This window comes from Rosa chinensis, chromosome 1 (assembly GCF_002994745.2).
Source record: "Rosa chinensis cultivar Old Blush chromosome 1, RchiOBHm-V2, whole genome shotgun sequence".
Lineage (NCBI taxonomy): Eukaryota > Viridiplantae > Streptophyta > Magnoliopsida > Rosales > Rosaceae > Rosa > Rosa chinensis.
In genome coordinates this window covers 59467492-59579275 of record NC_037088.1, presented here as the reverse complement: position 1 = coordinate 59579275, position 111784 = coordinate 59467492, and the positions used below count along the sequence as shown (strand labels likewise).

Below are 111784 nucleotides of genomic sequence, written 5' to 3'. Positions count from 1 at the left end.
TGTGGATTTATGATTTGTTACCAGTCAACCTAGTTTTCCCGTGTTTTGGGTATAGTACGTTGGACCCTAACACGTGGATTTATGATTTGTTACCAGTTAATCCGAAAATTCACTAAAAAGAGAAGTGTACTTATATTATTTTGATCAAATATCTGTCTGCAATATATATATTATCAACATGTTATGGTGCTAAGTGAAAAGAGAATCAAGCGTGTATTGCTTAAAGTTTATTTCACATATTAATGCTGCAATATTTGTTGGTTTGATAAGAAGATGTGACTATGTGATTTATTACCAAACCATTCACACGAATGAATATATTTGTATATATGTGTGTGTATGTATTGTGTGTATACATATACATATTTAAGAAATCGTGTGAACATATAGATGGTTCTCGGTACATTTTTACTTGGTTGTTCAGTTTTGATTTCTTATAAGACACACTAGTATAAGAATGTAAGCTGTACTTACTGGGTCTGTGTTACTCATGATGCTACACCTTCATGTTTTCAGGTAACGAGTAGATGCATGGGGAAAAATGGGATGAACCTACTAAATAAAAGAAAGTTTTTCCTACTGCTATTTCAAGAGTTTGAGTACTGTAATATGTTTTGCTAAACTTTGGTATTGTATAAATAATGATTTCGTTTCCTAATAAAAGTACTATTCAGATATATCTCTACATAGTCTTTTACTTTCTTTCAATTTTTTTTAAAAGGAAGTAGTTTTATTTATTTCGACTCACGTCACAAATTCATGAGCCATATTTCAATACAATATTGGCCTTAAATTTGGGGGCGTGACATCCAAGGAGTGAGCCCGGTGTCATATGATGTTTGCTAGGAGTGTAGCATAAGTAGCATTACAAGTGGACAATGGCACAACAAGTGACCAGCATGTTTGCGTATCAACCAACATCATGAGATATTTAAATGTCCGCAAGTTGGTTGAACTAGTCCACAGAATCCCCACGGATTCTATGTAAGAACAGAATAAGTATTTTCATATCTTTGCATAGGACGGTCTCAGTCCTAATTTCCCTAAGGAACAGGCTTTGTAAACGAGCGAGTGGCTTTAGAAGCAACCAATGAGGATTTTGGTTGGGCTTGAGTGTTTGAAACTCCATTTGAAGCAAGTTGGTGATTGCAGCATCACCTGAGGCGCCATCACTATGATGAACGCTATCCATGGTGTCATGGATAGGGACTGTGCCAGCCCTAGGCTGATGGTGGACTGAGGCGATGCCCTAGGCAGCAGCGTCAGTCACACTTAATATAAAAATCAACTTTTGATTCATGCTTCATTTTGCTCGAGAGATAGAATGTCCATGTAAAGTCTTTAGTAGACGGATCATCATATCATGACCAAGATGACCTATCCTATCGTGATAAAACCAACATGTGTCTAAATCCAAGAGACATTCTCTCATAACTTTATTGGATTTAATAGCTCGAATAGTGACATAGAGTCCACTAGAGAGATACATAAACTTCTCTAAGATGCGCATTTGTTCGCAATCATTAGAAACATTGCAAAGGAACTCATTTATGTTCTCTATATGCTTTTTCGTATGGAATCATTTGGCTATTTATAAGTGCAATTTGCCCTAGGAGCATAGAGAGTTTTTGCGACAATAACCAAGGTGCCTTTTGGCAAGGGGAACTTGGGCTATTCTATGTCCTTGAATTAATAATGATGACCCAGCCATCGTAGTCACAAAGTAATATGCTCAGAATCAAAATTGAGTCATAATGAAAAGAACTCGAAATTTTATTCATAAGCCAACTGAGTACATCATTGTCTCTTTGACCAAAGAAAATCTAATCCAAAATGCTAGCTAATGCAAAACAATGGTAGTCGTCTAACTTCTTTCGGTAGTTCCAAAATAAATGTGACCAGGTGAGTAAAGAGATGTCGGTGGAGCAAGGCTCGCTTAAGAACCACTAATCTCATAACCTTCCTAGACATCACACTTACTTTGAGGTGAGTCTACTTTGAAGAAAGACTAAACCATCGGCACTTACTACAAAAATATATGGCAATTGCCTATTTCATCTCTTGGAAAATAGAAAGACTTAAACAGAATTGGTGATCATAAATCCCAGCCATATTTGTAGTCTTCAACCCTTCACTCTAGATCATCTTCTTGATCTTCTTATTCCACATAGTGAGCTTCTCTTGCTTCACAATATGCTTTGTAAGCGGTGACAATTTATCCACAAGCTCTACAAATGTGTGCCCAATGACCAGATACTCCACATCGAGAACATACATCTTTATACTCAAACTCCCATGATTGAGGCACTTTGAAAGCGCCGTTAGGATGACTCTTAGCACTAGTGGAGCCACCAATATGGCCAGAGGCGTTGCCTCCCTCTCTCTTTCCACGTTGACCTCTTTGGTTCCATGTTAGCCTATTTTGGCGGTTACCTTCCCAAGTAGAGCGACTATATGGACCAGAACGTCTAGAAGTATCCCTAAGGTTAGGGTTTCGCTCTTGGCACCTCCTCTGAGGGGTGCGACTATAATTGGATTCCGGAATATGATCTATTTCCACGGATCTCGAATTATAGTTCTTCACAAGGATGTTGTCATGCTTTTCAGTGACATTCATAGCTCCAATGAGCTCATGAAACCTTGTTATCCGTCTTACAGTAACATCAATTCGATAGTTCTTAGCAATCATCAATGCAGAGACGGGGAAGGCAGAGAGAGTTTTCTCAATCAACATCGCATCTGTGATCTCTTTACCACAGAATTCCATTAAGGATTTAATGCGAAATGCTTCCGAGTTGTAGTCAGGAACTGACTTAAAATCACAGAAGCGGAGGCTATGCCATCTCACTTCTAGGTCAGGAAGCATGGAGTCACTGACGTTGCCAAATCTTTCTTCGAGTGGGACCCACAGCCTTCTGGGTCTTCTTCATTCATACACTCGTACTGGAGCGAATCATCTATATGACGAGTTATTAGGATGACGGCTTTCGCCTTATTTTCGTCTAAAGCTGCTCTATTTGCTTCCAAAACACAAGCTTGCTCAACAATTAGCACGTTCTGGCTAGGCTTGAGAATCGTATCTAGGATTCCATCGGCCTTGAGAGGCTGACGGACATCACGAACCCACCTGTAATATCCAGAGCTAGTTGTTATTAATAGAGCAAAGTCCAATCTGTTTAGGTTACTCATCCTGAAAGAGACAAGAAAAAGGGTTAGTTTCAGAGCGGAAAAAGCTACCACGAAAACATATAAAATTTCTAAGCGTAGTCGCTTCCAAAAAATTAGGAATTTCTGAGCGTAATTGCTTCCAAGAAATTCAATTCCAAGAGGCATTGAATTAGATCGAAACAATGACATAAGTGGTCGATCATAAATTTTCTACAAACTCTAAGTTTGGAGATCTCAACAAGCTCTAAGCTTGGAGTGAGCACGAACCCCCACAGTTTGGCTTAATTTGGTCTCCCCTATGATGAAGAAAGGGGGGTAAAAGAAGGAGGTTGCAAGTCCCCGAAAAAGAAGAGAAATTGAATTAAAAAAAAACTCTAAAAAAAGGGGGACGTTTAGTAAAAAAATACCTCGAAATAGGTCGCCGGAAAATATGGCAGGAAAAGTCGCCAAAAAAGTGGCAGGAAAGTTGACTGGAAACGGTCAACCGGTGTTGACTTGGCAATGGGGTCCGTTGCTGAAGTGGTTGTGGTACTTGGTGCTGACGTGGCAGTGGGGCCGCGGTTTGGGCCTCTAGGCTGCAGCTTCTCCTTCCTCTTTTTTTTTTCTTTCTTTCTGCCGGACATTCAGTCGGCCGGTTCAGCAAGTTTTTGGTCGGTTTTTGTGATATTTCTTCCCGTTCCTGTATCTTCAGGTGGAGGAGTTTCTTGTGACAAAATTTGGTTAAAATTGGAGGTCCGGAAGTTGGTGAACCAGTGGAATATTTGCTGCGGGTTGTATGGAGCTTCCGGTGGCCGGTTCGGTAGGTTTTAGACCGGTTCTTGGGGTGGCCCCGCCGGTTTTGGACTCTTGGGATCGAGTGCTTCAAGGTGTGAGGTGGAAATAGAAAAGGATTCAAGGTATTGTATTCGATTTTAGGATTTTTGCTTCTTGAATCAGGGTTTGGCTATTTGTTTCAGGGTTAGGGCTTCGTGTTGATAACGTGTTTTAGGGAATCGATATTTGAGAGAAAATCGTTGTGTTTTCTCATTGATAATAGGGGCCCTAAAACACGACGGCATGGAGTTCTGGTCAAACCCGGAGCGGACGGGGTGGTTGACCAAGCAAGGCAAGTACATAAAGACGCCGGTGGTTTGTTATGAAGTAACGGAAGCTGTTCTGGTTCAAGGATTCCGGCATCACACGCGCGTCGAGGGCACGCGGCGTGATCCAGGTGGCCACGTGCCTGACGGTGAAGGGCGCGGAGGACGTGCTGAACAATACCTGGATCGCCTTCACTCGCGGGGTTCAGTACCCGCCTCTTGGTGTCCAGTACCCAGTGATGGGAGAAGGAGTGGGCCTTCATTGGAAATGGAATCACATAAGACCATGACGAGTCAGCTTGGAACCCCGAAGGCTTGTCCTACTGCACTCAAATCTAGAGTAAGCATTTCTTTCAATTATGGGCTGGGTAGTAATTCTTATTCTGGAGTGGATGAGCATGTGCATAAATAGTTGGTAGACTTGGGACTTAGCATCCATATGTGAAGTCACAATTTCATGTGGAATTGATTTTGATTCCTTTTTTTTATTTACCAAGTAATTAATACACTGGGCAGGTATTAATCCTTAAAATATGCAATAGGAAGCAGAAAAGGTCAAAACATGTTCACTGTGAAGCTTAATTGGCAGTTACATGAATGTCAGAACTATTGACCTCTTTCACATCTGTCAAACCAGCTATTACATTGCTCAGTGTCACGAGCCGCACTTAAGAGTAGTGCTATCGTGACACTTTGTGAGGGAAAAGCCGAGCGGGGGCGAGCCTTGGAAGCCCAAGGGCGAGCTTGAAGGTAAAGCGAGGATGAGTGGCATTGTCGTAATTAAGTGGAAGTTCTGGTTCGAGGTACTTCGGCTTGGAATTTGGAAAAACTCAAAACACGAGAAATATCCGGGACGTCGAAAAGAGTTCAACGCACTTGACGGTATGTCATTTGGATTTTCTGTGAATTAGTTATGGACAATTAGTCTCCTCGGCTATTTTGATGTTTCCTCCCAAATGTTTCATGTAAGCCAGATATGCTCTATAGGGGGGAGACATGGTGTCAAGCTCTCCACCACCCCCGGTGCTGGCCTTCATGGGGCACTAAGTGAGCTTCTCCCGGGCACCCGTGGGGGCCTAGGAGACCGGGCATATGTCGTCAGAAAGGGGCGGCATATGTTTCCACGAGTCAGGAAGTCTCGTGGACAGTATTGGCCGAAAGGCTGATATTGCGGGTCGACGTCGGGGTCGAGGTTCGTATGAGGGCGATCCTTATGCCATCGGCGTTAGACAAACATGTGGGCTTACGGAAGATATGTCGGGACCTCGTGGTGCTCATTGGCCACGGAGCAAGCGACGTGGGCATGTGTTAGGGTTCGACCTTGTCCAAAACAATGGGATGCCAGCAAGCACGGGAGGGGCGACCCCGTGCTAGATTGAAGGAAGCTTTAGAGGGGCATCAAGGATGAGTTGCTCGCTCAAGTGGCGTGCCAACAAGCAAGACGGTATGCTATCTTGGGGGATTGGCCTACGGGCTAGATTATGCCTTGGAGCCATGACAGTCATTAAGAAGGGAACACGGTAGCCTTGTTAGATGGGACAGGCCACATGGCCTCGATGGCTGGTCAGGCTGGTACTCAAGGGTTGAGTATACAGACAAGTGTTACCCATGGGCCGAATGGGCTATCTAGGTGATGTCCATGAGGCGAAGTATGAGGGCATGTGTTGCCTAAGAGCCAAGTGGGTTGTACAAAGGATACTCGCGAGGCAAGATACGACGGCAGGCGGTGTCCAGGAGCCGAGTGAGTTGCACTAGTGGTGCTCATGAGGTGCAGGAAGAAAACATGTGTTGCCTATGAGTTCATAGGATTGTGCCGGGGATGCACAAGAGGAAGTAAGTAGACACGTGCTGTCAAGTATGGTGCGTGGACGAGGCGCACAAAGCCAAAGTACGTGGACATGGGTTGCCCTTGAGCTGAAGACCGAGTGGGTCGCATAAGTGATGCCTACGAGGTGGAACATGCAAGACATGTGTTGTCTTGAAGTTGGATGTGTGGTGCGAGAGATGCCCACGAAGTGAGGAAGATGTGCGAGCTACTAAGGAGTGACTCAAGGAAGAAGTGTGAATGCCAACTTAGTCTCGGTACACGGTCATGCTACTTGCTATCGACGTGCGGGATGCACGCGGGTCAGTAATGGGCTGACTCAAGCCGGGATGACATGAAAGCCTATCGGTTGGGCGAGTGTCTTGGGAGACAAGCTAGACACAAGGAAGCGATCGATTAGTCACAAGATGTGAGACTCATGTGTGAGTAGCTTTCGTTGGTAAGCCCCAACAAGTAAGGGGATGATGTGGAAAGGGACAAGTTGACAAGAGAAGCACACAGAAAGAAAGAGAAAAATGGAGTATCAAGGAAGTAAGGAAGTAGGCTGGCCTCGGTTCAAGAGGAACCTTGGCGCCGCACGGGCTAATTCCGCTGCGTGTAAAGTCGGCCCGTGACAGTTGGTATCAGAGCAGGGCTGGTTCATTCATTGAGAATGGCCTTCCTTGACATGAGTAGAGATCCCGATCTCATCCCGAGTGCTACAAAGGGGTACCAATTGGACAACGGTGAAGAAAGCCAAACAAGCTAGTTAAAGCGGATACATTGAGCAACCAGGTGTGAGTTGCAGCCTTGCTCCATTAATTTGAAGTTGAAGAAAGGGCTAAGAGGGGCCCAAATGTTGAGAAAAGAAGCAAGCTGGGTGCCGGAAGAAGGAGAGAAGAGTCATATCAAGTCGTTGACACTTGTGGTAGACTAGTGCAGTGTCCAATGAAGAGTCAAAGGAGCAAATCAGTTGATAGAGACGCATTCTCCTTGAGATTATAAGCCGCGAAAGGAGCGCATTTCTCCAAGGAAGTTATAAGCCGTCATTCTCCTCGAGACTATAAGCCGCGAAAGGAGCGCATTTCTCGAAGGATCCTTGAGATCGTAAGCCGCGAGAGGAGCGCATTTCGCCAAGGAAGCTAAAGCAGTTCATTGTTGCTCCAGAGATGTTCGAGTTCATGTAAGCCACAACGGTTAACATGAGTTGTCAGCTATCAAGTCAAGAGAAAGTGAGTTAAGTAACCTTCCTTCTGGTTTTCAGTAAGCTTATGCAATGACCAAAGTGGGTCGAGCAAGTGAAGATCAGAGGCCATGACGGCCAAGCATGCGAGAAGTGCATGTGATAAAGGTAGGAGAAAGCCTTGTTGAGATGAGGATGGTGTAAATTCCACAATGAGAGTGAAGATCAGAGACCATAGTGGTCGTGGGTTTTGAAGGGACATGCGGGATGATCACAAATGTAAGTGGAGTGTTATGGGCATAATTGGTAAAAAGTCTTTTGTCCGAAAGGGACACACCCTCCCCGGCCGAAATTATAAACAGGGTGCCGCAGATATGCGGGGAGCCAGAAAGCCTCGTCTAGAGGAACACACTCCCATCAAAGTTTGTGAGAATATCGCATGGACATTGAAAGAAAGAAAAAGCAGACTCTGAGCAACTACGTGAGTGCAAGGAGGTCTGGAACCGAAGATGGTTCAGGATGGCAGACAACCCACAAGATGCAACTGAGAGAGTGCAGGGTGTCTGGCCAAAGAGGAGTTTGGGAAGAAGTAAGAAAGAGAAGCTGGGAGTCCAGGAGAGGAGCCAGCATGATTAGGGAAGAAGGTAAGAACACGTGCGGTGGTGGAATATTTACTCTAGATGGCTGATGCAGAAGTTGAAGTACGCGAGTGGCGCGTTTGTTGTCTCTGGCCAAGTTCATAAATGGGCGCGAGAAGGTTGTGACGGGAGTGTCATTTGCCAAGTTCATGTGTGAGCGCGAGAAGGTCGTCACGAGATGTGATTCCAAGAATGGAGGGACATAGTCAGTGAATGAATCATCTGTGTTTGCAAGCCTATAGAGCATCTGGAAGAAAAGATGGAGCGCACGTCAATGAGGGCATTGACATTATAAGTGGGGGAGGATGTCACGAGCCGCACTTAAGAGTAGTGCTATCGTGACACTTTGTGAGGGAAAAGCCGAGCGGGGGCGAGCCTTGGAAGCCCAAGGGCGAGCTTGAAGGTAAAGCGAGGATGAGTGGCATTGTCGTAATTAAGTGGAAGTTCTGGTTCGAGGTACTTCGGCTTGGAATTTGGAAAAACTCAAAACACGAGAAATATCCGGGACGTCGAAAAGAGTTCAACGCACTTGACGGTATGTCATTTGGATTTTCTGTGAATTAGTTATGGACAATTAGTCTCCTCGGCTATTTTGATGTTTCCTCCCAAATGTTTCATGTAAGCCAGATATGCTCTATAGGGGGGAGACATGGTGTCAAGCTCTCCACCACCCCCGGTGCTGGCCTTCATGGGGCACTAAGTGAGCTTCTCCCGGGCACCCGTGGGGGCCTAGGAGACCGGGCATATGTCGTCAGAAAGGGGCGGCATATGTTTCCACGAGTCAGGAAGTCTCGTGGACAGTATTGGCCGAAAGGCTGATATTGCGGGTCGACGTCGGGGTCGAGGTTCGTATGAGGGCGATCCTTATGCCATCGGCGTTAGACAAACATGTGGGCTTACGGAAGATATGTCGGGACCTCGTGGTGCTCATTGGCCACGGAGCAAGCGACGTGGGCATGTGTTAGGGTTCGACCTTGTCCAAAACAATGGGATGCCAGCAAGCACGGGAGGGGCGACCCCGTGCTAGATTGAAGGAAGCTTTAGAGGGGCATCAAGGATGAGTTGCTCGCTCAAGTGGCGTGCCAACAAGCAAGACGGTATGCTATCTTGGGGGATTGGCCTACGGGCTAGATTATGCCTTGGAGCCATGACAGTCATTAAGAAGGGAACACGGTAGCCTTGTTAGATGGGACAGGCCACATGGCCTCGATGGCTGGTCAGGCTGGTACTCAAGGGTTGAGTATACAGACAAGTGTTACCCATGGGCCGAATGGGCTATCTAGGTGATGTCCATGAGGCGAAGTATGAGGGCATGTGTTGCCTAAGAGCCAAGTGGGTTGTACAAAGGATACTCGCGAGGCAAGATACGACGGCAGGCGGTGTCCAGGAGCCGAGTGAGTTGCACTAGTGGTGCTCATGAGGTGCAGGAAGAAAACATGTGTTGCCTATGAGTTCATAGGATTGTGCCGGGGATGCACAAGAGGAAGTAAGTAGACACGTGCTGTCAAGTATGGTGCGTGGACGAGGCGCACAAAGCCAAAGTACGTGGACATGGGTTGCCCTTGAGCTGAAGACCGAGTGGGTCGCATAAGTGATGCCTACGAGGTGGAACATGCAAGACATGTGTTGTCTTGAAGTTGGATGTGTGGTGCGAGAGATGCCCACGAAGTGAGGAAGATGTGCGAGCTACTAAGGAGTGACTCAAGGAAGAAGTGTGAATGCCAACTTAGTCTCGGTACACGGTCATGCTACTTGCTATCGACGTGCGGGATGCACGCGGGTCAGTAATGGGCTGACTCAAGCCGGGATGACATGAAAGCCTATCGGTTGGGCGAGTGTCTTGGGAGACAAGCTAGACACAAGGAAGCGATCGATTAGTCACAAGATGTGAGACTCATGTGTGAGTAGCTTTCGTTGGTAAGCCCCAACAAGTAAGGGGATGATGTGGAAAGGGACAAGTTGACAAGAGAAGCACACAGAAAGAAAGAGAAAAATGGAGTATCAAGGAAGTAAGGAAGTAGGCTGGCCTCGGTTCAAGAGGAACCTTGGCGCCGCACGGGCTAATTCCGCTGCGTGTAAAGTCGGCCCGTGACACTCAGCTTATTAATTGCATTTGAAATAACATTAAGTTGAGAACATTTTACTACTGTTGAACATAGAATGTTGAAATCTCTAGAAATAACAATGTTGTCTTGCATTTACCTTGGTCTCTGAAATAAGTGTGGAGTTCATGGCAATTTTCTGTTGAGGATTTTTTACTTCTAGTTGTGCTCGAGATTCATTTATTGTTGCTTAGTCATTTCTTTCTTGTGCTCATAGTTAGCAAACCCCCAGCCAGAGACTGCTGCTAGGAGCAACTTAATATCTAACCAATCAGCTTCTTCCCCTGGGTTGAATTCTTCAAGTTCAGGTATCCGGAGGCCCTCATCATCTGGGGGTCCAGGATCAAGACCTGCAACACCAACTGGACGCCCCACAGTGACTTCAGCTCCTAAACCTTCAAGATCGTCAACACCTACTTCTCGAGCAACACTAACCAAGTCCACGGTTTCTGCAGCCAAGCCCTCAGTTTCCACAATTAAATTCGCAATCCCTGGAACTAAATCCACAATTCCTGCAACTAAATCTACAATTCCCTCAAGATTCTCCACACCGTCAATGTCGACGGCAAGATCTTCAACACCAACTAGCAGACCTACCGTGCCCCCACCCAAATCTGTATCAAGATCATCAACACCAACTCGTTGACCGTCCATGCCATCCAATACACCTAGTATATCAGCTCCTACATCAAAGCCCTCTCCTTCAGTTTCGAAGCCTATTCCCTCAGCAACAAGAAATCCGGTGCCATCACATGGCGCATCGCCTACAGTGAAATCTAGACCATGGAAGCCCTCGGAATTGCCTGGTTTCTCGATGGATGCCCCACCAAATTTAAGGACAACACTTCCTGATAGACCACTTTCAGCTTCCAGAGGTAGGCCAGGAGCACCCAGCTCTAGATCTTCTTCCATTGAGCCTGGTCCTCCTGGAAGACCAAGAAGGAAATCATGCTCTCCTTCAAGAGGAAGGACTCCCAATGGCAGTACTCATATAAGCGGGAGCTCTATTCCTCCATTCAGTCGCGGGCATTCTAAAGTTAATGGGAACAAAAATGGTTGAGCGGGTAATAAATATGCGGAAACTGGCGCCCCCCAAGCACGATGACAAACAATCTCCTCATGGGAACCACTCTGGGAAGTCATCGTCATCCCCAGACAGTTCAGGCTTTGGTAGATCACTCTCAAAGAAATCCCTTGATATGGCTATACATCACATGGTAAGCATTCCTTTGCGTTTTATTATTTGGTGTACCTCCCAGTATTAGTTAAACCTAGAATCCCCAGCGTCTTAGTTAATAGTTTCCTATTTCAACTTTTGACTGCAGGATATAAGGCGAAGCATTCCTGGTAATTTGCGGCCGTTGATGACAAATATTCCTGCATCCTCTATGGACAGTGTGAGATTAGGGCCTGCACGAAGCAGAACGGTTAGTGTTTCAGATTCTCCTCTTGCCACCAACAGTAATGATAGCTCTGAAGTCAGTGTAAACAACAATGGCCTTTGTTTAGATGCGAGTGGAGTAGAAGATGATATTGGCAGTGAGAGAGGTGGTCGATCTCCTGCCAGTGTGCATGGTAGGTGATGGCTTTGAGGATTACAATTTCATGAAACGTGCATCTCTAATCTATCTTGCATTCTTATTTTGGGTTCTAATAATCACATCTAGATAATCAAAAGAAAGCCAATTTCCTGAGACCTGACCAGAATTTTGCCTCTATGCTAGTATGCTTATTGTAAAGTTTACTGGAAATGTTGTCAGCGATGTAATTCATGACTTTTGTAATATTTAGGGAATCTAGTTTATTGTCTAACAGTCTTTCTTGGCTTATTTTGCGGATAGATGTATTAAAACCTTCAACCACGTTATTGAAAACCAGAGATTATACTGCTGCCTGTTTCCTTATTTTATTGTTTCTCCAGTAGTATTTGTTACTTCTGAACGACTACTTTCTTCAGGACTGTGGAAGCTTTTTGAATATTTAGTTTCACTGCATAAATGGACAACCCACTATGAATTAATCGATTTCCAAATTCCGGACTTTCAACAATGAATTATCTAGCATTTTTGTGCTGCAGCTCGGTCTTCCATCATATAAATGGTCACACCATTTGCTCTTTTCTAATGAACTAATTTCACTTCTTGATATATGGCATCACTTTGATCCAAGAATGTTTTTGAGTTCTCACATGTTAGGTCTACTTAAGTACTGCATACTCTATCCTGCACACAAAATAGACAAGATGGAATAGGTTTGAAATTCGGCCCTTAGTTCTTGATGAATCATCTTTTTTCTCCACAGATCCCACCGTAAATTTTGATGCAAAATCCGACTTTCTTTGTGTGAGAGGTGGAAATATCAAGGGAATAAACAAAACTTACAGATTATATCTGAAGACCAAGATGATTAAGAATCTCCGTTAACGCATTCTTCGTTAGCGCACTCAAACCTTATTTGCCTCTACAAACGAAGGTCGCCGTTAAAACATACATCCCTTTATAAACGAGTGAAAAATAATAATAATGTATCTCAGTAGAGCAGAGTAACCATGTTACCATTCAAGACTCCACAACGTCCATGGTCCACAACCATTCGCCAAGAGCTAGCGGAACATAATGCTTTAATGACAGTAATCTCCACGTTCACTTAGACAAAATACATGATTGACGACGACTCGCAGTGATTATGGTCAATGAACGGCCTGAAGTCACGCTTCAGCGTTAGTAACTCTCCAACCAAGATTCCTTCACAGGGGACTTGTACATAGAAGGTACAGCTGAGCAAAATCAGCACCGACTTGTAGTTGCTTCCTATTGTTGAAATGACCAAGCATGTGTGACCCTAGGGAATACTGCAGGGCAGGCTCTCGCTTGAGCCAAGCCTCAGGCCGAAACACTCCTTGAGGTGCCGCCGCGCGCCGCACAAACATCACCTCCTAGAGAAGTCCGAAGGCATATAACCGAAGCACATCAGTCCCACACGTCAGAAACAAAGTGAGGCCGCTCTTCACTTCACCTATAAAATGTCTCTCATTTTCTCTTCATTTATTACTTACCTAACACTACTCTGTCAACATAAATAAACTCACTGACTTAGGCACGGAGGAGCAAAGACCACCAACCACGGTTTTCCTCTTGATGCTGCTTGGCTCAAAACCAGTCTGGCTAGCAAATATTCTCTTTTGAATGCGTGAGCGTGCCAACATTGTGCAGTGTAGTCGTCAGGGCATCCCTTGACCTGACTTCTTCTTAAACGTTGTGGACGAGGAGAGGACAAACCTCGTCACAGGGTTTTTCTCTCTGCCTTATGGATAAGGACTTGTGGTGTGATCTCTTGCGTCACCGAGTCGATACTCGACGTTGTAGTTTGAGCAGAGCAATCGCTGGGAAGTAGAAGAAAACATGGATTTTGCTAAAGCGTGACTTTAGCTTCGCTGGGTTGCTAGCTAGGCCGTTACCTTGCTTCGCTGGTTTCAACTAGGTTGAAGGTAGGTCGCTCCGGAGAGACTTTGGATAATCTGTGTGATTAGTTGATTGAAGAGTTGTGTGTTGTTTACCCTTGAAACCTGGTATATATACTTAGGGTTTCAGTAGTTCCTTGCTATATAAGGATTATTGATTGAAGATTCCTAATTGGTCTCTGCTATTTGAATCCTACGAGGGCTTGTTTTCCTCATAGACTCTGGAATGGGCGAAGTTGTAACCCAAACCCGAGTAGGCTTATTTTTGGGCCGCAGGTTTCGGCCTGCTATGCTCAATTCTCTTAAAGGATATTGCCAAAAATACTTTTGGGCTCAAACATATGCTAGTGTGTTTTATCTGAGAGGTTGCGGCACCGCTACCGCGTTAAAAAGATCAGGATCTTGACCACCAAAAACTTTTACACTTCACATGAAAATTTTCCTAAAGTCTCGAATGACAGTAGAAAATAATCCAAAGTTGAGATAAATTTCAGTCTAAAGTTACTGCTGTCTAGTGTTTGGGTTACAAGAATATAAGTAGTCGTAAAGAGAGATGACAGTAATATTAAAACACACTAGTCTAGCTGAAGGGCATCACAATCATCATAGGCCAAGCCTTTGGACCTTTTGCAAGGTTTTTTGAATCTCCATAATGAATGAAATCGATCTAATCGTGGTGGGATTTCAAGTTTTGTTAATTTACTAAATTAATTTTGGGTGGGTACGTTAGACCCTATTCTCATCCGATTCATGAAAACACTCCCTTTCTCATGTTGCTCCTATTAAACATTTTTTTTTTGAGAAGATGCTCCTATTAAACATTTTTTTTTTGGAGAAGATGCTCCTATTAAACATTTCATTTCCTGTATTATAGTAATCCAGTAGTAGCACTGGCATGAACCTTATTTCTCATGGGTAATTGGCTCTGATAAAGTAGAACGACTTGGTCTAGGTGCTTAATTACCCACCAAAACATGAGTCTCAAAGATATTACAATAAACCAATTAGTAATCATTAGCTTTTAGACCACTTTCCTGACTTGATTAGGGCAGGGCTAGCTGCTTCCAAGTTTCTTCCACCGCTAATTTAAAATTCGGCCATGTCCCCTCCTCTTTCCAATCAAGTCCGAGTCTTCAGTCGGCGTCAATACTAACGTTACCAATATTTATTTGATGTAACTAATTACTGATGAGCCATTGCATAAGACTACTACTACATGTAAAGGTTGTTAAATACCACATTTTGAAAGCTCAAGTTGATTTGCCTTGAATAATATTCCCATCACCTGCTGACTAGCTTTCCGTTGCTTATACAAACTTAATGGAGAGTTTCACATACCTTCATGTCATCCTTTTCATCAACTTTTTACAACTCACCACTGTTGTAAGTTCATTTGGCAATGAAACCGATCGCTTGGCTTTGCTAAAATTCAAAGATTGCATAGCCTCTGATCCAGATGGGCTGTTGAACTCATGGAATGACTCCGTTTATTACTGCAAATGGCCTGGAATTGCTTGTGGCAGACGGCATCAAAGAGTAACAGCCGTCTACCTACCACACGCTGCTTTGCACGGAACCATATCACCATACATTGGCAACCTCTCCTTTCTTAGGTTCATCAACCTTCAAAACAACAGCTTCTCTAGCAAGATTCCGCAACAAGTTGAACATTTATTCCGGCTCCGACATCTCAATCTCGATACCAACATGTTGGAGGGGGGAATTCCAGTCAACCTGACCTTCTGTGCGGAACTGAGCATCATAAATATTGGACGAAACCGCCTTACCGGCAAAATTCCTTCAGAGATTGGCTCATTGATGAAGCTTGTGTATCTTGATTTTCAGATAAATAATCTGACAGGAGGCATCCCACCTTCATTGGGAAATCTTTCATCAATCACTGTACTTTTCATGGAAGAGAACAATTTGGTGGGCACTGTTCCAGAGGCGCTAGGCCGATTGAGAAGTCTATCAATCTTTGGAATTGGTCTCAATAATCTCTCTGGTTTGATCCCTCCCTCCCTTTTTAACATATCATCTATGAATGCCTTCTCAATTTCATATAATAAATTTAAGGGCAGTATTCCACGCCTCAACATGCCTAATCTCCAAATACTGTACCTTGCCGGAAATGAATTCTCTGGACAAATCCCAGCTTCACTGTCCAATGCTTCTCAGCTTCAAAAGCTTGATTTTGGGGAAAATAATTTTGTTGGCCAACTTCCCGTAAGTTTTGGAAATTTTCCAAATCTCCAGAGGCTCAGAATAACTAAGAATAATCTAGGAACTAATTCATCAAATGATTTGGGATTTATAACATCCTTGACAAATTGCAGCGATCTGTTGCAGCTTTCTCTGAGTAAAAACAATTTTGGAGGTGTTTTACCTAATTCTGTAGCCAATCTCTCAACCCAACTGACTCAACTCTACCTTGCAGGCAATCAAATAGAGGGAATGATTCCTGAAACATTAGAAAATCTTAGCAATTTAATAGTCTTGAGCTTGCAAGAAAACTTGTTCACAGGTACCATTCCAGCTTCTCTTGGGAAGTTACAAAAGCTGCAAATATTATATTTACATTCCAATAGATTATCAAGTCGGTTCCCATCTTTCTTAGGGAACCTCACCCAATTGTTTCAACTCACTATGTTTGAAAATGAATTAGAAGGAAGCATTCCTCCAAATATTGGTAACTGCAAAAATCTGCAGGTGATGGATATATCACACAATAAGCTTAGTGGAGATATACCATCACAGGTCATTGGTCTGTCCTCCTTCTCTCTCTTGCTCAACTTATCACAAAACTCGCTTACTGGCATTCTGCCTGCGGAAGTGGGTAAGCTAAAGAATATCAATATACTGGACATCTCTTATAATAATTTGACCGGAGGAATTCCAGAAATTATTGGAGGCTGTCTGAGCCTTGAATTCCTTCACCTACAAGGGAACCACTTTCAAGGAATCATACCTTCTTCTTTGTCTGCTTTGAGAGGTCTTCAGTATCTAGATCTTTCACAAAATAACTTGTCAGGACATATTCCAAAAGACCTACAGTGGCTTCCATTCTTGAATTATTTGAACCTTTCGTCTAATAATCTGGAGGGTGAGGCACCGAAAGGAGGAGTTTTTCAAAATACAAGTGCAATATCATTGAATGGAAATACCAAACTTTGTGGTGGTGTTTCGGAATTGCAGCTACCAACATGCCCGATCAAAGTCCCAAAGCAGAGAAAGTTGCACGGCTTCAAACTAAAGTTCACAATTTCTTTAGTCGCTGGATGCTCTCTTCTGTTTGCAGTGATCATAGCTCTTTATTGGAGGAGAAAAACTCAAAAGAATAAACCGCTATCTGTAGTGCCATCAATCAAATTCCTTCCAAAGGTTTCATACCATACACTTCATCAAGCTACTGGCGGATTCTCTCTAAGCAATCAAATTGGATCAGGAGGTTTTGGCTCTGTATACAAAGGGATTATTGATCAAGAAGAAAACAATGTTGTTGCCATTAAGGTCCTCAACCTTAAAGAGAAAGGAGCTTCTAAGAGTTTCATGGCAGAATGCAATGCACTAAGAAATATCCGGCACAGGAACCTTGTGAAGATCTTAACATGTTGCTCCAGCACAGATTACAATGGTAATGACTTCAAAGCTCTAGTTTTTGAGAATATGTCAAATGGAAGTCTAGAGGAGTGGCTGCACAAAGAAAACCAATCAAGGAGTTTGAACCTTCTTCAAAGACTGAATATTGTTGTTGATGTGGCTTCTGCGTTGTGTTATCTTCATGACCATTGTGAACCACAAATCATTCACTGCGACATTAAGCCGAGCAACGTTCTTCTTGATGATGACATGGTTGCTCATGTTGGTGACTTTGGGTTAGCAAGACTCATCTCAACGATAACGGACTCCTCTCAAAATCAAAGTAGCACAGTTGGGGTAAAAGGAACAATTGGCTATGTTGCTCCAGGTAATAATCTTCCACTACTTTATAATTTCTTAAATTTTTATCTACACGTTTATTGAAGATAATAGAATTATAGACAGAAGAATAGAGAAATAGAAGCATGGTAGCTTATGCTCAATGTGACACAGTGGGAATGACAACCAACTTAAATTTTAAGCCCTATCAAGTGACTAAATACATGTTGGCAAGCAAGATAAGATACGTCATCTCAAAGATTGTAATATTAATGCAAGACATAAATGATGTTTTTTTTGTAAAGAGAGTAAAGATATGGATGACGAAGTTCATCTCACTTTCTGTCTCAACCCAAAATTGGAATCCATTTGTATAATACATTCATCCATTAATAATCATTGATGATGAAAAATTTTTCATACTAGTCTGATCAACAAAGAACTTTCCATACTACATAAGTTAGGTTCCAAATTGTACAAGGAAAACTAATATATATACTTGATTGTTTTGTGAGTCAGAGTATGCGAGTGGTGTTGAGCCATCAAGACAAGGGGATGTATATAGTTATGGGGTGTTCGTGTTGCAAATGTTCACAGGAAGAAGACCTATCGACGAAATGTTTAAAGAGGGTTTGAACCTCCATAACTTTGTCAAGATGGCCATACCAGAAAGAGTGATGGAGATTGTAGATCCTACTCTTCTTGCCACTTTAGAAGAGAGAGCACCTACAACATCACAAAATGTAGTGAATTACATCAGTGGTTACAATAATGAAATCGAAGCAGTTGAAGAAAACATTGACAATGAATATTTAAGCAAGATGAACACTTATGTGTGGAAGTGCATACTTCCAACCCTTAAGATTGGACTTGCATGCTCGGAAGAATCACCAAGGAATAGAATGTCTATGGAGGAGGTCCACAGGAAGCTACACCATATAAAAGATGCTTGCACTGGTGTTGACATCTGTCAAGAAAGGCCAAGAAGAAGCTGAACAATAGGTGCTGTTATTTTCTTCTTTATGACAAAACTATATATTTTTTTTGGGCTCTTTTTCATTGCTTATTTATTTATTTATTTATTCTTCCTTACTTATTTATGAATGCATAATCATGTTTTTGTGCCAAAATACTTACACAGTATGGCATGGGAAGCAAGGTGTCAATTTTATGTGAGTTATGCTATTGACGAAGACGTCTAAAGGCAGGATGATAACTTGGAAGTGTGGAAGAAATAAGTTGTAGCAACTAATAAGTGAGTGCTTGATTTCGATTTTTATGTTATAAGTTGCTTATTATGTGGAATTCTCCTAAGATCCAATAGAGGCTATCAATGTTGTACTTATTTATGTGTAATAAGTGATGTAATCCAATTGGGTCTATGAGAATTATCAATAAAGGCAAAGCAGTCCAATTCATAGCTGTAGTATTGTTTTGTTTTGTGTAAATGGAAACCAATAAGTCTAAGAGTAATTTTCTTAACATTGGTGTTAGTGGAAAATCATCACTTCCGATTCAACCCAGCACCTCTTCTTGTAAAGGGCATTTCTTTAAACACCTTACCTTCATCTAATTAAATCAGCCACCCACATTTTCTGCAAAATTGAATAATGCATCATTAAATAAAGAGTCATTATGAGAAAGAAAAAAAAAAAACAATTAGTATAATCATTAAAATGCCAAGTTCTAGTTTACAACAGTACTAGAATAATAAGGGTGAGATCACTGTGTTCACCTTCTACTCTATTATGGTGCTCGAGATAAACTTAATAGGTTAGAACTTGCTTAGAGAACCCATTGTAAAGTTACCACGTTGGCAAGTTGTAAGAGCCCAGCCCAACAATGGAGCTCCATGTACTCTGCTTATGTCCATTTTGGTTCAGATGCTGTCATGCGACGGGCCGTTGGCCTAGATAAGGGTGTTAATGGCAGGTCTGTGGCAGTAGTGTCCAGTCTGAGTATCTTTAGTAATTTCATATTGGTCTTGCCCTCCAATTGGGCATGGGTTTCAAACCTAGTTAGGATAACCTAGTTAGGATTTGAGATCTATGGTTGGGCTTGGCCTGTTAGGGACAAATCTTTATTTTGCATTTTTTTTATAATCTTTTTTTTTTAAAATGGGCTGGTGTGACTGCCCTCATGTCTTGATTAATGAAATTGCATAATACAAGGGGGAACATAGAGCCTGAACCCCAAATTACAATAAGCATAGAGAGAACATCCTGAAATAATACCAGGATTCCCTACAAAACCTATGTATTCTAACAAGCACCAATTAGCAAAGAGTGTACAAATGGCTACTTCATTTGCTTTGACATAACGGTGACATACCGGAAAGATAACTCTATCACGAAGAAACATCATTACAAATAGGACAGCTTTCCCATTATGTTGCCACAAATAAATAAATCCGATGACGCTCAATTTCATCCTGCCACTAGGAGGTTGTGTCCATTTGATCAAGCAAATAGCTCACCGCCTCGCTAGGCCAGACAAGCATACCGGGACAAAGCCCATTTCGCCCTAACCAAGAGTGGTAGGGAATTATTTCAGGCAAAGAGCCGTAGCATACTAAAAGTAAATAATAATTAAACAAAACAAAAAAGTAAATTGGATCAAGGGTCAAAGCCCAGACCAACAAGATGGTCAAAGCCCAGACCCAATGTTCAACCGGCCCAAGCCGAGTTCGGGTACAGAACGGACAACTGACCGACACCTCCCATATCGATCATCCACGTGAAGCAGCACCACCATCCACCTGCTGGCTAGCCACTCCACCCCTCCACAGATCGGAGCCAGAACATCCCACCAAGTGATCGATCCGATCTGATAGGATCAAGTCCAACAGATCAGATAGGCCACCAGAGAATCACAGCGACGCCGTCGTCCAGTCACCACCCTCAAGCAATCTCTGATCCCACCACACCGCCGTAAAACGTCCGCACTCCTTCCTATGGTCAGGCGACATCAGCCCCGACACCCATCCATCAACCCGCTGCTCCCCTTTGCAGTGAAGTCCTCCAAACGCCAACGTTGCGATTCTGCAGCCTTCTCCCCAACTAGACCATGCAATCCCGGCCACAAGGACCCTTCTAGCCCGTCTGACGACGCCGCCTCGAGGGCGTGCCGTTGGACCAAGCATACACTGGAACTGAAGACTTCTCGCTGCCTAGGGTTTTGGAGAGAGAGTTTTTTCTTTTTTATCGTAGTTTCTTTTAATTGGTATTGGATGACTGACATACTGGTGATTTCTTTCTTTTTGGGGAAGAAGTCAGCAGCTTCTCAGTTTTGAGATATGTCATCAAGAGTAGTCTGCTAGTGCTTTTGAGTTTTCCATAGTAGTGTTGATTAGATTTTGGATGAGCTTCATAAAGTTCTATAAAAAAAAGTTAAGTTGCTTATGTAATTGATAGGAGCATAAAATGTGACGTTTATAATGTTTAAACCCTATATTTTACTAAGTTATTTCCTTTATCTTGATCAATTTAACTTAGTTAGTGTTTTTACAGATAAAATGGAGATCTACTCATACTAGGAGACCTGTGGAAGACATGTGGAAGCATCTAAGAAGTCTGAAGAAGATCATTACCGAATTGAACACAAATTGTGCTTTAAAAATCAAATCCATTATAGATTCGGAAAACTGCCAGTGCAGATCAGTCAACTTCAACAGAGTGTCACAAATCGATCAGAGCTCAGAAAATTATGATCTTTATATGGTTGGAAAGCTACGGATGTCTAGTTTCCAGAACTTTTTACAGCTCGTCGATATCTATTTTCTAGAAGACGTTATGACTATTTTAGTGCACTGAGGTCAAGTCTGCCGGAAATCTGTTTTGTCAAAGAAGTTCTAACTCAATTTGGTTTCTACAACCTAAAAGAGATATTTTGGGAGTTCTAAATCAAATTGAGTTAGAATTGCTTGTGGAGGATTCCTATTGGTCGAAGATTTCTATTCCATGGCTATAAATAAATAGAGGAGGGTGACAAAGAAAATATACACATCTCTTCCTTCACCCATTTCATCTTCTTTGTCTCTCCATCTCCTCTCCATTTTCTGTCCATTCTCTAGTTTTCTTTGCTTCGATTTGTAGAACTATGAATTCTAGTTAACAAATAATGTTAAGGGCAAAGTTTAAAGCCCGTTTATATGTTTTGAAATAAAGTTGTGATTTCTATATGTTGATTTATATGTTACTTATGTGAGATTGATCAATTGATTTTGTTTTATGGAAAACTTTTATATGTTTTTGTTCTTTGGTGCGCAACTTAGAATGATTGCATATAATTGGAGCTAGTAATTAGGTTCATGCTTTGTGACCCTAATTCGAATAAGTAGTAAAGGCTTTGGACAAAAGTCGAAATTAATTGGTTTGTGTTATTGAATAGACATGCTTTGTGTACTAGGATTAATACAATTATTGACTAAACTTTCACTTGCTCTTAATGATTTGAAACTTGAGTTTGCATGGTTGCTTTGATTGTGTGAAACCTGTTTTCAAAATATATTGGTTAGGTGCTTTGCTTGACCAATTGTGTAAAGGGAAGTAAAATAAGGGACATTGGTTGCTTTGATCTTTGTTTCTTGGTTGATATATTCTCATCTCATAGATGACCAACTATTAGAATTGTGACCGGATTTCTGGCATATGGATGTAGTTTTGATCTTTGTTCCTTACGTTCCACCCTTGTAAATGTGTTTTTACATTCTCTTTATTTTATTTAGTTTAATTTTCGAAACCATAATTCTTAAACCCCCCTTTTGTTTAGTTATTTGTATATATTTCTATTCTTTATATTATTTTTGTAAATAATACTTTATTGTTTAATTTCTTTATTTGTTTACACAATTACAGGTGTACCCTCAATCCCCGGATAGAACGATCCCTATTTACCATAAACTAACGATGACATTTTAAAGGGTTAAATTGCGTGCTGCTTTACAGCGCATCAGTAATGGCTTTTCTGACAACTCTAAGAGTAGGTCAATATGTAATTTCACTGAATCAATAAAAAGAGTTGACATGTTTCCCTAAAAAAATAAAAAAGTTATGTGGAAAATGTTCAGGGCCCGCCCTGGGACTAGGAGAAGCAGGCCTAGGCCTAGGGCCTCTGATTTTGGGGGGGCCTCAAACTCAGATTTTAGGGGCCTAAAAAAATAATTATGTAGGCCTGCAGATAAAAAAAAATAAAAATCGAAACAATGTGAGCCTTTAGCGTCTATGAAGACGCAAACATTGATGCTCTCAGTCTCTCACGCTCTGCTTCCTAATTGTGGTTGAAGAAGAAAAGTCCAATTGTGATTGAACATCCCAAAATGTTTCTCAACTGTTGCTGAAGAAAAGTCGAAAAGCCAAAAGGAGAAGGAGAGTAGGAGTCTATGAGAGTTAATTTTATCTTCCAAAAAGTCAAAAAGGTATGATCTTTAAGCTTTTTCTTTTCAGTTTTGAAGAAATTGTGGTGCATGATGTTTATTCAAGCTATTTCTTCATTCAAAACAAGGATATCACAATTTCATTCAAATTTAATATAATATAATCAGTTAATGAGCATGATGTTTTGAGAAAGCTGCTGCCTGCTGATCTGTTAATTTTGAGCCTTGTGTTGCCATACTTATTGATCTCTAAATATCGTGAAATTTTGATAGGTTTCTATTCTGCTAGTGAAAAAGGGATTTGGAAAGTTTCATATTATTTGGATGTATAATGAATCTCCGGTGATTTTTTTAAGTCTAGACTGCTTTTGGAAAAGTTCCAGAATTTTTAGTGTACCCTCTGACTTTCTGCTGAGATTTGAACTTCTATTTGAATCATTTAACCTCTGGTCTTTGTATATATTGAACTAGACATTTTATTAGTTGTTTCAAAATTGTTTTCTTGTCAATTGGTTTTAAAATGAATTTTTGGTGGAATTTCTAATTTGACTTTGCTGCTGCAATGTTTTTCTAAAACCTGATAGTTCAGTCTTTTTTCATCCATTGTTTCCCTTACTTCTAGAACTCTGATTAGTTTGAAATTTTAATATGTTGTACCTTGATATGTCAGCTTTCATTCTGCAAAATTTCAACTTCATTGTTGCACAAATGAATTTTTCGTAAATCCTCAAAGACAAACTGTTCCTGCCTACAGTTTACACTTTAAGTTGTGTCAAATTTGGTATTTTTCTGAATTTCTCTTGCTGAATTTGGTGCCTCAAATTTTTTTTCGCCTTGAGCCTCTAAACTCATAGGGTCGGCCCTGAAGATGTTAAATTGCATTTAGCTTATAGTTTTTAAATTTTCATAAATATCTAGTGAAATATAGCTATTGGGCCATGTCCGTCAGCATCGGACCTAATCTACCAGAATAGTGTAAGCATTAAAATATTGGCAAGGAGAGGTAATATCCCATTGAGACAAATCCGGGTGAGGAAGAAAATCTTGGAGAGGTAATATCCCATTAAGATGGATCCGAGTGAGGAAGAAAATCTTGGAGAGGTAATATCTCCTTGAGATGGATCCGAGTAAGGAAGAGATTGTTAGTATTAAAATGTTGGCATTCTTAACTAAACACAAAACTCTACCCAAAGTCCCATGTGCAACCAAATACGTACCAAATTGTTTAATTCTATGGCTTTGGAATAATCTGACAAAGCATGAAATATGCTTAAACTGTAAGTGTGTCAGTTCCTCTTCAGCATGCTGAAGGATACCGCGGCATGCGCTCTCTCTCTTGCTTGTACTTTCTTATCTTCCTATTATGGAATCCTTGTTGTCCGCTCAGTGTAATCATGAAGACCTTGCTGTCTAAGAAGGAAGTGGGAAGTCAGTGCCTCTGCATCTCGTGGCCACACTTCAACCAAACTGAAGGAATCTTGGTGATTGCTTCCTCCTATATATATAGGAGTTCTGTGGTTCTTCTCAGCATTGAAAATAGTTGTTCTTTTCAATCCCTTTATTGTAAAGGAGTCGTTCTCTATGTATTTCTATTTTGTCAAACTGGTTTGTTCCAGGATTGAGAACAGTTTGAAAAACATCTAGTGAGTCTGTCCAGATAGGATTGCCGCGGTCAGTGCAATCCCAGAGTTGTAAACAAGTCAGTCCAGGAATGATTGTCGCGGTCAGTACAATCCTTGTGTTGTGACTTGTAATATGTTTTTCACTAGTGATTTGGTTTGGTCTTTCAAGAGTTAAAGGCCACGCAGATGTTTTCCCTCGATAGGGTGTTTACTGCGTTAACAAAAATCTGTGTTCTTTATTGCTTTAGTTGGTTTGTTTGATTGTTCAATACATTCTATTCAATATCTACTCTCAGGATTGATCACCCAGTTGCAATCCTAGAGAAAGTTAATTTTTGTGAGTCTATTCACCCTGTCTAGGATCTTCAATTGGTATCAGAGCGGGTCGCTAACCTGTGTTAGTGTGTTCCTCTGGACTCCTAGAATGGATCGTGATAGAGTCTCTAGTTCCATTAACTCTCCTCCATATTTTGATGGGAAAGATTACTCTCAATGGAAAGTAATGATGATGGCTTTCCTGCAATCTCAAGAGGATAAATTATGGAACATTATAGAGAAAGGTTGGATAGAACCAACTAAAAGGGAAGCTGAAACTTCAAATCTTATTCCTAAACCAAGAGGTGAGTGGACTGTTGCTGAGCAATCTGATCACAAATGTGATACTAAAGCTCGTTATAGCCTTTTCGCTGCCTTGTCGGATAAGGAAAGAAAAAGAATTACAAATTGTCCAACTGCTAAAGCTTCTTGGGAATTACTTCAAACCACTCATGAGGGTAACAAAAAGGTGAAAGCACAAAAACTTCAAAGCCTTGTGCTCGAATTTGAAGAAATGACTATGAGAGAGGATGAATCTGTTGATGACTTCCATAGTCGCCTCATCAATGTTACCAATCAATGTCATGGGTTGGGTGATCCTATTATAGAACATAGAATTGTGAAAAAGTTTCTTCGAGCTCTTCCTCCTAGTTTTGAGGCTAAGCAAATTGCCATTGAGGAAGCTCAAGATCTTGATTCATACTCATTAGATGAGCTTGTGGGAAATTTGAAAACCTTTGAGTCAAAAAAGAGAAAGGGTAAGAAAGAAAAAACAATTGCTCTAAGCACTTTGAAGAAAGAGGAAGACCTTTCTGATTTTAATCTAGAAGAATTTGCTCTTCTCACAAAACAGTTCAAAAAATTTCTTAAATCTGCAAGGTCTCTCCCTTCTAGCTCTAGAAATTTTTCTAGTTCTACTTATTCCAAAAGAAATCAGAATGATGATGTTTCAAATGACAAATACTCAAAGTCCTCAAAGTTTCTTCAAAAGAAGTCTTTTGGTGAAAAACCAAAATGTTTTGAATGTCAAGGATATGGTCATCTTGCTGCTGATTGTGCAAACAAAAAACTTAAGTCTCAATCAAATAGAGCTTTTAAAACCTCTTGGAGTGATAGTGAATCGGAAACTAAGTCCGACCATGAAGAGGAGGATGCTGCCCTTGTTGCTACCACTCAAAATGAGTCCTCAGATGAATCTGATGATGATGAGCACTCTGAGGAGGTAGCCTCTAACAAGTTCGAGCAACTGTACAAAGCCTCAAAAATAATGATTGGAAAGATTGAGGAATTGAATAATCAACTTGCTGTTTGTGAAAAAGAAAAAACAGGGATCGCAGAGAAGTTTCAATCCTGCAAGAAGAAGTGGGAAATTGAAAGAAATGCATTGGTAAGTCAAGTAGAGACTCTGCAAGAGAACTTGAATGCTCAAATCAGGTTAGTTAATTCTCTAACGTCTGAAAAAATCTCTCTTGAAAAATCCTTACATGATTCTCAAGAAAAGTTTTCAAAATTTTCAATTGGATCTGATAAGGTTTCCAAAATGATTGGAATGGGCAAAGTTGATAGGGATAAAAGGGGTCTTGGTTTTCATTCTGGAGAAAGCTCCTCTAAAAGGCCAACTATTTTCGTGAAAAGTAAATTGTTGCCTAAAGAAACTGTTCCTAAGTCATCCAAAAGATTCATTCCCATTTGTCACTATTGTGGTATCTCTGGACACATTAGACCAAGGTGTCTTCGACTCAAAAAGGGTCCTCAAAAGTCTACTGGATCTCATGAAAACTCTTTGCTTCTTTCTTTACAGTCATCTCTGGAAAGATCCTTGAAAGATTTTGGAAGGATTGCTAAACTTGTTGCAATCCCTAGAAAAGAAAAAACTGTTTGGAGAAAGAAAAATAAGTCATTTCATCCACTTACCCCTGCTGATTCTGAACCCTCTGAAATGTGTCTTATATCCTCTTTTTCTTTCTCACAAGTTGAAGAAAATGATTCCATTGCTACATGCTTGGTTGCTCTTACTGCTATTTCATCTAGAAGAGTTGATACTTGGTATTTGGATAGTGGGTGCTCTAGGCACATGACAGGTGATAAAAACTGGTTCTCATCTTTCTATGATGAGGTTATCAATGGTTCTGTCACTTTTGGTGACGGAAAGAAAGCAAAGGTTGTGGGAAAAGGGATTGTAACTGCTCCTGGTATCCCAAATTTAAAAAATGTGTTGTATGTTGAAGGACTCCAAGCTAATCTTATTAGTGTGAGTCAATTGAGTGATGATTTTGAAGAGGTTAGATTCAATAAGCTGAGATGTCTTGTTCTTGATGGTAAGGGTAAGAGTGTCATGGGTGGACTACGATCCAAAGATCATTGTTATTGAGTTAATGCTAATGATTCTATCTCTTCTCAGATTTGTCTTAGTTCCTCCTCAACTGAAGATACTCTCAATCTTTGGCATAGACGCCTCTGCCATGTGAACTTCCAAGACTTGGTGAAGCTCACCACCAAAGAAGGGGTAAGAGGTTTGCCCAAATTGAGTGGGAAACCAACCGGTATGTGTGAGGGTTGCAAGCTTGGTAAGCAAACTCGTTCTTCACATAGGGTCACTAATTATGTGTCTACTTCACAACCCTTAGATTTAATGCATATGGATCTGGTTGGACCTGTTCAAACTAAAAGCTTAGGTGGTAAGAAGTACATGCTTGTTCTAGTCGATGATTTTTCTAGGTTCACTTGGGTGAAATTCTTGTGTGAAAAATCTGATGCTTTTGACAACTTTCAAAACTTAAGCAAAATAATTTCAAATGAGCAATACTCTTCAAATAAATGCATTGTAAGACTTAGAACTGATCATGGAACTGAATTTGAAAATGCTTTATTTGATGAGTTTTGTAATGATATGGGAATTAAGCATGAGTTCTCAGCTCCCATAACTCCGCAACAAAATGGTGTTGTGGAAAGGAAAAACAGGGTTTTAATTGAAATGGGAAGAGTTATGTTAAACTCTGCTGGTCTTGCTCATACTTTTTGGGCAGAAGCAATTAGCAATGCTTGCTATACCATCAATAGGGTCATCTTTCGATCGGGAACTGAAAAAAACTCCTTATGAGATTTTGAAAGGAAATAAACCAAATGTGAGCCATTTGAGAGTGTTTGGTAGCCCTTGTTACATCTATAGGGATAGAGAATATCTTGCCAAATTTGATGCTAAAAGTGACAAAGGAGTCTTTCTTGGTTATTCATTGAATAGTAGAGCTTATAGGGTTTATAACAAGAGAACTTGTTCTGTGATGGAAACCATTAATGTCTCTATTGATGACTCAATTGTGCTCTCACATACTCCTTGTATAAGTTTTGATCAGGTACTTTTCGAGAGAGAAAAGGATGATGATGTTGCTGCTGAATGCCAAGAAGATGAGGAAGTTTCAGAGGAGATTGATGATACCTCTGCAATCCAGCCAGTTTACAGAACTGGACAGCAGCAAGTACATAAGGATCATTCCCTTTCTGACATCATTGGTGATGTGAATGATGGTTTGAAAACCAGGAGACAAGCAAAAAGGGTTGTAAGCAATCTCTCTATTCTTTCATGTTTCATTGCAAAGCATCAAGAAGATATTAGCATCATTACATTTTATGGTTTTGTTTCTGTTATAGAACCTAAAAATGCTAAAGAGGCTTTGTGTGATGTTAATTGGAAAAATGCCATGCAAGATGAATTGAGTCAATTTGCTAGAAATGATGTGTGGTTTTTGGTTCCTAGACCGGACTGTTCAAATGTCATTGGAACAAAATGGATTTTCAAAAACAAATCTGATGAAAAGGGTCAGATTACCCGCAACAAAGCAAGGCTTGTTGCTCAAGGGTATTCTCAAGTTGAAGGTCTTGATTTTGATGAAACCTTTGCCCCCGTTGCAAGGCTTGAATCTGTTCGTCTTCTCTTTGCCATTGCATGTCATTTGAGGTTTATTCTTTATCAAATGGATGTGAAAAGTGCGTTTTTAAATGGTGTTCTTCAAGAAGAAGTGTATGTTGAACAACCTGCAGGATTCATAGATCCTATCCATCCCGACCATGTGTATAGACTTAAGAAAGCTCTCTATGGGCTGAAACAAGCCCCTAGAGACTTTCCTCTCATCTTTTGGATAAAGGCTATGTTAGAGGTTCAATTGACAAAACTTTGTTTGTAAAAAGAACTTCTCATCATTTAATTCTTGCTCAAGTCTATGTGGATGACATTGTTTTTGGTTCAACTTCAGATTCATTGATTGAAGAATTCACTAATATCATGAAAAATGAGTTTGAAATGAGTTTGTGTGGCAAATTAAATTATTTTCTTGGTCTGCAAGTCCAACAAAGGAGTAATGGTCTCTACATCTCTCAAACCAAATATGCTAATGACCTTGTGAAAAAGTTTGGTTTGGATGCTGCTACTGCTGTCCGAAATCCCATGGGAACTAGTTCAAAACTTGATGTGGATTTGACTGGAATTAGTGTTGATCAAACCTTGTATAGAAGCATGATAGGAAGCTTATTGTACCTTACTGCTAGCAGACCCGATATTTCTTTTAGTGTTGGTGTTTGTGCTAGATATCAAGCTAATCCTAAGGAATCACATCTAAAGGCTGTTAAACGCATCATTAGATATGTTTCTGGAACTTCTAACTATGGGGTTGTGTACACCTTTGATTCCAATGTTGAGATTGCAGGTTATACTGACTCGGATTGGGCAGGAAATGTGGATGATCGAAGAAGCACCTCGGGTGGATGTTTCTTTGTGGGAAACAATCTTGTTTCATGGCATAGCAAGAAGCAAAACTGTGTGTCTCTCTCAACTGCCGAAGCCGAGTACATTGCAGCTGGTAGTTGTTGCACCCAAATGTTATGGATGAAACAAATGTTGAACGACTATGGTTTCCCTCAAGGTAAGTTGTCAATCTTTTGTGACAACACTAGTGCCATTAACATCTCTAAGAATCCTGTTCAGCACTCACGCACAAAACATATTGATATTCGATATCATTTTATTCGTGATCTTGTTGATGCAAATATACTTGAGTTGGAATTCATTCCCACTGAAAATCAATTGGCTGATTTGTTTACAAAACCTCTAGACAACCTTCGTTTTGAGTCTCTTAGGAAGTCTATTGGAGTGTGCTCTACTGTTTGAATATTCTCACTCGTATATGTAGGCTGTATGTTACATCTTGTATATGCTGCACTTAGTGTAGGATGTGAAAAAAAAAATGTGCATAGTTTCAATCCTGGTAAGAACTGACCAAGTCTTGATCTAAGATCAGAGGATAGTTTGTTCAAATTTCCTTCTTCCTTGGTCACTCAAGGTTCTCAAGACTCTTTGCATCAGCTTTTTATTGTTCACTGCTCTACTTGTGGTTGAAAAGTCTATTACCTTTAAACTCTTGCACCTAAATCTCTTGTGGGGTGTCATATTGTGGTCAGTTTTTATGATGGTTTGAGATGAGTAGTTTATAGTTTATGCTTCTTTGTGAAAATTTTTAGAGAAGCTTGGCCAGACTATTCCCAAAGTAAACGGGCCTTGGTCGTGGTGAACGATATGAGGATTGGGAAGAAAAGGGAATGGTTTGGTCACCCCGGTGGTATTTTTCTTGTTAGATATCCTCTTTTTGACTCGAGTTGATATGTCCTTAGGAGTTTCCTTGTTACACTTAATGCCTTAAAACCAACTGGTTTGAGAGCCATTGACATAAGACTTGTTACATGGGTCAAAAATATGGTTTCGAAAGCTCAAGCTTAACAAAGCCAATGATTATGAGCTAAATTAAAAAAATAAAAAATAAAAAAAAAAGGAGTGATAAGGATCAATGAAATCAAATAGGACTACATCTCATTCCTTTGTAATCTCTTGTGTTTCAATTCTTATCCCTTGGATGGTTTAGCTCAAGGTTCTCAAAAATTCAAGAATCATGACATGCTACAAATCCTCTTTGAGCCGTGTTTATAAAAAGGAACTGTCAAATTGTCTTGAGTTTCTCTGTGGGATCTGGAGGAATTCAAAAGTGGTCTGCAATCCTCTGTGGCTCTTTGCCTGGCTTGTTAAGATAAAACTGGGATTGACTATGTCCTTCATCTTTTGCTTGCTTGCATTTTGAAATTCTCAATAATTCCGCTGCATATATTGAGGGGGAGTATTCATTGATACATGTAGTTTTCCTTGTGTTCTTCAAAATTGAAGGTTGTTAGTTCAAAAAAAAAAAAAAACAAAAAAATGTTATCCAAGTTGGCCTTTTGCATTTTTCTGCAGATTTTGTGCTCTTGAATGGATGTTTTCTGTTTCTGTTGATAGCGTTTTCCCTTTGTCATTCCTAGACAAAAAGGGGGAGAAGTGTTAGGGTGCGTTTGTGCCTTAATTGCCCATGCTTCACTTGGTATTTCTTGTGCAATTGTTTCAGGTAGGCTTGGTTTGCAGCTGCTATCTAAGTGTGAGACTAGCTTTTGGTTGCAAAATAGTGTTTTGTTTAGAAATGCCAAAGGGGGAGATTGTAAGCATTAAAATATTGGCAAGGAGAGGTAATATCCCATTGAGACAAATCCGGGTGAGGAAGAAAATCTTGGAGAGGTAATATCCCATTAAGATGGATCCGAGTGAGGAAGAAAATCTTGGAGAGGTAATATCTCCTTGAGATGGATCCGAGTAAGGAAGAGATTGTTAGTATTAAAATGTTGGCATTCTTAACTAAACACAAAACTCTACCCAAAGTCCCATGTGCAACTAAATACGTACCAAATTGTTTAATTCTATGGCTTTGGAATAATCTGACAAAGCATGAAATATGCTTAAACTGCAAGTGTGTCAGTTCCTCTTCAGCATGCTGAAGGATACCGCGGCATGGGCTCTCTCTCTTGCTTGTACTTTCTTATCTTCCTATTATGGAATCCTTGCTGTCCGCTCATTGTAATCATGAAGACCTTGCTGTCTAAGAAGGAAGTGGGAAGTCAGTGCCTCTGCATCTCGTGGCCACACTTCAACCAAACTGAAGGAATCTTGGTGATTGCTTCCTCCTATATATATAGGAGTTCTGTGGTTCTTCTCAGCATTGAAAATAGTTGTTCTTTTCAATCCCTTTATTGTAAAGGAGTCGTTCTCTATGTATTTCTATTTTGTCAAACTGGTTTGTTCCAGGATTGAGAACAGTTTGAAAAACATCTAGTGAGTCTGTCCAGATAGGATTGCCGCGGTCAGTGCAATCCCAGAGTTGTAAACAAGTCAGTCCAGGAATGATTGTCGCGGTCAGTACAATCCTTGTGTTGTGACTTGTAATCTGTTTTTCACTAGTGATTTGGTTTGGTCTTTCAAGAGTTAAAGGCCATGCAGATGTTTTCCCTCGATAGGGTGTTTACTGCGTTAACAAAAATCTGTGTTCTTTATTGCTTTAGTTGGTTTGTTTGATTGTTCAATACATTCTATTCAATATCTACTCTCAGGATTGATCACCCAGTTGCAATCCTAGAGAAAGTTAATTTTTGTGAGTCTATTCACCCTGTCTAGGATCTTCAAATAGTGACACAATAAGCGCGGGAAGATGGAAATGGTCCTCAATATTGTGCGACGCTTTAGTCGGCACCTGACATAACTCTCTTGTAACCATTTCGCATAACAGGTAAAGCACAGTTTTGTATTGATTACATTTTTATGAAAGATGGTGGAGAGGGAATGGTGAAATCTTGTGAGATTGTGAGGTAGATCTCGTACACCAAAGTTTTGTGATGTTTAGGCAGAATGCAATTCAGCTCGCAGAGAAGGAGAAGAGCGAAAAGGAGCTTTTGAGCCAAATCATCGGAGAAGCTGAAGATTTCAAGGTTGAATTTTATCAGAAGAGGAAGATCACTTCTGAGAATAACAAAGCTACTAACAGGGAAAAAGAGAAGGTTAGATCAAGTTAACTTTTCAGAATATTATGGTTTCCTCTGTTCTTTGTTTTGACTAGCTCTTCTGTGAGATAATATCAAATTTTTATCTGGCTGCCTCTGTTTTGAGTGTGGTCTGTATGCGTTTTAAGTTTGTGTGAGCTGATACTGATATTTCATTACTCACATGGTATTTACGCTTGATTTGCTGATCAATGTTGTCTTTCTCTTAAGACTGAGAGCGGTAGAAAAAAAAAGAAATAATTTGCTTGGTTGAAATAGGTTTCCTAGAAGAGACACATCTGGTTGGCAAAATCTTGGATTTCCGTAAAGTAATTATCTCCCTATGAGAACTTGAACTAATTCTTAACTCAACGAAGTAGTAATCAGAATATATAGGGTTCAGTGCATGAATCTCTGCTACAACATCTCCCTGGTAGCTGGCCTTGAAAAAGATGTGGTGTTAATGCTGTATAAAGGATCAAAAATGAGTCCCTTTTCACTTAGCTTGGCAAGCCTATCTCATTGGGTTTGGATAGGAGTTATCATGTATTCAGCATTAGCTTCCAAGTAAGTTTGTATGTTGGGTAATCCACTACTATATTATTAAAATCTTTCAAATCCACTACTATATTCAGCATTAGCTTATAAGTAAGTTTTTAAGTGTCTGTTGCCTTGTTAGTTAGAGATCTAGTTTGGATTCTGTAGGCGGTATCCTTGAGAATGAATCTCATGGAAGTCTCTTACAATTGTTCTTGCAAGTTTCTACTCATTTATTAGAAACCTCATTCTTGCAATTATTGAATAGGTTGGATGTTTCTTTTCTAAAGTTAACAATGCAGAACCAAGAATATAAGTGCAACAGCTTAATTATGGGAGAATAAATCATTTCTGCTTTGTAGAATTCTGAGTAACATGGATAAACCATAATTCTCTATCCTTTGTGCTAGTATTGAATATCCTAACTACGATATTTGGTGGGTTTAATGGTTTTTGGAGCTCCAGTCTCTTTAACTAAACATTCTCGAATTTCATTTTCCATAACTGTAAATTTCTTGGCTTAGAATCTCTGGTATCTAGATTGTAAGATACGGTAAGTTAGAATTGAGGAGCGATTTATGTTCCTGGCATTATTGTTTTGAATATCTGTCTCTTCTCAGATGTTTGTTGCCAGTCAAGAGAAGTTTCATGCTGAGGTAGACAAGAACTACTAGAAGGCAGTTGAAGATCTCATTCCCAATGAGGTGCCAGCAATAGAGAAGAAGAGAGGGAAGAAGGATCAAGAAAAGAAGCCTTCCATTGTCGTTGTGCAAGGTCCAAAACCTGGTAAGCCAACTGAGCTCTCGAGGATGAGGCAGATACTTCTAAAATTGAGGCATAATACGCCTCCTCACCTAAAGCCTTCGCCACCGGCACCAGCCACTACCCCTGAGGCTGTAGTTGTCACTGTGGCAGCTGCGCCCGAGGCTATAACTGCTGTTTGATAATTGTGATTAGTGTTCTTTGTCAACTTTCGAGTTAATATATGTTCGTAGTAACAAAGCACTTTGATCAATATTGTGAAGTTTTTCTTGTTTTAGTAACAAAGCACTTTGATCATCTAATGGGCACATTCAGGAGACCTGTTCTTAAGTTTTGTGTCTCATATGTATAGTGGGTCTGAAAGAAGGGGGTGAATGTGATTCGATCAGTTTGGTTAATAGGTACTAATTACTATCCAAAATGATGATTTAGGTTTTTTAGTTATAATTTATAAAGGGTCTTTGACCCAAAGCCCCAAAATAAGTAAAAGTTATCCCTTTTACCCTAACATCAGATTTTTATTCCTCCTTACCCAATTTAATGTAGAAAGACAATTTTACCCTCAATCAAATTAATAAACTCCACATATGCCTGCGATCTCTCTCTCTGTCTCTCTCTACCCCATTCTCTCTCCTCCGATCTGAAACACACACTCTCTCCACCTCCGGCGTCGATTCGCTCCAATCTCCACCTCCGACAGGCGTCGATTCGCTCCAATCTCCACCTCCGACAGGCGTCTCTCTCTCTCTCTCTCTCTCTCTCTCTCTCTCTCCACCTCCAGCCGGCGTCGATTCGCTCCCCGATCTCCAACTCCGGAGCTGTTCGACCTCTAGCCCAGATTCCGTTGCAACTCGCCAGTGAGCTCGGCCACGTCCAACCGCCGTCATGATGAGTTATTTTTGTTCGGCCGAATTCTGGTCATGTTTGTCCTCGAGCTAAGTTTTGCTTTGGATATGGGGCTTGGTTCTCATGTTTGGCACGACACTCTGTTTTGTGAGGGAATTGGAAATTGAAAACTGAAGTTACTTTGGATATGAATTTTTATTGATCTGTCTTTACTTATTTTGCAGCATGTCGGTGGAGAAAAATCCCAGAAACTGAATGCTTGGTCGTCGTGAGACTGTGAATGGGAAGGTATATCATAGTTGCAGACTATCTATGACTTTCTTGTGCATAGCTAGCTATCTGGCTTGCTCTTTAAGTTTGTAGCTAGTAGGAATTTTTGGCTGTTTGCAAGTTGGTAAATGTTAAAACCACAGATTCTTTGCATATCTCTTCCTCATATCAAGCTTCAGTAACAACAACCAAATCTCCTCCATTAATTGATTTATCTCCAGCTTGATATTGCTATTGTCAAGGATCTGTTATGGCTAGAGTTTAGCATCAGTTACAAGGCTAGGATTGAGCAACTTGTTTATTGTTGTAATTACAATTGAAAGTTCTCTGTAAATATAATCTTGTATACTGCTATATATTGTATAGAATGCATTTGCACAAATCAATGAAAATCACTTTCTTCATGGTATCAGACTAGGTCTCGTATCCTCACCTACATTTTCTGTCTTCCTCATGCTCTCATAACCGTCCATTCCTCTCTCTGGCACAATCGTTTGGGTCATCCATCTTCTGCTGTCTTAGATGCCCTAAAGTCAACTATTGGTTTCCCTTCTCATTTTCATAATTTCTGTCATGATTGTGCACTTAGCAAATCACACCAATTACCTTTTTCATCAAATAATGTATTTGCTTCTGAACTTTTTCATATTATTCATAGTGATGTGTGGATGTCTCCTGTGTTGTTGGTTAGTGGCTTTAAATACTATGTTTTGTTCACCGATGAATTCTCACGTTATACATGGATATATCCAATGCGCCGCAAAAATGAGGTTCTATCGCATTTTCAAACTCTTGTTGCTATGGTTCGAAACATTTTTAATGGGGCTATTAAATACCTCCAGAGTGATAATGGTACAGAATATGTGAATACTACCTTTTCTCATTTTTGCAAGTCTTTAGGAATACAACAACGATTCTCATGTCCACATACACCGCAACAAAATGGCCTCGCTGAACGCAAACACTGTCACATTGCCACCATGACTCGCACACTTCTCCTTACATTTGGGGCTCCTCAAAATTTATCGGTAGAAGCAGCCTTAACATCTGTCCATCTTATTAATTTACTTCCTACTCCTGTACTCAATTGGTCAACTCCTCATTCTCGTCTTTATGGCACTCCTCCATCCTACTACTCCTTTTGTGTCTTTGGTTGCTCTTGTTTTCCACATTTAGATTCATATGTTTCCAATAAAATGTCCAGTAAAAGTGTCGAGTTTGTCTTTTTAGGATACAACCCTAATCATAAGGGCTATAGGTGTCTTCATCCCCAAACAGGTCGAGTTTTTGTCTCGTCATGTTCTATTTAACGAAAATTCTTTTCCGTTTAAAGATTTACAGTTACAGCCTACCGCTGATCCGCTAGAATTTGTGCTCTTGTCTAGCCCAGTTCCTCCATCAGACTTGGCCCCACCTGCTGAGCCTTCTTCTCCCAATGGTCACATTTCCTCTCATTCTGACCGAGTTGAATTTTCAACTCCCATCTCTACACTCCCAACGTCCCCTGCAACTCACCCAACTTCACCCGGCCGACACCATTCCCTCTGAGCCTGTGCTCTCTTCCCCTGCTCGTCCCCTCATCCAGTATACCCGTCGCTATCCCACGACGGGCGACTCGGTCCGTTCCGGCAGCAGCAAACCCAACCGCGACCCACATCGCTCCCGCTCCACCTCCAACGAGCTCAAGTACATCTTCCATCCCAGATATGGCCTCTGCGACCCCTGTCGTGTCCTCCACCGTCGATCATTCATCTGGACCCCCACTTCTCGATGATTCCTCCGCCATCCAAGTGTCGCCCACTCCAGTTCCTCCATCCATTGTTCCTCTGCCGCAAGTTTCTGTTGCACCATCAGTAGCCTCACCTGACGCGGCTCCACCCGCTGCAGCCCTTGCGGTCGATCAACCCACCGCAGCACCTTCTCATCACAGCATGGTGACTCGTCTCCGGGATGGGATTGTTCAACCCCGAAAACTGTCTGATGGCATGATTCGCTATCTTGTTCCTCGCGCTCTCATCTCCTTGGTGGAACTTTCTAAACCCACTTGTTACTCCCAAGCTTCTCAGAAATTAGAATGGTGTCAGGCTATGACAGAAGAAGTCAATGCACTGCTCAAAAACAACACATGGACCCTTGTGCCTCCCTCTCCTTCTCAGAATGCAGTCGGTTGCAAATGGGTCTTTCGAATCAAGAAGAAATCAGATGGCTTTGTTGAATGGTACAAGGCCCTTCTTGTTGCCAAAGGCTTCCATCAACAGCAAGGTATCGATTATGATGAAACATTTAGTCCTGTTATTAAGCCTGCAACTATTCGTACTGTGATTACTATTGCTGTTTCACGAAGTTGGCCTCTCAGGCAATTAGATGTCAAGAATGCCTTCCTTCATGGCATTCTTGAGGAAGACGTGTTCATGGTCCAACCTTCTGGCTTTATTGACCCATCAAAACCTCACCATGTCTGCAAACTTAACAAAGCCCTTTATGGATTGAAACAATCACCTCGTGCTTGGTTCCATCGCATGAGCTTATTTCTGTTATATGCTGGTTTCACTCAAGTCTTGCAGACCCATCTCTATTTATTTATCTTCATGGTCAACATATTATCTATTTTCTCTTATATGTTGATGATATTGTGGTAACTGGGAGTAACAACCACCTTCTTCAGAGCTTTATACAGTGTCTTGGGTGAGGTTTTGACATCAAGGAGCTAGGTCCCCTTCATTATTTTCTTGGCTTACACGTTACTACTCATCATAATGGCCTACACATTAACCAGCTTAAATATGCTCATGATATTCTCTCTAAGCACGATCTTTTGTTGAGCAAGCCTGTCAGTACACCACTGTCTGCCAAGTCTGATCTTACTGCTACTGCTGGCCCACTTCTTGACAATCCAACCACGTTTTGAGAATTGGTTGGATCATTACAGTATCTTACTATCACTTGTCCTGACATAGCATTTGCAGTAAACATGGTGTCTCAGTTTATGAGTCAGCCTCGTGTACCACATCTCATTGCCGCCAAACGCATTCTCCGATATGTTAAGGGCACTCTTGGACATGGATTACTCTTTACCCCTCAGGGTCAGCCTGTTACTCTCCCAGTAATAGGAGCATAAATGCGACGAATATAGTGTGAAATCCCTTACACTTTTCTTAGTTAATTCCTTTAAAAAGTCAGTTTTAACTTTGTTTTCTTTTTAGGTAGTTCGTGGAGTGATTCAAGAGATATAAGAGTTGAAAGGGAGCAACGAAGCCATCAAACATGAATTACTGATGCAGAGGACCAAGTTTGATCAACCATTTGTCCAGGAAGTCCACGGAAATCGTTGTGCAAAACAGTTGCTGCAAAGCAGAAAACTGCAGTTTCAGAATCAGCTTTCTGAGAACGGTTTTGACGAGCAATTCTTGCACCCTTCCAGATGCACCTTTTCATAAAGGGACAGCTATTCTTGAAGACATAATGTTATAATTCAACAAGAGCCAAAGAACTGGTCAAAAGTGTCAACGAGGCAGTAGGAAACCAAGCGCAAAGTAGGCTTCCCGATAAGGCAGAAACTGTCAGCTTTTCACGAAGCTTTTTGGGAGATCTTTTCCGGCATTTTTCTTGGAGTTTTTCCAGAAGTTTATTGATTATTATAGATGATATGATGTCATGGAACACGTGGGAGTCAAGAACCATCCAGAAACTTGACCAGAAGAAGTCGTTCCTTGTCCAAGAAGGAAGCTTCAGAGTCAGAAATTGAATCCTAGTCAAAACAGGACGGTTTTGCAGAATTTTTCTTTGGACGGATTTCCAGGGCATTTTTGGAAGGTTATTGCTGCTGGAAATATGAAGGAGGGTCCTAGAATGATTCCTCAAGATTTTGGGAAGATTATTAAGGCTTGAAAATCATTTAATTACGCACCAAGTAGAGTAATCCTCAAGCAACTAGGAGAGGCTTTCAAAGCGGAATTGGAAAAGGAAACTTGGGCTGTGTATTCTATATATATAGAGGCTCTGAATACGTTGAAAAGCACCATCCTACAGCGCCATCTTCTTCTCCCAAACCCTAGCACACAAAGTCTAAAAAATTCCCAAGTCTTCAAGAAGGAAAACCAAGCACATCACCATCCACTTCCATCAAGCTCCTGCCGTGCCCCATCTTGAAGGATTGCCTGCATCTAAGGCTGCCTAAAAGTGAATTCGTGGCTCTCATACTCTGCTCTTTACGGTTTTTATCATCTTGTAATCTGATACTCATGTTTTTATTTGTTAAATTTAAGACGATGTGTAGCTAGTTATTTTTGTTAGGGGCGAGGTTTGAAGCCCCAATTATGTAGAACATAAGTTTGTTTAAATTTAGTTTCTTGATGTTTGGTGTGGATTGGTTGTTTATCTCTGATTGATTGAAAACTTTTACATGTGTTTGTTTTATGGTGGCCAACATAGGATTTATGCATGTAATTGGAGCTAGGTTTAGAAAATAATTCACCTAATCGTCTTGTTTTCTAATCCACAAGTATGCAAGGCTTTGAACAAAAGTTGATGTTTTAAACAACTAGAAGAGCATGCTAGGTAGGCGTTCCACACTAGACTGCAACTCTATAATCAATCGTTTCCATGAGATCTTAATGCTTCAAATATGTTGATACTATATGTGTTGTTGATAGGATAGCGTTTTATACCTTGATTGCATGTTTGATAGGCTTAGCTATTGTGCGTTCACATAGACTAAGTAATTAGGGAAACATTAATAAGGGATATGATCTGCTCCGATGACAGGACTCGCCCCGAATTCCACCCTGGAATCCGAAGTGGCCCTGCGGGACCCACCTTTAAAGGAGATTTACCGAAAATTTCGGCATAACCTCCCTTAAAAATGGATAACCCAAAATCCTGCGGAACCCAAAATTCACTTCTAATAATCCAACCACAACTCCTGGAGCCACCCTGCTCCCAAATTCAACCAATCCCATGTCAAAGCTAACAACATCAAACATAATATCCGAAAGGTATAAGTTACTACAATCACCAAAGTTAGGCCATAGACCTCAAATATAATTCATACAAGTCTGGGTCACATATCCCTTAGTAATCAGAGCATTCTAGGAATACAAATGGACAAGGAGTGCAGTAGGTTAAACATGTAACCTACAGAATGTGATGGCGGAAGCAGGTGCGGTCACTATGGCTCACACTCGTACACCGAGCAGCAATACTGCAATCTGGGCATTGAAATCGAAGGGCCCAGGGAAAAGTATATAAAAACGTTAGCGTGAGTGGACAAAAATAAACCATTTTTTAAACCAAATGGATTTTATACTTTCCCACAATTAATTTCTTTAAAATTCCCGATGCATGCAATGATTAACGAAAATAAAACAAGAGGAGTTCCACTCATGAAAACCGACTAGCCCGGCTAGCCACAACAACAGAGTAAAAGATCGAAATTTCAATACTCGAAAATATAAGACCAGCCCCGCTGGTTAAGAAAACTCAGACTAGTCCCCGCTAGTCAAAAATAGTATAAGTAGGGGAAGATGATAGCCATACGAGTAAGCCTCCCAGGCTCGGGTGATAGCCTCCCAGGCTAAAGTACTCCCATTACTCCCGTAATATACCCTTACGCCACTAAGTGTAGCGATAGGATACTGGGCTTCAGAATTACTGTCACAGAGACAGTAACCAGCGCCACAAAGGCGGAGGGCTTCGGTGATCCCATCACCTCGCCACAAAGGCGGAAGATCAATGCTAGCAATGATAAGTCACCCAAAGTATGGCAAAAGAAAATCCGAAAACTGTATAAATCCATAAAACTTCCCCAACTCTAGCAAATAAATTCCCATGACGTGTCCCACACGTCCAGATCATCTCAAATTTCGAGTAAATAGGTAGAAGTAATATTATTCGTAAACCGGAACAAAATCCATTTCCAAAATCATCAACAAGGCCTTCTCAATGCCAGAACCGAAGTCGATATAAAAAGAGGAAATACAACTCCATCGAAATCCCATTTTAAAACTCCTTTAAAAGTCTCAAATCGAAATAAAATATAATCAAAAGTATAATTCCGGAAATCCCCTCGGAAATAAGATAATTCGTCAAATAAGATTATAAATCATAATCAACTTCGGAAACAAATCATTATCGAAAACACTTATATGAGATAAAACGAAATCAATCTCATGGATTAAATCACACGCTCGAAATGTAAATTGATAAATAAATGGAGCATATTCAAAGAAATAAATGCATGCATCATTTACTTAAAAACAAAAGTCCACTCACGATATACGGCTAACGTGGTATCCAAGCGTAAGGATCCTCGTCGAGCGATAGGTCGGTATCACGTCCTGTACACAAATATAATCCGTAAACCACAATTCGACAGATATTTACGATAAACAATAATTAATCTCAAAACCCATAACCTCAACTTCTCCAATCCTCTTCCACGCCCAATCACACTTCACCAACACTGCCCACTCGTCGATTAATGTATTCCATATCGGAACAAGGGAAATCCGAAAGTCGGATTCCCACAAATCAACAACCGAAACTCTCAAACTTCGGAAATTCATAATCCATGACAAACTTCTCCCAAAATTAACCAAAATCACATATTCAACCTCTACAACAATTATAGAATTTAATATGCTAAAAATCGAAATTAAAAGGCACCCCTACGCGCCTCCACGCGCGACCCACAGTGACGGCGCGTGGGGCCCACGCGCCGACGACCACTACCTCCGATGACCACTAAATTCCGGCACTAGCATCTACACAACAGGCCCAACCATTTTCCCAACTACAACATAATCCAATTTTACCTCGAAGTGGCCGAATCAAGCCGATGAAAATTTTCCAGAAAAGCTCAAGAACCCTAGAATCGGGTTCGATCGATTCGACCTCTACACTGCAAATTGAGAAGCAAGACCTTAGGCAAAATAATCTCCTGCAAAAACCAAACCTTCGATGTGAATATGGTGGCCGGAGGTGGCCGGAATGGCCGGAAATCGGCAAATCCCAAAACTGCAACCGTTACCTTCCCAGCGTGAAATCGAGCTTTTCCGGCCAAGTCGTCGAAAACTAAGGGCACCAGCGTGACCAGGGGGAGGAGGCGACCCTGTGGTGGCCGGCTTTCTGCCGGGTGATGGCCGGACGGCGGCCAATCGAAGGGAAGAAGGATTTCCCGAAGGAGAAAGAGGGGAAAATCGGGGGAGAGGAGAGAGAAAGGTGGGTTTCCGGTTTTGGAAACCTACCACAGTAATTTTCCTTATATATATAATTTTCTTACCATGAACAGTAACTTTCGTATTTCACTCATAACTTTTGCATACGAACTCCGATTTTTACGTACCATGTATGCACGCGCTCGGTTTAACGTCCTCTACCACTTTTATGAAGGAAATTTTCTCAAATTTTGACCCAAACAAAAAGTCAACTTTTAGGGCCACTAAACGCACTGAAACGATAGTAAAAGTGAAAATAAAGGTCGTTTACCGTCCAAATGACTAGTAAACAGGTAATTGAGATACGGGACGTCACATCCGACTTGTTTCTTGGTTGATTTCTGTTCACACCTTAGTAATTGAAACTAGCTTAACTTAACATTGTTCGAAAGTAATTGGTGGTGGATTTCCGAGTCTCTAACGTCTTCTCCATATTGTTTTTCAACTTAAAATTGAAATTGCTTTCTTTGTTTTCCTTTGATTTTCGTAAAACTCAAAAACCCCCAAAATATATATTTTTTTTCTTTTCTTTTTTTACTTCGTTGCTTCCTCCCTTCTTTGTCCCCTATTTTGTGTTTTCTTTAGTTAGTTTTCTTTGTTTGTTTAACTTGTGTTCTTTGTTAGTTTAGCTTAGTTTGTTTTTCTTTGTGATTAATTGGTTACCCTCAATCTCTGGCATCGAACGATCCTTACTTATTCTATATTGCTAACGACTACATCTTGCAGGGTTAAGTTGAACGCTTGTTTTTAGCGTATCACCCAGCCTATTCTGATGCTGATTGGGCTGGTTGTCCAACTACTAGGCGTTCCACTTCTGGTTATCTTGTGTACCTTGGCTCCAATCTCATCTCTTGGTGCTCTAAAAAGCAGCCCACTATTGCTCGCTCTAGCGCAGAAAGTGAATACCGTTCCCTTGCTCATGCTTGTGCTGACACAATGTGGTTAGGCTATCTTCTCTATGAACTTGGTGCTAATATTCAATTTCTTGTGTTATTGCATTGTGATAATTTGAGCACAACGTACATGGCTTCCAATCCCATCTTTCATGCTCGCACGAAGCACATAGAACTTGATTACCACTATGTACGGGAAAAGGTTGCCATTGGGAGCCATAGGGTCTATTACATTCCTCCCGTAGATCAACCGGTTGATTTGCTCACCAAGCCATTGCATAAGCATCGCTATTTCTTGCTGTCAAACAAACTTGTGAGTCCAGGACCCTCAAGTCTGCGGGGGAATGTTAAAACTACAGATTCTTTGCATATCTCTTCCTCAGATCAAGCTTCAGTAACAACAACCAAATCTCCTCCATTAATTGATTTATCAAGCTGTTTATCTCCAGCTTGATATTGCTATTGTCAAGGATTTGTTATGGCTAGAGTTTAGCATCAGTTACAAGGCTAGGATTGAGCAGCTTGTTAATTGTTGTAATTACAATTGAATATTTTCTATAAATATAATCTTGTATACTGCTATATATTGTGTAGAATGCATTTACACAAATCAATGAAAATCACTTTCTTCAGTAAGTATGTGTGGTTAACTTACAAGCAGGTATATGACGTGGTAGTAAAAGTTGGCAATTCCATGCGCACTCTTTGGTTTGGCAGAAGTATGTCATCATCTGTTTTTGATTGGCTAGTGTCGTAGTCAAAAGTCTTGTTCCAGAGGAATATGTGTAAATTTCGAATGAATGAATTTATTGCTGAACGCAGGGAGACAAATGTGGTATATTTGGTGCCAATTGCCCAGAATGGATTATGAGCATGGAGGTATATTGTCTTTATTGAAGTTTCATTTTCATGTGTATCTTCTTCTAATAGAATTGCGTATGTTTCGAGCCATGGATCATTTGAATGACCTTTCGTCATCTTTGAGCTTTGCGTCTTCTTATCTATCGAATGGATCAAGTGGTAACTATGTATCTGCCTCGGCCAATTCTCAAAGTACAGAGCATTTGAGTCTGAGCAGACTCAGTGATAACCTTGACAGGCTGTTGCTTGATTCTCAATATGACTATAGTGATGCGGACATTGTTGTTGAGTGTGTCGCGGTTGGTGTCAATCGGTGTATATTGGCTGCACGCAGTCAGTTTTTCCACTAGCTTTTTAAGAAGGGGAATGAAGATTCGAAGAAGGAAGGTAAACCGCAGTATGTGATGTCTGAATTGGTTCCTTACAGTGAAGTTGGCTATGAAGCGTTCAAGGTAGTCTTGAACTACTTGTACACTGGAAAACTTAAGCCACCGCCTCCAGAAGTATCAACTGTATCAACATGTGTTGATGATAATTGTGCCCATGATGCATGCGGTCTATATTCTCTCTATTGGAAGTATACTTCTTCCACAATCTTAAGGTATATGGGGTGAAATATATGTAATCTTTATGCACTCGGGTTGTTTGTTTTCTTTCATAAGAATATTTAGAGAATTTCTAGCTTTTTTTTGTTTTTTTTCCTTTTTTTTGGTAAAATGGGGGCAAAAGGCCCATAATGGAAGAAAAAATGAAGGGAAAAAAAAGGGTTTTATTGGGCCAAAAGAAGTGTGTTAAAGGTCTATTTGGAGGCAATAGATGTCTATTAGGAGGCAATAGACATTTTGAATTGATGTAATATTCTCATTTTTTTTCTTTAATCAAATTTTATTTGTCTAAATCTAGGAAGATTGGTTCATATTCTGGCAACTGAAAATCATATTAGGGGCCAATAGACGTCTATTGGGGGGCAATACATGGCTGATAGTCGTCTATTGGGGGGCAATAGACCAAAAGTTCTATTGGGTTTGAATAGACGTCTATTGGGGGGCAGTAAACCTCTATTGCCCCCTTTATTGGTGGGTACTAGATGTCTATTGGGGTAATAAACATTTTCGGTGTGGTTTTCTGAAAGGTCCGATGGGCGGCCGCCGGTGATCGGCTCCGGCGAAGTCTCATATGGTTTCTCTCTCTAAGTAATAAAGGGTAAGGGTAAAATGCTATTAAAACAAAATTAAAAAAATAAATAAATAAATGGTGTATTAGGGAAGACCCCCCTAGAGTGGTTTGGGTAAGAGAGAATTAAAAAAAAAACTTAAAAGGGAAAGTGGGAAAAAAATCCCTAGAAATAGAGTAAATAGACAAAAATTCTTTATAAAACCGAACCCGCACCGTTTTTGTCAGTTTGATTTCGGTTAATTTCAACGAGAACAGTTTTAATGGTCCAGGTGCATCCATATATCAAATTTTAGTTTGTCTTGCACATTATATCTCTAATTTAAATTTAAATAAAATAATTATGAATATATTATTTGGTTACATGGTCGACATGAATATTTGGTGGTGGAGGAAACTTGGAAAGCAGTCCTGCACCAATTACCTAGTGGAGTTCTGCCCCATCCGAGGTTGTCAAATTCCGTTGGTTTAATGTTAGAGGTACATGCCTGTATAATGTGCCTTGGTCATTTTCTGAAATGCCTTCTTCTTGTGTAGCAGGCCTACGCTTTAACCTGACCCGAAAGGAGCAGTGTCGTGTGGCACGGATCAGGGGGTGTTGGCAGAATCACAATCTACTTGACCTGCGGTTGCTTACAGGCTGGGAATTGTTGGTCGAGCCTTGAATTTCTTTACCTACAAGAGAATCACTTTCAAGGAATCATACCTTCTTCTTTGGCTGCTTTGAGAGGTCTTCAGTATTTAGATCTTTCACGAAACAACTTGTCAGGACATATTCTAAAAGACCTATAAAGGCTTCCATTCTTGAATTATTTGAACCTTTCATCCAATAATCTGGAGGGTGAGGCACCGAAAGGAGGAGTTTTTCAAAACACAAGTGCAATATCATTGAATGGAAATACCAAACTTTGTGGTGGTGTTACAGAATTGCAGCTACCAGCATGCCCCATCAAAGTCCCAAAGCAGAGAAAGTTGCACGGCTTCAAAATAAAGTTCACAATTTCTTTAGTCGCTGGATGCTCTCTTCTGTTTGCAGTGATCATACCTCTTTACTGGAGGAGAAAAAGTCAAAAGAATAAACCGCTATCTGCAATGTCATCAATTAACTTCCTTCCAAAGGTTTCATACCAGACACTTCACCATGCCACTGGCGGATTCTCTCCAAGCAATCAAATTGGATCAGGCGGTTTTGGCTCTGTATATAAAGGGATTCTTAATCAAGAAGAAAACAACGTTGTTGCCATCAAGGTCCTCAACCTTCAACAAAAAGGTGCTTCCAAGAGATTTGTGGTTGAATGCAATGCACTGAGAAATATCCGGCACAGGAATCTTGTGAAGATCTTAACATGTTGCTCCTGCACGGATTACAATGGTAATGACTTCAAAGCTCTAGTTTTTTAGTATATGTCAAATGGAAGTTTAGAGGAGTGGCTGCACAGAGTAAATCAATCAAGGAGTAGTTTGAACCTTCTTCAAAGACTGAATATTGCGGTTGATGTGCCTTCTGCGTGTTATCTTCATGATCATTGTGAACCACAAGTTATTCACTGCGACATGAAGCCGAGCAATGTTCTTCTTGATAATGACATGGTTGCTCGTGTTGGTGATTTTGGGTTAGCAAGACTCATCTCAATGACCACAGACTCCTCTCAAAATCAAAGTAGCACGGTTGGAATATAGGGAACCATTGGCTAGGCTGCTCTAGGTAATAATCTTCCACTATGTTATAATTTCTTAAATTTTTGTCTACATGTTTATTGAAGATAAATAGAAATATGAACAAAAGAATAGAGAAATAGGAGCATGGTAGCTTTTGCTCAATGTGGCACAATGGCAATGACAACCAACTTAAATTTTAAGCCTAACAAATGATCAAGTATACATTGGCAAGCAAGATAAGATACGTCATCTTAAAGATTGTAATATTAATACATAACATAAATGATTTTTTTTTTGTAAAGAGAGAAGATACCGATTATAAAGTTTATCTCACTTTCTATCTCAACCCAAAATTGGAATTCATTTGTATAATACATTCATACATTAATAATCATTGATGATGAAAAAGTTTTCATACGAGTCTGATCAACAGAGAGGCTATTCATACTATAGAAGTTAGGTTCCAAATTGTACAAAGAGAACTAATATATGTACTTGATTGTTTTGTGAGTAACAAAGTATGCGAGTGGTGTTGAGCCATCAAGACAAGGGGATGCATATAGTTTTGGGGTGCTTGTGTTGCAAATGTTCACAAGAAGAAGTCCTATCGATGAAATATTTAAAGAGGGTTTGAACCTCCATAACTTTGTCAAGATGGCCATACCAGGAAGAGTGATGCAGATTGTAGATCCTAGTCTTCTTGCCACTTTAGAAGAGACAGCACCTGCAACATCTCAAAATATAGTGAACTACATTAGTAGTTACAATAATGAAATCGAAGCCGTTGAAGAAAACATTAACAATGAGAATTTAAGCAAGATGAACACTTATGTGTGGAAGTGCATACTTCCAACCCTTAAGATAAGACTTGCATGCTCGGAAGAATCACCAAGGAATAGAATATCTATAGAGGAGGTCCATAGGAAGCTACACCATATAAAAGATGCTTACACTGGTGTTGACATCTGTCAAGAAAGGCCAAGAAGAAGCTGAACAATATGTGCTGTTATTTTCTTCTTTATGTTGTGTGCAACAAAACGGTATTTTTTTTTTTGTTGCTCTTTTTCATTTCTTATTTATTTATTTATTTATTTATTTATTTATTTATTTATTTATTTATTTATTCTTCCTTACTTCTTTATAATTGTATAATCATGTTTTTGTGCAAAAATACTTACACAGTATAGCATGGAAAGCGAGGTGTCAATATTATGTGAACTATACTATTGACGAAGACGTCTAAAGGCAGAATGATAGCTTGAAAGTGTGGAAGAAATATGTTGTAGTTATTAATAAGTGAGTGCTTGATTTTGATCTTTAGATTAAGTGTTTCTTATTATATATGTAGACTTCCCCTAAGATCCAGTGGAGACTAGCTAGCAATTAATGTTGTATCTTAATTATGTGTAATAAGTGATGTAATCGAATTGAGTTTGTGAGAATTTTCAGAAAAGACAAAGGAATCCAATTCATAGCTATAATTTTGTTTTGTTTTGTTTTGTATAAATGGAAACTAAGAAGTCCAGGAGTACCTTTCTTTCTTAACATTGGCGTTAGTGGAAAATCATCACTTCAGACTTAACCTGACACATCTTGTAAAGAACATTTCTTCAAACACCTTACCTTCAGCTAATTAAGTAAGCCACCCACATTTTCTGCAAAATTGAATAATGCAGCATTAAATAAAGAGTCATTGTGAGAAAAAAAATATATATAAAAATGATTAGTAAAATCACTGAAATGTCAAGTTCTAGTTTACAGCAGTACTAGAATATGGTGGGATGGACTGTGTTCACCTTCTACTCTATTATGGTCATTGAGCTAAACTTAACAGGTCAGAAACAAAGAACTTTCTTAGAGAACCCATTGTATAATCACCAAGTTGTGAGAGCCCAGCCCAACAATGGAGCTTCATGTACTCTACTTATGTCCATTTTGGTTCAGATGCTTTCATGTGATCACACTTCTCCTTCTTATGAACTCCTTTTCCTACTAATGTCGCAAACTCGCAAATGATGCGGCTCGTGTGGCTTAACTCGGATTCAAAGAACCCATAGCCACCTATTTGCATGGCTTCTTGAAATCATTAAATGAATCTTTTCACTTGGAATGGAATTACTTGCGGTAGTAGTACCCTTGAATCTACAAGGCTATGATTTGCATGGCACTATGTCACCTTTCATGAAGCCTCTTCTTTCTTAGGTACATCAACCTTCAAATCAACAGCCTCTCTCTCACAACATTCCACACCAAGTTTATCACTTGTCCTGACTGCGATATATCAGTGTCAGTGAGAACAAATTGGAGGGGGAGATTCCGGTTAACTTGACCTACTGCTCTGAAGTGAGCATCCTCAACTTCCAAACCATCGATCTAAAGGGAAAAATTCTGAATGAGCTTGGCTCATTGTTGAAGCTAATGATCAGGCTTGATCTCACATGAGGCATCCCAAGCTTCCTGGGAAACCTACATGAGACCAAGAAGAGCTTAAGAATTGGTGGTCCGTTTACTACTTAATTCCTGTTATTAACATGAACTTTTTTTTTTTTTTTAACAAGTGAGGTAAAATCTCTTGAAATCTCCTTAATGAGGATCCAAGTGAGGTAAAATCTCCTCAAGACAGATCCAAGTGGGTTGAAATTCTCTCAAGGCGAATTTTATTGAGTGATATTAATCTCTTCAAGGAGGTGAAATCCTCTCAAGGCGGATCAAAGAGAGGTGAATCTCCTCAAGACGTATCAAAGTGAGATGAAATCCCCTCAAGATGGATCCAAATGGGGTGAAATCCCCTCAAAGTGGATCCAAATGAAGTGAAATCCCCTCAATGTGGATCTCGATGAGATAAAATCATAAAATCATAGGCTCTAATCCAGAGACAAGCCAAAAGAGAGATGACCCAATCTATTTGGGGAGTTCTGAGAAAATCAGATCTTTTAGAGGTGAAATCTTCTTGAGATGGATCTGGATAAGACATAACCAGGCAACATCATTAGTTAACTAGGATGAATTAGTAGCAAGCGGGAAGCACACCCGGACGTTCTCTTGAAAATAGTGTAGTGGATCCACTTACGCAGTTATGCATATATGACTTGCGAACTTTGCACACCCCTACGCATATTAGTCGAGATATCTGCTCGAACTTGCCTACAAATACTTGGTAAAGTAAACAATTGAAGCAAGCAATCAATCTCATCTACACTTATTACAACTCAAATTATCACCAACTTAGGCATCATAATATTTTTTACAGGTTTCCTTATTTTCAAACTTTATTTGTCAAACACCAATCCAAATTTTGTAGACACATATATAGTCAATTTCTTAACCGTAAAACTTTCGCTTTCACTCCAGCCAAAACAAATAGGTAAGAAGACTTCCTATTAAATTTTTCCATATCAACAAAGAGATGATACAATTAGGGGGTATGATTAATCATGGAAATTAGAGGGTGATGTGAATATGTCTAATGATATTGTTCAAAATAAAAAAGTTTGTTAGAGATTTCGTTATCTCACAAATAGGAATATATTTTATAGATAGAGATTTCGTTATCTCGCAAATTGGAATACATTTTATAGATAGTTTGGCATTTTTTTTTTTTTGAGTAAAAGAGGTCATCTCATTATGTAATTCAGCAAGCAGTACAAAAACAATCCACCCCTATGGGGTCAACAGAAAGAACCGTTCCATAGAAACTACTACAAAGCCACCCCTAACTAAAAGAGCAAATAAACTAGTAATCTCCTAACACACCCACATTTTAGGATTAAGCCCAAAACAAAGAAAAGCATAGCCCCGAAAAAGATTTAAAAACCCTAATGGGGACGACAAGGTCTCTCTTTTCTTTGCAATCTCTCCCGGTTAATGCAAGAAAAAAATAGGTGCATCATTCATAAAAGAATGAAGGCCCAAAACTAAATTAAAATTTAAAGACAAAACAACTGCTCCAGCCCAAAATAGAACCCTAGCAGCCCAATACAAGGCCCAACCAAAACACCTAGGGCAAACCCTAGATGAGATTGCAGTCAAGCCGCCGCCGCCATAACCCACTTGTTGGAGTTTGACGCCTGCATTACCACCATCACTGATAGCACCTTTCTGGAGATCACCATCCATACCAGCAAGAAACCGGGACATAAATGGATCCCATTCTACCAGAAGATAATGAACCCCACCACCATACTGGATAGCCAATTCTAGCCCGTCATTCACCTCTGCTGGCAAAGGAGAATCGAGAGCACCATCGATCCCTTTGTCCTCTAACAGAAACGACCGACCCATCCATGCCAGAGAGTGCCACCATCAAACGGAAAACCCAACCTGTTGCAATCCAAATTCCATATCTGATTAGATCCATCAACTCTCCAATGCGATCCAAACGTTATAGCCCAGGACGGCTGCAGACACCAAGCGCCACTATTTGCTTCACCCACAAGCACACCTCTGTAAAGCCGGTCAAACGCCAAATCACCATCACTTCCGCCATCAGAAGCTTGAGAGAGAACTTTAGGCAGGTTTCGACGGAGAGGCCCGTCTTCACCCCCATATTTTGGACCATTAAAGGAGGCAAAGCCATCCATCCAGATCGAAAGTACACGGCCTCCACCAGCATAGAGAGGAGATAGTTAGCCCCTTAATATGTGCTTTGTACATGTTAATTGATTTTTGTCTTTATATAATAAAAACTAAAATTCATGTTTATAATTGAGGGAAATTGTGCTTATTTTATGGAAGACGATGTAATTTTTATTATCTTTTAATTAATTTATTATTGGATTGAGATAACTCATAATTTTGTGGAAGATAAAGAATGAAAAAACTTCTTAAATTTAAAAGTCCTCATTGAATACCCCTAGATTTTGGTGGAATTCATGAAGTCTTTAAAAATCCTAATTGAATACCTCAAGACTTTCATGGACTGTTAAAAGTCTATATTGAATACACCCAGACTTTTAAATTCTATAGATTTCTTTAAAACTTCCACTAATTCCATATATAATACACCCCCCTAAGTATTGAAATATATTGTACAGAGTAGTCAGTTTATGCCTTTGAGTTTTCCATAATAGTGTTCACTAGATTTTGAATGAGCCTTCATATGACTATAAAAATGTTGAATTATTTGTGTAATGGCTGTTTCAGCAATCTTAGGGTACGCCAATTGGGCAATGATATAGGGCCTCAAATGGTGTAAAATACAAGCAGCCCTAGGGTTGAGTAGAGCGTGGCGGCGGAACATCCTTCCGGGTGCTATCAGCGTCAGCACCAACGAAGCTCGTCGTCGGGGGGTCAAGGACAGCACAGAATACCAGATATTGGGGGGTCACCGACAGATCTGGTTGCTCGACAGATCTCGGAGGGGCACCAACGCTGAACCAATCGTCGTACCGGCGAGGCGCAGGGGAAGCAGAAGGTCGGATTTGATAGCAGAGCGGCGGGGATTTTATTTTCCGGCCGGTCCTTTGTGCAGGCTCAGTTTTCTCCTTTCGTTCCGATCGGCTGTTGGTTTGGATTGACGTTTGTTCACCGCGAGCTGAGAGGCAACAAGTGTTCGATGTTGCTGCACTGTTGGAAAGGCCGGCCGCCAGAGCTGTGGTCGGAAGTTTTGCCGCCGGAGGACATGATGGCGGCGTTGGCAACGAAGCAGCGGTGTGAGGCTCCTCCTCTGTTTACTTGGGCTTGGGCCTGGGCTCAATCTTGGGTTGATGGGACAGGGGCCTGCGCTTGGGCTGCTGGGCCTGTTTGCTTTTGTTTCTGTTTCTGCTAGACAAGACTGGACTTGGGCTTGGGCCTACGGGCTTGGGCTGGGGTCCAGGCAAATGGGGCCCTAATTTCTTAGGGTATGAGCCTGTGTGAGGTTGGATTAACCTCTATGAGTCTTCTATGACGTTTCTAGTTTCTTGTTTGTACCACAATTGCGTGCTTGGCAAGTGAGGGCTAGTTGAATGATTTCTTTTCCGTAGGAGGCGAGGTTTTTTCATTCTTGTATAGGCTTGATTAACTGTGAGCAACCCAGTGATGTTTAAAGGTTTGCTTTAGCTTAGGTAGGTTAATCCGGATTTTCTTGTCGGATTTCTTATGTAAGTTTTGGTAGACTTCAGTCTTTTTGCTGTTGATCTAATGAATTCAACTTCTATTTCAAAAAAAAAAAAAAAAATCTTAGGGTACGCTAGTTTGTAATTCCGCTAAATCAATGGAAAGAGTTGACATATTTCTAAAATAAAATAGTTTTTGTGGAAGATGTTAAAATGCATTTAGCTTATAGTTTTTAAATTTTCATAAAATTTTAGTGAAATATAGCTATTGGGCCGTGTCCCTCAGCATTGGACCTAATCTGACATTCATTTCATTTCATTTTCACCACCTGAAATTCTAGTGAAATAGAGCCCAATTAGTCGCCACCTGACATTCATTTCATTTTCACCTCTGTAGTAAACCATTTCGCATAAACAGTTAAAGCACAGAGAGAGAGAGATTTCTCTTACGTGTCAGCCACACCATGTCCTCCTCCTCCTTCACTCTTCCCGATGACGACTCCGTCCCCACCACCGGGTCAACCCGCCCCTTTGACGACGACGACTACCTCCGCTACGAGCATGACTCCGTCGTAGTGGACGACGTGTTCGCGACTGAGACAGAAGCTCCATCTCCGCCGTCGGTCTTCGCTGCCGGATCGGACAATCCGATTCTTCCGCCTCCGTCCGAGATGCTGCCGGAGGAGGGCTCCGCTCTCAGAGAATGGAGGAGGTTCGGCTTTGGATTCCGCTTAGCTTTGTAATTGAACGATTGAATCAGTAGAGCAATATCTTAAATTTGGATTTTGCGCAATTCAGTTGAAAGTATTGGCTTTTGAATTGGTTTGATCTTTTTTTTTTCTGGTGAGAGAGTGAGGGGAAGATGTATTAGTTTCAGTAGTTTCGAAGAATTGCATGCCTAGTGATTAGTCTTTAGGTTTTTTATGAGATTGATTTGAAAAGTTTTGCTTTTGAATTGGTTTGATCTGTTCTTTCGGTGCGGAAGTGACCGAAATTTGTTTTAGTTTCACAATTTTCCGAAGAATTTCATGCCTAGTGACTTAGTGATTATGTTCACTATTGAAATTTTTGGTTTCATATTAAAGTTGTGGAGCTCAATTGAGATTGCTAGCTATTGGTTGATACTATCAGAAAGTGGTTGATGTACTTTTGTTAAAAGATTTTGTTCGAAATTAAACTGTGTCCTAGTTTTGTATTGATTACATTTTTATGGAAGATGGTGGATAGGGAATGGTAAAATTTTGTGAGGTGGAGAGATCTCTTACACCAAAATTTTGTGGTATTCAGGCAGAATGCAATTCAGCTTGCGGAGAAAGAGAAGAGAGAAAAGGAGTTATTGAGCCAAATCATCGAGGAAGCTGAAGATTTCAAGGTTGAATTCTACCAGAAGAGGAAGATCACTTCTGAGAATAACAAAGCTGCTAACAGGGAAAAAGAGAAGGTTAGATCAAGTTAACTTTCAGAATATTATGGGTTTCCTCTGTTCTGTTTGAATAAGCTCTTCTGTGAGATAGAGTCAAATTTTTACCTGGCTGCCTCTATTTTGAGTGTGGTCGGTATGCATTTTAAGATGGTCTGAGCTGATACTGATATTTAATTACTTGCATAGTATTTATGCTTGATTTGCTGATCCATTTGTTTGGTTGAAATAGGTTTCTAAGAAGAGACACATCTGGTTGACCTATCATGTCAACAAATCTTGGATTTCTCTTCTAAAATAAAGAAAAAAATATTGGGTTTTCATAAAGTTGTTTTAATCCCTATTAGAATTTGAACTTATTCTTAACTCAACGAACTAGTGATCTGAACTATAAAGGGTTCACTGCATGAGTCTCTGCCACAACATTTTCCTGTTAGCTGTCATTGAAAAAGATCTAGTATCTGTATAAAGGATCAAAAGTACGTCCTTTTTCACTTAGCTTGGCAAGCCTACCTCATTGGGTTTGGTTACAAGTTATCATGTATTCAGCATTAGCATATAATTAAGTTTGTATATTGGTTAAGCCACTAATGAATACTGTCGTATGAGGATGTTCCAAATTTTCAAATGTCTGTTGCTATTTTAGTTAGGGATCTAGTTTGGATTCTCTTGGCCTGTATCTTTGAGGATGAATCTCATGGAATCTCTTAAAATTGTTCTTGCAAGTTTCTAGTCATTTACTAGAAAGCTCCTTCTTGCAAGTTTCTAGTCATTTACTAGAAAGCTCCTTCTTGCAATTATTGAATTGGTTGGATATTATTTTCTAAATTTTAACAAGGCACAACCAAGAATAGAATGCAACAGCTTGATTATGGGAGAGTAAAACGGTCATTTCTGCTTTGCAGAATTCTGAGTACCATGGATAAACCATAATTCTCTATCTTCTGTGCTAGTATTCATATCCTAACTAGGATGTTTGGTGGGTTTAATGCTTAATTTTTGGAGCTCAAGTCTCTTTAACTAAATATTCTGGAATTTCATTTTCCATAACTGTAAATTTCTTGTCTTAGAATCTCTGGTATCTAGATTGTAAGATACGGTAAGTTAGAATTGAGGAGCGATTTATGTTCCTGGCATTATTGTTTTGAATATCTTTGTCTCTTCTCAGATGTTTGTTGCCAGTCAAGAGAAGTTTCATGCTGAGGTAGACCAGAACTACTGGAAGGCAGTTGCAGATCTCATTCCCAATGAGGTGCCAGCAATAGAGAAGAGAGGGAAGAAGGATCAAGAAAAGAAGCCTTCCATTGTCGTTGTGCAAGGTCCAAAACCTGGTAAGCCAACTGAGCTCTCGAGGATGAGGCAGGTACTTCTAAAATTGAAGCATAATACGCCTCCTCACCTAAAGCCTTCGCCACCGGCACCAGCCGCTGCCCCTGAGGCTGTAGTTGCCGCTGCGGCAGCTGCGCCTGAGGCTATAGCTGCTGCCTGATAATTGTGATTGGTGCTCTCTGTCAACTTTCAAGTCAATATATCTTCGTAGTAACAAAGCACTTTGATCAATATTGTGAAGTTTTTCTTGTTTTAGTTAAACCGGAACATCATCTAATGGGCACATTCGGGAGACCTGTTCTCAAGTTTTGTGTCATATGGGGGAGTGTGATTCGATCAGTTTCGGTTTATAGCTACTAATTGTTACCATATTTAGGTTTCTCAGTTTATAAAACCGAACCCGCACCGTTTTGGTCAATTTGGTTTTGGTTAATTTCAACGAGAACGGTTTTGTGGTCCAGGTGCATCCATTTATCAAATTTTAGTTTGTCTTGAACATTATATCTCTAATTAAAATTTAAATAAAATAATTATGAATAAACAGGTAAATGGTTAAACAAAATGTAATATAAATTATAAATTGTAATTAATGATTGTTGGACCAAAAACAAAAATTTAAGTAACGAGTAAACACTCACAGGAGATATATTCACACGCCATTTATTATTTTTTTTCAAAAATATACTGTAACAGAGGCCACCCTGTATAAGGTTTATTGCCAGTCCCTGTCTGAATTCCAAGGTTTATCTGAATTTTCTAACCGTAGGAAATGGGCAGGTGGCAAAGAGGTGTAAAGGCTGGTAGTCTCCATGATAGCCAGAACACCATTGTTAATTAGTGCAGGACTAATTTCCAAGTTTCTTCCACCACCACCAAATATTCATGTCACCATCCTCAGTCTAATTAATTCAAGTCATTGGTCTTGATTCATCACCCCGCTAAATTGATCCAGTGATCGAATAGTGATTACTGATCGACGAGCCAACGCCTATATATGCACCGACATGCCGGTGAGAGCAATCTAAGTTTTAGTCTCTAATTCTCTCTTAAGAAACCAAGACTGAGAAGAATCATTTACACAACGTACTCTAGCTCGTCGTCCTCGTCCATATGGGTTATCAACCATGATTGAACCAAAACCAGAAACTGAACTGAAGCAAATTAGTCCAGCAAGTGAAACTAATATCGGTCCATATTATGATATACAACCTTTATAAGGCGATTATTATTAGTTACTACAATATTTTTATTCTCTTTGTAGCTGGATAGACTTCAGAAGTAGCTCTTAGTTTGTATTCCGTGCAATTGGGGGCGAAAGAGAAACAACCAAGTTAGCAGACAATATTTCTGGGCCAGTAGCAGAGGAATAAACCATAATGTGCAAACAAGGTAAATATGTTCATATACGCTGCAATATTCTTCTCTACATGTGGATTGACCATCGAGATAGCGCAGAACCACTTCTTTAGTCTCTCCCTCCCTACGCCAACGAACACTCTTAATAAATGATGGGCCATAGCCGAAGACTGCTACATGTAAACGAAGTTAGCAGAGCCGCTTCTTTAGTCTCTCCCTCCCTGCGTCAACGAACTCTGATAGTAATTCATGGGCCATAGTCGAAGACTCTGCGTACATGTAAACGATGTTTAACACCACACCTTGAAAGTTCAACTTTGCACCACCTAGCTTCCTGCTGGTTAAGCGAACTAAATGGAGCTTCATATGCTCAACTTCTGCGCATTTCGATCTACCTACCTTCATGTCATGACCACCCTTTTCCTTCTCACCAACCTTTTCCAATCTACCATCTTTGCAAATGCATTGAGCAATGAAACCGATCGCTTGGCTTTGCTGAAATTCAAAGATTGCATAGCCACCGATCCAGATGGGCTATTGAACTCATGGAATGACTCCGTTCACTTCTGCAAATGGCAAGGAATTACTTGTGGTAGACGGCATCAAAGAGTAAAAGCCTTGAACCTACCAGACGCTGATTTGCATGGAACCATATCACCATACATTGGCAACCTCTCCTTTCTCAGGATATTCGGCCTTTTCAATAACAGCTTCTCTGGCAAGATTCCACAACAAGTTGATCATTTGTTCAGACTGCGAGGTATCAATCTAGGTATCAACAAGTTGGAGGGGGGAATTCCAGTCAACCTGACCTTCTACTCGAAATTAAGATTCATAAGCCTTGCAGCAAACCGCCTTACCGGCAAAATTCCTTCAGAGATTGGGTCATTGGGGAAGCTTGTGGATCTCATTCTAGAGGAAAACAATCTGACGGGACCCATCCCACCTTCCATGGGGAATCTTTCATCACTCACTCTACTTGACTTGGCACAGAACAATTTGGTGGGCACCGTTCCAGAGGTGCTAGGCCGATTGAGAAGCTTATCTGATTTTGCAATTGGTATCAATACTCTATCTGGTATGATCCCTCCCTCCCTTTTTAATATATCATCCATCAAGACCATCTATCTTACGGAGAATAAGTTTAAGGGCAGTATTCCGCCTGATATAGGCCTAAACATGCCTAATCTCCAACTACTGTTACTTGGTATAAATGAATTCTCTGGGAAAATCCCGGCCTCACTTTCCAATGCTTCTAAGCTTCAGAAGCTTGATATTGGGGAAAATAATTTTGTTGGGCAAGTTCCCGCAACTTTTGGAAATTTTCCTAATCTCTTGTTTCTCAACTTCTATAGCAATAATCTAGGAAGTAATTCATCAAATGATTTGGGATTTATAACATTCTTGACAAATTGCAGCAATCTGGAAATAGTTGATCTGAGTTCTAACAATTTTGGAGGTGTTTTACCAAACTCTGTAGCCAATTTCTCAACCCAACTGACTAAACTCTACCTTGGGAGGAATCAAATAGCGGGAACGATTCCTGAAACATTAGGAAATCTGAACAATTTAATACTCTTGACCCTGGAAGTAAACTTGTTCACAAGTATCATTCCGGCTTCTCTTGGGAAGTTACAAAAGCTGCAAATATTATATTTATATTCCAATAGATTATCAGGCTGGATCCCATCTTCCTTAGGAAACCTCACCCAATTGTCTGAACTCACTATATTTGAAAATGAATTAGAAGGAAGCATTCCTCCAAATATTGGTAACTGCAAAAATCTGCAGGCGATGGATATATCAGACAATAAGCTTAGTGGAGATATACCATCACAGATCATTGGTCTGTCCTCCTCTATCTTCCTCAACTTATCGCAAAACTCGCTAACTGGCATTCTGCCTGTGGAAGTGGGTAAGCTGAAGAATATCAATACACTGGACATCTCTGATAATAATTTGACTGGGGGAATTCCAGAAATTATTGGAGGATGTCTGAGCCTTGAATATCTTTACCTACAAGGGAATCTCTTCCAAGGTATGATACCTTCTTCTTTGGCTTCTTTGAGAGGTCTTCAGTCTTTAGATCTTTCACGAAGCAACTTGTCAGGACATATTCCAAAAGACCTACAGAGACTTCCATTCTTGATATATTTGAACCTTTCGTTCAATAACTTGGAGGGTGAGGTACCGAAAGAAGGAGTTTTTCGAAACACAAGTGCAGTATCATTGCATGGAAATACCAAACTTTGTGGTGGTGTTTCGGAATTGCAGCTACCAGCATGCCCCATCAAAGTACCAGAGCAGAGAAAGTTGCATGGTTTCAAACTAAAGCTCACAATTTCTTTAGTTGCTGGATGCGCTCTTCTGTTTGCAGTGATCATAGCTCTTTATTGGAGGAGAAAAACACAAAAGAATATGCCGTTATCTGCAGTGTCATCAATCAACTTCCTTCCAAAGGTTTCATACCAGACACTTCATCAAGCTACTGACGGATTCTCTCTGGGCAATCAAATTGGATCAGGTAGTTTTGGCTCTGTATACAAAGGGATTCTTGATCAACAAGAAAACAACGTTGTTGCCATAAAGGTCCTCAACCTTCAACAGAAAGGAGCTTTCAAGAGTTTTGTGGCAGAATGCAATGCACTAAGAAATATCCGGCACAGGAACCTTGTGAAGATCATAACATGCTGCTCTAGCACAGATTACAATGGTAATGACTTCAAAGCTCTAGTTTTTGAGTATATGTCAAATGGAAGTTTAGAGGAGTGGTTGCACAGAGAAAACCAATCAAGGAGTTTGAACCTCCTTCAAAGACTGAATATTGCTGTTGATGTGGCTTCTGCATTGTGTTATCTTCATGACCATTGTGAACCACAAATTATTCATCGTGACATGAAGCCGAGCAACGTTCTTCTTGACGATGACATGGTCGCTCGTGTCGGTGATTTTGGATTAGCAAGACTCATCCCACCAACCATGTACTTCTGTGAAAATCAAAGTAGCACAGTTGGGATAAAGGGAACCATTGGCTATGCTGCTCCAGGTAACAATCTTCTGCCATACAATTCCTAAATTTCGATCTGCTAGTTTATTTAAGATAAAATATGAATATAGGCAGAAGTAGGAGCATGGTAGCCTATAATTAATGTGACACAGTGGCATTAAAACCAATTGAAATTTTAAGCCCTACTAGTTATCAATATAAGATAAGACATCTCAAAGATCGTAAGAAGACAAGACATAAATGATCTCCTTCTCTAAGAGAGAAATACACTGTATCTCTATCTCAACCCAACAATGAAATTTATTTGTTTAATACATTCATACATCACTAACCATTGATTAATGAAACTGTTTTCATACTAATCTGATCAATAAAGAAACTTTGCTCAGCTGGGAGGGGGTGTTAGTAAAGGTTTTGTCCTTTAGTTTCTTGTTTTTATTTTCTGCCATAAAAAAAAAATAAAGAAACTTTGTGTACTACAGTAGTTAGGTTCCAGATTGTATACAGATCGAGAACTGATATATATACTTGATTGTTTTATGAATTGTAGAGTACGCAGTTGGTGTGGGGCCATCAAAGCAAGGGGATGTCTATAGTTATGGGATCCTTGTGTTGCAATTATTCACGGGAAGAAGACCCACTGATGAAATGTTTGTAGATGGTTGCAATATCCATACTTTTGTTAAGACGGCCATACATGGAAGACTAATGCAAATTGTAGATCCTACTCTTGTTGCCACTCTAGAAGAGATTGCAACTTCAACAACGAACAATGAAGTGACCAATATCTGTGGTTACAACAATGAAATCGAAGCTGATGAAGGCAACATTGACAATGAGAATTTAAGCACGATGAACACTTACGTGTGGAAGTGCATACTTCCAACCCTTAAGATTGGACTCGCATGCTCGGAAGAATCCCCAAGGAATAGGATATCTATGGAGGAAGTCCACAGGGAGCTACACCATATAAAAAATGCTTACACTAATGTCGACATCCGTCGAGAGAGGCCAAGAAGAAGCTAATTAAACAAGAGGTGCTGCTATTTTCTTCTTTATGATATATCCTGGTATTTTTTTTTTTTGGCGTTTTTCATTTCATTTTTATTTGTTCTTTCTTTCATTTCCTCTTTGACTGTATAATCCTCATGTTTTTGTGGAAATAACTTCCACAGTATGGCATAGGAAGCGAGAAGTCAATATTCTCTGACTTGCACCACTGAAGACATCTAAAGACAAGATAATTGCCTGGAAGTGTGGAAGAAAATAAGTTGTAGGTATAATAATCTATAGCTTTATTTCGATTTCTAAGTTATGCGTTGTTTGTTGTTTAAATTTCCCCTGAGACCTGATGAAGACCAACAATGTCGTAATTTGATTATATATAATAATTGATGTAATGCAATTGAATTTGTGAGAATTATCAGAAAAGGCAAACCTTTCTTTACATTACATTGGCCTTACAGGAAAATCATCACTTCCGATTTAACCTGGCACCTCATCCGATCGTGCCAAGTTGAAGGAATAACGTAACTATATAACGGTCCAAATGCTATCAAATAATTGAACTACAACTACAGAAGACTGAACCTAAAAGAACAGAACCAAGCAGTCAACGGATCCAATTCTAAATATGCAAACTTCATAGGGCACAACTCTAATTACCGAACTCTCCCAATTTTTTCAGGGAAAAAATATTAATATAAAAAATATATATATATGCAATAAAGTCTAGCTCACACGGATATTTTGATCTTCTTCTTCTACATTCGTTTTCTCACAGATTCAATTCGGCTCTCTCCACCAAAATCTCCGATGGCGAGTCTGTGGCGGGCCGCGACGGGCCTGACCGATAAGGCCGACGACCACGACGGCGTGGAGTTCTGGTCAAACCCGGAGCGCGCGGGGTGGTTGACCAAGCAAGGCGAGTACATAAAGACGTGGCGTCGCCGGTGGTTCGTTCTGAAGCAAGGGAAGCTGTTCTGGTTCAAGGACTCCGCCGTCACGCGCGCGTCGAGGACACGCGGCGTGATCCCGGTGGCCACGTGCCTGACGGTGAAGGGCGCGGAGGACGTGCTGAACAAGCAGTACGCGTTCGAGCTCTCCACGCGCTCCGAGACCATGTACTTCATCGCCGACTCCGAGAAGGAGAAGGAGGACTGGATCAACTCGATCGGACGGTCGATCGTGCAGCACTCCAGGTCCGTCACCGACTCCGAGGTCGTCGATTACGATAGCAACAACAAGAACTAAAGAAGAAAAGAAAGGCTAGGTTAGTTTCAGAGCTCCAATTGATGATGATGATTCATCCCCCCTCTGTAATTTAGGCACGTGCATAAAAATCTGTGGAGAGCTCTCTGTTTGTTTATATCAAATCTCAATGTTCTCCCATTTGGCTTGCTTTTGTTTGTTGAATTCAGCTGCTTTGTTATTATAGGGTTTAATGTCAAATTGGGATTCTTGATTAACTTTGATTTGATGATTAGTATGGAAAGTGTGGATTTTTAAGGAAAAAGGTTACTGCTTTGATATGTACAATCCAATTGATTGATATAATTCAATGAATCTGGTATCATTCAATTTTTGGTGATCAAAATTGGATTTTATGCATTTTTGGGATTCCATGTAATTGTTGAGTGGATGTTCTCAATTTCCCCAGAATTTGATTTCCAGGGTTCATAGATTGATTTCTCTAAATTAAACCCTTTTCTTAAATTGAAGCTTTATTTTTACCACAAGGTGATTCATCCTAGGGGAGAAGCTTTATCAAACCCTTGTCTTAACTGAAAGTTAAGATTGAAACGTTCGTTTACACTAGGTGATTTACCCTTTTGCACATTGAAGCTTTTCTCTGGGCATATCAGTCTGGCACCAGCGAAATTGAACCTACATCATACTTCTTGACACTAGGACATAATTCAAAGATGTGGTCTCTGGGTACTAAACATAGACACTAGCTAGGAAAGCACTGATTATTCAGCATTCATGAACAAATGCGGCCTCAGCCAAGTCGATGGCACGAGCAAGACCTGCAGCTTTGTTCTGGCACTCTTGGTATTCATCATCAGGATCACTGTCAGCAACTATACCAGCACCAGCTTGAAGATATGCAACCCACTCCCGACGGGTGTTGCCATTTTTGTAAGAGTACATTGTGTCAAAACGGGCTGCTGTTGGAAACACCATGGTCCTCAGAGCTAGTGCAATGTCCATATCACCGGAAAACGATACTGCTCCAAATCCGCCGCTGTATGGGCCACGCCTGTTTACCTCCAACTGATCGATTAACTCCATGGCCTTCACCTATCATGAAATCCATGATACAGATTGATGAACTTCCAAATATCTAAAAAATTAGTAAGGTAAAAAGAAGGGCTGTAAAAAGGAAAGAAAGTAAAAGTCAGATTGATAACCTTTGGTGCACCACTGACAGTTCCAACAGGCAATGCAGCTCGCAGAGCGTCCCAGCAAGTGAGACCGTCTTGCAGCTCGCCGGTGACCTACATGATGTCTCTTCACCTTAGCATCTTATTGGCTTATTGCACTGGGTTTGGGTTTTATGTTAATAAACAGTTAAACACATTGTGATCACAGAAAGAACGGAGGTCATAGTGTTTGGTGGGGTGGTAAGGCTTTGGTCTCATATATAAGAGGTCAGGAGTTCGAGCCCCATCAAAGGTGGGAATGGGGTGGGGTTTTTTTTGAAAAAAAAAAATAATAATAAAAAAAAAGACCTCAACTCAATCAACTCAGAGAAAGAGAGTTAATGGCAAAATGGGCGTCGCATAAAGTATATTAATTTCATTTACCTAATCTGAGCAGCTACAAATAAATAATAAATAAATTAAGAATTATAGCAGTAAGTCATATCTTTACTATCACATAATAAGGCGTTACTAAAGGCATATAGGTGCTCACAGTAGAGCTTATGTGCATGACATGGGAATATCGTTCAACGTTCATTAGTCTTTCCACGTTTACAGAACCAAATTTGGAGACCTACATCAAACCACATCACCAAGACCAGTTTATCCACTTACATTATTTAAAAAGAAAAAGAATATTATGAACAGAAAAATACAGAAGCACTCATAATGAAATATCTAATACAACTTTCATGCCTTCCAACCTCAGTGGCAAATTATCCTTTTGACTATGAAAGAGGAAAGGAAGAAACGCATACTTGATACTACTATATATATTTGGTGACTAATGAAAAACAAAACAGATGCATGTGCACACACGCATACGTCATTGTTACATACTTGATCCTTAATGACACAAATATCAGAATAAAAACAATTTTATTAGCACAGACAGCTGTTCTAACTTCTAACCAGTACAGCAGAAAAGATATTTGATGGACCTATAGATCCATACATATACCTAAACACTAATGTTCTGAAACCAAGAAAAAAGACACAGATGATCAGATTTACAAGTTCAAACTTCTGGAGTATGCAAAACATGAAATGAATACTTACAATTTGCACTCGAGTTATAATGTCCTACAGTGACAAAAAGTATTTCCACACTATTAAGTAATGGTTTAAAGACAAACCTTTCCAACATCATTCCGACCCAAATCAACCAGCATGATGTGTTCTGCACATTGCTTTTCATCATGAAGTAGCTGCACTTCTAACATTTTATCCTCTTCAATTGTCTTCCCTCTTCTAGAAGTTCCAGCTAATGGCCGATTCACAATTTTTTTCTGTTTATAACATCATATCAAAGAACATTCTCATTTGTAAGTACTTACAGATTTCACTCCCCAAAAAAAAAACATGGCATTTAGAGAATCCAGGTGATGATAATAGCTTAGATGATCCCCAGTATTGAGCATCTACAGTAATTTGTTAATCAAAACTTACATACTCATCTAAAGAGATCAAAATAAAAGAAGAAAAAATTACATATGTGTAGAAGAATGACTCGTCATATTTACCTTCTTTGCACTCATAAGAATTTCTGGACTTGAAGCAACCAGTATACACCCTCTAGCCTATTTGACAGAAATAGAACATAGAAACTGCCCATTTTAGTTTACATTATTGGCCAAACCAAAAAAAGAAGTAAATCACAAGGATATACACCCTAACCTGCAAGTAAGTCATATATGGACTCGGATTTACAGTCCTCAGGGCTCTATAGACTTCAAATGGGTCAGCAAATGTTCGGCGTTCAAATCGCTGACTTAATACAATTTGGAAAATATCCCCTGAGAGTATATGCTCCTTTGCCTTCTTAACTATGTCCTTGTATGCCTCACTGGTCATGTTTGAATTCTTTAAAGGAGGACCAAAATGGTGAGTATGCAGGCTCACAGCACCGGAAGACAGCCTTGGTCTAAAAATTGACATTTAAATCAATTAGCTCTGAATCAAAGTACAAATCATGATATGATTATAAATAAAGAAGCACAATAGTCACTCACAAGTCAATGTTATGTACTCGAGCCACTAATTCATCCAACCGTTTTGCTCCATCTGTATAGGCTTTCTCAACTGAGGAGTACCGGTCTAACCTCACCCAGTGAATCACATAAATTTTCTGAAATGAAGGCAGCAACAATATCTCATAAATACCTTGGGAATACATAACGAGGATTGTATCTAAGTAATTACTAATCTAATTGTGAGAAAAACAACTCATTAGTTGGCAGCTAAAAGTTTAACATAAAATCCGGTTTTCAGGTGGTTCTAAATGAGCAAAAAGAGTGTAGATGCTTCCAAGTAGGCGACAATAATTTTAGTTCCTTTCCTTTTCTGTTAGACAGAGAGTATGTTTGAACGTATATGTAACGGTTATATATGGAGAGAATGCATATACTGCAATAGGCTAAAACAATTATACACAGTTCCAACCTTTTACATTAAAGATGATTCAAAATTCACAAAGACTGAAAATTTGAATATGTACCTTCTCCACATGGTCAAACACTATAACATCATCATAGAGTCCTAAATGCATGTCTGGAAGATTTCTGTCATCCTTGGGTGCCTTTGAGAATGGCAGTCTTCTCTTTTCCACATAACGAACTGTATCATATGAAAAGAAGCCTACCCAACCACCTGTTCATAAATACTTTATTAATTAGAATCACAAAGGATACAACTCTTCCAGCACTCTAAGACATGAACTGAAAATGAATCCTAGTTATCTACTAGTTAATTATGAGAAACAATTTAGAGTTCAGTCCAGCATCTAATTGTGTCATTGGAGCAATTTAATGATTCCATCCATACTAAATAGTGGTATTGTAGTAAAACTAAAGCAAGGTAGTAAATCATAATACATTTGCAATAAAGGTGAATAAAAAACCAATTTGTAAATTCCAGCTGCATACAATCCAGAAAAAAGTATCATAAATTCAGAGCTGTGATACTATTACATAGCAAGCAATTATCATGAATAGTACATTGTAACCTGTCCCTTACCACAAAATGCATCTGGAAGTTCATGAATAAGTTGGGGACGCCAACCCTGTGAGATTCTTTTCGGAATATCCATTGGATCGTCAACAAACTCCTCCACTGAACACCTTCCTTCATGATCCATTATAGTCACCTTATTTTCTTTCGCCACAATCTCCATTGCTGGTTGAGCTCCAAGAACACTATATCGCCCCTAACATAATCAATGCAACACCGAGCTATAATGCATCACTCAAAGCAGCCACAGTCACAAAAGCCATACATATCAAAGCATGTCTATCACAGTCAAAAACCTGGGTGCTCTGATCAACCGACTCAAACAGAAAACTCGGAGCCTCTCTATCATCTTCCTTCACCAAGCATCGATATGCAAGAACCGGCGTGAGCTGGTCCGAAAAAATGCACTTGTAAAGGGGAACCAAATTTCCATTTTTTGACACTTCCTCAAACTTCTTTGCATCAGTAGCTGAAAAATGAAACAAAACATAACAGAAACAGAAGAAAAATAAAAAATATTTCCCCAAAAACGGAGCAAAAAATAAAAATGAAATTGCTACAACCAAATTCATCGAACTTTCTTTCATTAATATTCATATATATAGCTAATGGAGAAAAAAAGTTAATACCCACATTAAAGTTCGTATATTTCCTACATTTTCTGCCAAAAACTCATGAGTAAAAGAAAAAAAAAGCAAGAACGTTGAATCCAAGACTGAATCTTTCACAATGAGTGAGCTCAATTCAACTCCTTTTGCATATAAGAACACAAAAACAAGAACCAAGAACAAATTTCAAGTCTTTTTGGTTACCCTCAAATTCTAAGCAACCAAACAATGTAAAACAAAGCAGGGAAAGCTGAATTAACCTAAAGACTGGTTCTTCAGAGAGCAGCATTTGACTTTTGGGAAGCATTTGATTTTTGGGACACATGCAAGTAATGAGCTTGAGGTTCTAGAGGAAATGCTGATGACGGGAACCGGAGAAAGCCGGTGAGTCGCCGGCGGAACCACGCGGTGAGAGATGCAGAGAGCTTGCATGTCGGTCAAGTGAAACGGAAAATGGCCGGTAACGGAAACTGAAGAGGTCCTGGGAAATGTGAGTTTTGTTGATTTCTGTGATAATAGAGTTTTGGACAGTGGGGTGAGACGAGACTAGAGTGCGTTCTATTTGTACTCGTCGTATTTAATGAGGTATGATTTTGTTTCCATTATTTTGATTTTGAATAGTTGGGGGAATAGTGAGACTTTCCTCCTGTCACCTGCCCACTAGTTACCATTTTGGTTCTTCTTTCCTTAATCTGCAGAATTGCTTATGTGATTTTTCCAATAATATGGCATTACCATAAAAGAGTAATTTTAAATGAAACCCGAGTAATCGTGTTATTTCAAAACAGTTTCTCTTTTCTTACGTGTGTAGTTTAAATCGCACGCTACGTAACGCATTTTGTAATATGTAATTATTGGCTCACAAACGATGTAAACAACAACATCCGGTGTTAAATCTTCTAAAAGTAACATGTAAAATGCAATCATTAAATACTAACAAAAAAAATTTGTAATTATCGGTGCGCCCACAAGAAATCTGGCAACAAATAACAAAATGTATGAATTCTAGAGTTGATGTATTATGTAAATTTTGGAGTATTTAAAGTGTGGCATGCCAAAATAATGTTGTTTTGTCAATCAAATGTTCATATCTTTTGAGGTATGCACACCAAACTACAACATATTGGGTGATATTGCAAAAGAGAAATTTCTATTAATACTAGGGTCATCATTCGACGAGTGACATGTATTACCAACTTCAAAACCAAACCTTTTAGTTTCAAAATTGAGTTACCAGCAACCAACCAAAATTTTCAATGTTAATAATTCCTACCTATTTCAGTTTTTGGGTCTTCAGTATTATCAACTTTACAACAAATATTTATTTAGAACATAAATTAAAATGAATAATACGAGTTTGTTTTCTCTATTTTATAAATTATCGTACTTTTGTGTTCATCTACTTATTTTTCAATTTTCTTTGCACCTATGACATAGAGTTTTAACCATTTTCACCTACTTATGTAACGATCTTTTACCGGATTATCCAATAATATATAACATATTTTTCTAAGCTCATTAAAATATATGTACCATTAATCTTGTAGTAGCCTAGTAGTAATAACTTTTTTTAATAGACTTTGATATCATTAGAATCAAAATCAAAACACTAGACTCTAAAACATTTAATTAATATAAGGTAGCTGGCATGAAAATTTAGAATTCTATTTTAAATGTAACTCATTACAAGTCAATTTTGAGCTCTCTATATAGCGAATTTACTAACAAATAAACAACTCCGTGTCTTTCTCTGAAAATAATTAACTAGCCTTCTATTAGCCTACGATACCAACAGAACGCCATTTCATGACAAAAAAAAATACAAGCAACTCCTTATTTATAAGCCGTTTGAAAGACGCCAATCATATTCAAGATAGTTACCAACTCCCAGAGAAGTCATGATCTTAATAGCTTGACACTTAAGGACCACATCTCAACCCAAACTACCCAAGAAAGTCCAACTCTTGTGCCGTTTAAACGCCGCCAATCATATTCAAGATAGTTACCAACTCTCAAAGAAGTCATGATCTGAATAGCTTGGCACTTAAAGACCACATATCGAGCCAAAAGTCCAACTCTTGGGCTTGGCCAGCCCAAATTACTAAGTGATAAACGAGGGTGGCAAGGCACCCTCCTTGAGAGCCCAAACAACCTAGACTTAAGCCCAAACTCGGAGGCCAAGTCGAAGTAAGCAAGGCTAGCAGGAGGATGCATCTCCTGCTAAAATGTCGTTGCCTCCATCTCTGGCGACCGACCCATCTAGTGCATAGTCTGCACACGAATTCACCTCCCCTCTGCAGCCAAGCACTGATCAGCAGTACAACCACAATGATGGCACTAGGTCGAAAGAAACCAACAGACCTAGCAAGAAAATCCGCACAAGGCCAGATGTACACTAACCACATCTCTACTCTTATTCTTCAGCTGAAGGACGCCAAGCAAACTACACACCTAGCACGAGATCCGTACGCTACACCACCATAGCTTCTCCTCAGACCTAATAGAGATCCAAGTCAACCACCTCCGCCACCCAGAAGCTGCAGATCCAGCTCAACCTCGACCAACCGCTCGATGCACATCCCCACAACTACAGCTGTACACGACACCATGACGTTGACTCGATCACAGAAAATCCAAAGCCAGTTGAGGACAACGCCACTGCTGGACATCCTCTACTGTGCTATTTGCTGAGAACTGGCTAAATTAGCAAAATACCTTTATTTTAGACTAGTAGTAATAATGTTAATACTATTATAAAAATATTTATGCTTATATTTTTTAATATGCATGTATGTGTATTGAAAACTAGAAGATATATACGTAATATATAATCAGTAAATTTGGTATTTACTAAAACTAAACCAACTTTTTTTGATAATTTTCAATTTAGGATTTATCGTTTTTAAATTTCTAAAAATTCAATTTATCAATTCTAAAAAAGGAAATGATGGAAAATGTCACATTAGAGAGTGAAATGATAAAAATGTCATATAGTTTCCCACTTGATAAAAAGGCCCATAATGAATTGTTAATAATATTAATTTAGTCCTTATGAATAATGAGGTGATGTTAAAAAAGGTTAGTTTTTAATTTTTCTGATTCCCATTCTACCCTTAAGCCTATTGCACGTTTATAACTTTAGTGTCCCCAACGGAGATGTCGTCCAAAACCTACGCCTCTGATGTCCTCCAAGTCTCCTTCCAAATCGAACAGCTGCCGATCACCGCCGCTCTCTCCAAGTTCTTCTTCTACATCCTCTCTCAGAGCCTCGTCGTCGATGTCGGGACTTCAAGGCTCCAAATCGGCGCAGTTTCGATTCCAGAAGCAGTGCGGTTTGGGTTTCGAAGGTAATTTGCTGTATCAGAGTAGAGATTTGGCATATCGAATTAGAAATTGGGCGATTGTTCATAGCGACTTTGATTTTGGAATTGAGTTTTGGATGAAACGATTATAGGATTGTTTAAGTTATTTTCGTTAATTCTGGATTTGATCCAAAACCAGAATTATCAAACTCGTGATTTCGATCTAGAACTATCATGATTTCTCAACTATAAATTGTAGGTTTATCTATCCACGGTTTTGATTTGTGTTTAATTTTTATGGTGAATTTGATAGAAGTTTAGGAATTATGAAACAGGTTAGTTTTTCTTTTCTTCAATTGATGTGCTTTCATAGAAATTGTTGTTGTTCTTTTGATTGACATAAATTATGTTGAAATTAGACGATAGATATAGTTCCTTGATTATTTTGATTTAGTTGCTACTGGACGTTGGAAAAGAATTGGTCTGAGATATAATCAAAACAATAATGGAATGTAGAAAGTAGGGAGAATTGAATTTGAGGAGAGATGCAATAGGTATTGTAATCCTTTGTTTTTCATTTTTGTTAAGCTAGTTGTGAAATGAGCCTAAGGGCCTTCTCAGGTATCAGGTACTGTAGGGGAACAAGGCAATTGTAGTCGATGAACCATTGGTTAATAGGGATCGTCTGTATGGTAGATCCTTTGGGGGACTTTGAATTGATGGTGGTCGATATTGGTGGTGTTCTTACAATTTCAAATTCACAGGCCCATGTCATGGAAGAAATGGTCATTTCAACGACCATTGGTATGGATGGAATTTCACTTGCCTCCAAAGAGGCAACTGTTAAAGAGTCATCTGTCATTATTTTTCTTGTTGATGGCCAGGTACAGTTTTTGATAAATACTTGTTGGACCAGGTGCAATTAATGTGCTTCTTGTCTCTGCAACATGCTTATACAATATTGGTTGGATGAAATTTTTCCTTAGTAAAATTGGTCTTCACACTGTAGGTATATGTGCTTTCATTCTTCTGATATGATGAGTCACATTTAAGTAGAAGTTATTTGACCCAAAGTGATTAAAAGACTACTCGAAGAATCAAAAATATCATGCAAGCTACAAAGTTGTATATACACCATGTCATGAGAAACTAATAGGCTAAGTAACACCATGTCAGTTCCTAGATTTGGGTCTGAGAAGTTAGTAGTGGTTGAGTAACTAACGTGTTTAGCAAAGTAAGGAATGACTTTTTTTCTTTTGTTGTTTTGTTGTCTTGATGTTGCTCATGTAGTTGGTAAGGCATGCACAAGTGTTTTCTAATTAATCAAACAACTCATATTTACTTTTAGTAAATATACTGTTTCTTTTTATTTTGGTGCAGGGTGAGATCATAATTTTGATTGAAGAATTAGGAAAGAATTGTTGGCATAAATTTCGTGTTGATACGTCACCACGGCGATTATGGAACAAATGACAATTGCATTCCAGATGTCTTCCTTGATTTGTAATTTGTTTGCAACAACGGTAGATTTTCAAACTTGGAATGTTCTTTCACAAGGCAAGAGGTTCCAAGCTATCATTAGAGATGGGAACAGAGAAAGACTTGCAGCTTTGATGCTTAAAGTAATGTGATGGTAGCTATAGAGTTATTTATGATCTTTGTGGTAGATGATACTGGGAATTAAATTCCTCTTTTAAACTGATATCAAAAGTACGTTATGTTCTATGATATTCTTCATTTATACTTTTTTTTTCTTTACCAACCTTAATCTTATTTGTTTTATGTTTATGAAAAGTGACTTGATATAAATGCTAATTAATATTTGTGGCCGGAAAAAGATTACAATGTAAATGAGAGCTTCTTGGCTACACACCACTTTTACATTTTTGACCAGTGACATAGCATGTGACTTGGCAACTGATGTGATTGACATTGACTTGATCGGTGACTTTGACAGTTACATAATCAGTGATTTGCTCATGCATGTGACATGGCAACTGATGTGATTGACATTGACTTGATCGGTGACTTTGACAGTTACATAATCAGTGATTTGCTCATGCATGTGACATGACAAGTAACTTGGTCAGTGACATAGCTAGTGACTTGAGGTTAATAATGACCATGTCACTAACCAAGTAACCTGACCATGTCACTAACCAAGTAACTGACCATGTCACTAGCTGAGTAACTGTCAGTAGCCAAGTCACAAGTTAATAACTAAGTCACTGTTAATCACATGTCACTAACCAAGTAACTGTCAGTAGCCAAGTCACAAGTTAATAGTCAAGTCACTGTTAATCACATGTCACTAACCAAGTAACTGACCATGTCACTAACCAAGTAACTGTCAGTAACCAAGTCACAAGTTAATAGCCAAGTCACTGTTAATCACATGTCACCAACCAAGTAACTGACTATGTCACTAACCAAGTAACTGTCAGTAGCCAAGTCACAAGTTAATAGCCAAGTCACTGTTAATCACATGTCACTAACCAAGTAACTGACCATTTCACTAACCAAGTAACTGTCAATAGCCAAGTCACAAGTTAATAGCCAAGTCACTGTTAATCACATGTCACTAACTAAGTAACTGACCATGTCACTAATCAAGTAACTGTCAGTAGTCAAATCACAAGTTAATAACCAAGTCACTGTTAATCACATGTCACTAACCAAGTAACTGTCAGTAGTCAAGTCACAAGTTAATAGCCAAGTCACTGTTAATCACATGTCACTAACCAAGTAACTGACCATGTCACTAACCAAGTAACTGACCATGTCACTAACCAAGTAACTGTCAGTAGCCAAGTCACAGGTTAATAGCCAAGTCACTGTTAATCACATATCACTAACCAAGTAACTGACCATGTCACTAACTAAGTAACTGACCATGTCACTAACCAAGTAACTGACCATGTCACTAACCAAGTAACTGACCATGTCACTAACCAAGTAACTGACCATGTCACTAACCAAGTAACTGTCAGTAGCCAAGTCACAAGTTAATAGCCAAGTCACTGTTAATCACATGTCACTAACCAAGTAACTTACCATGTCACTAACCAAGTAACTTACCATGTCACTAGCCGAGTAACTGTCAGTAGCCAAGTCACAAGTTAATAGCCAAGTCACTGTTAATCACATGTCACTAACCAAGTAACTGACCATGTCACTAACCAACTTCCTCCTTAACATTATGTGATGTGGCTCATCTTTGTTGGTGATTTGATCTTAACTGTGACTTGACCAAGTATTTACAGCGACATGGTCAGTGACTTGAGACAGTTACATGGTCAGTGACTTGAGATAGTTACATGGTCAATGACTTGAGACAGTCACATGGTCAGTGACTTGACCAGTGGCTTGAGGTTAACAGTGACTTGTTCATCACTGTGACATGGCCCCCAACTTCCTCCTTAACATTATGTGATGTGGCTGATCTTTGTCGGTGATTTGATCTTAACTGTGACTTGACCAATGATTTACAGCGACATGGTCAGTGACATGACCAGTGACTTGAGACAGTTACATGTTCAGTGACTTGAGGTTAACAGTGACTTGTTCATAACTGTGACATGGCCCCCAACTTCCTCCTTAACATTATGTGATGTGGCTCATCTTTGTCGGTGATTTGATCTTAACTGTGACTTGACCAAGGATTTACAGTGACATGGTCAATAACTTTGCCGATGACTTGAGATTAACAGTAACTTGGTCAGGGATTGAAAGTGACGTGGTCAGTGACTTTCCCAATGACTTGAGGTTAACAGTGACTTGGGCAAGGATTGACAATGACATGGATAGTGACATGGCTATTGACTTGTGGTTATTAGTGACTTGGGCAGTGACTTTGTCAATGACTTGAGATTAACAGTGACTTGACCAGAAATTAATAATGACATGGTCATTGACATGTTCATAACTGTGACATGGCCAATGACTTTAGGCTGGTTCGGTATGCCAAGTGGACCCACAAACCTCTTTTCTTCTTTTTCAATTTTTTTTTTAAATGAAACTAAGAGCAACTCCAACAGCTTCCCTATAATTTTTGTATTATAGAGAAGCAAAAGTCAAACCTTTAGCCTATTTTTCTTCTCAAACTCCAACAGATTCCCTAGTTTACAGTAATCTATAAAATCTCCATATTCTTCTTTAAAATTTTGGAGTTTGCTGTAAATATAGGGAATTTGGTTTTCTCTCTCCTCACTTTCCCTAAAATAGAGATAATTATAGGGAATCTGTTGGAGCAAAAGAGGCTTATTTTTCCCTAAAGTAGAGAAAAATTAAATTATAGGGAAGCTGTTGGAGTTGCTCTAAGAATCAAGTTTATTAATCGAACAAAATACACATACCAAGCTCAGCAAAACCCATATATCATTACTGAACATCACACAAAGATCAACTAGCTAGGTAGACATCAGTAACAAATCAATTACCATACTAAGTGAAAACAATTAACAAAGTCGTCTAACAAAAGTATTATCGCTCATACTAGATACAAGAACAACAGCAAGGGCTAGTTGGACCACAAGAAAGTTCCCATAGCAAATTCCTCTTGTGCTGGCCATTAGCCTCTTATGGCCTAGACGACACCGCTTCCATGCCGCCTCCACTCATTCTGATTTTCTTGTTGATCTAGCGCTCATTTGCTTCTCTACTTCTCTCTGTAACTCTACGACCCACAAAACTTTCAAGCTACTCAACAGCTTGAAATCACCTGCCAAATTTGTCAAATGTAGCAATTAACAATGGAATAATTCAGTTTGTTGACAAGTACACAATGTCAGGTGACATTAACAACTAGGAATAAAAGAAAAGTTTCATTACAGACAACTAGGCAAGTAAACCTACATTTAAGAGAGACAATAGCACTACTACCTCAACCAAGTCTGTTATAGAAAAGGCAATGTTGCTTATTCAAATTTTATTGACTCGTATTATTCAGGTACCTAAATTCGTCATATGTAAAGAACATGATAATACCCACAGAAGCATTCAAGCATAATCTAAAGTCTTATTACCTAGCATACTCAAATAATCAAAGACATTTTTAATATTTTATTTACAGAAAACAAGATATGAATCGGGAGGGAAAAGATATATAGAGGAGTTTTGACACAACGTATTGTGATTGTGATTTTTCGTGGTCAATAGTGAAAACTGTAAAAGGAGCTAAATTGCATTACCAGGCCAAGGAATACATCACCAAAAACAATTCCAGTAATCTGATAGTTCATGTAGATAAACACTTTCTGAATCATAGTCATCTTACATTTTGATAGTTCATGCTCCTGACAACCACTTTCTGTTTTAGTTTTCACATATCCTATAACTTCATTCCTATATTATTGACACATATAAGTTACTCCACCTAGGGAGATAAAATGGTGACCTTGAGAAAAATCAAATTCCGTTCTGAACAAACTCCACTGTTAAGGACAAAATGCAAACAAACTACTGTTTGACCAAAACATGCATCGAAACCAAACGACTGCCAAATTCTATCAGAGTCCAATAAAAAATTGAACCTAGAGGGAGACAACTTTACATTGATAGCTAATTCATGCACAAGCCTAATAACAAACTAAGCACCTCAGTTTGTTCATTCTGCAGCAATAGGACAAATAAGTGGAACTCAACCAAAATTGCTTTAGTCATTCAGCAAAAGAACAAAAAATAGCTAAATCAGCTGGACCCTATAGCAACAAGATATGATTTTTTTTTTCCAACTCCAAATTCCCTAACGCTTCCCTTAATTATATCATCCCTTGCATCATAATCATTATACCTAAATGTCTGCTCAGAAGCCAAGCGTAACAAATAAATTTCATTGAAAACCTCCCACAAAGTGAGATCTTCTTATATGTTAGCTGCTCATCACTGCTAGTAAGGTGAAAAACAGTCGGAACTACCAAATGGTCAACACACTCAAGGCAACCGGAGTACCACACCACATTTACATTAAAAAACTAAACACATCACATACATCATTGTTATTATTATTCATTTCATTCCACAGAACAGTGAATGGAGTATTCGGTACCTGGTTGGTGACAGCCTTGGCCGTGAGACAAAAATCCTTCCTCATCACATACTTGTGAACCAAACTGGTTGGCTTGTTCTGCTTCCTGGTCTTGGTGGTGGCGAGCACCACAGACTGGTCTTTGCCTGCAGCCTGAATACTCAACAGTCTTCTTGTTTGCCAAACCTGCTCACCAAACAATCCAAATCGAATAACAACAAAATCACATATTTGTAGTGTTTATTATTAGATGAATTAGAACAAATCAATCCTACGGTTTGTTATTTTCTGAGGTGGAGTAAAATTACCGGAATGCTTTTAGGAGTGGAGGTTGTAGAGGTTGTTAGGCTCCTTGTTGAAACGGACTGACGGACGCCGGCTTGGCTCCAGCCGAACTGCTTGACCAAGGAGTTGTTTTCTTGACAATCTCCCAGATCAACTGTCCTAGAACGGTGGCCATTAGAACCAAACAAAAGCTGTACGAACCGATACAAATGGATTATTAGATAAATACAAGACTAGAATCCCTAGCTACAAAAATCACAAAGCAGGAATAACTCTCGTAAAGCTCAAGAACGAAATCGGACCTCCTGAGGATCTCCGAAGCAATTCCTGAAAATCGGCACCGCCTCTACCAGATCTCTCCATCTCTACAGGGTCGATTCGAAGTTCCCGCTCCGGCGAATAAGCGCAGAAACAACGACGTAGGGAGACCGAGCTACTAGACGCCATTGGAGAGTGAGAGAGAGAGATGAATGAGTTTGAATGGATATGGGTTCACTGAACCCGGACTTGGGTAAAGGGGGGAAGAGAGAGATGTCCATGGCAGTTTTTGTAATTATTTTTACTTTTAGTGGCAGGTTGTAAGGAGATGACCTTAATTATCATAGGGACATTTGTGTATTCTGAATTATAATAACACTTCAAAATGACCTCTTTTATCATTGGCCCATTCGGCCATTCTAAAACATTGGTTGATATTCAATCCTAAGGCAGCTGTTCTGGCCCTCTTAAAAAAAAAAAACATTGATTGCTATTTGATTCGTTCAGTAATTACCGAACCAAACGGTAACCATAATAAAATACCCACCAACCCTCTTGGATTCTATGCTCAAAGATCATGTCGATTCACATCCATATGTATCATAAGCACGAGGATGATCAACTACAATGTTCTCAGTTGATTTTTGCTTCTTAGCGCAATTTTTTTTTCTTCTTTTTTTTGGCCATTGGGTTCTATTCTAGATTTCTATCCATCAAATCCCAATGCAAATTGGTCCAAGTCAAAAACATCTGAAAATGTGGAAGCGTTTTCATTCAAAATGAAACGCCCACAAAGTCCGCAACCCTCTGGGACTTCGACCCAAAATTTTAAATGAAGACCAAGAACAAATATTCCAAACCAATGTTTCCACTTTCTTCAGCTGTAAGCGGGCCTTATATAATGACAGTTAGGGTAAAAAGAACTAAAAAATTACTGCTATGTATTAATAAAAGATAATAAACTCAAGTATCCATTTGGACATGATTGATGATGTATGTGTCAAACTAGTATCTGAGCCAATATGTATGTATCTATCATTTTCTCAGATGATCCTACCAGAAAATATTCTTCAGAGCATATCTGTTAACCCTGAGAAACTTGAGAAACTTGTCATGTCATCTGTGAAGGGAAACGGGTATGGTAAGCATACCAGCAACCCCAAGAACAAAACTAACACGCCCACGGCAACATACTTGTCCTCAGGATCTGTGATCTCCTCAGCAAGCGGAGCAATTGGCCCCCTCTGTAAGAAGAATATCAGAGCTACCCAATAGAATGCCACATCATTGATTAGTGAAGATAATCCAAGCAGCACGATTGAGAAACCAGTGAAGCGAGCTGAAGCCTGTGATAGGAAACGATCAAGTGGTATTTTATATCAGATTTTAGCCTCCAAGCTTCCAGTTTAACTTGTAATGAACTTTAGACGGTGCATACCTTTCTTCCCCAGATGGCAAAAGAAATTCTTCCCCCATCGAGTTCTCCGGCAGGAATGCTGTTAATGGCATTGATAAGAAGTCCAGCCCATGCCCATATCAAGAGAGGATTAACAGATATTGGTGTGCCTTCCTTTAGTGCATCACCAAGAAGAAGCTTTGCTATAAGAGAAGTGAATGTCACAGTCAATGTCTCACCTAACTTAAAACAAGGCTCGAGGTGAAGAAGTCCAAAAACTTGGTTGGTAAAGTATGTTATGCACTAGAGACTGTTGTTCACAAACTGTTACACAGACATTTGGTGATTGAAATGGAAAGCTACCAATATTTGAACATGCAAACACATTACTACACAATGTCTCTGCATGCATTTTATTTTGGAAGTAAAGTGCTTACCAATACCCCCTGCAAGAAAGGACTCATGAAACACAGAAGCATCAACAATGACACCAACACCATCACTGGGCGGTAAGATGAACCCTAAAAGCAAAAGAACAATGCCCAAGGAAAATCCAGCTAAAGGTCCAGCTGCTGCAACTTTCAGAAGATCTTCACGCTTGGGTACAATATTTACAATTCTTGTAATTGTACCAAAAGAGCCTATCTGCCAGCAAAATAGCTCATTAGAATTTATATCAGTTTGGAATAAAAGAAAATTAAAATAGACTAGTATTTTATGCACCTACAAGCACAATACAGACTCATGAAGTCATGATGAGCAGGCATTGTGTAGTTAGACTATCCTTTGTATATTACTCCTTAGCATCGGTTTGAACTTGTGACAAGTAGATGATCACAGATGACAGTTTTTATGATTATTGCCCTTAATGTAGCAGCCAGTAGGAGTTGTTTTTCATTAAGAGTCCCGTATAGATACAACATCTTAACTTACTAAAAAGATTAAATTTAACTATATTAACAATATAGGCACTGCTTCGCATGCACACTACACAGATTTATTTAGTAGATGAAAACAGAGATTTATCCCTTTAAAGGGGGTCGGAAGAGTGTTCTGCTTATGAAAATTACCTGCCAACTGGGGACAAAGTATGGCACTCCAAGCTTGATTCCAGTGCTGTTTGCAGCTAAAATGTGGCCAAGCTCATGCACCCCCAAAACAAGTGCAGTTACAAGGGCTCCAGGTAAGCCTTTGTTTAACAGCTCAACATTATCAAAGGCCGAACTGGGACATTACAGAAAACTATCATCAATCAAATGACAGAAAACCAGTCAATGTTTCCTAGGTAGTCTTCAAAATTTCACCGGACATAAAATCCACAACCTATAGTTCAAAACTTCAGCTTTAACAAGAATGAAAAAAATAATAAACAAATGATAAAAATAAGAAACTGGAGTATCCAGCTTGAGGAAGAGAGCACACAAAGGTAAAGTGGATCTGAATTCTTATTCTTTTTCCTTCAACAAGACATTTGGCTCAAGGTAATTACACGCATGTACGCGCACACATAAACAGAGATATATTGAGAAAAAACATTATGCAGATATCTGCTTCAAAAAAAATCAGCAAAAGGGAAAATATCCTAACATATTCAGATCATCATGAGTGTGCGCTATGTTCAAAAGCATATATAATGATGTACAACGAAAGAAATTGCATACAATAAATTGGCCTGCAATTCAGGAACATTCCGAAGAAGTAAGGTAGACAATGTGACCAGTCCAAAAGCACCAGCTGCGACCCACTCTGGGACAGCTGCAACAATTGACAACAAACCATCAATCATTAACGAACCATAAGTTCCAGACACTAATTAGCTCCAACAATTTCTATGAGAATTCCTGTAAAAAAGCAGGAGCTAGATAATCACCAGTTGTCTCTGGCTGCAATGTCATCCGTGGAACTACTACCGCCACAGGTTGATCATCCTCAGGATTGACTAGAAGGAAAAGCTTGTACTCATCCCCAAACTTATCCTGCAAACAGTCTGCAGATGTTAACAGAGAATCAATCAAACATTTTGAGCAGTGAAAATGAAGGAAGTATCAGAGAGAGATACCTTCATTCTCTTTGATATCTTTTCGTAACTTTTAGCAGCCTTCCCTCGCAGATTTCCTTTAAATAATACTCCAGCCTTGAGGAAGTTACACAATAATCAGATGTTAACCCACAGAGGCTACAAAGCATATATAAATACCAATCCTATGATTGGCATTTTCTCAAATCCTTTCTGAAGGAGAAGTTAAAGTCCACAATAAGCGTGTAAAATCTCCAAATCTCTCTTTGAAGTTTAGAAAGAACTTCATTACCAGGTAAAGAAACTGTAACCAGTCAGCTCACCTCATATGGATCCTGGCTTGTTACGAAAAAAGTATCAAAGCCAAAAACTTGGTTCTTGAAAATTTCAAGAGTTTCTTTTGGAATCCGGATTGATTCACCTTGCTGTGGCTGTTCACGGAATTATTAAGATAAAGATGTTAAAAGATGACATGAAAAGAGGATGCATCTTGTAGTGAAGGAACAGTAAAAGAACTTCGTAATCACCTTCACACCTGGCAGAGGTGATCCACTAGCAACTTCTACGTTATCAACATCCTGTTTCAAAGACAACCTTAGCACAATAACAGTCAACAGAGTTCATTTTCAATACGCTGCTGATCAAAATAAATGCATTGTGTATTCTCACTTCTATGATAAACAAAAGTTGGAGGAAAGAAAGACCAACTTTCAGGCAGATAAGCTCTCCTTTAAGGGACTGATAGCTACTATACAACTCGCCTATAAATGAAGGTTTGTGATGGGGGATTTCATGCTGAACCACTCTTAAACTCATGTCTAATAAACAACGCATATGGAAGTCCAGTGACTAACTTCCTAGGCCTACGGTCAGCATTTTCATGTATAACCATTGACTGTGAAACATTAAGCTACTCACTTACCAATTCTACATGCAAAAAACCGATCAATGAATTTGTCTAATTTCTTGGATAAACACAATCGAGAAACTCCAACATGTAATATGAAAGATAAAATCTTCAATTAACAGGCGGTACCTGGACACCATCTTGAGGCTTATTTTCAGCCTCATTGTTTATTTGGTTAGCAACAATAGGCTGAGAATCTAGTTGGGCCTCACTAGAATCTCCACCTTCATGTTCATGACCTTCTTTCTCCTACAAACACCAACATAAATCATAAAACCGCCAATCAAAGTTGGAAACTTTCACAGTAAAAATTGCTTCCCTACAAAACCCAACTTGAAATTTTCACCTCATCATTATTGTTATCTGATTCCTTCTCCGTCTCATTAACTCTACAACCCACTTCTCGCTTCCTCAAAACTCTAAACTCACCTCTATAACCAAAAACACAACAATCATTGTAATAATAGCAAAAAATGAAAACTTGGGTAATAAATATTAGAAAAGTTAAGGCTTACCTGGGAATGTGGTGGAGCTTTACACTGCTTGTACGACACCGTTTTGGCCAAGAACCAGAGGATGCAGAAGAAGCTAAATATGGTTGAAACCGAAGATCGCAGCAGGAGCTACACTGGGAAATGGGGACGAAATTCCCGCGAAAATTTGCGGATAAGTTCATAATGGATTGATGGGAAGCGAAAAGGTCTAATCTTGATGAGACCCAATTGCCATTGAAGCTGGGATTTAAGGAGGGTTTAATGGGTTTCGGAAGGTTTGGAAAGTTTGAAGCTTCAGAGAGTGTCTTATCCTTAGAGAAAACTTACACAGGAAATATCTGTTCTGCGGTTCCTTGGGTTAAATAGGCGCGTAATCATATCTTTTTCTATTTTTTGTCTTTTTTTTAATTGATATTGATATTTGAACCTGGGAATATTATAGGAATCAGAATCATTTATAATTACTAGCCTTCCTCCACACATGCTCTGCATGTGCAAGTAATTTTTTTTTTTCAGAAAATAAAAAAAGAAGATTGGTTATTGCAGGGAGAAGTCAGTGGGAGAGAAAAGTGGGTTGTGAGATTTATTTTGTTTATTTTTATTAATAAAAATATAATTTGTAATTGTCGTAATAGCTCTTGTGATTTAATTAATTCTCAAAGTATTTTAATCTCTTAAGGTTATTTCTGTCAAAACTTTTAATTTTGGCTAACAAAACCTCTTCTCTTAATAATAGTATAGATTTGTACAAATGGCTCGCAACCTCTTTTGATTTTATCAGGTTTGAACATGCTAATTTTCTACTTGATAAGTTAGCCTCTTTTTATCTTAGAATAGGGATTCTGATGTCTGGCATAACTGTCTCCCTTTTTTTGTGTTCACAGTATTCCATCTGGATTAGCTCAGAGGGATTGTAAAAGAAAAAGTTGGAGAAAGTGAATCCCCCCACATACCCCTAAATGATTCATTTCTCCTTACCCTTTCATTGCATTAATTACACATCAGATATAGGAATAGAAAGTTTATGAAAATCTTAAGGAGAATTTCACATATGGTCACTCAACTATAACTCATTCGACACTTTGGTCGCTCGAGTTTTAAATATGTCACTTTAGTCACTCAACTATTACATTGTCAATCACTTTAGTCACCCAATGGGCATTTTATATCACTTTGATCACTTCTCCCAATCATTCTAATACATATTACTCAATTTTTCACAATTGGGTGGACGAAAATATCATTAATATTATAGCAAATAATTTTCTTTTAATGAAAAAAATTAACGAAGTACTAAAGTGAATAACAAAGTTAAAGTTGAGTGACCAAAGTGATATATTTAAAGGCTGAGTGACCAAAGTGTCGAATAGATAAAAGTTGAGTGACTATATGTGATATTCTTCCGAAAATCTTAACTTATCTTCCTATGAGAAATACAAATGAATAATTTTTCATTCTACAATCCAAATGAAATAAAAAGGTGTTTCCACAAAAAAAACAAAAAATAAAAAAATAAAAAGATTTGTAATAATTATGTTTTTGATGAAAATTCATTGCCTAATGTGATCCTATAAACCTATGTCCCGACCGGAAGGTGATCGGTAAAAGTTTTCGTACATAAAATCAAAATTAAATTGTAGTAGTACTTTTGCAGACAAAAAGGACAGGTAAGGTGTTCCCACATATTGTAACTAGTTTGCAATCACATGCTCTATATGTGTATGAAAAATTTTTGTTGTTAAAAAAAAAAGGGTAGTTATTGCAGAAGAAATAGATTCAATGGTGGTCATTGCATAAAGAAAATAGTGAGAGAAAAAAGTGGGGATTATGAGATAATTTCTTTTTTATTTTTTTAATAAAAATCAACTTTATAATTGTCATAATTACCCATGTGATTTAATTTATTCTCAAAGTTTTTTAATCTTTTAGGATTAAATCTGTCAAAGATTTCAATTTTGACGGTAGGAGAGGGCACAAAAGAAACACCTAACCTATTCTCGTCCGGCGGCTCCCCTACGCCGACACTGGCCTCTGGCCACGTCGGTGTGAGGCGAGTGTGGCCGGACGGGTAGATTTTCTTTCTGGGCTGGTTGGCTTCCTAGAAGTCGGCTTCAATGGATGCATCTGAGGGATCGTTGATGATTGCGACAGATGAAGCGGTTCTCTTTCTCACTGAGGTGGCTTTGCAATTGAGGAGCACGGGTAGGCGGGCAGGTTCGACGCTGGCATTAACCGGCATGGCGAGCAGTGGTCGAGTCAACGACGGTCGTACGTGTCCAGACAGACAGAACCTCCTCCTCGCTTATGTCGGGTGTGGTGGTACGCCGGTGGAGGTGCAGTGGTGTCTGCGACAGACGATGGCCTGATGTAGGCGAGGCTCCGATTCATGTGGTGGTGGTGGGTGTAGCGGCCTGCTGAGAGTTTTTGGTGTTTGGTTTCTTTATTTGGTTTTCATCAATAAATTTTTTGTAGGTTTTTTAGTTTTAGCTGTTGGGTCGCACTGCAATTTTTGATATAGACAATCTTCTCTTCGCCGGTCAAGAGGTCGTTCCTGTTCTGGAGTTGGGTCAACAATGGTGGCGAAATGGTCTGGCTATAGACAATCATCCTTGGCCTTCTAGTGGGTCCTTCCTGTCTGTGATCGGGTTGAAAGCGATGGCGATTTGGAGCAGTGGTGGATGGATGGTGTTGACAAGAGGGTGGTGATGGTGTTGAGTTTTTTAGTCCCAGGTCTGATTGTCTGGCAACCTTTTTGGTCGGGTTTAGGTCACAATGAGTGTTGGCTTGATCAATCAAACGTTGATCAGAAGGACTCTGGTGGGTGTGTTTAGTGTCGACACAAGTAAGTTGTCTAGTTTAGAGTTCTTACTGGCTGGACGAGAGGTGAGATGTCAAGGATTCACTGCTTTTGTCTGTCATACTGATTTGTCTTTGCCTTTTGTTGTAGTGCAAGTTAAGTCTGTAGTTGAGTCGGGGCCTTGTTGGCTCCGATAGTTTGTCATTTTGGAGTTTCAGTATGAAATCCAATGGCCATTTCTGTGTATGAGATGATGCCAAAACTCATTGTATCCAGTTCATTATTAATGAAGTTTCTTCTTGATTAAAAACAAAATTTTCAATTTTGACTAAGAAAACCTCTTCTCTTAATAATAGTATAAATAATAATTTTACTGATAAAAAATCCTCACCAATGGTGTTTCCACATAAAAATTCTGGAAGAACAACAAAGTTGAAACGATAAGGAAATTTCCAAACCACCCACAAACTTAAACCACATTCTACATGATCCAAAAGCTTATAATTTTGGTTATCAATTCTCTTCTCTAAAGTTTTGCACCAGTTCGCAGAAGCAAACATCAATTGTGCATCTATATCTGCCACCAAAAGAAGATCTGAATATCTAATTGACCTAGTTTCTGTGTCACCAAATCTGAGGTTTTACATACAAAGATTACATTCCTATAGAACGGTTAAAAGCTTGATAGGGTGAAAAAGAAAATGATTGAGCTTCACATATTCTCAGGCTTCACATCCCACCTTCTCTTGCGCTTTCTCTTACCAGAATCAACAGTCAGAATGAACATTTTCCGCAACACTTCTGGCAATGGAGCCTCTGTTTGTTCCACAAAATCATCATCATCACAACCAACCCAACCATGGTATGGTCTACGCCTCCTGGCTGGAAGAGTATCAACTTCTTGTACAGAGTGGGTAACAGGAGTACCTTGCTGGCCTTGTATTTCTCCTTCAGTAGGTAGGAGAAAGTTATCAGCATCTACAAAATAAGTGAACATTCATAATCTAATGGAACTGAAATTATAGGAGCATTGAAATTATTTAAAAAATGTCTGAACTAGCAATTGCAAAACAGGTGAATACTAGGGAGACTTCAAATTCTTCTTTGCATTATTGGAAAGCAGAAAATTTTGCTATGACTAGAATGCGACACAGTTAACAGGCTTAGCAAATCGTTTCTCTCTGGGAATGTATAGGTTCAACTATGCAGAGAATCTATTGGAATGGGATAAAACTAGCATCATCTTTGTAGCCTCTGCCACTATCTATGCTCATAGCAAGATGGACCGCTATACTAATGGACTTCAAGAGGGGAATAATACTAGATCTAGTTATGCTGAAATAAAAAAGTAAGAAGTTCAGGAATAGCTCTGATACTACAGTTAGAAACATATATAAAGTTCTAGAAATATTTAGAAAATTTTACCAGGCAATTGAGTGGGCGATGCAGTGGTCAAAGGTTCGTTATGTGATGAGGAATCCAGATCATCCTTGCTCTGTAATGTTCTGCTCACAGTCTCAATGTTTGAGCATGGAAGAAAAACCTTGGTTGAGGAGGAGGGTATAGGTCCTGATGTTTCAACCTCACTTCCACCACTTGGATCATTTTCTACAGAAGCAACCTAGGAAAATAAAAAATAACAAAGTAAGATAAATGCCAGCAATGTTATAAATGGTAACATACTGTTTGCATTGAAGGTAAAATAACCTTGCTTGAGGAAGGTCCAGCTCCTGATGATTCAGCATCATTTACACCTCTTGCATCAGTTTGTGGAGACACATACTTGAAAAGTGAAAAATAAAGTAAAGTAAGGTAAACATATGTAATGCTGTCATGGTAACACTAAAGGTATAATTACCTTGATTATGGATAGTCCAGCTCCTGAAGTTTCAGTATCATTTACACCTCTTGCATCAGTTTGTAAAGATACATACTTGAAAAGTGAAAATGAAGTAAAATAAGTACGCTAAACGTATGTAATGCTATCAATGGGTAATCTATTACATAACATTAAAGGTATAATAGTAACCTTGCTTAATAGTCCAGCTACTGAAGTTTCAGCGTCATTTCCACAGGTTGATTTTTTCGGAGAAGCATTCTGGGAAAGTGAAAAGTTAAATTAAGCTAACTGTAGGCAATGATATCCATGGTGATATATCATTCACATCAAAGGTAGAATGACCTTGCTCGAGGAGGGTCCAGCTCCTGCAGTTTCAGCATCTTTTCCACCTTTTGATTTTTCCGGAGAAGCATTCTTGTAGACCAAAAATAAGATATAAAGTAAGCTAAATGTGGAAAATGCAACAGAATCTGCAACACATGTATACAACAGAATATGCAACACGAGTATGCAATACTGCAGGAAAGAAACATTTGGAAAATTCTTCTGAAATCAATTACCAATAGTGTAAACTGCAAAGACAATACAAAGAAACACAGAGTATACACACAACCATGGTACAGATGAAAAAGAGTCTTGAGTATATGTTCATAGCTTTTGCAATAGGTAATTAAGGGCAGAGCAATATACTGAATGCAGTTTTAACATCTAGTCCTGATGTTTCCTTTGATTTTATAACATATCAATCTATTTACAGTGGACAAAATGCCGTGTTTTCCTACCGAACAAAAGAAGCTGCAGCTTTGTACTCTAAAACATCAATAGGGTAAACAAAAGAGATCCAAACAATCATGGAACTATTTGCTTTGATGGCTTTATATATCCACTCATAGAAGCCACACAAGCTAGTAAAAGTACAATGGAGGCACTCAACCATGCAAGATCCTCGTCAAAATTTCAATTCACAAGAATCTAACAGCTACAATCCCTCAAGAATCTTGCTTGAGATGAAAAAATTGGTACTTTTTAATGAGAACACTAAAGTAAGCACAGACAAATGGGCCTTCTTTTTTACATCAATGAGAAACCACTAAACAACACAGGGAAAGGCAAACCCACAACACAGAAACACATCAAGTCAAATCCATCAAATTTTTTAGAGATGCCAAACAACAAAGATCCCATCTTTTTAGTTATTCACTTCAGACAAGCATTAAACGACATTACCCCATTTTCATCACCATCTGTTTGCTCCTCCAGAAGGGCTTCAAGTAGAACACTGTAAGAACCTTCTTCAATAAAACGCCAGCCCTCTTCTCCATAAAGGTCTTTCTGAAACCAAAACCCTTCTCACATGTCAAACCAAACCCCAAAGCAATTTGCTTTCACAAAACAAAATGAGAGGGGATCAATTCTCAAACACAAAAAATAAAAAGCACCCACTTTTAGTAACCGGTTCACCTTCTGACGGACCAGTTTGGGCTCGAAACCCATGTCCGCCATGGCCTCAACGGCGGCAGCCATACGAGAAGTCTTCAAACAAAGAAGAAGCATTAAACAAAAGACTCGGAAAATGCAGGAACAACTGAGAAAAATTTGACAAGAGACAAAAGGCAATACCTTGGGTGGTCCACCTCGACCTCTTCTTGGAGCCATTGTGAAGCTCAAGCTCAGAGTCACTCTGAAACCTGAAGAACAGAGAGAACCAGAAATGAATAAGCAAAAAGGCTTTACTTTTTCTTGAGGTTTTGAGTCGTTTCAGAATGCGCCAATGAGATGGTGACCGTACTCTTTGTTCTTGTTAATCGGAGCAAAAAAAACATTTGTATAGTTAATAGTCTTGCGAAAATTAAATTCCAATTTCTGATTGCTGGTTTCAACTCTCAAGGTACATGAATTATAAATTAAGAGGGTGTGGTTGATCAGTTGATGGGCTTGATTCATGATTCAAATTTTTTCGCTACTTTTATTTTGTGGTGATATCACTATCCTATTAAAACTTGACACGTCATATAAAATTAATTGAATACTTAAAATATAATTTTTTAATAAAATATCATGAAAACTATATTTATGTAATTTTGTATTGAGTGGTGGTATCACCACCAAAGTATTGGTGGCTTGATTCATGATTCAAATTTGTCCACTACTTTTATTTTGTGGTGATATCACTACCCTATTAAAACTTGACACGTCATATAGAATTAATTGAATACTTAAAATATAATTTTTTAATAAAATATCATGAAAACCATAATTATGTTTTATAACACGCGGCAATTTTGTATTGAGTGGTGGTATCACCACCAAAGTATTGGTGGTGAACAAATTTGAATCCCTTGATACATAGTATGTTTTTGAGTTTTAACTAATTCTTGTTTTTTTCAAAGAATCTTTGATTTTTCATATTCCAAGTTACACCACAACATTAATCTCAATTCATCACATGAATATAGATCAAAACATTTTTTTTTGTTCATAATTTTTTGAATAAGGGAACTATCTTCATATAATAGAAAGACTCAAAGAGTCTATTACAATCGTATTGTAATAGATCCAGAAAAGTTCTAGGAGTATTAACAAATGATTTGAAATTTGTGTTAGCCTCAAGCCAGAGTGGCCATTACATACCCTTCCGCTATCACCTAAGGGCATCTCCAACAGACTAGCTATTTCAACAAAAAGTTATAAATTTGGCTAATTAGAAATAGTTTAGCACTCCAGCAGAATAGCTATATGAAAGTCAAATTTGGCTTTTGCTAAAATCTCTAGCTAAATTTAGCTAATGAGGAGAGAGAAAATAACAAAAAGCGAAACACTCCACGTTTAATTTTTTTAGTTTAGCTAACACTGCTGGAGGAAAAGCTATAAATTTACTACCTAAATTTAACTTTTAGATGATTTAGCTAAAAAAATAGCTTTTACTGTTGGAGACGCTCTAAGGATAAGACTAGGGCTGGGCGTTTTCACCCGAGAGACCGAGAAACCTGGTCGATCCGGACCGAAACGGACAATTCGGGTCGGTTTTGAAAGCAGATTTCCTCGGTTCGAGCTAACCGAATCGATTACAAGGTTCCTCGAGTCAGTCTAGGTTTCCATATTTCCAGGCCCGATTGGACCAGTTAGTTGTACATGTCTACGTGTCAAATGTTAATTGGTTCTCATATAAGCCTATAGAGCATACCATAAACTCACTTGCAGGCAATCACCCAATAATCCCAATTTCATTTCGAGTCTTCGACAGTTCGACCTAATCACCTAAAGTCCTAAATACCAGTCCAAGTCGTCCTCTTCAGTTCGACCTAATCCCACTTTCCTTCTGTTCTTCACTTCTTCACCCATCGATTAGGGCTGGGCTCTGTGTCTCGATCAATCACCCATTCACCCATGGATTCCTCCACTGGAAACACAAAACAAACCCATTCCGAACCCAATTCAAATTCCGATTCGAGTCCAGCAAACTCCAATTCCAAGTCCGATCCTGACACCGAAGTTGCTGAGAATGTTGTCGTCCCTGCAACCGCAAGTACTGGTACTCCATCTTCTGCTGGAACTCCATCTACGATCTTGCATAGTTTAGCTCAGTTTGCAATCTTGCATAGTTTGGCAGTTTACTAGTTGCTGCTTTGCTTCAATTTGGATAGTTTGGAATTTTAAATGGCAGTTTGCTACTTTGCTCACTTGCTGCTTTGCTTTAGTTTGGACAGTTTGTTAACTTTATTATTTGGAATTTTGGATAGCTTCATTTTGCAAGGATCAAGGATGTGCTTTTGCTTCAGTTTGCACTTTGTACTTTGTAGTTTGTAATTTGGATAGCTTCAGTTTACAAGGATGTGCTTTTTCTTGAGTTTGTAGTTTGCAATCTGTGAATCAATGAATCTGGAAAAACAGGTTTCTTGGCCCGGAAAACAGATAGACTGAACCGATAGTGTTTGGGTCAGTTTCTAATCGGTTCTGACATGCAAAAAAAACCGATCCGGACCGAATCGATAGTATCGGTTTCGGACTCGGTTTCCATCTTTTTCTGACCGAACCGATCCGAACCCAGCCCTAAAGAAGACAAGAAGATGTGGTAGTACCCACAATGGTATATAGAGATAGGTCAACTCATTGAACAACCAGTGCTCCGCCAATACTAAATAGCTTGAATCCTTTTTTAGTACTACTCCAGAAGATTCGCTAGTACCAAAAATATTAAGGTAAACATATTTTGCTAGATCGACACCACCCGGATCCCATATTCGAAATCCTAGAGAAAGGAATCCATCAAATTGACCCATGAAAGAGCCTAGGTCCAGCTTTGAGCCCACCGTTGAGCCCACCTCCAGGCCCTTAGCCTTGGGCTCCAACTCTCTTTGGGCTCCCAATCTGATATGGGCCCCAAAAGTGATTTTGGCACCCAACAAGAACTAGGCACCACGGCCTTTCCGTCACCGGCGTTTGTCCCGATCGCGACCACCATCGCCGGCACGCGACTAGCAGACCACTCCAACGAGCTAGCAGATCAAAGCTCGTCTCTGGCCGGATCCACTTTCCAGACCATCACCAACCTCCTCACCTTCATTCGACCAACAAATCAGTGGTCAATGATGCTCTCCAAAACATCCCTAGATCGGGGCGCCGATAGGATCGTCACTCCAACTGGGCGGTAGGCCTCCATCTTCACACCACGGGGTGCTTTGGTCAGCGCCATCCCCTCTACAAGGTCTGCCGCCACTCTTCTCCAAGTACAAAGGCCATGGTTGTACCCCGATCGGATCACCTGAATCTCCTCCTTCAATCGCTTCCTGCCTGGCCTGGATAGAATCTGATCTTCCGCCATCTTGCTCGAGAGAGCAGCGGTACCCCCATACTTGGTTCCGAACTCATTTTGACAATTTTCAATGGAGAGAATAATCAAATGAAAATTCGTCAAACAAATTCGTCGTTGGATTGCAGCGACGAGGCAGCGAGGGGCAGAGAGGGCCGATCTGCGTGGTGTTGGCATTGTGCACCATTGATAGAGTCCCCGGCCATGGTGGCTAGGGTTTAGCAAAGATAGGGAGAAGCGGAGAGCCATGGCCAACATTTTTTCTTGTTCATAATTGAAAAGTAGTGAATTTGATTAAAAAACACACAAATTTTGAAAGAAAAAAAAAACAATCGGAAATGATATACTTAAATTGAAGAATTGTAAGAAAAATATTTAGTACCTAAATGGTGTTTCTGATTCTTGACATGCCCAAGTGTGCGATGAAAGTCATCAAGGAGTCTTGAAGACTGAGACGGCGTGTAAGTTTGTGAGTTAAGGTTGACGAGTGTTTAAATACGTGGATGTTTTGCAACTTTTTCTTGTCTTGATAAATTTCAAACGATGTCGTTTTGAACAGTTCATCATGTTAAAAAAGACATCGTTTTGCATTCATTATTTGCCCAATACCTTATTAAATTAGTTTTTCACAATTCTTCTACATGCATTACTTGAGCAACACATAGAATTACAATTTTGCCTTTATTGCTTAACATATATGAGTATCTTCATTTAATTTTTATATATGTTTTTTTTAAGTCTATAAATATGATATGAACAAAACTCGATACTGTATATATAAATTTAAGGATAGAACTAGTGAATCTATGTTTGGATGTTAATGTAGGTATTTTAGTCATGGCATGGCATGGTATATGTAACTAGTGTCACACTGTCACTGATGTACACTGTTAAGTCTCACTACACATCACATGAGGCCACCGTAATCCATTCATATTTGGTGAAGTCTAACCTATAAAAAGGACAAGCGTGAAGATTTGATTGAGAAATGAAACCAACATCAGCCAATAAAAGAAGATAAAATCGATTTTAATTCGAGTTTATGTAGGAGCCGATTTGTAAAACAGTGAACTACAAAGATTTTTTTTTTTTTTTATCAAGAGGAAACTTCATTAATAATAAACTAGTTACAATGATTTTGGGCAACATTACATAGAAATGACCACTAGACTTCACACTGGAACTCTAAAATGACTGACTGAAGGAGCCAACGAGGCTCCGACTAAAAGAAAACTTGCACAACAACTAAATGACAAGGACAACATGCGCAGAAGCAGTGAAGCTTTGACACTCAACTTTGTCAACATTAACTCGCCAACCAGAGTCCACCCGCCCTGCATTCGATCGACCAAGCCTACACTCGTTGTGATTCGAACCCAACCAAATTGAATAGCTGGACCGTTAGACCTGGGACTAAAGTAAACCCAACACCATCACCACCTTAATGTCAACACCGTCAATCCACTACTGCTCCAAATCGCCATCACCTCTTACCCGAAACCAGACATGAACTACCCACTAGAAGGCCAAGGGTGATTGTCTAGCTAGACATTTTCGTTATCGCTGCTGACCCAACTCCAGAACAGAAACGACCCACTAGACTACCAAAGAGAAAATTGTCCCCGTCACAACCTGCAGTGCGTCCTAACCAAACCTTGATATTGACTTATTACCAACAAAACAAAACAAAAATAACATTAAGTTCTAAAACACTAGTAACAACGGCCCACCAACAAGGGCCCAACAACGTAGACCCGACCCAGCTGCAGCTCCATCTACCCCACTCTAATCGCTAGCCATCTCTCCTGCCCTCCATCTTCCCGGTAAGCATTCCTTACCACTGCCGACCATCGAAGCCCGACTCAAACCCAGCACTGCCACCCCCGAACTGCAACCGTCTCCGCCACACGACCGCCTAAGCCGGATTGTCTCTGCCATCGCCCCATCATATCCCTCATGCGAGCGAGGAACACCATACCACCTCAACTCACTGACAAACCCCACAATCTCCCCAACTAGCACGAGATCGCGCCGATCTATGACCACACGGCCTCACACGGACTAAAAAAGAATCGACAGAGCCCGTCCGACGACAGCGCCGTACGGGACCGTCGCCGGACAGGGAAGGAGAGCTTTTATTTTCCTAAACCCTAGCAGAGCTTTTCTTTCTCCCCCGTTGTTTGAAGTAATCTGAACATGATAAACTGCAAGTGATTTTTTTTTTCTCTCTTGTTAAATAATGACATATTATGTTGTAAGATTATTCTAAAGGACTTTGAAAGTTTTTTTTTTTTTTTTTTGAAGCAAGAAAATAAAATTATAGAGAAAATCCTCTGGAACAACCAGAGTTTACAACGTAAGGACTCCGAAAGTATTAGTTATAGATAATTGATTTAAGAAACGAATTTTGCTTGTGCATCGTTGGTCACTAAAGCTAGACTCGACTATGGCACCTTCTCGCCTTGTTTCTATTGAGATGACATAGGTACCAAGGATATCTTGGTTAGAGTAACTTTCTTGGATTAGAGCATGCTTCATGATTTAATTAGTCATAGTAACCGGGCTCCTTGTATACAATATGGGGATGAAGCTCCTCTTAGTTCTTACAAATTCAGTTTTCTGTTCAAATTTCAGGTCCAGTCTATACATACGCCACACTTTCTCGGTAAAACCAAACCGCAAAAGTACAAGCATGAACTGGTATTGTTCATCACTCATCATCACAATACGTTTTTCAGTTTTTGGATTTAGGAACATGGTCTTGGTTGGTAAAGTGTGAATCATAGAGAGCACAGAAGCATTGACCAACAAAAAAAAGAGAGCACAGAACTTGTGACCAAAAGTAAAAAAAGACGGGAGCTTTCAAAATTTGTAGCCCCATGACACCATCCATCTTATATTGAAACCCATAATAACCATTGATCCTTTATCATGATTACTTGAAAGAGAACACATACAAGAACAGCTTGACTGAACTCTAAAAGAAACCTTACCATTCACATTTCACAAAAGAGAACCACTTTTTATAATTGAAGGCTACACAAAAGCTGAGGCAAATCATCACACAATGTACTAAATGACGATGAGAACTGAGCTTAGTGATGCAATGGATGTGGTGGTGTAGCAGCTGAGACTCGCGGTGGACACTGGTAACACTTGGCAAACAGCCCAAAAGTGTCGACTTGCTTGATGAAGTTGGTCATGCTAGCCCATCCTCCGAATCCAAACCCGACTATCAACACCCACACCACTATAAATGCATTCACCACGTACATTCCAGTCCAGCTAGGAAGGAAGAAGGGAAGCTTCTCTGCCGCATTCTGCATACACAAATCAAAGTTACACAGTTAAGGCTTGTTTGATACTGCGTACAATTCAATGGAGTGGACTAAACTGTACTAATTTACCTTTCGAGCAGAGGCAGATCGGTAAGTGAGCATATGAGCTAAAGAGGGTATAATGTAAACAGTGAAGCTGACCAAAAGAGCTCCAACAGCGGAGTTAATGGGACCGAAGAAAGGAAATATGATGGCCAAGAACCATATGGGAATCACCACCGGCAACCTAGCAAGTGCTCTTAGACAAATGCTCTTCGTGTCATGCATTCCTATTACTTTCTCCCACACGAAATACAATGGCGTACAAGCAAACCCAAAAGTGATGAACTGCATGCATACACCAACCACATGGTGGATCCAAATACATCAACATACATATACGAATAGAGAAATCCTCTAATGCTAGACAATGTGACATGTTATGTTCCAAAGTCTATATGTTTGAAATGCCTAAGAAAGCAACAATTTTAGGTTAGGCATGGGATAAGTTGATTGCTACTTAATTTCAAGAAATTAGTTGCATGTATATTATATATGGATGATGATCACCTGGTGAATGAGCATCAGCGAAACCCCTGCGTCACGCCACCTAGTCCGGGGAAGGAGCGAGAAGGCGTTTGAGTGATCGAGGAGTTGGTCACCAAAGGCCCAGTAGACAGCAGTAGCAGATGGAAGGGTTAGGGTGAATACATAGAGGGTTGCAAACAGATAAACGTACTTGAACTTCTGAGGCTTCCACATTGCATGCATGATCTCCCTGGAAAAGTATACCATAAAAAATTTCATAGATGTAATAGCCATATGATGACAAACTGTAAGTCTATAACCTCTGTATTTCTTCAAAAGCTACCGAAAAGATTCAACTTTACGATTCAACTTTAGGATTAGAACATTAAGGTGTGTTAGTGACTCAAAGTCAATATGATCCATATGACAAATGTAGAATATTTAAATATGTACCACAAGGTCCACAATCACCATAGTATTCCAGCTATTATATTCTTTTTTTTGTTTTTGGTAAGCAGCTATTATATTCTTTCATTCACATTATATATGATATCTCATTTTCATTTTCCTCTCATCATATTCTCTTCTGCACAGTTGCACCAAGTCACCAACCCATTAATGGCAAGCAAAAGCTGTATCTTAAAAGCAACTGTGTTAAAAATAAAAATAAAAACCCACCATCTTGAAAAGAGACCAGAAAACACAGAGGGAACATCATGATTATTATCTCAACTAAGAAAATTTAAAGTACACAAAGTTAAGCTAAACACTCACACAGTGACGGCGTGCCCGCCGAAAGTGTATAGTATATTGGTGGCGCCAGTGAAGTACAAAACCAACTTATCTGGTCCTGAGTGTGTTACACCCTCAACCTGTGAAACACATTTAACTCGAATCAATGGAGGAAACAGAACACAAAAACCCATCGGGAACGATTCGGATCGTTTGATTAGATCACCTGGCCATGAATGAGGGCCGCAATGGTCATATACCAAGCAGTGTAGGTGGTCATTCCAAGACCAAGGAAAGACCAAATTCTGTAGTTGTGGAATGAGGGTATGAACACAGTGGTGGCACAACAAGCTCCAAATATGTATGTCCATGTCCTCTTGTCCAGATGGTCATTTATATAGTAGATATTACTGTGTAATTATAGAAACAAAAATTAGTGCATTAAAAAAGGGGTAAAATCTTTTGTGGTCCATTGTGTTTTGGTCAATTCCATGCATGTGTTACCAACTTGGCCTTTTTTATCATTGTGTTTTTCGAACTTTTTCAATCTTAGCTACCGCCAAAATTCCGTCAATTTGTAGCTAGAATCACTGAACCAAAAACCATGTTCAGTTTCAGAAAGCTGTGGGGGGATATGACGGAATTTGGCTCCGGTGACCAAGATTGATGACTTCCTCGGAAATGCAACGACCAAAAAGAATCAATTTGAAAAAAAAAAGGAATTGAAATTGAAATTAGACCAAAACACAGGGACTGAAAATGAATTTAATCCTTGAGCAAACCCGAAAGCAAACCCCATTTCCTTTTTACCTCTAGATTAAAATGAGGATAAAAGAATTGTGTTAAATTTACAGACCTTGCACAACCTATGAGCTGAATGACAGATCCACAGAGGAGGAAAGTACAGTTGAAGGCTAAACCAATTGCTTTCCAGTATGGACCCAACAAACCATCTAGCACTTCAAACCACTGCAAACAATTTTCAAAGTAAAACAAAGAGTGAATCAAAAATGGTTTTAGGCCTCTTGGAATTGTGATAAAGTTGATATTTTGTTTTGGCTATATTGGAAGAATACTAACCTGGATGACATGATTCTTGAAGTTAACATTTTCCTTCTCCTTTCGGCTTCGGTACTCAACATACAGAATACTAATGAGATAAGCAGTCCAGCTCCCCAAAATGCCATAAAACACTTGAAATATGATGCCTGAAAGCATACCAAGTTGAGAGAAGGAGTATGGCAGTGTCAGCAGAACTTGAGCAACCTGCAAAAACAATCAAAACCCAATAGTCAGAATCGAAAAGGGTACTCAAAAAGCAGAAATTCCGAGTTGGGTTTTTGTTTAAAGTTTCTTACTTGATTTGATGCACAGCTGAACCAGGCATCATAAACAGAGCCACCATGCCAGAGAAAGTTGCTGAGGCTGAAACCAGTTTGATGGTGATCTGGGATTTCTTCGTCTCTGTCTTCATGATCAATGCTCTGGCTCACTATGGCCTCCTCTGCTTGCTTCTGAGGTAACATTTCTACAGACAAAATCGACCTGAAAAAGATGCACACAACCGGTTTGGTTTAAATCCCCCAGAGAACTAAACCAAAACGTAAATAAGAGTGAAAAGCCATGGTCTTTTGCTTACGAAGAAGAGAATGGGGGGTTGTTTCACCTTGTTTAGAAAGTTTGATCTGGTATTTATAATGTAGAAAGCCTGAGAGCTTTTCAAGGTTGCTTTCTGTAACTCCCAAATACCATTTGCCAGTAAAAAACAGAGAGACTGGTTTATCTCGTTTAACCTGTGAAACAAAGAAACCAGAGCAGTCCGTTACTTTCTTTTGTTTTCCTGCAGAGAGTATTATTGAACTTTCAAGTTCCAAGAATTTACGTTACAGAGAGACTTAAATATAAACTTGTAAGTAGAAAGACTTGTCTGAGTTGTCTCAGACGCAGCCAAACATTGAATGCTGGCTTTTTTGTGTGAGAATTGAATTAGCAACAAAATCTGGGGTAGTGTCAAAGAAGATACTCACAGGTAAAAAGGTGTATCCGCCTCTTAAAGACTTCGAGGTGAAAAGGAGGGATGAAATAAAAGCTTCGAGGGGTTTGGTTTTCTTGGGGAGATTGATTCCTGTGATTTGAGAGGGTATAGAGATCTGACAGAAAAGGAGGAGAAGTAGAGCACTAATGCTGAATATAATAGACTATCTCCCTTCTCTGTCTCTGTGTTTCTGTTAAACTGATGCAGAGATTTTAGATAGCTTCTGTCAGTGTACTTGGCTCTCTATTCTCTCTCCACTTTCTGTGTGGCATGAATGATGGAGCACTTTTATAATGGCTGAATCCTGAATGGGATTGTAGAGATGAAGCTTAGCAAAAAAGCTCTCAAAGAAGATTCAATGTCACCAACCAAGCCAATTCGATTACTGTTTTAACTTTTAAGTTTAAACCAAAAAAGAAAAATTTATCATATTACTGTTTGGTCTGTTGTGTTGTAAATGCGTTTAAAAATGGAAGGAAATAGGAGGAAAACGTTTTTTTTTTTTGGGGGTGCAAAATAGGAGGAAAAGTATAATTAAATAGGGGAAAATTGAGACGTGTACAATTCAATAATGTGTCTTATTGGTTCATTATTAAAAAAAGAAAAATATCTTGTGCATTTTATTACATGGATTCTGTATGTAAAACATGATTTAGCGAATTGAACCAACAAAAAAAGAAAAATATCATGTGCATTTTATCATTACCTGCCATATTAATCGAGATGAATGGCTTGCTCACGGAATTCATATTGGAGGCCTCCGAGCAATACGGAGCGACCTCAAGAGCGAAACTTAGAGTTTCGTGTAGCGGAGGCGACCATGCTGTATCCAGACCAGATAGCAGTGAGGCGGCGATGGTAGGGAGACGGCGGTGTAGTCCCTTGGTCTACGACGTAAGGTGCTTTGGTGTTCGATAGCCCACTTTTAGGCAGTAAGGCTCCAGTTCGTAGCAACATTCGGCTGAGGTGATAGAGGGTGCGGGTCTAAGTGTTGTGGTCTCGTCAATCGCAGCAGCAGTAGAGGCAGCGATTTTTCATCGGTGTTTGAAGCGTCTTAGAAAGGCGGAGGTTTGCGTCTTGAGGGAGGCAGTCTGATCGTGATCTTTTGAGTCCAAGTCGGTGTTTAGGGGCTTCTCTTAAAGACCAGCGATGGTGAAGGATAGTGGTCGACCGCTAGATTGTTGACGGCTGGAGGCTCCCTCGAGGGCCGGCGTTGCATCTCGATCTTAGGGGATGTGGGTGGATGTTGGGCTATGGGCCAATGGGCCGCTGCCTGCCTGGATTGCAGTAATGCAATCTAGCTGCACTAACCCACTATCTGTCTTTTCCTTTTGGATCGGGCTTGGTGTGGGCCTTTGGAGAGTGATGTAGGCCTATGCTATTTTTGATTGAAGCTGTCTTTGTTTTGGGTGTTGCGATGTACACCCTTGAGGTCTTTAGGCGTCAAAGTTCCAAGGCAGTGCTTTGATTGAAGATTGTGTAGGCGTAGCTTGTTTTTTCTTTTTTCAAATAAGTGAGCTCTGCTCCATTTAGGCCTCGTTTGTTTCGCATATTTGAGGACTTGGGAAAGGAAACTTATTCCTTTCCTTTGTTTGGTAACCACAAAGTCCGGAAATGCTTTCCTGACATAGGGGAAAGTTGGGGGTAAACTCATTTCACTCAAACTTCATGCGATTGAGTTTCCCATCCCATTTCCCAGCATTAATTGCAATAATTTTGGACAATAATACCCTAGCATTAATTGCTCGAGTATCCTTGGTAGTGTTAAAAATTCATTCCAGGTTGTTTTGTATTTTAAAATAGAAGAGTATTATTGAAACATTGATATATTTTTACTTTCCTTTCCTGCACCAACCAAACATCGGAAGGGAAATCAAATGATCTTTCCTGGATGCTTTCCCTACTTTACCAAATACAGGAAAGGAAATCTAACAGGAACTTTAGTTTCCATTCCCCACGGAAAAGACAAGGGAATCGATTTCCCTTTCGTGAACCAAACGAGGCTTTAGGGTTAGGGAGGTTCTTTTTTTTCCTTCCAGTTCCTTTAGGCTTTTAGGTTTTTGGTTAGGAGTGTTTGGCTGCTCTGATAGTCAATATTGTGCTTGTACTTGTATTATGAGTAGTTTCTCTTAAACCCTTTAACTTGACGCAGTGATGTCGTTATTTAATGGAACATGATTCTGTTCCCCTAAAAAAAAATCGAGATGGATGACTTTCTTTTCCGCTTCTCTACTAACCCTTTTTCCTTTTTATCCCTTTCAAAATTTTATTTTTATTCTATTACTATTTCAGAATGAAAACATCAAAAATATTGATGAAAAAAAAAAGTTAAAATAAAATTTCATTAGCCCTTTAAATTTATTTTTTCGATAGAAAATCTAAATGAAATATCATTTGAGTTTTATCTCCAGTAAAGTGAGATAAGAAATTCTATTCCAATTGCAAGGTGATTATGATAAATGATCATACTAGGTTCAAATTCTATTCCAAGCAAACAACAAGATCAGTAAATCTCTAATTAACCCCAACTGCAAGGTGATTATGATAATTGATCTTAACTCTTAAGACATCTCTAAATATTGCTTATCAAGTCACTATCTCTATAATTAACAAATGGGTAAGACCTATTGAAGCCTATCTATGTATGTCAATTCTGGAGCCCTTTGATGACTAAGGACTCCTTTACACATGCTGAAAGAGTGATGATGACAAGTTATTAGTTAGAACCTACCTATAGTTTCATTAATACTCAATGTCCCATTTAATTCAGTAATTTGCTTGTCTCAGTAATTCATTAGTGTAAATACATGTGCCTACAAGCAGTCTAATATATTGGGAAAATGGGAAGTATGCATCAGATTGACCAGAAGAAAAATTCAATAAAGTTCACACCATAAAAATTATACTTGGCATTGGTAGTCCACACAATACATGTATATATTAGGATTAACTACACTTTCTATCTTATGCAAAAATTTAAGTGATCTAAAACAGTGAAATCTAACATTTTGACTGAATTGTGAAATTGAAACTGTGACTGTAGTGTTAAAGATTATTTTATGTCAACAACTTAATATGTATGACCAGTTGTTTACCAGAAATATTGATAGGTATCCTGCCTACCAAGAGAAGAAAAAAATGGTTTGTGGGTCATGACAAATTAAAATACAAAATTTCATTAAAGAGCGTTTCTCCGTGATAGAAGTTCACGAGGGAAAATGAGATTTTCATGAAATTAATATTGAGCCCTTAGCCAAGCACGAATACCTAGGTTTGAGAGAATATTTTAATATTTAGTTGACATATATATATATATATATATTGAATGCAATTTAAAATATTCATAATTATAATTTCGCTAAACATTAAACATCGCTGTTATTTTTTTAGAGATTAAAATAATCTACCGTGTACTTATACTGTTGGTGCATACAATACTCTCCAATTTTATTTTATCTAAAGTAATTAATAAATACTAACACTTTACTAAATTTTGAAATTGAAGTGTGACAGTAACGTTGATGATTAGTTTAAATCAACAACTTAGTATGTATGCCTAGTAGTTTATAGAACAACTTGGTAGTATGTATTCAGACTACCAACTACCAAGAAAAAGAGATGGTTGCTTCGTCATGACTAATTAACTTTAAAGCTCCATTAAAGAGCGTATTCACATCCTTTGATTCATGTAGAACAATTCCAATTTTTGTCTCTCTCGTTTTCTCTCTCAAACTAGGGTTTCCCCGTCAAAACTCTTCCTCGTCTGTCGGTGCGGGCCTCTGGCCTCGTTGGCGTGTGCAGTCGGACGGGCTCTGGCCTTCGTGTTGATGTTTCTCCCAGATGGAAAGGATGCTAGTGGTCGAGTTTGAGCCGCTGTTGAGACTGAACCACTCAATCCCGATCGAGTCTGATTGGATCTCAGGTTGAGTGGGTTGGATGGCCGGGTAGGCAGTGGTGCTTGGCAAGGGATGGATGGGGACAGGCCGGTTGGAGGGTGGAGATGGAGGTTTAGCGTTGTTGCAGCTATGGTGTCGAGCTGTGTTGCTGGTTTTTCATCTTTTTTGCTAGTGTCTTGGCTGCTTGGTCAGATCGGTTAGCGATCTACCTGTTAGGGTGGCTGGGATCTGGGAGAAGGTAGGGACAAGGCAGAGGCGCGACGGTGGTGGCGTTGTGGTGGTGGTGGCAGAGTTAGTGGGGCTAGGTTGTCGGCTTGGGCTGGAATCCTGTTTGTTTCTTGCTGGGCCTAATGATTATTGGGCCTGAACTTGGCCTATGGCTCTAGATTTATTTTCTTTTATGTTTTATTGTTACATATATTTACTTATTTGTAGCTTTATGGTAGCAATAATCCCCTATCACTTAGTGGTAGGGCGACGAGGGCTTGGACCCAGCATGCACCTTCAGTGTGCCTCGTATGCTCTAGGTCGGCGACTAGTTATTTGCTTCGTTAAATAGGCGCTGCCGCCTAGTGGCAGGGTGAGACTAAATATCGTCAGATTTATTTTTCGGCGGCAATATAGTAGGAAAACTGTACTAAAGCTGGTAATTATGCTATGTTGTAATCGGGTTACATATCGAGTTATCTTTCCGCTATGTCACTGCTATGTTAAAGCAAATTGAGTAGCTAATTGGGCACTCTTTGCTAGTTGGTGCTTGTTAGAATACAAGTCTCCTGTAGAGATTTCTGATATTATTTCAGAAAATACTCTATATGCTTATTGTAATCAGGGGTTTAGGCTCAATGCCCCCCCCCCCCCCCCCAAATTGTATTCGACAGTTTCATTAATCAAGGCTTGAGGGCAGCCGCACCAGCCCTTCATTCAAAAAAAAAAGAAAAAAAAAACATATTCACGTGATAGAATCTCTTTTGCGGGAAAATCAGATTTCCATGAGATTAATTTTGAGCCGTTATCCAAGCACGAATACTTACGTTTAATAGAATATATATATATATATATATATATATATGAAGAAAATTTAAAATTTCACAAGTACAATTTCATTAAACGTTAAACATCGCAAATTATAAGGTGTACGTTAGGTTTCTTAACTAATAAGCTCAAAAGTGATTATAATTGTGTATGGGACTATGGGTATATCTAGAGCTGTCACTTGGTCGGTTCGAATCGGTTATAAGTATTACCAACTTCAAAACCAAAACTTTCGGTTTCAAAATTGAGCTACCAATTATCAACCAAAATTTTCGGTTTTTAATCATAACTACCAAATTCGGTATTACCAACTTTAGAACAACTAATTCTTTGTAATTAAAATTAGAACGAACAAAACTAGATTTTTGTAAAATTAAATTGAGAATTGGAATTGGTCTACTCATTTCATTTCATAGTCCCTTTATATAGGGATAGAATTACAACGGAAATATTGATTACATTAATGATACTAAATGCTGATTGATCCGTAATTGCGCTGATTGATGGTAATCACTGATTCCTTGATTCCCTCTCAGTCAGTTGCTTTGATGAAGACACACAATATGTTTTTCCTTTAACACTCCCCCTTATGACAAGTCAAAGACGAAATGGTGCATGAGTTGTTGTCTCACTAAAAACCTTGCCAAGTAACAATAAAAACCCTGTTAGACAAAAAATACACCTTGGTCGAAGGAAAAGAGCACAACACATCTTCTACATTTGAGGATGACATGTGTGTGTTAGACTCCCCCTGACGTCTACACCTCCCCCTGATACTTGCATTAATCAAGGAAGTTTGGAAAGACTTCGCATTCCTATGTTTTTCACATGTTTCTCAAATGTGGCCTTGGGCAATGATTTGGTGAACAAATCTGTCACATTCTCCTCAGACCTTACTTGATTCACTTGAATCTTGAAGAGAGCCTGTTGTTGTTGATTGTAGAACAACTTTGGCAATATGTGTTTTGTGTTATCACCCTTAATATAACCTAGCTTCATCTGTTCGATGCAAGCTGCATTGTCTTCATAAATGCAAGTAGGCTCTTTAGTGATAGAACTCAAACCACTAGTCCCTTGAATATGTGTAATGATAGGTCTTAACCATACACACTCACGAACCTCCTAATGTAGAGCAATGATCTCTGAGTGGTTCGAGGAGGTAGCCATTTCTTAGTTGATCTCCAAGATATCGCCGTGTTCCCATTGGTAAATACATAACCAATTTGAGAACGATCTTTATGTGGGTCAGAGACGTATCCAGCATCAGCAAAACCAACCAAAACGTCATTTGGCGTTTTGGTGTAGTGAGTGGCGCTTTCGCCATCAACATTTCCATTAGGGATTGCAGTTCCATCTACGGTCCATCTTGTCTCTCTATAGGGAAAGAACAGTCTCAAGTCAATGGTTAATTTTAGGTATCGGAAAATGTTCTTGATACCATTCCAGTAATGCTGCGTTGGCGCTGAGCTAAATCTAGCTAACAAGTTCACTGAGAATGCAATGTCTGGTCGAGTACATTGGGCTAAGTACAATAATGCACATATTGCACTTAGATAAGGAATTTCAGCTCCTAACACCTCTTCATCATCTTCCTTTGGATGAAATGGATCTTTCCTTGCATCCAAACTTCGACCGATCATGAGAGTACTAGCAGGATGCGCTTTGTCCATGTTAAATTGCCTGACTTTTGGACATATGCAGACTGGTGGATTAGTATTCCACAAACTCGGTGTTCTAGTTCAAGGCCCAGACAGAATCGAGTTTTCCCAAGATCCTTAATCTCAAATTCGGATTTCAAGTAGCTCGCGGTTTCTCTTATTTCATCAAGAGTACCTATTATGTTCATATCATCGACATATACTGCTACAATTGCAAATCCGGAACTTGTTTTCTTTATGAATACGCAGGGGCATAATTCATCGTTCTTATATCCCTTCCCAATCAAGTAGTCACTTTAGATGGGTATACCACATCCGCCCGGGTTGTTTCAATCCGTAAAGTGAGCGTTTCAACTTAATTGCAAAAGCACTCCGTGGTTTAGAGTCACTTGACTTGGGTAATGTAAGGCCATCAGGCACTTTCATATATATATATATATATATATATATATATATGAATCTAGATCCCCATAGAAATATGCAGTAACCACATCTATGAGCTGCATTTCCAGTTCTTTGGAAATTATTAAGCTAACTACGTAGCAGAACGTTATAACATCCATTACGGGAGAGTATGTCTCCTCGTAGTCAATTCTAGGGCGTTGTGGGAAACCTTGAGCCACAAGGCGAGCCTTGTATCTCAGGACTTCATTCTTCTCATTACGCTTCCTGACAAAGACCCAGTTATGTCCTACAGGCTTTACACTTGGTGGGGTTAGCACTACTAGACCAAATACCTGTCTCTTTGTCAGAGAATCTAATTCTGCCTGGATTATTTCTTTCCATTTAGGCCAATCTGCTCTTTGTTGACATTTTGCAACAGAGCGTGATTCGATATCATCGTGCTCTATGATTCTTTGAGCAACAGTATATATCATCAAATAGAAATAGGCAGGTTGGTGAGCATAACCAATGCCCTAGCCACCATCTGTAGCATTTCGATGGTGGCTTCTGCGAGACCATTTTGTGTATGCACATGGGGTACAAGATGCTCCACATCGATCCAATAGACATGCAATAATCATCAAATGCTTTTGATGTAAACTCTCCAGCATTATCAAGTCTTATAGACTTGATAGGGTGATCAGGGTGGTGAGCCCTTAAACGTATAATCTGTGCTAGGAGTTTTGCAGCAATTCTCGTGGACAATAAAACGACATGTGACCAGATTGTCGAAGTATCCACCATAACCATAAAGTACTTGAATGGTCCGCATTCTGGATGGATAGGTCCACAGATATCTCCTCGTATCCTTTGTAAGAATGGAATGTTTTGGTTTGTATCTTTAGCATATGAAGGTCTTGATCCTGTTTTTTCTAAAGAGTAGACTTTGCAAAACGAGTGATGTGCCTTTGAAATAGTCAATGAGGCATAATGGGAGGGAGGTAGTGCTTCTGGTACTTCAGAAGGCAATGACTGCATTTGAGCAGTACTAGAACTGACACGTTGCAGTGTGACGGATTTTTGTCCCATTTTTTTTTTCACTCGAAAGAAGGGATGTCCATATGAGTTCGTTAAAATACGGATCATCATGTCACGACCGGGGTGCCCTAAGCGGTCATGCCAAAGCCTGTATGAGTCAGTGTCCCACATTTCATTGTTGGTGGCAGCATAGGATTCAATGATCCAAATCGTAGTGAGGTATAGTCCACTAGATCGACTCATAAGTTTCTCTAAGGTGCGTTTCCTTCCACATTTATTAGAGATAATATAAATGTATTCAAGTCCATTCTCACAATAATGTTTTTACATGATAACCGTTGGCACGAATATCTTTGAAACTTTAACAAGGTTCGATTAGCTCTTGGTGTATACAGAGCGTCTTTGACTTTAAATATATCTCATATTCTTTAGAGTATTTCTGTTTTAGTAGAATGATAATCTTTTCATTCTAATAATTTTTTTTCTGTAGATGTATTGCTTTACATCCTTATAGTGTTATTTCGAACCATGTAAATATGTGTAGTAAATAAATTTGAATAAATTCAGTGCTTCAGAATAAAATTCAAAATTTATTAATAAGCCAACGATAATTAAATCAAGGTCTTTGTTCAGAAATCTAATTCATCAAACCATTCTTTAAGACCAAATAATAGTCTAATTAAAAATGAGGCATTATGCCTTCACAACTGTTTTTGGAAAATAAAGTAAATAAAGCAGATTAGTCAAAATCTGGGGCATCGGTTGACTGAGCAAGTTCCTTGTTGCCATTAAAGTCTGCAATTGTGAGGTTGACGTCTGGGTCATGGCTTCCTTCTTCCATATAGTTAGCCTCTTGTTCTTTAGACTCCCTATACCTCTGGTAATTGGCTGGTACTCTATTGCTTGCTTGGGAGTTCTTGTACCAATGCCCAATGACTCCACACCTATAGCATGGTTCATTGCCAACTCTATTATGTTTGACTGAAGGGTGCTTAGGTGCCCTTTGCACCTTGTTTCCATGACCACTAGGGTCAGCACCACCATCTCTGTGCCATATATTGGGAGGGCCTCGACGGCCCATATCACGACCCCCATGTCCCTTGTCACGTGGTGCATTGTTGCCACGTTGGTAGGGATCAGCACGTACAACCCCTTTTGCATTAGAGTTCTTTCCACCTTTCACTTTGCAATAATTAGCCTAAGGAATTTTCTTTGTTCCAACAGGCCTGGCATTGTTGTTTAACAGAACCTCATTATGTCTCTCAGCCACTTGCAGTAGGTTGATCAGCTTGTTGAATGTTGTGATTCTTTTGTTATCATACTCCAGCCTATACTGGTTCGCTAGTATAATTGTTGAAGTAGGAAAAGTGGAAAGAGTCTTCTGGATCATATCATCTTCTGTGAGTTCATTTCCATAGAAATTTAGACGTGCCTTTAGGTGCAACATGTCCTGGTTAAAGTCATTGACCCTTTTGTAGTCAAGCAAGCAGATTTCATTCCACTGAACGGTCAATTCTGAGAGCAAGGTGTCATGAATGTTCCCAAAACGTCCCTTAAGGGCATCCCACAGTTCTTTGGGTGTCTTCAACTGAAGGTATTCCCAACGTAGGCTAGGATCAATATGTCGCCTCAAAAACATTAAGGCATTTGCTGTCACCTTATCAAACGGTCCATCGTCTTTGGGGTCAGTGGGAGTTTTGATGGTGGCAGTGTAGTCTCTTGCCAGAAAGGCAGTTTCTACATCGGAAACTCAACGGTGTTACTCAAGTCCGTCTGAGTCCAAAATGTCAAACTCAGGTTGAGTTGGATCAGCCATCTACATAAACAAGAGAGAATAAATAAATTACGCAGTCATAAAGACATCCACGCTAATTATTTTCCAAACGTATGAATTAGATTTCAAGACCAAGATTCGTAATGGTCACATTTTTTCGATGCTATGTGAAAATACTTTATCACAGTAAGTGTGTGTGTATAATGCGCATGAATTTTCATTATCATGGCAAAGCAAATTATATGTTGCATTTTAAAAATAAGCATAGCACATTTAAACATAGCATATATAAGAAATAAACTACATGGCATGCTCAAATTTCATAAATATACAACAAATTACGTACTACACATAATCATAGCAAATTATATACTAAACATAATAATAGCAAGAATATATCATGCATAAAATAAAATGTAAACAATAACATAATACAAAGCAGGCGTAAACATAATTTATATAAGCGTAAATAAAATAAAAACATGCTCAAAATTTCAAAATAAACCATAAACAATAAAATATAAAGCATGCTTAAACATAATTATAAATCATGCTTAAATATAATCATAGAAAACATAAATAATATGACATGCTTAAAATAATCAAAATTATTTAACTAGACATGCTCAAAAATCCTAATTAAATATACCATAGTATGAAATTAAATAAATAAAAGAAAACATACTTGTTGTCGAGAAAATAAAACAATCCTACCACACGAGCGTGTTAATGCAGGCGTGCGTAGCGATATTTTTGGGCTTGAGAAAAACTGGGTCGCTTCCACTTTTTTCAGCAATGGGTCACAAGGTTTTTTTTTTTCCTCTGGGCCTAGTCTTTTTTTTTAATGTTTTTTTTTTAATTGGAACCGGAATTCTTTTTTTTTTCTGGGTCGGACCTTTTCTTTGGGCCGGCTTACTTTTTCTTTCTCTCTCTCTCTCTCTGTTCTTTCTTCTTCCTCACGAACGCATCTTTGGTTTTTTGTTTTTTGTTTTTTGGAAGGACTGCTACTATTGGGTATGGAGGCCGCCCCGGCGAGAAGGCTGAGTAGGCAGGCGAGGCTAGTTGATCTGCAGGTAGCTCTGGCGGAGGCTTGCGGAGGTAGCAGCAGCGGCAGGTGGAGGCAGGAAAACAGGTGCAGCAGCTATGGGTGGACTGGGCTGGGAGTTGGTGCAGCAACGGCAGTGAATGGCAGAGGCCGGTGAAGGGCAAAGGGCCTATGTAGGTATCGGGGTTGTGCTGCGTGGGAGGTTGGGCTGCAGCGCTGGGAGGTCGGAGGAGTCGAAGGATGGAGGCCGGCGGTGTTGACGGCAGAGAGAAAAAGAAAAGGATTTTTTTTTTTTGGAGAATTGGTGGTGCGGTGGTAGAGAAGAAAAAAAACTTTTTCTTCTAGGTTTTGGTTTTTTGACGGGTGGAAGAAAAGAAAAAAAAAACTAGAAAACTAGAGTTTTTTACTTGGCTATTGGCTCTGAGCGTGCTGATAACGTGTAAAAGTAAATTGAGAATTTGAATTGGTCTACTCATTTCATTTCATAGTCCCTTTATATAGGGATAGAATTACAACGGAAATATTGATTACATTAATGACACTAAATACTGATTGATCCGTAATTGCGCTAATTGATGGTAATCACTGATTCCTTGATTCCCTCTCCGTCAGTTGCTTTGACAAAGGCACACAATATGTTTTTCCTTTAACAATTCTTAAATTTTATAGTTGTAAAATTTGTACTCATCTCTTAATGATAGCTTTCTTTTGTATATATGACATCAAGTTTGAGTCATTTTCAATAAAACTAGGTTATTTAACCATCTTTGACTAAGTTACTTAAAATACATGTACTATTAATGTAGTATATGTAGTAATGTTCATACTATTATGAAAAATTTTATGTTTATTTCTTAATATACATGTATGTGTATTGAAAATCATAGTATATAAAGTTAATATTGATATAATCGGTAGATTCGGTATTTACCAAAACCAAACCAACTTTTTCGGTAATTTTCAATTTCAGATTTATCGATCTCTGTTACCAAAAAGTCGGTTTACCAAATTTAAAACATTGGTTGGTATTCAGTCGGTTTGGTAATTACCAAACCAAGTGGCAGTCTTAGGTATATCTAAAGGATGAACACTTCATTTTATATAAAATTGTCTTTTTTCAAACTGACTTGGAACTTGGAAGTGATCGTTGATTCAAATTTTGTGGAGGAAACTCTGTTTCTTCAAGAATTTGGTGAACAACTACTACCTCTTTTGACATGCAGTCAAAAAGTTAGCCAGAGAATCCATTTACGTTTAAATGGGGACTTTAATCTCTATCAATATCAACATTAACGTCTATATTTCAAGCACTATCACGAGATTAATGAACATAACACAACATGCTCAGTGGGTGGAGGGTCCTCCTCCTTCTCACCTCTCTTGGTTCCTCTCCATCTTTATTAAGCTTTTGTCAATAATATGCTCTCTGTCTCCCTTTTTCTCATATGACTCGCACTAATAATTCATCTTAATCAAGCATAGTTTGCATGGCTCGCCACCTATTGGTCATCATCCTAAACCTTACAGGTTAGGACTTTAACCAATGTTTACCCTTGTGAAATACTAAAGTATATATTACATGTCACGCATGCCTAACGATATAAAGAAAGTTTTAGTTTTGGGATTGATGAGATAAGAAATGATTAAGAAGGACATTTAGCAGTACAAGTAGGTTTATCAAGCATAGAAAACTTCCAAAGCAATGCTAGAGGATCATACTTTAGTGGCTATTGCATTCATATATCAACAACAACATTCTCTAACCACACATACAGAATATATGCAACTTATCGGTTATCACAATTCACAAGTCAATTGAGTCTAGTCTCTTCTGACGGCGGATGAACGTTAACATAACCAACTTGTGTGACTTGTTCTTGCCTAATTCCTTATTTATATATATTGTGAACATGCAATCCTATAACAAAAAATTGTTAGACCACAAACCATAACTAGATAAAGGACAGAAAACTAATGAATTGGATATATAGGTAAGGCTAACATAATCATGATATGAACTTCAAAATTTCATCAGAGACTCATAGATTCAAGATTGATGACGGTTCGACTTATTTACAGCGTACATAATTTAAAAAGTGATTCTAATATCGTATAATGTTCATTATTTCTTTTCTACTAATTTCATGTATAATATTAGTTACTAATTAAACGTATTTCTTGTGTAAATATCAATGTTCACTTTATGTCAATTTTAAATTACGCTACGCACTACTCGGATGGAGTTCATATATATATATATATATATTATGACTTCAAAAAGAAAAGTTAGGTCTTAGATGATTATACAGGTGATAACTTCACCCATCACTACATTCATAGCAAATTGTACCCACCACTTCATCTCTAATCATACCAGCATGAAAATTTTGGATGGTGAACGAGTGATGGATTTCCAAATACCAAACCCATACGTAAGAAAAGGGTCCAACCATGCCATGATTGAGTAGAAATTTAGAAGGAATTCATATTCATATATGGATAACCCCACAAACTGAAGAATATTTCCTTCAAAATACTGACTGAAAAGGAATAGATTGGAATTATTTGGCTTTTGGTTTTCCATTATCTGCAAAAGCTTCTCTTAGGATTTATCTCCAGAATAGAAAACAGTAAGCTTCAAGCTTTCCTAGCCTCTTTATATTTCAGACGGCACTTTTTTTTTTTTTTTTTTTTTTCCACTCGGAATATTCCTTCTCGGTGATTAAGCATCCTAGGACACAAAATGGACTTAGTAAAGGCTCTAATCTTTAATTAATTGTTCTAAAACATTGTTTTAAAATTAATGGAATTTGATTATTAGGGTAGGACCAAAATCTAGTAATGCTGACTAGTGCTCTCTATCATTTCCATCCCATTCCAAAGTGCTTCACAGGGCCACACCAAAACTCAATCTGTGATCAAGAGCGCAAGAGGCAACATTGTGATGCATATAATCAATGATTGGAATAATTGTGAAGGGTTTATTCAATTGCTTATGTGCCTTTGATTCTTGAAGCTGCTGACACATCGTTATGAGTACTCGATCTATGGTATCGAAAATGTCTGTAATAATAGCATATTCTCAAGGAATTGTTACGTGGCATAGCAATGATCATTATATATGAAGCAGCATGAAAATCTAGTAATCACGCTCTTGCACTTATATGATTTGTATTGTGCTGTTTAGCTTGAATATTGAGGCAGATTATGCCTTATGGATGAATAAAGAGAAATTTGGCAGTAAGGAGTAAAGACAAGTGTCA

General features: G+C 39.2%; 10 protein-coding genes, 2 long non-coding RNA genes, 1 other non-coding gene and 2 pseudogenes across 18 annotated transcripts in view; 9 read left to right on the top strand and 6 right to left on the bottom strand.

Annotated features, from left to right (window-relative positions):
* LOC121050321 overlaps positions 1–677 on the top strand; it is a 2082-nt gene extending 1405 nt beyond the window's left edge. The window contains exon 2 of the long non-coding RNA XR_005802674.1: positions 517–677. This is a non-coding gene — a long non-coding RNA (uncharacterized LOC121050321). The remainder of the gene's footprint in view (positions 1–516) is intronic.
* Positions 678–7673: 6996 nt separating this feature from the next.
* On the top strand, positions 7674–11557 carry LOC112182952 (mucin-1-like). The gene is given in 4 exon segments (XM_040507906.1): positions 7674–7823; positions 10192–10993; positions 11025–11191; positions 11300–11557. Coding segments are annotated over 4 exon segments (1377 nt in total).
* Positions 11558–14713: 3156 nt separating this feature from the next.
* LOC112171042 (putative receptor-like protein kinase At3g47110) lies at positions 14714–18706 on the top strand. Its single transcript, XM_040509938.1, has 3 exons — positions 14714–17401; positions 17872–18354; positions 18494–18706. Exons 1-2 carry the CDS (start codon positions 14755–14757, stop codon positions 18345–18347), a joined length of 3123 nt encoding a protein of 1040 aa, XP_040365872.1. The 5' UTR covers positions 14714–14754; the 3' UTR covers positions 18348–18354; positions 18494–18706.
* Positions 18707–30715: 12009 nt separating this feature from the next.
* LOC112171033 lies at positions 30716–34155 on the top strand (annotated as a pseudogene).
* Positions 34156–44012: 9857 nt separating this feature from the next.
* On the top strand, positions 44013–44541 carry LOC112171020 (annotated as a pseudogene).
* An 8646-nt stretch (positions 44542–53187) lies between these two features.
* On the top strand, positions 53188–56003 carry LOC112165448 (clathrin light chain 2). Its single transcript, XM_024301991.2, has 3 exons — positions 53188–53506; positions 54082–54235; positions 55383–56003. Exons 1-3 carry the CDS (start codon positions 53259–53261, stop codon positions 55701–55703), a joined length of 723 nt encoding a protein of 240 aa, XP_024157759.1. The 5' UTR covers positions 53188–53258; the 3' UTR covers positions 55704–56003.
* Positions 56004–57255: 1252 nt separating this feature from the next.
* LOC112171007 (probable LRR receptor-like serine/threonine-protein kinase At3g47570) lies at positions 57256–61241 on the top strand. Its single transcript, XM_040509918.1, has 3 exons — positions 57256–59945; positions 60457–60943; positions 61082–61241. Exons 1-2 carry the CDS (start codon positions 57266–57268, stop codon positions 60930–60932), a joined length of 3156 nt encoding a protein of 1051 aa, XP_040365852.1. The 5' UTR covers positions 57256–57265; the 3' UTR covers positions 60933–60943; positions 61082–61241.
* A 409-nt stretch (positions 61242–61650) lies between these two features.
* Positions 61651–62435, top strand: LOC112196455 (pleckstrin homology domain-containing protein 1). Its single transcript, XM_024336808.2, has one exon. It carries the CDS (start codon positions 61722–61724, stop codon positions 62157–62159), a length of 438 nt encoding a protein of 145 aa, XP_024192576.1. The 5' UTR covers positions 61651–61721; the 3' UTR covers positions 62160–62435.
* A 155-nt stretch (positions 62436–62590) lies between these two features.
* Positions 62591–67478, bottom strand: LOC112177864 (anthranilate synthase alpha subunit 1, chloroplastic). Its single transcript, XM_024316110.2, has 11 exons — positions 67209–67478; positions 66637–66809; positions 66347–66536; positions 65829–65980; positions 65344–65459; positions 65009–65255; positions 64855–64911; positions 64468–64620; positions 63825–63905; positions 63320–63406; positions 62591–63209 (listed from the first exon to the last, which is right to left on the bottom strand). Exons 1-11 carry the CDS (start codon positions 67378–67380, stop codon positions 62883–62885), a joined length of 1755 nt encoding a protein of 584 aa, XP_024171878.1. The 5' UTR covers positions 67381–67478; the 3' UTR covers positions 62591–62882.
* A 2694-nt stretch (positions 67479–70172) lies between these two features.
* Positions 70173–71907, top strand: LOC121052166. Its single transcript, XR_005808241.1, has 3 exons — positions 70173–70295; positions 71015–71134; positions 71631–71907. It is a non-coding gene; the product is annotated as an uncharacterized LOC121052166 (long non-coding RNA).
* Positions 71908–75965: 4058 nt separating this feature from the next.
* LOC112170998 lies at positions 75966–77007 on the bottom strand. The gene is made up of 3 exons (XM_040507897.1): positions 76834–77007; positions 76584–76751; positions 75966–76461 (listed from the first exon to the last, which is right to left on the bottom strand). The coding sequence occupies exons 1-3, from the start codon at positions 77005–77007 to the stop codon at positions 76210–76212; spliced, it is 594 nt and encodes a 197-aa protein (XP_040363831.1). The 3' UTR covers positions 75966–76209.
* LOC112183178 lies at positions 76049–76140 on the bottom strand. Its single transcript, XR_002929769.1, has one exon. It is a non-coding gene; the product is annotated as a small nucleolar RNA R24 (small nucleolar RNA).
* A 725-nt stretch (positions 77008–77732) lies between the features above and the next one.
* Positions 77733–81971, bottom strand: LOC112182943 (probable zinc metalloprotease EGY2, chloroplastic). 3 transcript variants are annotated; one of them, XM_024321511.2, is made up of 12 exons: positions 81654–81971; positions 81485–81569; positions 81268–81387; positions 80759–80809; positions 80555–80662; positions 80274–80348; positions 80085–80190; positions 79876–79969; positions 79285–79438; positions 78652–78859; positions 78257–78417; positions 77733–78164 (listed from the first exon to the last, which is right to left on the bottom strand). In XM_024321511.2, exons 1-12 carry the CDS (start codon positions 81812–81814, stop codon positions 77889–77891), a joined length of 1599 nt encoding a protein of 532 aa, XP_024177279.1. In that variant the 5' UTR covers positions 81815–81971; the 3' UTR covers positions 77733–77888. The 3 variants fall into 3 exon arrangements, with proteins under 3 accessions (XP_024177279.1, XP_040369019.1, XP_040369020.1); XM_040513085.1 differs by lacking the exon at positions 81654–81971 and having other exon boundaries at positions 80759–80825; XM_040513086.1 differs by lacking the exon at positions 81654–81971 and having other exon boundaries at positions 80759–80825; positions 81472–81502.
* A 2909-nt stretch (positions 81972–84880) lies between these two features.
* LOC112177682 lies at positions 84881–91553 on the bottom strand. Its single transcript, XM_024315947.2, has 10 exons — positions 91462–91553; positions 87890–87957; positions 87713–87802; positions 87497–87601; positions 86612–86683; positions 86459–86527; positions 86288–86362; positions 86137–86211; positions 85855–86050; positions 84881–85407 (listed from the first exon to the last, which is right to left on the bottom strand). Exons 2-10 carry the CDS (start codon positions 87923–87925, stop codon positions 85142–85144), a joined length of 984 nt encoding a protein of 327 aa, XP_024171715.1. The 5' UTR covers positions 87926–87957; positions 91462–91553; the 3' UTR covers positions 84881–85141.
* A 2371-nt stretch (positions 91554–93924) lies between these two features.
* On the bottom strand, positions 93925–97988 carry LOC112182940 (auxin transporter-like protein 2). 4 transcript variants are annotated; one of them, XM_024321501.2, is made up of 10 exons: positions 97684–97988; positions 97296–97496; positions 97015–97201; positions 96737–96922; positions 96513–96625; positions 95883–96066; positions 95699–95796; positions 94967–95174; positions 94487–94744; positions 93925–94399 (listed from the first exon to the last, which is right to left on the bottom strand). In XM_024321501.2, exons 3-10 carry the CDS (start codon positions 97180–97182, stop codon positions 94175–94177), a joined length of 1440 nt encoding a protein of 479 aa, XP_024177269.1. In that variant the 5' UTR covers positions 97183–97201; positions 97296–97496; positions 97684–97988; the 3' UTR covers positions 93925–94174. The 4 variants fall into 4 exon arrangements, with proteins under 4 accessions (XP_024177269.1, XP_024177270.1, XP_024177273.1 ...); XM_024321502.2 differs by having other exon boundaries at positions 97296–97449; XM_024321505.2 differs by having other exon boundaries at positions 97323–97449.
* Positions 97989–111784: the final 13796 nt, after the last annotated feature.

Coding starts and splice junctions, on each gene's coding strand:
- LOC112171042 (XM_040509938.1), top strand. CDS start 14,755: ATGGAGAGTTTCACATACCTTCATGTCATCCTTTTCATCAACTTTTTA. Junction 17,402..17,871: donor AATTGGCTATGTTGCTCCAG/GTAATAATCTTC, acceptor TTTGTGAGTCAG/AGTATGCGAGTGGTGTTGAG.
- LOC112165448 (XM_024301991.2), top strand. CDS start 53,259: ATGTCCTCCTCCTCCTTCACTCTTCCCGATGACGACTCCGTCCCCACC. Junction 53,507..54,081: donor GCTCTCAGAGAATGGAGGAG/GTTCGGCTTTGG, acceptor TGTGGTATTCAG/GCAGAATGCAATTCAGCTTG. Junction 54,236..55,382: donor CTAACAGGGAAAAAGAGAAG/GTTAGATCAAGT, acceptor GTCTCTTCTCAG/ATGTTTGTTGCCAGTCAAGA.
- LOC112171007 (XM_040509918.1), top strand. CDS start 57,266: ATGCTCAACTTCTGCGCATTTCGATCTACCTACCTTCATGTCATGACC. Junction 59,946..60,456: donor CATTGGCTATGCTGCTCCAG/GTAACAATCTTC, acceptor TATGAATTGTAG/AGTACGCAGTTGGTGTGGGG.
- LOC112196455 (XM_024336808.2), top strand. CDS start 61,722: ATGGCGAGTCTGTGGCGGGCCGCGACGGGCCTGACCGATAAGGCCGAC.
- LOC112177864 (XM_024316110.2), bottom strand. CDS start 67,380: ATGCAAGCTCTCTGCATCTCTCACCGCGTGGTTCCGCCGGCGACTCAC. Junction 65,460..65,828: donor TGTTTGACCATGTGGAGAAG/GTACATATTCAA, acceptor CCTTCATTTCAG/AAAATTTATGTGATTCACTG. Junction 63,407..63,824: donor TCATGCACATAAGCTCTACT/GTGAGCACCTAT, acceptor GACATCATGTAG/GTCACCGGCGAGCTGCAAGA.
- LOC112170998 (XM_040507897.1), bottom strand. CDS start 77,007: ATGGCGTCTAGTAGCTCGGTCTCCCTACGTCGTTGTTTCTGCGCTTAT. Junction 76,752..76,833: donor CGTTCTTGAGCTTTACGAGA/GTTATTCCTGCT, acceptor CGGTTCGTACAG/CTTTTGTTTGGTTCTAATGG. Junction 76,462..76,583: donor CCACTCCTAAAAGCATTCCG/GTAATTTTACTC, acceptor TTTGGTGAGCAG/GTTTGGCAAACAAGAAGACT.
- LOC112182943 (XM_024321511.2), bottom strand. CDS start 81,814: ATGAACTTATCCGCAAATTTTCGCGGGAATTTCGTCCCCATTTCCCAG. Junction 80,663..80,758: donor CACCTCTGCCAGGTGTGAAG/GTGATTACGAAG, acceptor TTCCGTGAACAG/CCACAGCAAGGTGAATCAAT. Junction 79,970..80,084: donor ATTGCAGCCAGAGACAACTG/GTGATTATCTAG, acceptor CAATTGTTGCAG/CTGTCCCAGAGTGGGTCGCA.
- LOC112177682 (XM_024315947.2), bottom strand. CDS start 87,925: ATGGCTCCAAGAAGAGGTCGAGGTGGACCACCCAAG. Junction 87,803..87,889: donor GTCGAGGTGGACCACCCAAG/GTATTGCCTTTT, acceptor CTTTGTTTGAAG/ACTTCTCGTATGGCTGCCGC. Junction 87,602..87,712: donor AGGTGAACCGGTTACTAAAA/GTGGGTGCTTTT, acceptor TTTTGGTTTCAG/AAAGACCTTTATGGAGAAGA.
- LOC112182940 (XM_024321501.2), bottom strand. CDS start 97,182: ATGTTACCTCAGAAGCAAGCAGAGGAGGCCATAGTGAGCCAGAGCATT. Junction 96,626..96,736: donor TCAAGAATCATGTCATCCAG/GTTAGTATTCTT, acceptor AATTGTTTGCAG/TGGTTTGAAGTGCTAGATGG. Junction 95,175..95,698: donor GGCGGGCACGCCGTCACTGT/GTGAGTGTTTAG, acceptor ATACTTTTCCAG/GGAGATCATGCATGCAATGT.